Source organism: Lemur catta, chromosome 1 (genome assembly GCF_020740605.2).
Source record: "Lemur catta isolate mLemCat1 chromosome 1, mLemCat1.pri, whole genome shotgun sequence".
NCBI classification, from domain to species: domain Eukaryota; kingdom Metazoa; phylum Chordata; class Mammalia; order Primates; family Lemuridae; genus Lemur; species Lemur catta.
The window spans coordinates 143,776,706-143,918,912 of NC_059128.1; the positions used below are offsets into that span (position 1 = coordinate 143,776,706).

Below are 142,207 nucleotides of genomic sequence, written 5' to 3' on the forward strand. Positions count from 1 at the left end.
AGACAAGATTGGGCATGTTCAGGGTGGTATGGCTGTAGACTAACTCTAGGAAGTACTTCTATCATTCTTTGGTTTCTCTTATTCTGAGAGTCACCCTAAAATCAGACAAGGGCATAGAATTCCCTGCTTTAAAAAGCCAGGCCATATACCCTGTGCCAGGCCAAGTGCTGATCCCACCTTGGTGGATCAGTTCCTCTCCGCAGGATCTGGGTGTTGGGTTAGGAGGGGGAGAAAAGCAACCAGGCATTTTCCCTCTTATAAATCAACAGACACTTAAATCAAGTGTTTGCTATTATCACCTTTACTCCTTAATAATAGCAGGTTGGAAAGAATTACCTCATTTAACATGGAGAAAACTAAAGCTCGTAGAAATTAAGTGATCTATCCAATATCAGTTTATATTAATAAGTGGTGGAGCTGAAACTAGTATTCAGTGCCCCTTCTGCAGAGGCAGAAACTTGATTCCCAGCCCACACTCCTTCAAGCACCTACTTCCTACCTCCTGCTGCCTGGTAAACACTCATCTTGTGCCCTTTAATCTCAGTTGGCTGTCAGTTATCTCCTGAAGGTGCCAATGGCTGAAAATAGCTTATGGTATCATACTTCCCAGGGAGATTTAAATATTCCCCAGGAATTTACAAAACAGTAGCTCACTTAGGGAAATTTTGGGTTGGTGACAGGTGTGCTGTGGAGTTGCTTTAGTGGCCAAAGGGTCTTCCTGGCACACCTATGGCCACCATATAAGCATGTTATTTTCCTAGATCTGAAGAGAAGACTTAAGGAGAAGAGCTGAGTGGGTGCCTCGTGAGCAATTTCATGCTGTGTGGGCCTCGGTAGGTCCTAGGGGGCAAGACCCCAGAGCCCCCAGGTAGGTGGTGCACAGGTCAAACGGAACGCGGAAGCACAGCATGGCTTTTCAGACAGATTTTCTGTATTCCCTCACCCACTTGGATGAGGCCAAAGGAAAAAAAAAAAACAACCTGTTTTTTTATTAATGATGCTTTCTGCAGGGTTAGATTAAGCACTGATTAAAGCCAGATGCTTCCAAAGTATAAATGTAAGTACCCTCTCAGTCACTTCTCCGGTTACAGGGTTTCCTACACGATTCTTTAAAATCACTTTGGCTCTCTTCCCGTCCGCCTTCCTCCACGCTCTCCACCCAGCTTCCAAGCCGCCCCTCCCAGAAGGGCTGCAGTCAGCTGCCAGGAGCAGGAGCTCGGACTCTGGTGACAGACCGGCTTTGTGGAGAGCTTCTCGAGGTGTTACCGGGGCTGCTGTCTGGAGCCGCCTTACCAAGCAGGCAGGCAAGTCCTCTGGGCTGGGGTCAGCCCTCTTCTGCTCTTTCAAGCCTGGGTCCTGCCACTGTGGAACTTGTTTTGTTTTGTTTTTTCATCAGAGTGGAGTATAGGCCTCTTATGACCATTGCCTGCTCAAATTAGAGGCAGAGACCAGGTAGGAGATACGGGGTTCAGGCGATGGGGTACCTCGGGTGGGTCTCCCTACTTTCAAATAGGCTGAGAGGTCAGGGAACACAGGGACAGGAGATGGCTGGCTGGCTTGATAGGTGCAACCCTGGACTTTGTGTCAGCACTTGAACTTTTCTAGAAAAGATGTCCTCAAATCTTGTCTCCATCTGAGGCTATGGTACAAATCCTTCCAATATTTTCTGAATTCCTTGTGGCCAGTTAACTTAATGAGAAATTGATGAACACAATTTCGTTATAGAAGAGCTAGAAAACTAATCTTGGGGTTGGCTTTGGATTGAGAACAATTGCTTTCTGATCATGTTCATTTGCTTTCTGGTTTTCTTATGAGATCTATGAAGGGGGAAGGAGATGTTATTTCTTGTAATCCACATTAATGGACATGGCTTATGCGTCACCAAAGTCAAGAACTTGTTCAGGTCATTGCCCAAAATGGACAAGGAGAAATTCCAAAGGCACAGTCACCATTAGGCTGTCTGGCTTCGGTGGTGGGCAGAGGTGGTGTTGCGGGGCCAGTGGAATGCCTGTGGGACCGACACGTGAGTGGGGAGGTGGCCGTGAGGCTGAGGTCCTCACGTCACACACAGTGAGGCTGCCACAGACGCAGACTAGCCCAGGTGGAAGCTGTGTGGCTTTCTCCTCCTGACTCCCTTCTCCCATCTCCCTGGGGATGTCTTAGCTTTAAGTATGGAGAAGTGGGCAAGCGGGTGGAAGTGCGTGGTGGCTGGGAGAATGAGGCCTGGAATGTGAATGCTTCATTCGGCCTGAGATTCTCTGGCACTTATGAGATCATAGGCAAGTTTCTCAATTTCTCTAAGCCCTAATGTCTTCTTTTGTAAAATGAGATAATATAATAATGCCGACCTTGTAGACTTTTTTTGAAATTATTAGAGATGATCTATTGAAAGCATTTGACGCCATGTTGAGTCCATAGCTTGTAGCTCTTACTACCCTCAGTGTGACTCTTTGGCATGCCCGTGTGTGGGGGCCCATCCATGCTGAAATGTTCTGGGTGAGCAGTTGCAAACGTTTTGGGACTTCCCTTCCTGGTTAGGGTCAAGCATGAGGGTCAGAGACAAAACTAGAGAGAAATACTAGTCAAGGAAGGTATAAGGTTAAAACCTCTTCCCCTTAAGAGAAGGCGACAAACACTTCACACCTTGATTCCAGATGAACATTTCTTTCAGAAATTCCCAAGGATAACATTTATCCTATAAGACTGTTTTGAGGATTAAATGAGAAAATGTATGTTAACACACCCACATTTTTACCTGGAACAGGATTTCAGTTTTCAATGTTAATTTTAAGATGTGGCTCTTCAGTTTTTTTCGTCATTTATAACAAATTTTAATGTGTGCAGTTTCAGGGATTGTCAGTTTTAGTTTGTGTTATTTATTTTTATCAAGTCTCTTTTCTTCGAGAACCCAGGCAAAATATCCCCCAGGGTCAGAATAGCAGGGTCAAAGTGTTCAGTGTCTTCATTAGATGGTAGCTATCACTGTGAGAATGTTTGTGATATAGGGGTAAGTGAAAAGGTCACCGTGTAAAATTGCTTACGTGTGACAATGACAGCCATGTAAAATATATGCACAGAAAGGCTGCCGACAAGAAATGCATGTATTATGTGGCTAGGGCTGTGGGTGATCATTTCCTTTGCTCGTTTTCTAAATTTTATTTAATGGATGACTCTATCGGCCAGGGCCCCAGCAGGAAACAGATGGCATATTCAAATAGGGTATTTTGAGGATATTTTATTAAGGAGACTTTTTACAAAGGCATGGGCAGAGTTCACTAACAGAAACAGGTGATGGTGCACTTGTCGGGTCTATGAGAGCGGGGTCTATGAGGCACTGCAGAACTGGGGAGAGAGCCATGTGGATAGTCACCTCACAGCAGCCGTGGCCTGTGGCCACCATCAGGAGAGAGCTGGGGAAGATACTCCTGACCTCGCTGTCCCACCATGGGCTGGTGCCTCCCACCGGCCAGACCCAACCAGAAGCCAGAGTGCAAGGGATCCCACTGAGGGGCCCCATGTGGGTCAGCTTCATGGGCACTGAGCAGGGTGAGGAGGGATGGAGGGTGAGCTGGAGGGCACAATGAGGCTGTGTGACTTTTATGATTATGGGCACATTCATAAATAAGAGCTGAAAGCCCTTGTGCCACCCTCAGTGCTTTCCCACTGCACTGTCCAGGACACTGTCCTCTCTCCTCCCAGCTAAACCACTTGGATTCCTCATAGCCATGCCCTCCTCTGGGCCCCCACAGCACCTGATGCAGCTGTACACATCTGTGGTTTCATCCCCTCCTGGTTTCCTTCCCTGATTCCAGACAGACTGTAAGACCCTTGTGGGCTGGGAGCATGTTTCATATCCCTTTGAAGTAAGGGCTGGAGCGCCCTCATCTTACCTGTGAGTGAATCCCCCAGGAACGTAGCGTGTCTTCTCAGGGAAGTGAGGTCCTGGTCCTCTTTCCCAGGTGAGCGTTTGTTTTCTGTCTATGTGGCAGGAATGGGCCTGGGAGCCTGCTGGGCCGGTGGTCCTCAGAGGAGCAGGAGCAGAGCCTTCTCGGACAGGCAGCCCGGACCTCCCTGCCTCTCACCTCATGCAGGTCTTCCTCGTGGCTCTCCCAGGCTCTGAGACTGCCCCACATCACGTTATACTTCACATGTCACTGCCCTCCTGGCATAGGACTGCAGACTGAGATTATACGTGTTTCCTTTATGACTCAAGGGGATTTAGAGCCTGTCATTGTGCCTGGTATTTTGTCTATTTTGAATCAGAAAATGTTTTGAGGCCCTGAAGCATTTTTACAATCTTTTTGCAAACCTATACAAGAAACATAAACACATAATTCAAATAGCTCAGCAGGGGAAAATGTTGGGAAGGATATAATATGAAAAATATCCTCCTCTCTATACCTGATCCTGATTTTAACCATTTCAGTTTTTAATTCTTCTGGCCTTTGCCTCTCTAACTTTATACATTTTTTAATTTTTAAAAAGTTTTATTTTATTTTTAATTGACAAATAATAATTGTATGTATTTATGGGGTCTCTCTAACTTTAAATTCACTTACACTGCTATTTCTTGAGTTATCAAGTTTGAGTAGAAGTTGATGAAGAATTTAACTTACTGGCATCCCTCTGTCCTCACCATTGTTCTTCCAGATTTTATCATCTATACTTTAAATTTGGCTTTATACTTGATTACTTGCATAATTCTAAGGGATAAACTCATTCTTGTATTGCTTGATCCATCGCACTTTCAGAGAAGGTCTTGACTCCTCAAGTGTTTAAGGTGAGGACATTGGTGTCCCTGAGCTTCCCTCCATTGTTCCCCCCAACTCCAGCTTGCAATAACATTCTGTGACACTTATAGCATTTGTATTCTATTCTATAAATATAACTAATTCCATTTTATCTATAGAATGGTTGTTAAAATTAAAACTAATTGATAACCTTTATAATAAAATGATTTTGTAGCTACTATTCTCCAAAACCAAGTACTGCACTTACTGCGTTTGGACCCATAGTGTACAGGGAGGGACTCTGAAGTCACAGACCTGCTGCTGCATGAAGGGGAATGTTCTAAGTGTCCAGGTCAAATGGACTCTTTTTTTTCTATTCTTATATTCTGTCAGCTGCTCAAATCATTTAGTTGGCTTCATATGTAAACCATGACTTCTGAAGAACGTTTTGTTTGAATGGAATTTTTAATTACCTTTGTTTTTACCAGTTTCTTAATGAAAAACCAGTTTCTTAATCATGTTCTTTGTTAAACAGAATTTTGTTTATACTTTAAGGATTTTTCTCAAGGTTCTCTGACTTCTAATTGTAGTTAGACCAATTGCTTTTTAAACCTATTGAACTGTAATCACCCTGGAACTTTTTACTGCACTCTTTGGTTGAGTACACTATGTTTTGGATGCCATGCATCCTCATTTTTTTGAATTCTCTTTTCATTGTTTGGGAGCATATACTTAAATAATTTTTTTTGTAAAGAGTCATTTAGTGCCTGAAAATTTTGCCTTCCTACTTGATTGCTAGCAGGACTTGGGAAATAATTGCACTTAGCCAATTTAATTCTTTGACCAATTTTGTAGCAATGCAATCTATTTCTCATACAGAAAATCTTCAGAATTAAGTATTTTCTGAATAAATTTCACAATAGAGATTTGAGTCATTCCAGAATTTATCAATTATTGTATGTGCCATCTTGATTTTCTATTAACTTATCAAGTTTATTAATTTTGTGTTCAAAGCCTCTAGTTCCACAGTCCAATTTTCCTGAGTTTACTATTATTAAACGATATTTGATTCTTCCATTGTTTTTTTCAGTTAATAAGCAAATTTTACTGCACGTGGTTTTAGTTTGTCGGATTTATTCGAGTTAACAATTTTTATTAAGTTCTCTCTTTCTAGGCCAATTTTTGCAATTTTAACATGTGGCTCTTCAGTTTTTTTCATCATTTATAACAAACTTTAACGTGTAAAGCTTCAGGGGTTGTCAGTTTTAGTCTGTGTGATTTATTTTTATCAAGTGTCCTCCTCAAGAACCCAGTCAAAATACCTCCCAGGGTCAAAATGGCAGGGTCAAAGTGTCCAGTTTCTTCTTTAATAGTCATATTATAATGGCAGCAGCCCTCCATTGGGTTCCTTGTTGTAACGGAGCATAGGGTCCGGTTTTTGCCATCCAGGTCTTTCTCAGCTCATCCATTTTACAGGATTAACTAGCATCCATATGCTGTTGACTGCAAAAGACTTAATCCCCATCCTTAAATGTCTTTCTTGAGTTCTAGAGCCAGATGCAGTAGAGTCTCATTATATGCCCACTTAATTTATACAAATTGAATTATATTGATATATGTTGATGAGAGGGAGAGAGAGAGGGAGGGGGGAATTTAAACACTATGGGTAATTCCATCACCCAGGCCCATCAATAATGAGCTTGACCCTGAACGAATGTGGAATAGAATGCAGTGACTGCAGTCCCACATGTGGTTTCAGCTGACATATGGCTCTCACAGTATTAGCATCACATTGCCCTAAACATTGTATATTTAAGGACACATGCATTGCCTTTATTATGGCCCTTAAACACGATCCAGCTATCTTGTTTGGGGCTTTACTGAAAAAAGACTGCCTGGTTCTGGCACTGGAAAAAGGCTGGCTGCACTGAACTCGTTGAGAAATGCATTGGAATACCTCTTTAGTATGGTCTCTTCCTAAGGGATTCTCAACAGCAATTGTGACTGCATTTTTCTTCTTTCACACTATTTTCAGAGTCTGACGTGTGTAAACTATGATTTCCTTGTATTCAGTCTCCCTGTAGTCTCTCCACATGCAGGTCTCCCAAGCAGCGTCAACTCCATGTGTTGTGAATGGGTTTATTCCCGCTCAGCGTCCTCCCCTCGTGATCTCTAGCTCAGTGAGTGGCACCACAGTTCTCCCAGCTGCCCAAGCCAGGAACCTGGGTAAGGACCATCTCTCAAATCCCTCCCTCCCCATTAATCACATATCAAGGCTATTTCTTAAGTCATGCTCAAATCCGTCCATTCCCTTAGGTCAACCTCTGCAGTATGATCAGCGGCAACAGACTCCAAGCTCATGTCTCTGATTTTCCTCCCCACCTCCTTCACCCTCCTGTCTCAGGTCCTATCAATTCCCAACAGGTGGAATTTGTTGTTGTTGTTTTTTTTTTTTAAACCTGATAGTGTCATTCCCCTGTAATTATAATAATGATAGTAGTAATAAAAACCCAAACCTCTGGTAACTCCCCATTACCCTGTGGGAAGTCCATGGTTTTTACCAAGGATTACACACCCATGCATGTTCTTTGTCTGCTGACTAGAGCCTCATCTGGCCATTCCACTCTATGAAATCACCATTCCTGGCAAACAGAACCAGTTGCTGGACACCATGTTCTTTCTCACCTGAGAGTTCCTGCACACATTATTTGCTCTCCCTGCAACACCCTTATGTCCCAATTTTTTTCCCTAAATCTCCTTCAGATCTCAACATAGATATTAAAGCTTTTTAAAAGACCATCCTTGATTCCCCAAAACCGGTTAGACACCTACCCTATGCACAGACATAGCACCTTCTACTTCTCCATATAGTAGCATTTGTCCTATTATAATTTCTTGTCTTTATCTGTCTTCTTCACTACACCAGGACAGCATAACTGTAGGACTAGGGACTGTGGGGTTTTTCATCGTCAGTGCCTAGCACCCATGCCTAGAATAGACACTGGGCGCATAGTTGAGTGAACAAACCAGTTATATTCCACTGCATTCCTCACCGCAACTCCCTAGAGTAATGTGAGAGTCAATCCTAGATTACCATTCAGTAAATAAAAAGGGAAGAGGATGCCTGGCATGAAGAATAGAGGCATTCAACCTCAACTGCTTTTTCTGAGTCTAGTTTTAACCCTGGGACTATTGACAAAGTCCTTGCAGAAGCCGTTGTCCTATGATGGAGTGACCCTATTACCTTTGGTAAATCTTTTCTGCTTTCTTAGGGCTGGGGTCCTGGAAGTAAGACAGCTGTCATGGGACCATAGATGTTAGTATCAATGTTCATGCCTATGTTTATGGCTCTTTTGCTTCCATTCCATCACATTTTAAGAACTTTGAGAAAAAACCCGTGCACTTATAACTTTGCTTTTGCAACCCATAGCTATGGCCCATTCGATTGCCTGTTCCTGCCCCTCCTGCTTGCACCGTGGTGGCCACATGTCTGCAGGCCCCACTCCGCAGTTCAGCCAGTTCAGCCTTATCATCTTGCTTGATGCTTGGGTCTCAGTTTTAGAGACTGGGCTTCCTATGCTCACTTGTTTCTGAACTCAACTTCCCATCTCTCCCTAGACCCTCCAGGAGCGATACCCTGCTTTGGTCTTATCTGTACCCAAAGTCCCTGCTGCCCCCACAGTGGTGGTCACATTTTCTGACTTGCCCCACCACCAGTCAGCTCCCAAGCCCCTCTCCTCAGCCTCAACTCTTGCAGATCCCTATCGCACCATCCTGTGAGGGTGGAACCCCAGGCAGGCTGTTTTCTTCCTACCCCCTGAGAGCTCTCTGAGAATCTGTGGCTTGTCTCTGTCCCGAGGGTGAAGATGGATGACAGATGCTACCCAGTGATCTTCCCGGATGCCCGAAATTTCCGCCCCTTCACTTCTGACTCTCTGGCTGCAATTGAGAAGCGGATAGCCATCCAAAAGGACAAAAAGAAGTCTGAAGAGCAGACAGGGGCAGAACCCCAGCTTCGGCCTCAGCTTGACCTAAAGGCCTCTAGGAAGTTGCCCAAGCTCTACGGTGACATTCCCTGTGAGCTGATAGCAAAGCCCCTGGAAGACTTGGACCCATTCTACAGAAATCATAAGGTGCTTCCATGGGGAGGCTGGGGTGTTCTAACCATACAGTTACAACTGGTGTTACAGGCCATCCAAACATCAGCCTTGGGGTCTGCTGAGGGCAGGCTGTACCTGTCCTTTGCCCTCACCTCCGATCATTGCCTTCATAGTCTGAGAACCGCTCTCAGTCCTCATTTTCTCTCTGCAATGTGTGTATTGGGGAAGAAGATGAGGATGAGGAACCACGGAAATGTTAAAAAGAGAACAGAAAAAACACAAATGGAGTCTGGAGTGAGGACTGTACCAGCAGTCCCAGAGGTTAGGTGATGGCCATTTCAAGTGATCAGCTTTATGACTCTGGGCCAGTTACTTCATAAACACTCACTTTCTTAATCTGCAAAATGGGAATAATGCCTGATGTTCCCACCCTACAGCATAGACATGCTAAGAAAGCACTTTATAACTGTAGAGCATTATGCTGACATAAAAGATTAATATTACTGTCCAGAAATGCTCATTTCAGCAATAAGATTGAAAAACTCTTTGACAGTAGGCTTTCTAGGCTATTAAATAAAACTAATGAAGGTCAAACCCATACTTGATGCATATTAGGAGCTCAATAAATGAAGCCTAAGAAAATGGTAACCCAGTGGGCACACACAGATTATATGTAAATCCAATGTGCATATGTGAATGCCTTGCTGTTTCATCTACCTGGGTGTAGTTTTTGCAGGGAAATTCTAGTAAAATTTCCTTAGTGAGGCTTCTGACTGACAAATTGTGAACTTTGGGCTCCTCTGAGGGCTGCTATAAAGCCTGGGGTTGTAAGCACACTTGGTCTGCAGACTGTCTCTTTTCTAGAAAGGCTCAGAAGACCTTGCCATCATCTCACTGTGTGATCCAGCCAATGATGGAAAGCCCACCTTGCCAGATGGAGGCTGGGCAGGAAGGAAGCTGGGAGCTTAAGGGAATTCCTAAAAAATATGGGCTAGCACTTTTGCTGGCACGTATAAATAACTGAACACTCAAAGAAAGGTTGCTTGGTTTGCATGTCCTTAAATCTGGACAGACTTACGGTTACCAGGACAAATGGGGACCATGTGTAGAGAGGAAAGTAAGGTGCAAATGGAAAGGACAGGCAAGGGGAAGAGAGATGAAGGAGCAAAACACTCCAATATTTCTCCTCTTTGTTCCCCAGAATTCCAGGGGCTCCTTGGAGGCACATTGTTAGAGGGAAGTTAACTGCTAGAGGTCTCCTTCTGCCTTAATGCTGGACAGGAGGAGACCCATGAGTCTGGTAGCATCTTGGCATGCTCTGTTCCAGCCTGGGTGGATATTCCAGGACCATGTCTTCTCATCCTTGGTCTTCCCTTTAAACCAGAAGACATGACATTTGTTTAGAGTTCTGCACACCCTTGATCTCACTTGGCCAGTGCTCTTGACAGTCATGTGAGGTATGTGTGGTCATTCTTAGTCCTCCACATTACAGATGAGAAAACCAAAGCCTAGATGGTGAAGTGGCTTATACCAAGTCAAACAGCCAGTGAGTGGTGGAGCTGGGATGCAATCTCAAGGGCTCTTTCTATAGTCACAGGCTACGTCCTCTTTAGAAGCTCATGTTTTGAACAGCAACAGGAAAAAGGGGTGAAGATGTGTCAGCAAGCAGGCAAGAGGAGCTGGTACCTATCATTTTAATCATTAAAGCCCTGGCAAGTGTAGTTAAATACACCATTAGTTAACATATTTAAAGCAGTAAGAAGAAGCATCAATAAAATATCAAAATCAAAGGGCACAGAAGGAAAGCCATATCATACCACCTATCAATCTGGGGTGACTCACCTCAAAGAGAGGTTTGCTTGGGCCCTAAAATTGTCTGTCTATTCAAAGGAAGGGCACAGAATCCCCAAAGCAGGTCTTGGTCTCCTGGGCTTATAGCTTTTAAAGAACCTATGGCTTGTTTCATTGCTATGGAGACAAAAATATCCTAGTGCACAATTTTCCCTTCCACCAGACCAGTAAGTTCTAGCAACTCACCAAAGGAAGGTTGAGGGTTGGCAGTGGCTGAAGTACCGGTACCTAAGCCAAGGCAGCACTTGCCCTGATGTCTTTGGGCCTGGGTGCCAAGGTCTGTCTCCCCCATCTGAGAACATGCTGGATTAGTTTTACAAATCTGATAGGAGCCATGAGATGAGAGACAGGAGTGACCCTCACTCTGTGAAGGCATTTATAATTGATGGCCTTGGGGACGGATAAGAGGACAGCCAGATTACAGTTAAATGGAAAGAGGGAGGTCTTGGGTGTTAATATTAGAAGGCTGTGAGTGATAGGTTGTTGTCCAGGGGCCGCTTCATTCTCAGAGCCCAGGGAGCCATGCTAGGAGGAAATGGGCACAGATTCAGTGTTCTTCAGTGGGGCTTACTTGGGCACTTTGGGTGGGACAAGTCACCATTTGGCAGGTCTGTCCTGTGTTTAGCATCCCTGGACCTTCCCACTCAAGGCCAGTAGAGCCCCCAGTCATTGTGACAGACAACCCAAAACACCCACACACATTTCCACATGCCTTCTCTAGAAGCAGTACCTTCCTCTACTGCCAGTGAAGAACAATAGGCAGATTTGCCTGTGTCCATGGGGGGAATGGGAGGGCAAGTCCAGGAAACTTGGTGACTTTTTTCTTGAAGATCATGAAGGTTGGAAGTGATTGGTTATTTCATGTGGAACTGTTTAGACCTGAGGCATAACAATATGGACTCTCTAGGTCACTTACTCTTCTAAGATCCATTACAAAGTTTTCATTAATAATTTAAATAATTTAAAATGGTCTGCTGAATATGAATGTCCAAACTCAATTTCTTTCTCTTCAGATTCTCTTCTAGTCCTTGTCTCTGCAGATACATACATACCAGGGAGTACGATATTAGGGGTTTTGTCTTCCCCGGTTATTACTCCATACTCCCATTTTTGGTATTTTCCGGGCTCCTGTTTTCTACCTCTGTTTCCTCCAGAGTATCCCACCAGGTGAATAGTCCACAGCCCAACACTTACCTTGAGACCCAGGCCATGTGGGGGGACCTGTTGGCCTCCAGAGTCACAGTGCATCTGATCAGCAAGTACCTCGGGCTTCAGAATGGCAGCTCTGCAACCAGAAGCAGCGGTTCTCATAAGCCAAGCCAGGCCTCAAACCATGGTCCCACTGAATTTTCTCTAAATGAACTCATGATAAATATTTCTTTGTCACTGCATTTAATTCCCGTTGTGTTTGATTTTTTGCAGACATTTATGGTGTTGAACAAAAAGAGAACAATCTACCGCTTCAGTGCCAAGCGTGCCTTGTTCATTTTGGGGCCTTTCAATTCAATCAGAAGTTTAGCCATTAGAATCTCAGTCCATTCATATCCTTTTCTTGCACCTTTTACTAAGTCCAGGTCATATGAAAAGTACACAAGACCCAGGGTGTTCATATGGTTATTGAGTGGAGGTAAATGGCTCATTCTTTCCACACAGATTGGCTGAGTGCCCATGGCTGCATGGCAGGGACCTTGCTGGGTGCTGGGGGTGAACAAGGTGTGGGGGTCCTGGCCTGGGGTTCCTGGGGCTCAGAAGGAGATAGACCAAAAGGCAGGCAATTTCTTTAGCGAGATCAGTAGTATGTAAGTGGCCATGTGGACAGGCACTGCTGTGCTTTGGAGGCATCAAGGGTGGCTTCTCGGAGGAAGGAATATCTAGTTGACAGAAGGAATATCTAGTTGACACCCAAACAAGGGTTACAAACTGGAAACCCATGCACCACATTGAACTGATAAATGTATTGTGTTGGACCTACAGTGTTTAACGCTTTTCAGAAACACTTTCTAACATGGATACTCCAGATTTCCAGCTTCTCTTGAAAAATGGAATACCTGGAAAGGCTAGGCCTATATTCCTACCTGGCAAAAATTAGTATAGTGAGAAACTGATGTTTTTTCTAGAAGGAGCGTGTAAGCTCTGTTTAACCACAACTACACCGTTCCTGTGGCCCAACATCAGCCCATTGCACCCATTTATGTGACTTGCCAGGCTCTTAAGACTTAGAGTTTGCAAGCTCAGTCTTAAAGGGTAACGGCAAATAGGAATTTTCAAGCATTCCTGGTATGCCCAGGAGGTGGGGGAGATACTGGGCAGTTTTAGACTTGGGGAGGAGAAAAAGACATGGCTCAGTAGACACCAAATATTGAGAAGAATGGTGATGAATAACTATTTAGGTAGGGCTCCCTAGAAGCAGAGCCTGAGATGGAGATTCTTATTTAAGTGATTTAATGGATGAGCGCTCTCTGGAGAAGGAGAGAGGGAAGCAGGTTGTACAAGTGGCAGAACCAAGCAACGATGTGGTCTCAGCTGGGTCCGCTTCAGCCTGATCCCACGGGGAACTCTGGAGCATGTGTCGCCCCACAGAACTGTCGGACTTTGAAGCAAGGGTCTGGGTCAGTCAAACGTGTGGAAGGGGGTGTGCCGCTCTCCAGGTGAGGAGGCTGCCATTCGGCAGGGGACGGTTCTCCAGAGAAGGGGACAGTTCTCAGCCAACACTCACAGTCAGAGGATAGATGCACCTACAGAAAAGGGGACCAGGAGCGGCGCCCACAGTCTTTGCCATGATGACCAATGACACGTGCCACCTGCAGTGTATCTGCCTTAACGGATGACGGCCACATTGTTCAGCATGTTCATCATCTGCACGGTTATCATTAACTGCGTGTTCATGGCCGCAAGGCTTGGTAACTACAGTAACACGGATCCTCCCGAGTAAGTGTTCTCCTTCACTCTCCCGTGCTAAGTTTCTCAACAAGCACGCCTAAAAGAGTTATAATGATAATAGAGTTTACAGAAAGAAAAAATCACCAATGATTCCAATTCCCCAATACAAATGATGGCAGAGTCAGTTTTATTTTTGTACATACTTTAACAATTGTGTTTAAAGGACTTTTAAAATACATTTGTAATAAACACATACAATTTTATGCTTAGATTTTAATTGGTTCTCTTTGTGTTTACATAGGTTTTATAGGAATTCTTTTGATGGCTATATAATATTTTACCAGAATAAACCGTAATTTACTTAACCACTCTGGTATTTTAGTAACATAAATGGCATTGTCACAAGCATCTTTTTGCAGAAAGGTATTTTTTAATTATTATTTTGGCAGGATAGATTCTTAAAAATGGGTTCTCTAGATCAAAAGATACATTTCAATGCTTTAAAAATATATGTAGATAAAATATTTTGCAAAAAGCTTCTATCATTTTACTCTGCTATCAGCAGTATATTTTAATAACCAATCATATTACATTTTTGCCAACATTAATTTTTTCTTCTCTAATTTATGGAATTAAAATATTTACATTTCTTTAATTTCCAGATAGATTAGACTTTTTTTTGATGTTTTTGCATGTGAATTGTGTATTCCCATCTTTGCCCGTGTATCAGTTTCATTTATTTCCTGGTCAGTTTGAGGGAGTTCTTTGTATAATTAAAATATTAACTTTTTGTCATTTTTTAATTGGCTTTCCAGACAAACAAATTTGTTTTTTAACTTAGAAAGCTTTGTATTTTGATAAATATTTTCCTCTATATTGTCCTAGTTTTTCTAGTTTAACATATTTACTGCTTTTATCTTTCAGGAATATGTTGAATAACAAATTGAACAAATAGATTATTTATTTCTATCGTATATTTAATTATGTGACAGAAACCACTGCAATCAACATAGACCATTTCCATTACCACAAAAAGTTTCCTCTGCCTCTTTGTAGTCAATCCCCTTACCGCAACTCCCAACCCCAGGCAAACACTGGTCTGCTTTCTGTCATTCTAGACTAGTTTTGCCTTTTCTAGAATGTTATATACATGGAATCGTATGGTATGTAGGATATTATACTTTTGTGTTTGGTTTCTTTCACTTAGCATAATGGTTTGAGATGCATCCATGTTGTGTAGATCACTATTTTTTTTTCTTTTTGTTGCTGATTTTTATTCCATTTTATGGATATACCACAATTTATTTTCTCATTTATCTGTTGCTGAACACTTGGGTCTTTTCCGGTTTGGGGCTATTATGAATAAAATTGCTATGAACGTTTCTGTGTAAAAGTCTTTTTGTAGGTATATGTTTGCATTTCTTTAGTATAAATACCTAGAGGTGCAGTTGATGGATCTTATCAAAAGTATACGTGTAACTTTGTAAGAAACTGCCAAACTTTCCCAAAGTGACTGAATCATTATATGAAAGTTAATTTATGAAAGTTCAAATTTTTTTATTCAATTTATTTTGATTTTAATTTTCTCTTCTATTTCTAGCTTCTTAAGGTGGAAGCTTAAATAGTTGGTTTTAGATCTTTCTTCTTTTCTTATACAATTGTATAAAGGCATAAATTTCTGTCCAAGCACTGCTTTAGCTACATCCCACAGATTTCAGTGCATTGTTTTGTGTTTTTATTACCTTTCAGTTCAAAATAGTTCCTTCTATTCCTCATGATTTCTTCTTTGTCCCATGTATTCTTTCTTTCTTTTTTTTTTCTTTTTTTTCCCATGTGTTCTTTAGCGTGTGCTTTTTAAATTTCCAGATATTTCATGTTTTCTAGTTGTCTAATTGTTACTGGTTTTCAATTTAATTTAGTTATGGTCAGAGAATATACTCTGTAAGATTTCAATTTTTTGAAATCAAGACAAACTTGTTTTAGAGTCTGTCTTGGTAAATCTTTCATGTGTGTTTGAAAAAACTGTGGATTCTGCAGTTATTTGGTATGATATTCCATAGTCGTTAGGTTAAGGTGGTTGATAGTATCATTTAGATCTTTTATAGTTTTATTTATTTTTTACCTAGTACTTTTAGGAATGACTGAGAGGCTTGAAATATCCATCTGTGATTGTGGATTTGTCTATTTTTTCTTTTTGTCAAATTTTGCTTTGTGTATTTTGAAGCACTATTATTAGGCACATATAGATTTATGATTATTATATCTTCCTGATATATTCATTCTTTTATCATTATGAAATGTTTTCTTTGTCTCTAGTTATACTCATTTTAAGGTTTATTTTGCCTGATATTAATATAGTTACTCCAGCTTTCTTTTGTTGTTTGTTTGCATGGTATACCTTTTTCCATTCTTTTACTCTCAACGCTTTTATGTCTTTGTATTTATAGTGTATCTCTTACAAACAGCAGATAGTTGGTTTTTGCATTTTATGCAATCTATCAATTCAATCTCTGCCTTTTGATAGAATGTTTAGTTCATTTACTTTTAATACAGTTATACAGTTAGATTTGAGCCTGCCATTTTTCTACTGTTTTTTTATTTATCTCATCTGGGTTTTTGCTCCTTTGCTACTTTATTGCTCCTCCATTCCTGCCTCCTTTTGTGTTAATCAGGTATGTTTTAATATTTTTCATTAATCTTCTACTGGCTTTTTAGCTTTACTTTTTTGCGTCACTTTTTAGTGGTTGCTGCAGGAATTAAAATATGCGTTCTTAATTTATCACAATGTACTGAGAGTTAATATTCAATTGCTTCAGGTAAAATACAGAATTCTTGTCATGGTTTAGTTTTCTATTTGTTTGTTATTTTGTCATATATTCATATCAACAAACATAATAAACCCAAAAATACAGTTTTGGTTTCAGTAGAAATATATCTCTTAAAGACATCCCTTCCTATAGATCAGTTATCTTCTGGTGTCATTTTCCTTCAACCTGAACAACTTCCTTTAATATTTCTTATGGTTCAATTCTTTTGGCAACATGTCCTCAGTTTATATTGATCTGAAAATGTCTTTATTTTATATTCATTTTTGAGCAATAGTTTTACTGTATATAGAATTGTTGCTTCACAATTTTTTTTGGCACTTTAACCATGTCATTCCCATGTTTTCTGGTCCCTGTTATTTAGCTATCTCTCACTTGCTTCCAGGATTTCCTCCCTAACTTTCTAGCTGCTCTGAACTGCATCCTCTTCCATCTTAAATCTTCAAGGCTGCAGCCACTTGCCAATGTTGGGGTGGGAGAGGGGAAGTTGGAAAACACTCTCTGACCAAAAATGTTAAACATTTTCAAAACTCTTATGGATTGCATTACCTTCCTTTAAAAGGAGCTTCTGCTCCAGTTTCTGCTTCATTTTGTTCACTTTTCAGGACCTTTCAATAACTGTCCATTTTAATATTTTGTTCAGTTTAATACTCATTTTCCATGGAAGGATTTGATCAACTACTTCACACCTCCATCACCAGAAGCAGGTGTCAATTGTCTCCTAATTTTGCTTTTGGTGTTTTTTTTTTTTTTTCCGTATAGTAAAATTTAACAGACTTTTCTCTTATGCCTATGGATTTTGATTTATAATTAGAAAGACTATCTCCAGCCTTAAGTTATAAAAGAATCCTCCCATATTTTCTTAGGGTGCTTTTATAGCTTCTTTTTAAAAAAATCTTAAATCTTTGATTAATTTGGAAGTATATCCAAATATAAAATGTGATAAGTAGATCTACCTTTAAATTTCCATCCCAGATGTCTATTGTCTATCCATTTATCCTAACACTATTTATTAAATAGTCCACCTTTTCTTCTCTGATTTGAGATGTTACTTTATTTGGATCTATTTCTGGATTTTCTCTTCTGTTCCGTTGGTCTGTGTTTTCTTTTACCAGAACCATGCTTTTAAACTATCAGGACTGTCTAATGTCGTAATGTGTAGGAGTGCTAGAGACCCTCTCATTGCTCCCCTTTTAAGAATTTTTACAGCTCCTGTTGGTTTATTTTTCTACATGAATTTTATAGTCAGCTTGATTAGTTTTCTTGAAATGGTGATAAAATTTATAAATTAACCTGGAGGAACCTGACATCTTTATGAGGTTGGAACTCATTGAGGACATGATGTCTTTCATTTGTTAAAATCTTCTTTTGTGTCCTTCAGAATTGTTTTAAAGTTTTCTTCATATAGATCTTCCACATTTCTTGTTGAATTTATGTTTGTGGATTTTATTCTTTTTTGTTGCCATTATAAATGTAGTGTTTTCTTTTATTATATCTTGTAACTAGTTGCTGTTGTTATATAAAACTATTGATAAATATAATCAATGTTATATATAAACATTTTATGTATATAATATTTTGTGCTATCTTTGATAAAATTTGCCATCAACATTTGTTTTCTCTGTTGGTGACTTGCCTGGCTTCCCATCTTTTCCATGTTTTGAAATGTTTTCTACAGCTTGGTAATGAGCCATTCTGAGAGAGAGAGGGAGAGAGAATAGTATCCAGTAAAATCATTTATATCTGAACATCTTTTTCTGGGGATGGGGTGGGGTATAAGGAATTAGATAGTGGATTAGGAAAAAATTTATTAATAATGTGTTCATTTTTTCCTTGGTCATTGATCGTCTTTACTTTTAAGATTCCTCTGAATATTTTGCTATATCTTTTTTCTCATTTATCATTTTATTCATATGTTTTCTCTTTTTGTGATTAGATTTGCTAGGAACTTCCCTTTTTATGTTTTTCTAAAAACTCTCTTAAATTCTACTTTAAAATATAATTTTTTGGTTCTATCTTCTTTTATTTCCTTCATCATACATTCATTAGGACTTAACGTCTTCTAAAATTAGAATTTTAATGTTTACTTCATTCATTTTCCTTCTTTTTGTAAATAATGAAAATATTTATTGGGTCAATGCTTATGGGTACAACTTTGCCTATGCTTTATAGGTTTTAATATGTGGCATTTCAATTATTAATATTTTCCAAATGTCTTTTGTATTCTGTTTTTCCTTTCTCCTTGACTTGGTACCTTGCAGATTCCTTTTTAAGGATGTTGATAGCAGTGTTCCTAGTGTCATACTTGGCAAATTCCAAGTATTGTACTATCTCTCCTGCATTAGTTACTCTTGCAGCTATATATTTCCTTTAAGATATTCTAGGTATTCAGAGACCCACTCAGGTTCAGGCAGACACAAAAGCTTCTTGTGAATGAAATGGCTCATCTATTATTTATAAAATGAGTGGACAACGACTCATTTACTCTGTCTCAGGTTTGAGGGACTTGGGCACACAGGTAAGAAAGTACTCATGCTAGAGATGTGATGGCAGGGGCAGCTGTTTGTGCTTCTCGTGGGGAGTGGGACCAAGGACTCCCAGACCTTGGAGGAACTGATCAAGGAAAGCAGCATCAGCAGGAAAGGGGCTCTGTGAGTGGGTGTGGGTGCTCCAGGGAGAGATGGATTGATGACCCTTACCCCTGCAAGCTGGGTGTTGCTCATTCTCATTATGCTGCTTTAGGAAATGTTTTTATTTTCAGATCATTCCACAGATTTTCAGTGGGACTTTGGGAAGGCAGTCTCCAGTGACTTCTACACTACCTTTTTCCTGGAAGTATTCTCTGAATCATGAGTGTTCTCCTTTACTTTGTGCTAATGGTTTCTAGGAGATGGGTTAGAGGCCAGACTTTGGAAATTGCCCTTTCTTTGACTACGAGGTCTGATCTGGTCCATTTGTCTCTGGAAAATTCTCCCTGCTGAGTGGGATCTTTGTAGGGTTGGTCCCTCTCTGTTGCTGCATGGAATCTAGAATCTGGTTAAGGCCAGCCAACTTAGGGATTGTTTCTTGGGGAGGGCACGGATAGCACTGGGAATGGAAACCATCCTGGCAGCATCACTGCCCTATGGAAACTTGGCTCTTGTGTGCAGAGCTAATTGAGAGTGCAGGGGCTGCTGCTCACTGCTTACTGCAGCTTCCCTGGAAGCCTTTGTGATCAGCAGGACAGGACCTATGGAGGAGGAAGATCAGGATGGGCTATTGTTTCCACAACAGTGGTTTGCCCTGCCCAGCACTTGTGGTGAGGTAAAACTGAGTCTTATCTCTCCATTATGGGAAGCAGTGGCCCAATTGGAAGCTGATTTGCTCTAAGGCTATTTCACTACTAAAAGACCCATAAGGCAGAGATACAAAAGAACCCTTTTCTAGGCTATAGGGAAACAGAGAGGCAGGGGTAAGGGAGCAGAGGCGGTGGGAGGAGCTGCTTCTCTCCCCTGGTGGCCTTTGGACAGGCAGTGAATGTGTGAAAATGGGGGTGGGAGGAGACTGTTGAAAATGTCCTCAGATAAGGAGGCAGCAGCTTTCTGTTTGTGGGCTTGGCTTTACTTTATATCAGATGTCATCTTGGTCTGCTTGTCCCACCACTGGGCCAGGCTTCAGCTGGAGAAGAGAAAATGAGGAGGCTGGAGGTGGGAAGCTAGATGGTCAAGCAGGAATGGCAGCCAGGGGCTGCTGTCTCATTTGCTTGAGCTCTAAAGACTTGCAAAATCCCTCAAATCTGCAATTACAGCTTTTTATCAGAGTACTTATAATTTTATAATTTATTCCTGGGTTTAAAAGGTGATATTTCAGAAAAGACATTATTTAATCTGATGTGTTCACTTATCACCTAAAAGGTGAGCAGCCCAGAAAAAGCCTGAAGTGAAGAGAAGCTCTTGCTTGTGGCAGCCTCATAACTGTTTCTGCCCCTGGACTTGGCTTCTTTGCGGTTTTAAAGTTTTCGAGATCTTGGTTCTTTAGCTTTGAGGACTAATAGTGGCTGGATATTCTACCAGGAAAGAGGTCCACTTCTTTTACTCTGAAGCAACAGCTTGTATGACTGAATTGGTTATTTCAGTCCCATATGTGTATGGTATGTGCATGTGTGTACAAACCCAGTATTTTTGACAGCTTGGGATTGTAGCAAAAGATATAAGCTATTTTTTTTTTGGAGGTAGAAAAGGAAAAAGGGAAATAAAATTAGAGAATTGTTAGTCTTAGCCTATTTTGAGTTGCTATAACAGAATACCATAGGCTGGGCAATTGATAAAGAACAGAAATGTATTATAACAGTTCTGGAGGCTGAGAAGTTACAGGTTAAGGGAACTTCATCTGGCAAGGACCTTCTTGTGTCATCCCATGGCAGAAGATGGAAGGGCAAAACAGCACATGCAAGAGAGCAAGAACAGAGAGACTTGAACTTGCATTTTATCAGGAACCCATTCCTGAGATAAGGGCATTAATCCACTCATGAGGGAAGAGCCTTCAAGGCTTAATCACCTTTTAAGGGTCCCATCTCTTAAAACCATCACAATGGCAATTAAATTTCAACATAAGTTTTGGAGGGGACATTCAAATCATAGCAAGAATAGAACACAATGTAAGATTCAGGGAAGAAAAAGGAAAAACATAGTTTTTTTTTTCTTAAATGTGGTAAAATGCATATAACAAAAAATGTATAATATTAAGTTCAGTGGAGTTAGGTATGTTCACATTGTTGCACAACATTACCATCATCCATCTCTTGAACTCTTTTCATCTTGTACAAGTGAAACTCTCTATCCATGAAATACTAACTCTCCATCTCCCCGTTCCTTCAGCCTGTGCCTCATATAAGTGGAACCATACAGTATTTGTCTTTTGGTGACTGACTTATTTCACTTAGCATAATGACTTTGAGGTTCATTCATGTTGTAGCATGTGATAAAATTTCCTTCCTTTTTAAGGCTGATTAACATTTCTTCACATGTATACACCAAATATTGCTCATCTATTCATCTGTTGAAGGACATTTGGGTTGCTTCCACCTCTTGGCTATTGTGAATAGTGCTATGAACATGGGTGCACAAATATCTCTTCAGGACTCTGCTTTCCATTCTTTTGTATATATACCTAAAAGTGGGTTTGTTGGATTATATTGCAGGTGTATTTTAAATATTTTGAGGAATCTCCATACTGTTTTCCATAGGCATTGTACCATTTTACAATAGCATACCAGCATTTCAATTTCTCCACATCCTCACCAATACATGTTATTATTATTTTTTAATAGTAGCCATCATAATGGGCATGAGGTCATCTCACTGTGGTTTTGATTTACTTTCTCTAATGATTAGTGATGTTGAGCATCTTTTCATATGCTTGTTGGTCATTTGAATATCATCTTTGGAGAAATATCTGTTTAAGTCATTTGGCCACTTTTAAATTGGGTTATTTAATTTTTTGTCATTGACTTGTAGGAGTTCTTTATATATTCTGGCTATTAACCCCTTGTCAGATACATGATTTGCAAATATTTTCTTCTATAGGTTTTACTTTTTCAGTTCTTACATTCAGGTCTTAATCCATATTGAGTTAATTTTTGCATATAGTGTAAGGTAAGGTTCTAACTTCATTTTTTTGCATGTGGATATCCAGCTTTCTCAACACCATTTGTCAAAAAGATTGTCCTTTTCTCATTGAAGAGTGTTGGCACTCTTGTTGAAAATCATTTGATCACATATATGAAAGTTTATTTCCAGGCTCTCTATTCTATTCCATTGGTCTGTCTTTATGTTAGTACCACACAGCTGTGATTACTGTATCTTTGCAATAAGTTTTGACATTAGGAAGTATGAGACCTCCAACTTTGTTCTTTGTTTTCAAGATTATTTGGGCTATTCTGGGTCCCTTGGAATTCCATATGAATTTTAGGATGAATTCTTATATTTCTGTAAATACACCATTGGGAGTTTGATAGGGATTGCACTGAATCTGTAGATCACTTTGGGTAGTGTAATATCTTAACAATATTAAATCTTCCAACCCATGAACACAGGATATGGAAAGATCCAGTTTTTTCATTGTTATTTACTTTTTATTGTTTCTCACCATCATCTCCTCTGTACATCAGAGTGACAGTTCTAGAATGGTGGTGACAAAGTACAACCTCCAGGCCTAGGGCCTCATATTGGCTGAAACTACTCTCAAGAACACGGCTGTAAAGCTAGCCTTAAAAAGCAGCTTTGTGACTTTATCTATGGGCCTGTTTCTTGGAAATTCTAAATATTAGATCTTTCTTGAAGAACTTGTCTTTCTGAACTCTGGTTTGCTGAAGATCGCAATGTTAGATGTCACATTGAAGTGGAATAAAATATCAAGGTCAGATATGACAAAAGGGCTCTTTGCTTTTCACTTAACTTATAATGTTCCTTCTTTTCTGAATGATTTGCTTTGTAGGCTTGTCTTCACTGGGATTTATATTTTTGAAGCTTTGGTAAAAATATTGGCAAGAGGTTTTATTCTGGATGAATTTTCTTTCCTTCGAGATCCATGGAACTGGCTGGACTCCATTGTCATTGGAACAGCGTAAGAATGTTAAAGGTTTTTTGTTGAAGGGACTTGGGAGGGGAAAGGAGCCCCTTTGCTGCCATCAGGGCTCTGTGTGTCCATGTGAGTGGCTGAGTGTGGCCTAATGATGCCTAGACCTCTGAGTGCTGTGTTGGTAGGCTCTGAACAGCACCATGCAGCTAATTGGCCAGAGGCCTCCACGCACAAACCCATTTCTAAATCAATAGTCATGCTCTCATTTCTTCAGTCATTTACTCACAACACTGGGCAGTTATGGGCCAGGCTCTGTGCAAGATACAGGGGTTGTGACAATGAAAGAAAAAGACATGACTCTTAACCTCACGAAGCTCACAGTTGAGATGGGAAGAGGACAATTAATGACAATTACAATATAGTATGTTAGAGTACCAGAATAGGGGCTATGTATATATTGGGCTGTCAGTGCATGTAGGAGGAATGAAACAGTTTAAAAAAAATCTCTGGCTACTGCAAAATCACAAAGAACTTTTATGGTTTTGGCTTTTATGTTTAAGTCCATGGTCTATTTTGAGCTAATTATCATGTATGGTGTGAGGTAAGGGTTGAAGTTCTTCTGAAGGAAAGGACGCTGATTTGGCATCTGAATCATGGGATGGAGTCAGTAAAATAAAAAGTCAGAAAAACAATGGCCCTGTGCCAGTGCAACAATCATAAGTAATTAGCATTACTTAATTTGTGCAAGGCATTGTGTTAAGAACTTTGCATATATTTTCCTATTTAATATTCACAAAATCCCTTGGAGGTAGGTATTATTAGTTTCAGAGTTTTACATATGAAGTTCAGTAGTTGCGTGCTCTTGGTATTTAAAGGTGGTGTAGCGCAGTGGTTGAGCATGTGGATTCTGAAGGCAGACTACCTGGGTTCATGTCCACGGTTGGCTGTGTAGTGGCTGGGAGACCGTAGCAAAGTGCATTGGGGCCTGGAACTTAACAGCTAGTCAACAAATGTTTGGGGGGATTTCTATTATCCATGGATATAGCCACACCTGCATGGATTATTTCAAGGAATCCTCATCTGTGTCCACATACAAAGATTAGCTGAGAACAGCCTCTTGTGTAGTTCATGGTCCATGGCAATGGACAGTGATATTGCCAGATCCTGAGATGAAGGTAGGGCTGGGAAGGTGAGGCTGCGGACTTCACCTGGGTGGACGCAGGCCCCAGGCTGAGCTTATCTGTGACCTTTGTGGAGATGTGTGGTGCAGCCGTAGGACTGACCAAGCTCAGGCTTGCCCTGTGCTTTGTCTTGTAGGATTGTATCATATTTGCCACAGTTCAGCTTCAGGATGTCATCACTGCGTACCTTCCGAGTGTTCAGAGCTTTGAAAGCCATTTCAGTAGTTTCAGGTAAGTCACTCTAACTTTCAACACTGGCTCTTAGCTGGAGAGAATGTTCTTTTATATTTAAATTTTTCAAAATGTAATCCTGTAAGACAAAAACAAACAAACCAACCCTGCTTTACACTTTATTTGATTGTTCAAGCAATAATTATTGAGTACCTAAGATACCCACACACTGTGCTCGCTGCTTGGAATCTGTAAGTGAGCAAACAGACAAAGACCCCTGTCTTCATGGAGTTGACCTTCGGGGGTGGGGTGAGGAGGAAGACATGAAGCAGTAACTATGACAAAGAAGTCTAAAATAAATTGTGTAACAGGTGAGAAAGTGCTGTATGCCATAGAAAATAAAAAGGGAAAGCACACCCCTGAGGATATGAAGTCACAGGAGTTAGAGGAAGCAGGTAGCAATTTAAGTAGAGTGATCAGGATAGGTGTCATTGAGGGGGGAGAGGAGAGAAGAGATTTGAAGGAGTGTAATTTCCCAAGCAATATATGGGAAAGAGTGTTCTGAGCATGGGAAACAGCCAGCAGAGACCGGGGACAGTAGGGATGGGGATGGAACTGGAGCATGGGCAGTGGGGGCAGGGCGGTAGAGGTGGGATCATAGAAGTGAAGGGGAAACTTGGAGCCACGGGGTGGGCGGGGGGACTTGGCTACTTGGGCTTCACTCTGAAGAAATGGGAGCTGTTGTGTGGAGAACAGAATGTAGAGGAGCAACGGGAGAAGGAGGAAGACAGGTAGGAGGTGTGGTGTTTCCATGAAGAAATGAGCAGTCCCAGTCTCCTGCTGTGGTAGCATAGCTGCCTGATGGTCCCAGCTGCCACCCATCTGGGTCCACCGCTGCACTCTTGCTCATGCCAAGATCCTGCTTGCCATGCATGGCGGGGGCACTAGTGCTGACCCATTCCTGAAGGATATGGGGCTCTTCTGATGGGGACCTTTGGCCCCCAGCAGCCTGACTGAGACTCTTGCAACTGCACTGCAGTCTGAGGCTCTTCCTGCCCGATCTTGCTTCCCTCCTTGCCTTTGCCTTTCTTAGATGCCAGACCTGTGTCACATTGTGCGGCCTCTCTCTGCCCACTCCTTCTCCCTCGCCTCATCTTTCACAGGCATTCCCCCACCCCCGACAAATCTCTTGTGCATCTGATCCCAGAATGTCTGCTTCTCAGAATGCAGAGTGACACAAGACACCATGATCACGCAAGGCATGGTAGCACTCTTAGACCAGTGTGGCGGTTGTGGAGTCAGTGGATAGTGGTCAGGTTCTGTGTAAATTTGAAGGTAGAAACAATAGAATTTCCTGATAGGTCACCTGTATATGTGGTGTGGGCAAAGAAAAAAAAAAGAGTCGAGGATGACTCCAAGGTTTTTGGCTTCAATGAATGGCAAGAGAGAGTTGTCACAGATGGTGATAGGGAAGTCTGTGAGAGGAGCAGGCCTTGTGGGTCGGGTTAGAGCTGGCTTTGGACATGCTGCGTTTGAGCTGTCTGTGGGATAGCCAAGGGACAGGGTCAGGCAGGCAATCAGATACAGGAGTCTGGAATTCCAGGCAGCAGTCTGAGCTGGATATCCCATTTGGGAATCATGGGCCTGTAAATGGTACTTAAAGCTGTGCAATCTGCCAAGATCACCGAGGGAATTTGTACTGGCAGAGAACAGGAGAGGACCTGAGCCACAGGGCACTGCAACATTAAAAGGGGAGAGAGAAGAGGAGAAACCAGAAAAGGAGATGAACAGGAGCCAATGGTGAAGCAGGAAGGAAACCAAGGAAGGTCTCCTGGAAGCTTGGTAAGGAAGGTACCTTAGCCCTGGGAATTAGGAGGAAGCCAAGGGTGAGCTGTGAATATGGACTCTTGATTATTAAAAAAATGAGGTTATTATGGCATACCCTTCTCCTCTAATTCCCCTCTCTTCTCTCGTCTCTACTAGAGCAAACAAACAAAAACTTCATGAAAAAAATCTTCCCTCTCTGGAGTCCTTTTCCCCTCCCTTCTTCCCTTCTCTCCTACTGTCTTCCACTAGTGGCTTTGGCACACTATGGAAAGCCACAGGGACTACTTGTTTGTGCAAATATGTAGACTTAAACTATGAGGGCTGTCCAGAAAGTATCCAGCTCTGCAGCCTTCATATATCATATAGCCCCAATACCTGCACTTCAGGCAATCTGGATCCTTTCAAACAGAGGCTATGGATTTTTTGAAACCCAGAAAATCAACTATGTCGTGGTAAAGAAACTGGCAGTCAGAGGGCACTTTATGTAGACTCTGTCCCTCCTTCTTTTCCTTATTTGCAAGTAGGACCTCGGTTTCCCAGGTAGATTTAGGAGTGTTTTGCACAAGCGGAGCCCCTCATATTTTCGCATGGATAAAATATACATCCAGGCAGTCATTTCGCAGCTTTGGTGTCTCCTTCATCTCTGCAGGTGAATGTGGTCTCCATTGTGGCCCATTAAACACTTTGAGATCCCTGGATGCTTTTTGGGAGTAAGGATGTGAGGTGCATGAGACTATGAAAAAATTATTCAGGAAACACAACCATCTTTCATCTAAATTTCTTGCTTTGGAGCAGCCTCTTGTTAGAGATTAAAAGCTGGCTTGGGTGGTGAGGCTGAGGCAGCCTCTGGTTTGGCTTTGGTTAGAGATAACAGTGAATGTCCCAGCTCGGCCTCCAGGCTCCTCGCCTTCTGGCTTCACGCCGTGTGGGAAGCCCATCCCACCAAGGGCTCGGCCTCACGCTGATGCTACTGCCACGTGTTCTCAGCTCTTCCACCTTCAAGCTTACCGTTCAAGGTCTATTCCGATCAGTTGAAATTTTGTTACTTAGTGTCATTCCACGCATTGCAATTCACATCTGCATTACAATTCACATCTGGGAGGTCATCTCTCCAGCTACCTTGAGAGCAAAGACCATGACTCAGTGGACTGCTGGAGCTGACTTGTTCTTTTTCCAAGTTCATGTCCAGTGATATCATGTTAGCAGCTTGAAATCTCCCATGACCGTGAGGGAGGGGGTCAGGATCTATGCCACAGAATTTAGAAAACGAGGAAACCTGTAAAAGGTCCAAATCAAGGCCTTCCCCAACCCACTGCACCCTCCTTGAAGATCCAGTTTTAATCACTTACTAGCATACTACAAGATTATGTCCTTATTTTGTAACATTGGCAGCCTAACAGTGTGCCATGGGCATAGTAGGTGCTTAATAAATATTTCTTGAATGAGTGAATGGAAAGAAAAACACCCTATTTTAACTGGTAATCTGAGTTTTTTCCCCAGGACGTCCTCATGACTTGGATCTAGACAAAGCTCCTTCTTCTCTTCCTGCACCCCTCAATTTAGCTCATCTCACGGCACCCCATGTACCTCGATAGGAGACAGTAACTACCAAATGTTGAATACGGGTCTATCTCAATCTCTAATGTGGCCCCAGCTATGGAGGAGCCTTCACAACTGTCCCTAAGTTATGCCTGTGTCTGTGTGGCATGTTACTGCTCAACGTCCCCTCACTTGCTCCTCAGAGAGGCCTTAAGGCAGGCGTAGGGCAGGGGAAGATGTCGAGTCCCAGAGGAATTCACCACTTCGATGACACACAGCTTCTGAAGCACAGAGTTGGAACAAGAACTGCTAGGCTAGGCCGGTTTCTAATTCTAGCCTGCAATTTGGCGAGACCAAGACCTTGGTTGCTGCCTCCTTGCCCCTGGCCCATTCGTAGCTGAGGGGGATGGGCTTCTCCCCACACCTGTCCCTCTCCTCAGGTCTGAAGGTCATTGTGGGGGCCTTGCTGCGCTCTGTGCAGAAACTCGTCAACGTGATGATCCTGACCCTCTTCTGCCTCAGCATCTTCGCCCTGGTAGGTCAGCAGCTCTTCATGGGAGGTCTGAATCAGAAATGTGTCAGGAAGGACTGTGAGAATATCAGTGACCTTGAAGCTCACGGTAAATACCCCGGCGTTCGCTCCGTGGTGTGTGCATGGTTCACCTTGACTTAGCCCAACTCTTCCTGCCTGCATGCCTGCATTGCAGAGTCTGGGGAGCAAGGGAGGACTTCACCCATCCGGGGTGCTTCTGTGGGCAGATGCATTTCTTAGAGGATTGCCTCATTGTTCAGGTTTCCATGGAGAAGGCAAAGCCTGAAGCCACATCCGCAAGAGCAGTGTCTGTCCCATCCCTTGCCATTTAGATCTTGGCCCACTTTTTTGTAATGTTTTGCAGAAGTGTTCAGAATGCCTGGATTTGGCCAAAGGAAACCAGCAACTTCCCGGTCCCCCTCCTCAAATATTTTCTCCAAAGACAACACTTCTTTCCCTGCCCACCCTCTCCACACTGAGGTCAACCTTACTCCTGTTTCATGTGTCCCAAGTCACACATGACTACATTCTCTCCACGTCTGTCATGGGCTGAGTCTGTGTCCAGCTACCCAGGGATGGTCTCCGGTTCAGTATTATGTACCAAGAAGGCAGGGTGGTGGTGGCAATGTCACCGCTTCCTCCTCCATTTCTCCTTCCTTTTTCCTTTCCCTCCTTTCCCTTGCTCCTTTCTGAGGGCTTACACCCCCATTCCTCCCCAGACACCCACTTTGATTATTTTAGAGGATTCAGAACCAATTTATTTTCAAGCATACTTTGGCATATTTGCTGTCCTCTTTCCTTTCAGTGTTTTCTTTAAAATCTGAATTTATGACTTTTTCTTCTCTTAGATTATTGTTTTGAAAAGAAGCAAAATTCCACTGAATTCAGAATGTGTGGCAACTGGATGGTTAACAAGTAAGAGGCTTATACTCTCTATCTTTCCCCCAAGCAGAGCACCTCTAGGCCTTCTGGAATGATGTTGCAGTCTTCATCTGATCCCTGGTGGAAGCAATGATAATAGTTCCCACATAGTACTGGTTATGTCCTATGTCTACGCAAGTTTGGACTTGCAATATTAAGTTAAAAATTATTTTCAAGTGTTTAGAGCAGCTTTTCTCCCTGGTAGTGCTGAATTGGTAGCTTATAAGAAACCTACTGAAAACTTAGTGATGTTTTAACTTTGTGGGGTGGATATTCAAGACTTTCAAAGGTGAGAAGGGATGTTGTGACTGAAAGCCCCACGAGGCCCTTGTTTCGTAGTCGGTGGCATCAGCCTGGCGCAAGATATCTGAGCATGCCGCCTCTCTCTGCTGACCCACTGACCACCACCGTCTGAACTAGAAACACAGCTGTACACACTCACATACACTCGCCCCTTTGGCCCTGTGGGGAAACACATCTTTCTTCTAGGATATCGCTGTTCTCTGTGCTGAAAGATTCAATTCAGTAAAGATCTATTGAGTGTATTTCAAGTAAAGATAATATGTGAGGCACTCTGATGAAATAGATCACATTCAGTCCTCAATAACAAGTAGATATCAAGAGCCTACAGTGTGCCCAACTCTGAGTTAGATCCAAGAAATGAAGTTATGAACAAGGCAGCTCCACACTTTTGAAATGGATGTCTTCCAAGGAAGAGAGGCAGAGAGGAAATACAATTATGTGTAGCATAACAACATATAAGCCGATGATGGACCACACATATGACAGTGGTCCCACAAGATTATAATAATTTTTATATATTATAATTTTTGCTGTTCCTTTTCTAAGTTTAAATACATGGACACTTACCACTGTGTTGCAGTTGCCTACAGTATTCAGTACAGTAACATGCTGTGCAGGTTTGTAGCCTAGGAGCAATAGGCTCCACCAGATAGCCTAGGTGTGTAGTAGGCTGCACCATCTAGGTTTGTATGAGTGCACTCCATGGTGCTTGCACAACCATGATATCACCTAATGTTGCATTTCTCAAAATATGTACCCATTGTTAAGTGACATATGACTGCTAGAAAGTGTGATGAGTGTTACAAGGGATACGTGCAGGTTCTGAGAGACGTGACAGGGCATGTGACTTTGGACAATTAGGGAAGACTTCTCTCCACTTGCAAGACACAATAGGCTTTAATCTAATATGAGGTTTCCTGAGCCCTCTAGGATGATCATCAACAGGACACATTGTACCCACAGTGTCTTCATCTTAAAGGGGGACCAACAGCTGCTGCATGTGGTGCTTCCTTGACCCTCACCCACACCAGCAGATATGATTATGATAGACAAAATCTAAGGTGGGGTGTGTCATCTAGACACAGAGAAGCAGCAGCCTTGGTTTCCAATTGGTCTTTGCAGTGTTCTTTGCATTCCAAGTTTACGTGCCAAGCATAACTCGCTCAGTCTAGGTACAACATGAGAACTCAGGAATTTTACAGTAAACCAACTCCTAGTATACAACATTCCACATTGATCATAACATGGTAGTTTCCTAGGAAATGGCACTCTGAGATCTGAGGTCACCTTCTGAGGCAGTCCAGGGCTCAGGCCTAGTCTCTACCCTTTGCTCCATTGCTTCCTGCCCTGAGGATGGATTGACTGGTGACTACAACTCAGATCTGAAGTATGAGCAGGAGGTTCTAGTAGGTGAAGAGATGGAGCAAATGATTACAGACTGTACAAACAGAAGGGTGAAGGCCTTGGGGCATGAGAGCATGTTGGGGATGGCAAGAAGCCCAGTGGATTTATTGGGCAGAGAGGAGGCAGGAGGGGAGACAAGAGCCCACCGTGCAGGACCTAGCAGCCCATCAGTGCCAGCAACTTTGATCTTGATCATAGAGAACACAGGAGTAATGGAAGGTTTTAATACAGGGGAATGACTTGGGCATATTAGAGTTTTTCAAAAGCCATCTATGGCTGCTGTGTAGAGAATGGATGAACAGAGTAGATGAAGAAGCCACTTATGAGACTGTGTGAGTACAGGTGAGAATCATGAAGCTATTCAGTAGCGATGGAGAGAAATGGATGGATGAATTCCAAAGACATTTAGGAGACAGAAAGAACAGGATCTGTAGGCTGAAGAGGGGTGTTGGTGTTACTTGTGTGTACAAATGCGTGTGTGAGAGAGTGGTGGGAAGTGTAAAGGAGAGAAAACTGTTACAGGTGTTTCTCATTTCTGGTGTGAGTGACTGGTGATGGGAGCCTTGGAAGAGAGGCTTAGTCAGCTGTATCAGCTGATGAGAGGGTGCATCCAGAGAGGAGGAGATTGGGCAAAACAGGCTTATATTTTGAGTGGTAGTCAGGAAACGAGGGAGACCAAGTGTGGTCGGTCCATTCTCAGCAGGCTCCTGGAAGTTGGAGGGCAGTCGGACTTCACAGAATTTCCTTGAGAGCTGGGGGGAGGCAGGCACAATGGATGCCCTCCTCCTCAGTCACCCCAGAGCAAAGCCTCCACTCACAGAATCCTGCTGTGCCCACCAGACGGATCCTGATCACTGTCGGGGCCTCTGATTAGTACGGCTGAACAGCCCAGGCTCACCGGGCTGAAGAAAGCCTTTGCTGTAAAGGATACCAAAAGAAAGCAACAGACAAAGTGGTCAGGGACAAAACAACAAGAACTCAGAGAACCAAAAAAGGCTTTAAAAACTTTAAATAGTGTCTCTGGTGAAATTAAAAGAGATATGGCATACATAAAGCTAAAAATACCTTGTTATGAAAAAAGAACAGTCAGAAAACAAGAAAGGTTTATTAGAAATTAAACATGATTACAAAAAATCAATAATAGAACTAAAAGATAAATTGAGAAAATAGCCCAGAAAGTAGAAACAAAAGACAAAGACAGATAATATGAGAGTAAATATCAGTCTAGTAGTTCCAATTTTTGGCTAAGTAGAAATTCCAGAAAGAGAGCTCCAGAAAAAACAAAAGAGAGGAAATCAGGGAAGAAATGATGTGGAAAATTTCCCTGCAACTAAGCATGCAAGTCCCTCAGTGCCCCATATAGTGCCCGACACAGTGAATGGAAAAGGACCACGCCAAATGCATTATCACGATATTTCAGAACTTTGACGGGGGTAGGAGGCGAATCTTAAAACTTAAGAAGAAAAGAAAGTCAGCCACAAAGGAACAAAAATAAAAAATTGCACCAGACTTCTCAATAGCAAGACAGGATAATAGCTGAGCAGTGCCTTCATAGTTCTAAGGAAAAATGATTTTTGATCCTGAATTTTTTTTCTGGTCAAACTATCAATTGATTCTAAAGGTAGAATAAAAATAGATATATACAAAGATCACTCAGCCTTCTTAAGAAGCCATTGGAGAGATGCTACAGAAAAATGAGGAGTTAAACCAGAAACGGGTAAAGTGCAAAAGCCAAGAAAAAGATGTACCCAACCCAGGAGAGCCATTGACGCAGGTCACAATGTTTTTTATGAAGAGTGATATAAGTAGTGATGAAGTGGTTTGGGTTGTGGGAGAGCTGACCCTCAGCTACCACAGGCGGAAGTTAATCAACAAGGACTAAGACTGATGAATCAAATATCAATGTCAGCACTGCATTCAGACATATGGATATAAATGAGTTAAAAGTTGTTGCGTTTAGGTTGCATAAAGAATGATACAATTATTTCATTACAAGCATTTTGATGCATGTAATTTTTAAGCCATATGTATTACTTTGATTAAAATACCATATTTATTAAAAATTAGCATAATTGTTAATATAGTAATTAAATTAACATATACTACGTACATACCCTCAGTATATCCTGTAGATATACTCAATGATGTGTGCTTTGGTAATATGGGTAAAGACCTATGTTCAAAGATACCATTGCCCAAATGTTTGTAAGGACTTTTAATAACTAAAACCTAAATATTCATCATTAGCAGAGCAGTTAAATAAATCAAAGGACTGGAGGCATGAAAAGAAATGGTATATCTCCCTAGTGCTGATATGGAATGATCTCCAAGCTATATTGTTCCATAAAAAAAGCAAGATGCAGGACAGTGTTCAAGGCATGCTCCCATTTGTGTATTATAAAAGATATGTATAGATATATGTGCTTCTACAGTCATAGAAAACTTCTAGAAAGTTACAAAAGTGACTGTTACCTCTAGGAAATAGGACCAAAGGACTAGGGAGAGGAGGAGACTTAATATTCATTGTATGCATTGTTTTGCTGTCAATTGTTCACTGTGTAATTGCTCTTAATTTTTCAGCGAAGAACTTGCTAATATGAATTCATTAATCAATCCATTGGAAAATGAGTCCATGAGTGTCCACATTAAGGTGTGGGCTGGGAGCCTTGGCAGACAGGGATGGCCAGTCTAGAGAGACTTCCTTCCTAGGGCATTCTGGTGTGAGCCCATGGCCCTCTGAAGAACCAGGCTCATGGGGAGAAGGGAAGCTGGGCTGTGGGGTATGTAATTCTTTCTCTGTTCCCTTGTTTCTAATATCTAGTGCCTGTTCTGAACAATTTCAATGCAAGCACACCAAAATTAATCCTGACTATAGTTACACGAATTTTGACAACTTTGGCTGGTCTTTTCTTGCCATGTTCCGGCTTATGACCCAAGATTCCTGGGAGAAGCTTTACCAACAGGTTATCTATTTAGAGTCTCTCTCCTTTTTCTTCCTCCGTGCCTCCCCTTCCCTTCTGTCTATCCCTTACCTACTTATCAATCATTTATTTATAAGCTACCATCTATCCTCCACTTTGTCCTCTCTGTCTCATCTTTAACGGTGGTACTGTTAAATTCTATTAGAAATTTCAAGAAAATTATAAATGTGATATTTGGAAGAAGAGTGCAAAAACATTCCTCTTCCTAGAAATATCACCATTGTCCAGATTCCCTACTGTCTAAAGTTTCACCACTAGCACTACCTCTCTTGCCTTAAATTTAAAAAATGCAAATACCCTTGAGAAAGTCATAGGTAGTAAAGTCCCTGAAACTTCCATGTGACAGTATGGATGGCATCTCCCCACTGAGAGACAGGGCATCAGGAGTCCCTGTGTAATCTTTGCTTGAGGCTGCTGTCACCACTCTGGGGAAGAAAGCTTCAGATGCAAACGTGTGCTCTGTCCCTTGCAGACCCTGCGCACCTGTGGGCTCTATTCAGTCTTCTTTTTTGTGGTGGTCATCTTCCTGGGCTCCTTCTACCTGATTAACTTAACCCTGGCCGTTGTCACCATGGCTTATGAGGAGCAGAACAGAAATGTAGCTGCAGAGACGGAGGCCAAGGAAAAGATGTTTCAGGAAGCCCAGCAGCTGCTAAAGGAGGAGAAGGAGGTAGGGACATGGGGTCAGGCAGTGGGTTCTGCTTGGGGGAGGGACCTCAGAGGCAACGTGGCCTGGAGCTCAAGGTTGCCGTCTGGGGCCTGGTCAAAGTGCTTTTTCTGCTGGTGCTTTTCTGAGAATTTAAGCCCCTTGAAGACTGGCTGTGCTGCTGTCTCTCACAGTCATCCAGGCCCAGGGCTCTTGAGAACAGGGCATGCTTGGTCTTGATGCTCTTTGACCTTCTGAAGCCTAGGCCTTCCAGACATGTCCCAAATTACTGACTAGAGGATATAACTTATGTATATGTAAATCCAGGCTCAGATCCAGGCTTTCTTCTGGAAATATGAAGAATTTTGTGTTTGAGGGGGGGCCCTAGAGCAACAGCCATGATCATCTCTCCCTGCCTGGAATCTCTGTCATGTTTGTTCAGTCATTCTAATAGTTTCCCTGGAATCTTCACTTTCTTCCCACTCAATTCTAAGATTTTCAGGGCAGGAACTGTGTTTTATACTCCTTTGCATCCTCTACAGGGATTTGTCAGAGGGAAATTTATTACAAATGCTTAATATCTGCATCATCAATAAATGCATAAACATTTATTGAGTGCCTAGCACATACTGGACAGTGTGCTAACGGGTAGTGATACAGAGCCATGTTAATAAAAGAGACAATACTGCCTTTGACGGCTATAATTTCTGTGCAAAAACAGGACATGTTCCCTCAGATATGTAATGACAGAGTTAGTATATTCCAGTTAGATGATGGGCAATCTAAATGTACAATGCTATCAAAAGAAAGGAGAGTTCAACTACTCTAAGATTGAGGTCATTTGCAATGCTTTATGAGGAGGTAAAATCTGTTTGCTAATTGCTTTTGTTCACTTTCTAAGGCTCTGGTTGCCATGGGAATTGACAGAAGTTCACTTACTTCCCTTGAAGCATCATCCTTTTCTCCCAAAAAGAGAAAGCTCTTTGGTTATAAGAAAAGGAAGTCCCTCTTTTTCAGAGAGTCTAGGAAAGATCAGGCTCCAGGATCAGATTCTGATGAAGATTCCTCCAAAAAGGTAAGTTTTGTCCAAGGGACTAATGATATCACAGTGCTGTCCAGGTGAACAGGTCCAGTTGTCAGTCTAATTGAAAGGATTCATTCATTCACTTATTTATCCATTCATCCATTTGCACATACATGCATCCTATGTCTATTCAATTACCCATTTTTATAAGCATCTATTTCAAGTGTATACAATGTTTACTATCTGCTTGGCACTAGGCTAGGTACTGGGGATACATGGTTCCTACACCACAGAGTTTACAACTAATGATGAAGACACATTCATAGGGAGGCAGTTACAATGGAATGCGATGACTGACATGATGATCGCTGTGGGAGAAGAGAGGAGGAGCAGCGTGTCAGTGTGGGTTCCCTCTGAAACAAACTCAATGACATTGGAGTGCAATTAGATTACTGGGGAAGTGAGCCCAGGAAGCACTGAGAGAGGAGGGAGAACTGATATGTAGAAGGGAAGGAGCCAGTGAAGGTGTACCATCAAGCCAGTTACCACTGAAGGTAGTTGGGGTTCGATCCCTCTGGAGTGAGGGCATTGGAGTATGTGTGTGTGTGTGTGTGTGTGTGTGTGTGTGTGTGTGTGTATATATCTTTAACCAGTGATGGGCCAGAGTAAAAACACCAACTTTGGTCAATCATTGGTTAAAGATTGCTGGGGACTAGAGAGAACAATTTCCTTGTATTTCTAAGTTGCATGCATTAGGGAAGATTTAGATGGGAAAACCAACAGCATCTGCTTCAGACAACCAACCCAGACTTGGTAGGGGTTGGGGGAAAAGCAGTGGATCAGAAAAGGGTTCTCAGAAGAAGCAGTGTATAAGCAGAAAGGATGAATTCACCAGGCAAAAGGAAGAATGGAACATTACTGGTAGAGGGAACAGCAAGCACACAGGCCTGGAAGCAAAGGTGAGCAGGAGAATATGACCTGGAAGAAAACTTACGTGCGTGCGTGCGTGCGTGTGTGTGTGTGTGTGTGTGTGTGTGTGTGTGTGTGTGAGATGAGGTTAGGGGAGGGTGGGTGGCAAGCAGCTGTGGTGGTAAGATGGGGTGATCACAAGAGACCTTGAAAACCAAGCTAAGGAGCTCACCTTTTGCACTGATGGCAAGAAGTAAGCAGCATTGAAAGGTTTAAACAAGAGGTGGATATGATCAGATTTACATTTTTGAAATTCTGGATGCATTGAAGATAGGGGATTGGATGAGGGCAAGACTGGAGGCAAACAGTTAAGAAGTTGTTACAGTAACTCAAGTGAGAGAGGTGGCAGAGGCTTAAACCAGGGTTAGGGCAGTGAGGATGAAGAGAGACCAACAGATTGCAGTGGGCAACAGAAGATAAAATTTGGCAATTGAATTGATGTAGAGGGTGGCGATGATTCCTGGTTTCTGACATAGGTAGCTGACTTGATGGAGTGTAATTTACTAAGACAAGAAAGGAACATGTCTTGAGGTGAGAAAGATGGCATGTTCAGTTTTGAATGTGCCAATTTTGAGGTGCCTATGGGACATCCAAGTCGGGATGTTGAATAGGCAGTGTGATATGCAGAAATGAAGCTACAGGGTGGTGTCAGTAGAAAAAGTTATTCTTATCATTAAGGTGGGAGTGTTCAGACATGTTTTAATTGTAAAGAGAAGAAAATGTTGAAGATACAGGCCAGGGAAGGATGGCAAGAGCCATTTTCTTGAGAGAGAAAGAAGATGAAATGGGTAGAAGGTGGTATACATGCCTGATAATGGGGTGGGGAAAGGGAGTCCAGGGACCTTTGCAGAATTAGATAGAAGGATCCCATCCTCTGTTATGGTCAGTTCTCTGCTGTCGTGATGGGGACAGGTCTCAGGGTTTAGAGACCACAGCATAGTGAAGATACTGCAGATAATTGCTTTTGATATTTTTTTCTTTTGATATTTTAAAAATTTTTCCTCAGTTCACGAAACAGTAGACAAAGACCCAGAACACCTAATACAAAATGTGTTTTCTCTTTAACTAGAACAGGGAATAGCTATAGGAAAACTACACAGATTAGGTTGTACAAAGGGGTAGTTCCGTTTAAGGCTCTGGTTGGTCAGAAACTTTGGGGAAAAAGCCATTATGGGCACTTTGGCTGTCTGGATAGCTGCAGGTTATGTCCCTTAACCTCCAGTGGCTTTAGAATTGTAGGTAAAGTGAGAATCAACAAGCTCTTGGGCACAGCCTGAGAGGGTGCTTGGGGTTTAGGATATATATTTTGTGATATTTAGTTTGACTGTTTTTTGTTTTTGTTTTTTAGTTACTCTTTTTAAGTCTGTCTAGGCAGTTGTTCAAGGGGCTTCACTATCTGGCCAATTTCAATCCACCTTTCTAAATTTATCCCTGACTTTTGCTCTTTGCAAACATTGTTTCCAAATTAGACTTTTTATTGCTTTCGTTCCCTGAACCATCCTCACTAGTTTTCGTAAAATTTTGTTTGCTCTTTGTTGACAATGAATAAAGCACAGAGAGTAAAATTTCTGTAGGTAGGACTTGAGAAATGTGCAGGCAAAAGAAATATGATGTCTCTTACGTATTAAACATGAAATAAAAAACTGAACATTTGGCATGCTGTAAAGATGAGGTGAATAGCCCTATATAAAATGTTGAGTACCTTCATTGCATGTGGCATTGAAAAAAAAGTAGTCTGTGAAGTTTTGAACAGAGGCAGCCCCTGTTTTTAGAACATCCACCATGCCTTCTCTTACAGCCACACCTCCTACAGCAAACCAAACGACTGTCCCAGAATCTGTCAGTGGACCACTTTGATGAGCATGGAGACCCCTTCCAAAGGCAGAGAGCACTGAGTGCTGTCAGCATCCTCACCATCACCATGCAGGGTAAGTTCTGCCCCCAGTCCAAAGAAAAGCCTAATTTCAACGTTGTCCTTCCATTCTCCCTTTTCCTGGCCGCCCCCAGAAACCTTCTGCAGTGGAGGCTTTTTTGGAACCAACCCACTGTACCATCCTGCAAAGAGCAATTTTCTATGCCTCTAGAGCATGTCAGCAAAGCAGCTTGAAAGAAGTGGGCCTTCCCTGTGGACCCGCTCTGAGCTGGCACTTGGGTAGTGGTAGGAACTGGATAGACTTGGGCTTCAGGGACGTTGGAACAAAAGCATAGACAGGACCTCATAACCAGGCCAGGCAGTCACAGGAGGTCTGAGTGACAATGGTCAGCCAAAGAATAGAAGACTTGTAAGTCTCCAGGCAGCTGTTATCAAGGTTAGAGTAAGGAACCTGGATGGGCAAGAGAGGACCTCTGTAGACAGGCTGGACTCATCTGATGGGCCAGATTAATAGCAAGTAACAGGGCCCCAACTAAGGGATTGGTGTTCAGGGGCAGGATCAAGTCCCTGCAAGTGTGAAGTCAAATGGGTCCCTTAGCACTTGTGAGCCTATTGCACCACCTCACTTGGCCTGCATGAGTCCCTGAAATGGTGCCAGGGAAATCAGGTGTGCAGCTGCTTTATGGCCTGAACTTCAGCCAGCTTTTTATTGCCTTTTATTGTTTTGATGCTACAGATGCCCCTGCCTGACTCTCTCTCCTTCCCCTAAGTACTGGTTGCCCCTTGTGCCTCTGTTACAGTTGTCCCCTGTATCTAGCTCATGGGTTCACAGCCAGCCAGTGTTGACTTCCACATCTATATCTCTAATGTGCAGTCCAGCTCGTGGACTGTAAAGATCTGATGTACTTGATTATACCACATGCTAGTTGTATGTTGGACGCTGTCTCTTCTGCACTGTGATTGGTGGAAAACCTTTCTGGCTACACAAGTCAGTGCCCTTCTCAACTGATCACGTTTTGCAAGAGACCCTGGGGAAGAGGGAGGAAAGAATGTCCTCAGGCAAAGAGCGGCCAGATTGGTTCAGAGCTAAGTCCTCAACTGCTCTTTCATTCTCCTGCAGAACAAGAAAAAGCACAGGAACCTTGTCTCCCATGTGGGAAAGACCTGGCATCCAAATACCTTGTGTGGGACTGTAGCCCCCAGTGGCTATGCATTAAGAAGGCCCTGAGAACTGTGATGACTGACCCCTTTACTGAGCTGGCCATCACCATCTGCATCATAATCAACACTATCTTTTTGGCCATGGAGCATCATGATATGAACCGCGATTTTGAGTCTATGTTGAACACAGGGAATTTGGTAACAGGCTTTTAAAACGTATAAAACATATTTTTTGGTTTGTTTTTATTTTAATTATTATGGGTACATAATAGTTGTATATATTTATGGGGTACGTATGATGTGTTGATACAGGCATACAGTGTGTAATGATCACATCAGGGTAACTGGGATATTCATCACCTCAAGCATTCATCATTTCTTTATGTTAGGAACACTCTAATTCCACTCTGGTAGTTATTTTAACACATACAATAACCTATTGTTGGCTAGTCACCCTGTTGTGCTATTGAATATTAGATCTTGTTCATTCTCTCTAACTATCTTTTTGCACCCATTAACCATCCCCACCTTACTCCCCGCTCCCTGCTACCCTTCCCAGCCTCTAGTAACCGTCATGCTACTCTCTATCTCTATGACATCAATTGTTTTAATTTTTAGCTCCCATATATGAGTGAGAACAGATGAAATTTGTCTTTCTGTGCTTGGCTTATTTCACTTAACATAATATTCTCTAGTTTCACCTATGCTGTTACAAATGACAGGATTTCATCCTTTTTATGGCTAAATAATATTCTATTGTGTATATACACCACATTTTCTTTATCAATTCATCCATTGATGGACACTTAGGTTGATTCCAAATCTGGGTATTGTGAATAGTGCTGAGATAAACATGTGAGTTCAGATACCTTTTTGGTATACTGATTTCCTTCCTTTTCAGTGTGTACCTACCAGTGGAACTGCTGGGTCATATAGTAGTTCCTATTTTTAGTTTTTTGAGGAAGTTGCATACTGTTTCCGTAGTGGTTGTATTAATTTTCATTCCCACCAATAGTGTACAAGGGTTCCCATTTCTCCACATCCTTGCCAGCATTTGTTATTGCCTGTCCTTTGGATAAAAGCCATTTTAACTGCGGTGAGATGATATCTTATTGTGGTTTTGTTTGCATTTTACAGATGACTAATGATGTTGGGAATTTTTTCATGTATCTTTTGGTCATTTGTGTCTTCTTTTGAGAAATGTCTTTTTAGATCTTTTGCCTATTTTTTAACCAGATTATTTGACTTTTTCCTATTGAGTTGTCTGAGCTCCTCAAGTATTCTAGTTATTAATCTCTTGTCAGATGCATAGTTGGCAAATATTTCCTCCCATTCTGTGAGTTGTCTCTTCACTTTGTTGATTATTTCCCTTGCTGTGCAGAAGCTCTTAGCTTGATGTGATCACATTTGTCTATTTTTGTTTTGTTTGCCTGTGCTTTTGAGATATTACTCAAGAAACCTTTGCCCAGAACAATGTCTTGGAGTGTTTTCCCAATGTTTTCTTTTGGTAGTTTCATAGTTTCAGGTCTTAGATTTAAGTTTTCAATCCATTTTTGGTTTTTGTTTTTAAGCTATAGCCAATAGAATGGGATTTAATCCATTTTGATTTGAATTTTTGTATATGGCAAGGGATAGGGAACTAGTTTCATTCTTCTGCATATGGATATCCAGTTTTCCCAGTACTGTTTATTGAAGAGACTATCTTTCCCCAATGTAAGTTGTTGGTACCTTTGTTGAAAATGAGTTCACTAAAGATGTGTGTATTTATTTCTGGGTTCTCTATTCTGGTCCATTGATCTACGTGTCTGTTTTTATAAAGTATCATGTTGTTTTGGTTACTATAGCTCTGCACCATAATTTGAAGTCAGGTATTGTAATTTCTCTAGTTTTGTTCTTTTTGCTCAGGATGGCTTTGGCTACTCTGGGTCTTTTGTGGCTCCATATAAATTTTAGAATTTTTTTTCTATTTCTGTGAAGAATGTCATTGGTATTTTGAAAGGGATTACATTGAATCTATAGATTGCTTTGGGTAGTATGAACATTTTAACAATATTTATTCTTCCAATTAATGAGCATGGAATATCTATCATTTTTTTGTGTCCTCTTAAATTTCTTTCACCAATGTTTTATAGTTTTCATTGTAGAGATCTTTCACGTCTTTAGCTAAGTTTACTCCTAGTTTTTTTTATTTATAGCTTTTGTAAATGAGATTAATTTCTTTGTTTCTTTCAAAGGGATGGGGAACCTGTGGCCTTGGGGCCACATGTGGTCTTCTGGATCCTTGAGTGCAGCCTTTTGAATGAATCCAAATTTTACAAAACAAATCCGTTTAATAAAGAGATTTGTTCTGTGAAGTTTGGATTCAGTAGAGGGGCCACACTTGGGGATCTGGAGGGCCACATGTGGCCTTTAGGCCACAGGCTTCCCAATCCATGGCACTGATTTTAATATGCTGATTTTGTATCCTGCAACTTTTATGAATCTCTTTATCTGTTCTAATAGTTTTTGGGTGGAGTCTTTAGGTTTCTCTAAATATAAGATCATATCATCTGCAAACTGGGATAATTTGACATCTTCCTTTCCAATTTGGATGCCCTTTATATTTTTCTCTTGTCTGATTGCTCTAACTTCCAGTACTGTGTTGAATAATAGTGGCAAAAGTGGGCAGCCTTGTCTTGTTGCAGATCTTAGAGGAAAGGCTTTCAATTTATTCCCCATTCAGTATGATACTAGCTAGGGGTCTGTCATATATGGCTTTTGTCATGTTGAGATATGTTCTTTCTATACCCAGTTTTCTAAGAGTTTTTGTCATGAAGGGATGTTGAATTTTATCAAATGCTTTTTCAGCATCAATTGAAACGATCTTTTGTTGTTGTTGTTCATTCTGTTGATATGATGTATCACATTGATTTGTGTATGTCAAACCACCCTTGCATCCCCAGGGTGAATCCCACTTGATCATGATGAATAATCTTTTTAATGTGCTGTTGAATTTAGTTTCCTAGCCTTTTTTGAGAATTTTTGCATCTATATTAATCAGAGATATTGATCTATAGTTTTCTTTTCTTGTGTCTCTGTCTTGTTTTGGCATCAGGGTGATACTGTCTTCATAGAGTGAGTTTGAGGGTATTCCCCTCTTGATTTTTTTGTAACTGTTTGAGTAGGATTGTTATTAGTTCTTCTTTAAATGTTTGGTAGAATTCAACAGTGAAGGCATTGGGTCCTGGGCTTTTCTTTAATGGGACACTTTTTATTACTGCTTCTATCTCATTGCTTGTTATTGCCTGTTCAGGTTTTAGATTCTTCATGGCTCAATTTTGGTAGGTTGAATGTGTCTAGGAATTTTCCCCTTTCTTCTATGTTTTCCGATTCTTTGGCATATGTTAATAGTTGCTTATAGTAGACTCTAATGATCCTTTGAATTTATGTGGTATCACTTGTAATATCTCTTTTTAGTCTCTGATTTTATTTATTTGAGTCTTCACTCTTTTTTCCTTAATTAGTCTGGCGAAAGGTATGTCAATTCTGTTTTTCTTTCAAAAAACCAACTTTCTGTTTGTTGATCTTTTGTATTTTTTGTTTCAATTTTGTTTATATCTACTGTGTTCTTTATTATTTCTTTTCTTCTACTAATTTTGGGTTTGGTTTGCTCTTGTTTTTCTAGTTCTTTAAAATGCCTCATTAGGTTATTTATTTGAAGTTGTTCTGCTTTTTTGATATACACACTGATTGCTATAACTTTCCTCTTAGTATTGGTTTTGCTGTATCCCGTAAGTTTTGGTGTGCTGTGTTTCCATTTCTTTCAAGACATTTTTAAATTTCCTTCTTTTTTACTTCATTGACCCATTGATCATTCAGGAGCATATTATTTAATTTCCATGGGTGTATATAGTTTCCAAAGTTCCTCTGTTATTGATTTCTAGTTTTATTCCATTGTAGTCAGAGAAAATATTTGATATTATTTCAATTTTTTTTTAATTTTTTAAGACTTGTTTTGTGGCCTAACAGAGGATCTATCCTTGAGAATGATTCATGTGCTGAGCAGTGTGTGTATTCTGTAGTTGTTAGGTGAAATGTTCTGTAAATATCTATTAGGTCCATTTGGTCTATAGTGCAGATTAAGTCCAATGTTTCTTTGCTGATTTTCTGTCTGGTGATCTGTCCAATGCTGAAATGGGGGAGTTGAGATATCCAGCTAGTATTTCACTGGGGCCTGTCTCTCTCTTTAGCTTTGATAACATTTGCTTTATATATTTTTGTGCTCCACTATTGGGTGCATGTATGTTTACAATTGTTATATTCTCTTTCTGAATTGACCCATTTACCATTATATAATAACCTTCTTTGTCTCAATATCTATTTTATGTGATATGAGTATAGCTACTTCTCTCCTTTTTTGGTTTCCACTGACATGGAATATCTTTTTCCATCACTTTATTTTCGGTCTGTGTGTGTCTCTATAGGTGAAGTGAATTTCTTGCTGGCAGCATATAGTTAGTTCTTGTTTTGTTTTGTTTTGTTTTTTTTTATAATCCATTCAGCCACTTTGTCTTTTGATTGGAGAGTTCAGTCCATTTATGTTCAATGTTATTATTGATAAGTAAGGATTTGCTACTGCATGTTATTTGATTTCTGGTTATCTTGTGGCTTTCTCTTCCTTCCTTATGTAAAAGTGATTTTCTCTCTGGTAGTGTGTTTTAATTTCTTGCTTTTTATTTTTTCTGTATCTGTTGTAGGTTTTTTCATTTGAGGTTACCATGAGGCTTGCAAAAAATCTTATAACCAATTATTTTAAACTGATGACAATTTAACTTTGATTACAAAAACCAAACAACCAGGCAAAGATAAAGAAAAAAAAAACCCACTTGAACTCCATACCCCCTCCACTTTTTGACTTTTTGTTTTTTTCTACTTATATCTTTTTATGCTATCTATTTCTTAAAAAGTTGTAGTTATTATTTTGGATAGGTTAGCCTTTTAGTCTTCCTGATCAAGATATGACTGGTTTACACACTGCAATTACAGTGATAGAGTATTTTATATTTGTCTGTGTACTTACTGTTACCAGTTACATTTATACCTTCAGTTGATTTCTTATTGTTCGTTAATGTCCTTTTCTTTCAGATTGAAGAACTCCTTTTAGCATTTCTTATAGCACAGGTTTGGTGTCGATGAAATCCCTCAGTTTTTGAATATTTGGAGAGTCTTTATTCCTCCTTCATGTTTGAAGGATATTTTTTCAGGATATAATATTCTTGGATTAATTTTTTTTCAGGAATTTGAATATATCATGCCATTCTCTCCTGTCCTGTAAGGTTTCCACTGAGAAGTCTGCTGCCAGATGTATTGGAGATCCTTTATATATTATTTGTTTCTTTTCTTTTGTGGCTCTTAGGATCCGTTCTTTTTCTGTGACCTTTGGAAGTTTGATTATTAAATGCCTTGAGGTAGTCTTATTTGGGCTAAATCTGCTATGACCGTCTTGTACCTGAATATTGATATCTTTCTCTAGCTTTGGAAAGTTGCCTGTTATTATTTCTTTGAATAAACTTTCTACATCAATTTCTCTCTATACCTCCTCTTTAAGGCCAATAACTCTTAGATTTGCCCTTTTGAAGTTATTTTTTATATCTAGTAATCAGGCTTCCTTTTTGGTTTTATGACTATGCATTTTCATATAGCATATCTTCAAGCTCACTAATTCTTTCTTCTGCTTGATCAATTCTATTAATAGACTCTGATACAGTTTTCAGTTTGTCAATTGTATATTTCAGCTCCAGAATTGTTCTTGATTTTTTTAATTATTTCAATCTGTTCATTAAATTTCTCTGATAGGCTCCTGAATTCCTCCTGTGTGTTGTCTTAAAGTTCACTGAGCTTCCTCAAAACAGCTATTTTAAATTCTCTGTCTGAAAGGTCACACATCTCCATCGCTCTGGGGTTAGTCACTGATGCCTTATTTAGTTCATTTGATGAGGCCATATTTTCTTGGATGTTCTTGATGCTTATGTATGTTTGTCAATGTCTGGGCATTGGAGAGTTAGGTATTTATTCTAATCTTTGTGCAGGGAGTTAGCTACACTTCCAGCAAAAAAATCAGGTCCCTTGGACAGGGGTCATCGCAAAGGATAAGGAAATAATAGAAAATAATAGAATAGAGAAATAAAAGAATACACAGAGACAAAAGTACAGCTTTATAAAGAATAGATTTATAATAGTTGGGGTGTTGGGAGACCCCACAGCATTCCCCTAGAGCTGTGAGGCCATGAGTGAAGTTTCACATAAGTATTTATGGGTGCAGCGATCAGTTGGCAGGGGTATCAGATTTACATAATAACAGGTAGTTCGCTTTAGGTTAAAAGTCTCCCAAAAGGCTTCTAGAGATCCCTTAATTGACTCTATCTACGTGAGCAAACAGTTACAAAATCTTTCTAAGACAAACTTCAAAGTTCTGAGATAAAGCTATCACTTAGCAGAAAAGTTAAGCAGAGATCTAGTGGCTCCATATTTCTTTACCTAGTTATTGTAGATTGAGACAAAACATTGCCCAACACTTTCTATCACCCTGCTATCTACCAAGAAACCTATTTTGCCTTATAATCAACAGAATGGGAAATACAACTCATTTTCCATACTGATGTCTATGAGCTTGGGAACACTGGGCTGGGCACCATGGAGGGGCTGGAAAGAGGCGCAAAGGCAGGGTGAGGTTCATGCTGCAGCAGGAAATGTTTCTGTTGCCTGGACTTCAGGGTACAGTGTATCAACCGTGAGAATGCTTTTCATTTCTTTTTAACCTCTGTAATTCCCTTGGACCATTCTTAAAAGTGTGTCTCCAGGAGAGGTAGCTTCCTTTTCTCACTCTTCTTTGTCCTGCTGTAGGTTTTCACTGGCATTTTCATAGCAGAAATGTGCCTAAAAATCATTGCACTCGACCCCTACCACTACTTTCGCCGAGGCTGGAACATTTTTGACAGCATTGTTGCTGTTCTGAGTTTTGCAGATGTGATGAACTGTCTCTCTGGAAAACAAAAATGGCCATTCTTGCGCTCCTTCAGAGTGGTAAGGCACCTTCTCATTTTACTGCATCACTTAGCTTCCCAAATTTGAAGAGTCTTGAGTGAATTCAATGGCTATCTTGGACTAAACTTTTATTTACCTTAGTTAACCCCAGAACCAAAACTGCATCCCTCCTCCTCTCACCCAGGTTTTTAATAGCCTCAGGAGTCCCAAGTGTGTCTTCTCTCAGCTGAACACTTAACACCCACTCACCCACCCACCCACAGATGACCCTTTAGGCAAGCAGATGCCAAATTCTGTCTCCCAGTATCAGGACTCTGTGCCTTGTTTTGTGCAAGACCCCTCCAAAGCTCTCTTGCCCCGTGGAGCTCTGAAGCAGGCACCTTCACACTGGACTCACTGAGGGGAGTGAGGAATACAGAGCCCAGGGGACAATGGGTGCTGCCAGCAATGCTCTCCCACAATAAGGTCCCTTCTCACTGCTGCCAGGGTCACATTCCTGGTCTATAGTTTTGCCCTCTATCTGCTAATTTGGAGGCATTCTGGCAACCTTTGCAGAGTACCTAAAATGAACTGACATGAGGGAAGGCAGAAGGATGGAAGAAATCACCATCTTCAAGGAGTTTGCAGGACAAGGTGGTATAAGACTGGGCCAGAAGTGACCATAGCACACAGGAGAGTGTGACGGAGCCCAGAAGAGGTATAGATAGAAAACTACAGAAAAATCACATCTAAAAAGGGAATTGGGAAACTTCTAAGATGGGCTTTTGATTTCTTTCAAAGATATTTGCATTTTGGGGTGGGTATGGATAGGATTTCTAAGCCTGTAGAGACACTTTGTTCAGTAACACTGCTCAAATAACTATTGGCACTCAGGTGAGCAAAATTACATTGGCTTTACCATTGCTTACGCTTATCACAGCCATGCTCTGAAGCAAGGAACTTTGTGGCATTGTCTGGATATGAAAATAGAACCACAATTTCTTCCTAGGATTTCTCTAGTTCCTTTTCGAGTAGACAATGACAGTTTTTCTCTTTGGGCATAAGTCTTATTGGCCTGCAATATTTCCATCCCCAAATAGTTGATTCTTAACAGGATTACACTTTGCAGTAAAATCATCAGTTTACATTGAAAATCACGGTAAGAAACAACCTTAAAGCCAGTTCCTGTGTTTTCTCTAAGGTTGTTATTTCCCACAGTCTGTGGAGTTCCATAAATGAAATTACTCTTAGCTGTCTTGAATAGCTGTTTACCTTTTCTCTCCTGGGTACAAAATGTCACATTTCTCTCATCATTGTTAAAAGGTTTAGATTCAAGCTTGTGGCCCGAATTATATAATGCAGGAGTGAGCAAATTTCTTCTGTAAAGGGCCAAATAGTGAATATTTTCAGCCTTATGGGCCTGTTACAACCATTACACTTTGCCATTGTAGCACAAAAGTAGCCACAGACATTGGAAAACCAATGGCTATGTTCTATTAAACCATGGCTATGTTCTATTAAAACTTTATCTATGGACACTGAAATTTGAACTTTCTATGATTTTTCTCATGTCATGAAATATCCTTCTTTTGATTATTTTTCAACCACTTAAAAATGTAAAAACATTCTTATCTTGACCAGGCTATACAAAAACAGGCAATGGGCTAGATTTGGCTTTCAGGCCAGAGTTTGCTAACTTCTGGTATATTATATACAATTGCAAAACATTCATTTTATATAATAATCATGTAGGCTCAATCACTATGCTAGTCCCAAAGTCTTTATCATTAAAAAATATTATAATAAAATATTTCCTCTTTTAAATCAAAAAGTAGATACAGATGAGTATTAGATTGGTACAGGGAGTTGCGGCCTATGCTTAGGATGGATTTGGCCTAGAAAGGAGTTCTGGGAGTCATAAGTGCTGTTTGCTATATAGATGAGCAGATGGAGTTTGTCCTTAACTGGCTTTTCTTCTATTTTTGTTTGTTGTCTGTTTTTACAGCTGAGGGTCTTCAAGTTAGCCAAATCCTGGCCAACTTTAAACACACTAATAAAGATAATCGGCCACTCCATTGGAGCCCTTGGAAACCTGACTGTGGTCCTAGCCATTGTGGTCTTTATTTTCTCAGTAGTTGGCATGCAGCTTTTTGGCTCTAAATTCAAGTCCATAAAGAGTAAAAAATTCTGTGACACTCCTGTCCCCTGTTTACGGCGCTGGCACATGGAGGATTTTTACCACTCCTTCCTGGTGGTATTCCGCATCCTTTGTGGGGAATGGATTGAAAACATGTGGGAATGTATGCAGGAAGCTGAAATACCATTGTGTGTTATTGTCTTTGTGTTGATCATGGTGATAGGAAAACTTGTGGTAAGTTTCTTAGATTTTTTTTTTCCCAAAAAAAAAAAACAAAAAAAAAACATGTCTTTCAAATTCATTAGCTTCTTTTGCAACACTTCACTAGTGAAAATTATTATTGCAAATATAATGCCAAATAAATAATTTAAATATCCATTTGAATTTAGTTTGAGGAAACTATGATAATCATGAAACAAAACCTCCTTGGCACATTCGACCATTTTTCCCATATACACTTTTTAAAAACAAGACATCTTTCCCAGGTTTCTCCAGAGGACATCTCTTTACATATAAAGAGAAGAACCAGCCTAAAATAAAGCCAACACTGAGGAAACTAAAGTAGGAAGATGAAACAAACCTGTCTTCGTGTCACAATTGGTCCCCTGTTCTATTTCCAAACTTCTCGTTATGCTACATTTTCTTATTGTGTAAGCTGGCTTGAGTCTGTTGCTTGCAACTGAAAGCATAGATAGGTATTTATGGAGAGGCTAATTAAGTGAATGCCAGTGAAGATATGAAGAGACAGAAGACACACAAGGATGCTTGAGCACAAGATCTTCAGAATCAAGTTGGGGCTATTGTGAAAATATAATTAACTATCTACACATGATAGCTTTATCCTAAGTACCTAATAAATGGTGTACTTAGTAAATGATATAAAAGTTCAGAATAGCAGGGCATCACCACTGGGAGTGAGGAGAGAGCATTGAGAAAGGATTTGTGGAAGATATTGTAGTTAAGAAAACCACTTTAGAGGCAAGGAGGGCTTAGGCAAATAGACGAAAGCTTGCACGAAGACCCGGAGATGGGAATTCTCATAGTGGAGCTGAGAACTGTGACTAGACCCATTCACACCCACAAGGCACTTCTCCCCAAAGGCTGTTTATTTTTGAGCTGATAAGAGCCACAAACAGAGGAATTTGAAAAGGTAAAGATGATGGATTGGAGGGTAAATGTAAGCAAAAATCCCCGGAAGGAAGCTGTTGGGATGATCTGAATTTAAAGCTCTATGTGCTTCAACAGAAGAGTTGTAGATTTGGTCCAAACCCCTCTGGCTCAGCCCCAATACCTCATTAAGGTTATGGCAACAGAACCTAAAGACATTGCACAGAGTACACCATCTCTCAAATTGTGCAAACAGGAGAGGACTGTACAATAGCCTCGGATATTAGGTTCATATACCTATGGGCAATTCTGGTAAAAATACAAGCTCATGATCCAGCTGATTCCCAAGGAATGCACACTCTTAATTTTGCCCCATGATTACCCTGCTCTGCTTTACCCTGGCCAGGGTCTACACATACATGTTTTTTATACGTATGTAAACTGGATTTGGCTATTCACACCCTTTAACTTCAAATTTTTTTGTTCTATCTTACTGTCTCTATTCCTTCCTCAATCTTCTTTTCTTTCACTTATTTTAAAGATTAACTTTCTTGGGAGACAGCAGAACATAGAACTCTCATTTGATTCTGCTTTTAATCTTGGGGAAAAGTTGTTCTGGAAACACACTGTATCCTTTCCTTTGCTAAATTTTCCATTCTCCTTTGTTACCCAATCCATTCCCAGGTGCTCAACCTCTTCATTGCCTTACTGCTCAATTCCTTTAGCAATGAGGAGAGAGATGGAAACTTAGAAGGAGAAGCCAGGAAAACTAAAGTCCAGTTGGCCCTGCTTCGGTTCCGCCAGGCTTTTTGTTTTGTAATACACACTCTTGAGCATTTCTGTCAAAAGTGGTGCAGGAGGAAAAACTTACCAAAGCAAGAAGTGACAGGAGGTCCTGCTGCAGACAGCAAAGACATCATTCCCCTGGTCACAGAGATGAAAAGGGGACCAGAAACCCAGGAGGCATTTGGCATACTAACCTCTACACCAAAGACCTTGGGCATTGGGTATGATCGGACTTGGCTGGCCCCACTTGCAGAGGAAGAAGATGATGTTGAGTCTCCTGATGAAGAATATGCACAGCCCATCACACAACCTGAGGCTGAAAGACAGGTATGAAGGTTCACACATGGACTTAGAGATCATACAAAGCTAAAGTTACCACAGGGCAGAGGTTGCCTGCCCCGTTCTGAGCACTATGCTGGGATAATACGGATATAAGATGTGGTGGCTGCTCTTTGGTACCCATATGCACATCCCAGGGCAGGTTATAATTATGGTCCTGCATATGTGGGATGGATGAGAGGTGTCAGAAGAGTTCAGAGGGGAGCAAGATCAGAATGGGCTGAGGGGACAGGAGAAGAAAGTACCTTTGGTTGAAATGTAAAAGAATTTAGAGTTTGGATTGGCTGAAAAGTGACAAAGAGGGTATGGAAGGTGAAGTGAATAGCATGGTAAAAGAGACAGTGGTAGGAACAAACTCAGTCTCTGCAGGGACCAGTCTCATGGGTAAGGGGCGGTGAGAGTTGAGGGCTGTTGGGGGACTGTGAGGGCAATGGATGTTGTCTTAGCCTGTTTGAGCTGCTATAATAAACTACCACAGATTGGGTAGCTTCTAAACAATGGAAATTCATTTTTCACACTTCTGGAGGCTAGGAAGTTCAAGATCAAGGTCCTGAAGATTTGATGTCTTGTGAGGGCCCACTTCCTGGTTCATAGATGGCGTCTTCTCACTGTGTCTTCACATAGTGGAAGGGGCAAACAAGCTCCCTTGGGTCCCCTTTATAAGGACACTAATCTCACTCATGAGGGCTCTACTTTATGACCTAATCACCTCCCAAGGGCCCCACCTCTTAATATTATCACCTTGGGGGTTAGGATTTCAACATATAAATTTGGGGGGCACACAAACATTCAGACCATAACAGATGCATTAAATAAATAACCTTCATTCTGGATGCAACAGCGGCTGTGTGTATATTTCTGAATTTTCCACATAGGTGAAACATACTGCATTCCCACCAGGAACGAATTGCTCCACATCCTTGCCAATGTCTGGTGTTGTCAACCTCTTTAATTTTAATCATTCTGGTGGGTTTGTCTATTGCCCATTTTTATTGAGGGATTTGTCTTCTTACTATTCAGTTGTAAGAGATTATTACATATTTTGAATACAAGTCCCTTGTCTGATATGTATATTGCCATATTTTCTTTTAGTCTTTGAGACAGAATTTCACTCTGTCACCTGGGCTAGAGTGCAGTTGTCACAGCTCACTGCAACCAACCTCAAACTCCTGGGCTCAAGTGATCCTCCTGCCTCCTGCAGGCATATGTCACCATGCCCGCCTGATTTTTCTATTTTTTGTAGAGATGGGAGTCTCACTCTTGTTCAGTCTGGTCTCAAACTCCTGGCCTCAAGCAATCCTCCCACCATGGCCTCCTAAAGTGCTAGGATTATAGTCATGAGCCACCACACCTGGCTTATTTTCTTAACGGTATCTTTCAATGAGAATAAATTTTTCATTTTGATGATGTAAAAACAATTTATCAAAATTCCTCTTATGGTTCACATGTTTTGTTTCCATTCTAAGAGATTTTTGTATACCCTAAAGTTGCAGAAATTTTCTCATTTTTTTTTTTTTTTTAGATTTTATAGGTTTAACTCTCAGGTTCAAGTCCATGATCCATTTCAATTTAATTTTTTATTTAAGTGGATTTAGGGGGTACAAGTAGACTATTGTTACATGGATAAATTGCATAGTGGGGAAGTCTAGGCTTTTAATTTACCCTTCACCTGAATAGTGTACATTGTACCCAATAGGTAATTTCCCATCCAGCATCCCTCTTTCACCTCTCCTTTCTGAGTCTCCAGTATCTATTAGGACACTCTGTATGACCATGTATAACCATTGCTTAGCTCCCACCTATAAGTGACAACATGAGGTATAGTCACAACAGAGACTGTATGACCTGCAAAGCCTAAAATATTTACTAGCAGGCCCTTTAAGGGAAAAGTTTGTTGACCCTTGGCTTAGATTATTAATCTAAGCCCTTTTTTCTTTTCTATTGTGAACACTTGAAGCTATACATTTCTCTTTAAGCACTGCTTTGGCTTCATTCCACTAATTTTTCTATGCTGTCTTCCTTTTCATTTGGTTAAAAATATTTTCTAATTTCTCTCATGATTTCTACTTGTTTTTTAGTAACTTAATTTCTCAAATGGAAGTTATTTCTACTTTTGCCCATCAGTTATTTATAAGGGTGTTTTTTAATGTTTTTTGTTTTAAATTCTATGTTGTCTGGTATTACTATAGTTACTCTAGCTTTCTTATGGTTGCTGTTTGCATAATATATCTTTTTCCAATCTTTTACTTTCAATTTATTGTATCTTTGAATCAAAATGTGTCTCCTATAGACAGTATATGATTGGATCTTGTTTTTTTATTGAGTCTAACAATCTCTGCCTTCTGATTGGATTGTTTAACCCATTTATATTTAATGCTATTATTGATATAGTTGATATCCTTCTGATATTTGACTTTTTGTTTTTTGTGTCTCATGTTTTTTCCTTTATTCTTTCTTTACTACTTTATTGCATTAAGTTGAATAATTCTAGTATAACATTTTAATACCTTCAATAACTTTTTTGCAATTTTTAAAAATTGTGACCTAACATATACATCTAACTCATCAGATTCTATTTCAAATTTATATTAATTCTAGTGGGATATAGAAACATTACTCATATATAGCTCTATTCATTCTCTCCTCTTTTTGTATATATATTTTTGGGGGGTGTCTCCTATGTGAGATATTTGTTGCTGGGGCCACCTTTCTGTTTCAGCTCTGGAAGTCTTCCCAAGAGACTTCCTAAGGTTTAGATGACAAATAGATACATAGATAATTTAAAATATTAGCCCACATACTCCAGAAGGAATGTACAGAAATGGTCATAGTAGCATTATTTTCAATAGCTAAACATTAGGAAAAAATTTCAATCTCCAACAATATAAGAATGGATAAAATGGTAGTCACATTGGTGAATACTATACAGCAAAAAAAATGAACTGTTCTACAAACACCAGCATGAATAAATCTCAAAAAAGTGTTGAGAGAAAAAGCAAGTTTCTGAGTGATACATAGAGTAAACCATTTATACAAAGTCTGTACATATGCAAAACAATACTGTATCTTGTTTAGAGAAAGACAGCATAATAGTAGCTAGAGGGTACTAAGGGGAATGGGGCTAGGGGTAGCACAGGAATTGACAGGGGACATGAGGGCTAGTGCATTGGGATCCCTCTCCGCACATTCGGGTGCTGGATCCGGTGACTCTGGGATCTACCTAGAAGGGCAGCCTGGGCTGGGGACTCAGTGGGGGCGGGGAGTCACTGCCACTGCTAAGGCTCCTCCCAGCGTGTTGCACACACCTGGGTTTCCACTGCATGCCTGCTGGGAAGGCGCTAGGAAGCTGGCACCTGTCTGACTAAGGCTCTGCCTCCACCGTCCTTCTCTGTCCTCCTCTGTTCACTGTCCGGCATGGCATGCTGCGTGGGGTCCAAGCAGCTGCTGCTGCTACTGTTGCCACTGGGTGAGCGCCCATCTCCTCCCCCAACCCTGGCCTCTTTGTCCCTGTTCCTCTGGGACAGGGTGGGAGCACAAGAGAGTGACTCTGGGGAAAGCCAGATGCATGCAGGGGTGCTGGGGAGAGGCCTGTGCTCGGGGTGTGGGGACACGTGGCAACCTAACCCGCTGTGCGGCAAGCATCCCGCCTTTGGGTCCAGCAGAGCCACCCCCGACCCAAGTCCAGCCTTGGTACCTCTGCGCCAGGAACTTTCCCCTATTGTTTCCCTTCTCCCAATTGTGTACCCAGCCTTCCACCCTCAGTCCTGGGGCCTCAGGACTGTTTGCTCAAATCATCAGTGTCTCGCATCTGCTGTTCCACCTCCGACTGCCCCTTCCCCGCTTGGGTTATGAGGAGGTTGGGTCACTTTATGGCATGTGGTGTGGGGAACGGAATCTGGTAAAGGTTTAAAGCAGGAGATCTTGGAGCTGCGATGCGCTGATTTGAGGGTGGAGACAGGGTAAGGGTGCTCCTGGCAAGGAAGACAGGTAAGCACTTAGAGGCAGGTCCAAGACCTCAGGCGACATTAGGTGCTGTTAGAGACCTCTCTGAATCCACACCCTGGCAGCCAGGCCTAAACAGGCTCTCCAGTGGCCAGAGCTCTTGCTCAGAATCCCTTTGGCTTGGCTGGTGGCGGTGGAGGGGCCGGGGGAAGCCAGAGTTCAGATGGGGCAAGATGAGTTAGACCCTAGGGAGCATCAGGAAAGACTGAGGCGAGAAGACACTCGATGCAGGGGGCAGGAGGGGGGCGCACGAGGTTGAACAGGAGGGAGAAGCAGAATCCTATAGACCCACCCAAAGGGTCTCCGTTAGGGGAGGTGGAGGAGAGGAGCGACGGCAAGGCCAGGCTTCCCAGCGTGTCAAGAGGAGAGGACAAGGAGTTGCCGCTGTCCTCCATGCCACGTCTGAGAAGTCTCCAGGCCCCCAGAAAGCCTGTTTCCCCCATCAGGTAGGGCCCGTGAGGGTGGAAGAAGTCCCGTGGACCCCTCTGGGTGTGTGTGGCCATTCTGGCGATAGAAGTGGTTCCGGGAAGGCCGGCTTTGGCCTCAATGCGCCCCCTCCATCCCTGCCGTGTTGCAGAGAGCCCCAGAGACCAGGCCTGCTCATCCTCGCGACGGAGAGCCGGTCAGCGCCAGTCAGCCACGTGTTTGGGCCACACTCCGCGTCCCTCGAGTTTTGAGCGCCCCCCACGTTCCGAGAGTGTGGCGGGGGCGTGGTGGGGGTGAAGTGTGCCCGCAGTGGGCACAGAGCACTGCAGCCTGCCCGCCTCCACGTGGGTCTGCGAGGCGGGCGGGAGGGAACCGATGCGCCGACGCGGCCCAGGCGTGCACGGCGGCCGCGCGGTGCCAGAGGCTGCGCACCGAGTATGTGGCGCAGCGCCTGGGGCTGCGGCGCCGGGGACCTGCCCTCGCGCCCGCTGCTGCCACGCCGGCTCCCGCTCAGGCGCTGCTTTCCTGTCTGTGCTCGGGCCCGCGTGCGCCTTCCGGGACCGGCCCAGCGCACCCCTCCCGCCTCCAGCCCCTAGACGCCTGTGAGCGCAGCCGGGTCTCGGAATATTTTTGTTATACATATTATATCTATATATGTTAAAAGCCCAACAATACATTTGTGTCATTATTGCTTTATATAATTAGATATCTACTAAAGAAGCTAAGAAAAGAAAGGAAAGCAAGTATATATTTAAAAGTTTATTTTACTAATCTTGGTTACCAGTTTTGGCACTCGTCATTTGTTCCTGTGAACTTGAGTTACCTTCAGGTGTCATTTCCTTATTCCAATTCAACATTGCTCCCACCCACTTCCTTTGTGTTATCATCAAATATATTTTATTTCTATATGTTACATGCCCAAGAATACAATTTAAACATATTATTTTACACAATTGTTTTTGAAATCAGCTAAGAGAAAAAGGGAAAAGAAATATACAATTTTACCATCTTTTACAGTTACATTATTACCTTTACCTATGTTCTTTGTGTGTGTGTGTGCGCGCGCGCGTGCGTGTGTGTTTATTACTATTTAAGGTCAATTGCTTTCAGCCTGAAGTATCTTCTTTAGTATTTCTTATAAGGTGGGTGAGCTAGCAAAGAATTTACTGTTTTTGTTTATTTCACCTTCATTTTCAAAAGATAGTTTTGCTTAATATAAAAATCTTGGTTCACAGTTATTTTTTCTTTTAGCAGTTTGAATATATCATCCCGCTGTGTTTTGGCCTCCATTATTTCTGATGAGAAGTCAGTGTTAATTTGTTGGTGTCGTCTTGTATATATGATGGGCCAATTTTCTCTTACTGCTTTCAAGATTTTTGTCTTTGTCTTTGCCTTTTCACACTTTCACTATGATGTGTCTAGGTGTGTACCTCTTTGAGTTTTTCCTTTTTGGAATTCATTGCGCTTCTTAGATATGTAATGCTGTGGTTTAAATGTATCCCCCAAAGTTCATGTGTTAGAAACTTAATCCCCAGTGCAATAATGTTGAGAGGTGGGGCCTTTCAGAGATCATGAGGTCATAAGGGCTCTGCTCTTCTGAATGGATTAATGCCATTAGTGCAGGAGTGGGTTCCTGATAAAAGGATGAGTTTGGCCTCCTCCTTTCTTTCCTGTCTTACCATGTGATGCCTTCTGCTGTGTTATAATACAGCAATAAGGCCTTCACAATATGCTAGCCCCTCAACCTTGGACTTCCCAGCTTTCAGAACTGTCGGAGATAAATCTCTGTTCTTTATAAATTTATAGCACCATCAAAATTGACTAAGACATGTGGATTAATGTTTTTAATCAAATTTGGGGAGTTTTCAGCTATTATTTATTTAAATACTTTTTCTGCTTGTTTCCTGTCTCCTCCATTTCTCTTTAGTGTGCTCAATGGAGTCCCACATTCCTCTGAGGCTCTTTTCATTTTTCTTTCTTCTTTTTTCTCTGTACTCTTTGGATGGCATAATCTCCACTGGTTCATCTTTAAGTTCACTGGTTCTTTCCTCTACCACTTCAAATGTACTGTTGGTTTCTCCAGTAAAGTTTTCATTTCAGTTATAATGATTTGCAACTCCAGAGTTTCTATTTGGATCTTTTTCATATATAACTCCTACCTCTTTTTTTATATTCTGTATTTGATTAAACATTGTCATCATAGCATGGTGTGTTTTAATTCTTTAAACATATTTATAATGGCTGCTTTACATTCTTTGTCTGTTAACTCTGATATCTTGGCTCTTTCACATGCAGTTTCTTATTACCTGATTTTTTCCTAGGTATGAATCACATTTTCCTATTTTTTGCATGTTTCATAATTTTTGTTAATGTTAGACATTTTAAGTAATATATTGTAGACACTCTAGAACTGAGTCATCTTTATCCTTTCTGGGGCATGTTTATTAAATAGTGACTTGGCGAGACTATTTTAGTGACATCTACTCTCTCTCCAACCCACCCCCTCCACACACATACAATGTGAAATCTTTGGTGTCACTACTCAGAGTACAGCCTTGGATGTGCACACAGTCAGTCTAGGATGATTGTTGTTTTAGCAGAGCTCTATTTGACTGTCTCTTTCTATGATCTCTCTTAAGCCATCTGCCTCATTTGGTATTACACTCAGATTTTAAGCTCAACTAATTGCTGGATAATTGCTCTATTTTCTTTGACAACCTATCAGGCATAAATTGCTCAACAGTCTGATTCAATTAAATTCAGGAAGGGGTAGCTTTTAATGCCAGACCTTGAGATTTGTTTTGACCCCAGGGGGATTCTTTTTAGCTGTCTCTTTTTATGATTCTCTGCAGTGAACTTGCTGGCCTATGCCTTTAATGAAGAAGAGCTACCAGCCTCTTCTTATTTGCTTACTATCACACTGTCCATTGTTTTCAAGAACACCCTTAGGCTTGAACTTCCCCCACACTGTGTTTTAAATAAAGTCAGTTCTTTCCGGCACAGCTCTAGAGCTCTTTTTTCTTAGGAATTGCTTCCCAGCCTGGGCAAAATATCTTAGCCACTATTGCAGGTACTCAACAGGGGCAATAGCCTCTCATCTTCTCAGCTTCTCTGTTCTTGTAGCCTCCTGTAGTCCTACAAGTAAGCTTGAGTGAGGATGCTCAGGGCTCCACTATTCTCAGGCTGCCGCTTGTGGGATGGAGTATCTGTCCTATGAGTTGGGGCTGGATGGGGAAAAGGAGTAAACTTTTTGGCCACACTTACCAAGAATTTAGACTCTTCAACTCAGAGGTGGAGGAGATGAGAAACACTGGTGGCCTGCAGGTCCTGATAAGATACTGTATCCCTTGGTTGGGAGCTGAGCCCCATCTTTTTGGCCTCCTCTGCCTAGAGTGGAACTTCTAAAAAACTGGGCTGGGCGTGAGGAGGGAGAGAGTAGGTCATGGCTTAGATGCCATAGACTTCTGCTGTTCTTACTGAATTTTAGTATATTTTCTTAAACAAATGTTTCATCATTTGATGTATACCCTCAGGACAATTTTTAGAGACTTTAAATGATATTTTAATAGTTTTCACCACTTATTCTTATTTCCCCGGGGAGAATATCTATAGAGATTTTCATGTTGTCATCCAGGAAGTGAAACTCTATATATTAATTATCTTTTTTATTAAATTCTAAACATTAATTTTGAAGACTTTTTCAGTTTATGATATTGCTTTCATCTTTTGCTCCAGTAAATTCACCTCCTAGTTATTCCTTTTTGGAAGGCTACTGATTTTATGTTTGTTTCCTCATATATTTTGGATGTTAGTTTAAAAGCTCATCTTTAGTGGGAGGATCTGTCACTCTCTTTGCAGTCTGAGTTCTGTGATTGTCTCTAATAAACCCTTCTGGGGCATACATTTCATTTCTCATATTGCAACTTGGAATTCTTGTCTAATAGTAATACTGGGAATATTGCAGATTTGGACACTGAACCAGTGGGTACCTTTGCCCTGGTCCTGTTTTTGAGGCTGTACCTCCTCCTACCTCCCTAGGTATGCAGCTTTGTATAATTGTAATTATAAGCATTTGCCTTTTTTCATTTTCTCTATTAAATGCAAAAACTTTACCCCAGCCCACGGTTTCAAACCTTAAACGTAGCTCTGGTTCCCTTCCTCACATAGGGCACTTTTAGGTACCATTACCTGCTACTTGCTTTAAAGTGTTACTACTTTATATTTCTGTTCTGTGTCTAGTCCATAGATATGTTTACCTCTTTTTCTGTGTGTGTTTCTGTGTATATTTGTGTGTGTATTTTTTGTAAGTTTATTACATGTATTCAAAGTGGAAAAATGTTCTTAAATCATGAACTTACAATGTCAGGGTCTCAGGAATGCTCACATAGATGTTAGGATGAAGCCCTCACCTAAAATGTGACTTCATGCATCCATCTTAGATATCCCTGCCAGGTTATCAGACCAAATTTATTTGTTAGTTTTATGTAGTGATATATTTTCATATTTTTATTTATGCCTTTTGGTTTCCTATTTTACTAAGCAAACCCTCCATGGGTTTACTTAGTATTTCAAATGATAAAAAAATCATGTTTCAAAAATTTTTAACATTTTTACTCATTTATTTCTATATCAAAATATCAGATGATTATAGATTTTATTTTTACTATATTATGGCATTACCTATCAGTACCATTTATTAAGAAATTTATTATTTAGCCATTGAGTTGAAAGGACACACCTTAAAATATATTAAATTCCCATATAAGTTTCATCTTTGAATTATTTGCTGAGTTTTGTACCAGAACCATACTGTTTTGATTATATAACTTTGCAGTAAGTTTCAATATCTTTTTCCTCAAGTAGTTTTCCCAGAATTATTTTATGCTGAGTTTTTCCTAGTGCAGATTTTATAAAGAAAAGAAAAAGTAATACTGTTGCAGACTATGCGCATGACAAACAGAAAACCAAATAAAATTCAAACTTGTTTCATCTCAAGTGAGATATCCAGGAGGAATATTAATTTTATTCTGGGCTTCTCTGTGTCAGGCCTATGAACTCCATCAGGAGACCAAGAAGCCCACCAGCCCAGGAGTTCAAAGTGTGGAAATTGACGTGTTCTCTGTAGACGATACTTGTCTGGCTATACAGAATCCCCGAAAGGTAATTTTCCTAGGCTGTTGTCAGAAGAAACATGTGGCTCATCTGCACACCTTCTCCAGGATAGCCATTATGGAAAAATATCAGCATCGACGCTGACAAAATTGCCAGAATTAAATCTTAAGCAAAGGTCTAGGCCAGGTTTCTCAACTTTACTACAATGATAGGACAGTAAATTGTTGTAGTGGGCTTTTCTGTGAATTGTAAGATGTATAGCAGCATCCTTAGCCTCTACTCACTAGATGCCAGTAGCATTCCCCCAGTTATGATAATCAAAAATGTCTTTAGACATTTCCAGTATGTCTCCTAGAGGGCAACAACCAATGAGAGCCACTGGTGTAGGCTTATTATTCCAGGTGTTGAGATAGCTAAAAAATTATAGTATCTGTAAAGTAGCCTTTCCCTAATTAGGGTTAGACAGCCTATCAGGGTTATGATTTTTAGGAAGAAATGAGTTAAGGAACTGTGTTGTCATATGCCTTGCTGTTCCTCAGCCAAGGAGAATATGAAGTCAGGCTGGTCATAGCACTTAGAAAGGGACCCAACAGGTGGGGCGCTTTCTTGATACCTCTCATACCTAGAAGCCTTTGCCTAGTTGGTTTCTTCCCTAACAAATCAGACAATAAGGAATTAGGTACTACCACGGTGAGAGAGAGTCTTAATAAACAACACCCCCTTTCTTTGTTCTGATATACAGAAGTCTGATGCTACCAGTATGCTATCAGAATGCAGCACCATTGATCTGCAGGGTACATTTGGACGGTTACCTCAAATGGTTCCCAAAAAGGAACCAGAGAGATGTTTCCCCAAAGGTAAGTGGTAGTGTTCCTGCATCCAGTTCACAGAGTCTTTGCATGGGATTTCAGTTCTTCTTTGAAGCTCTGGGATTATGGTAAATGCCTCTTTCCACTTCTACTGGGGACAAAAGCAAGAGAGAGCACCCGTAGATTCTTGGGGCCATTGTCAGATTGAGGCAGAGAGGATTTCAGGAAATTGTTGCTTTAAGTGGGCTCTACTCATGGAGCCCAACAAGCAGGGTGAACATTCTAGAAAACTTTCCTAGAAAGCCCACTAAGCCAACATGTCTGCCACATGTATTTGAGGTCATAGACCAAGAGAGGAGAGTTTGGCTGTTGTAATCAGGATCTCCAGCTCAGGAACCAGACTGCCTGGGCTCAAATTCTGGCCTCTCCACTTACAAGATGTGAGACTTGTTCAATTTAGTTAACCTCCCTGCACCTCATTTATAAAATGAGGATAATAATAGCATCTATGGCAAAGAGTTTTGTGGGTATTAAATGAGTTAATAGAAATCACTTAGAAGAGTATTTGGCACATAATAAGCAATACATGTACCCTTTCCTAATTCCTTGAGTGAATGCGGTAGCTTCTTCCTATGGGCCTTCATTATTTCTTATATTCATGATGGGAAATTTATTTGTACCTGTCTCCCCATGAGGTCCTTAAAAACAAAGGCAGTGACTTCATCAGCACTGTATCTCTGGTGGGGGAATAGAAGCTGACCTAGGTAATGGGTTCAACAAATATTCATAAATAAATAAGTGACTTAGCAAATTAATGAATGAATCTAAAAATTAAAAATTTCGTTTTAAAGTTTAGGACTAACCTAGGCCAAGAAAGAACAATTCAGCTGGTCTAGGCTGGGTATCTCAGCTGATCTTGGTTGGCTTTATTCATATTTGTGGCGTTGCATGAGAGTCAGCTGATACAGCCTGGGCTCAACTGGGCAGCTTGGCTCTGCTCTGTGTGACTGTTGTCCTCCGCCCAGGACCAATGGGCTAGCATGAATATGCCTTTTTTATAGATATGGTGCAAGACAGCAAGTGAAACATGCAAGGATTTTAGAGCCCTGGGCTCAGAACTGGCACACTGTGACTTCCACTCTACTCTACTGGCCAAAGCAAGTCACACGGCTGAGCCCAGATTTAAGGGATTAGAAAGACACTCTACTTCTCCCATTAAAGAGATGTCATAGCAAGGGGCGTGAACACAGGGAGGGGCAAAGAGTTGGAGCTATTAGGGCAATTGACTACAGACACTAATGATGTTGCCACCACTGATTCCTTTCAGGCCTGGGTTGCTGCTTTCCATGTTGTAGCATGGACAAGAGAAAGACCCGCTGCATCACTTGGTGGAAACTGCGGAAAACCTGCTACCAAATTGTGAATCACAGTTGGTTTGAGAGCTTTATTATCTTTGTGATTCTGCTGAGCAGTGGGGCACTGGTAAATCCTCATGGTCTCGTAAGGATGTTGGGCATCAGGGCAGCTGGGGGAGCCGCGTTCTGATTTGGCCCCCGCCCCCCAGGGGGATGTGAATGTGCAAGGCCAGGCAGAAGTGGGATCTTCCCTGATGCTTCCCTCAGGGGGTGGGAGTTTGCGTGACTTCTAGAGTCGTACTCAACTGGGAAACCCCCAAGCCAAAGATGCATGGTCTGTGTGGAAGAGTAACCCAACCCAGAGCCTTACAGTGGCCTCTAGAGTCTGGCCCTTGAGCCCAGGCCCATTCATCTACCCCTCATTCTAGCAGGATTTCTAGATGTCTTCATTATATCCTACATATTTCCTCCTCTGGGTAGCAATGCTCCTACACTCTGCTTTTTCCTGAAGATCATAGTGCTACATTTTAAAACAAAATATTAGGGGATACAGATACAGGGGCCAGATTAGGATATGATAAGTTGCTTTGGTATTTTCCATCACTCATGATCCCTTGAGAGAAAAGACAGTGAGATACTTCTGTATGTGTATGGTCCTTCCAGATCAAGGTGTGGTGTGAGTCCCAGTGAAGTTTGGAAATAACTCTGAACCCATCAGTTTCCACAGCCATAGAGCCATCAGTTCCTTTCTGCCCTCTCTCCACACCTTCTGGTCCTCTTTGCCCCATTTCCTCTCCCCCTCTTGGAGAATAGTATCTTCCCTTTTATTACCTACATATTTTCCCCCTCCCTTTTCCTCTCCCTTCTATCTTGTGTCTTCCCTTATAATGGTCATAAGTAGTATGGAACTAAACTCTCTTACTATTTGCTATGTCAAATGAATGGAGTCCTATGTTCCCCCTTATTATTTAGAGTGACAGAACATTTCATAAAATGTCACTAGGAAATGGAAAGGTCAAAGAGATGCTTTGCTCCTGCTCCCCATGCCTTCTGGTTAGTGCTTTACACCTGTGTGATCTCTCGGTGAAAGTGCCAGACCCACCGGGGACTGTGATCAACATACAGCCCCATTTATCTACTTACTGCAATGTAAATTGTTCTTCAAACAAAAAGCAAATTTCTCTAAAAGCATTCCAGGGAGCTCCCTTGATTAACTTTTATTGCTGGTCTTGGGTCTAGGGTGACCTATAGTCTTCTAGTGATTACATTATCACTGGCTGTCTGCTCTTACTCAAGTGGTAGGGTTTCTTTCATTTATTCCACAAATGGTACTTGTGCTAGTCAGTGGGAAAGCAGTGACAGTGTCAAAAGGCCATAGACAAATGCCCCACGGTGCCATAAAGAGAAAATTTATAGTCAGAGATGTGGCAGAGGACACACAATCCTATTTCTCATCTGCCTTCAGAAAGGCAAGCGTAGGCTGGGCAGAGTAAGACTGACCACACAATACAGGAGAGGGACCCAGCCCCCATACCTGTTTGTAGAGAAATGAGAACAAGAGACATCTAGTCTTTGCCACTCCATGTGGTCTATGGACCAGCAGCATCAGCATCACCAGGAAGCTTGTTAGAAATGCAGTCTTACATGGTAACAAGTTCCCTAGGTGATTTGGGCCTCATTAGAGTTTGAGAAGCTCTGGTCTAGGCAACTCTGCAATAATGAGAGATTCCTGGATGATAAAATGGCCTAGCTATTATATAATGCAGAATCTTCTGAAGCTCAGTTGCTGGTATCAAGCTGGTCATCCACTGAGCTAACGCAGACCTGCTGAGCCAGCTTACTGTTAAGCTTCCAAAGTGAGGGAGGAAATTAACTTCTAATACCACTCCAATCTGTCTTTCCTTAAGAGGCAAACAAACTTTCAAGTCCCTGGCCTCCAGGAGCTTGGGGTCCAGTAGGAAAGACAGATGGAGCAATTATAGACCAGCAATTATAGACCAAGATAGATGAGGCAATTAAATGATACACTCAGGGAAACAGTGGGTCACATGGGGGCCTATAACTGGGCACCTAACCCAGTCTTCAGTTAGATTTCCTACAGCAAACATCAGTGAAGCTGAGATCTTAAGGCTGAAGAGGAGCCAACAGGGCAGAGAAGGAGATGGAGGGCCTTCTCCAGCCAAAAACCCACTTGACAGTTGGAAGTGGTATCGTTTTACTTTTTTGCATTTTTCCCCCCAGGGATGTGGGGCTGTGGGCTTACCTTAGTCCCTGACAGCAGGGCTGATATCTTTCTGGCCTTCAGTGTTGGCCTAAATGTTATGGGCAGGTTTAGTACCAGGCCTTCTCCCTTCCTTTCATCCTCAGAAACCCTGTACAGGCCAAAAGGACAGATTATACCCTAGTCATATAGACACTGCAGAATCACATACACTTTGGGTGAGGTCAATGTTTGGATATAGCATGAAAAAGAGTCTCTCTGAAAGCCAGGATGTCTCTTTTTCATAATCACACTTAATGAATCTTTAATATTCAAAGTAATTTACACGCGGTGCTCTAGCCCAGGGCTTCCCAGATTTTGTGTGTCATGGTGTGCATGCAAAATGTTAGTATCTGTAGGGAATGCCGGGGTAAAGGGAGGAGGCTGTCTGCGGTGGGAGATGATGGGCCTCAGGGCTGGCAGAATCTGGAGTGCAGACTAAGGCATTTGGGCTCAATGTTGTGAGTAATGGAGAGGCTCTGAATAGAGCCACTGCCATAGCTGGGGGGATGAAGGAGAGACTGAGGAACTATTGTGGTGACAGAAGTATAGAAATAGGATTTTCCTTCTTCCATTTTCACTTACTCAAGGAATTGGTTTCATTGGAAAAGTTCCGTCTTCATACCTTTTGAACAAAACCAGATCACCAAGAGAGATACTAGTTTTTATTCACACAAAGAAGAAAGGTAAAAAATAAAGTGAGCAGTGAGTTTTTTGTAAATATTCAACCTGGCCTATAGCTATATTTTACCATTTCAGGTATTTGAAGATGTTAACCTTAATAATCAACCCAAAATCCGAGAACTACTAGATTATACTGACAATATTTTCACATATATTTTTATCCTGGAGATGGGTCTGAAATGGGTGGCCTTTGGATTTAGAAAGTATTTCACCAGTGCCTGGTGCTGGCTCGACTTCATCATTGTGATCGTAAGTTTATCATTGCTGTCTCCATGCAGACCAGGGTGAGGGATGGGGAGGAGGGTTATACAAAAGCTGCTTTTCCTGTGTGTCTCAGATGAATGCCTGTCCAAAATATTTTTGCTGTTATCATTGTTCCTTCACAGTACTGGTAAGTAGTCGCCGTTTTTCCATCAGCAGCCCACCCTTCCTGGGTCCTACCTCTCATACACTGCACTTTACGCGCTCACCACCCAACCTTTCCCACGATGGCACACCTCCACTTCTCTCCACAAGCACTTGTATCTCATGTGTACCCAGAAGAACTTTCAACATCCTCAATATTTCCTTCTCCTTCCAGCTTTCCATTTCTTTTCAAGACTTCTCAAAGCAGGTCAGCAGCCAACAGACCAGGCTGGTCCCCACCTTGATTGCCAAGCAACATAAGGGGATTGTTCACATACATTCTCTCATTTAATGTGCACAACAATGTTCTGAGCTAAGCAGCATTATACAATACCTACCGCACTGAAGAGGAAGAAACCTGAAGCTCAGAGAATTAGCAACTTGTTTCAGGTCATAGAGCAGAGAAGTGGTGAAACTGGGATTTACACCCCTGTCTGTATGATGCTAAAGGCAATAACAGTAATAATGGCCCACAGTTATTGAGTGTTTTCTCTGTACCAGGTACTCCGCCCTATGTTCCATGTGCATTCTCTCTTTTAGTTATCACAGTCACTCTTTGTGGTAGGAACTATTATTTTTCCCATATTTAGAGGAGGAAAGTAAGTCATAGGGAAGCTAAGAAACATGTTCAGATATGCCCAGCTAGAAGTGATGTAGATGAGATTCAAACCTAGTAAATCTCACTCCAAAGCCCTTGATTTTAACACTTACATCCCTTCTATCATGATATAACTAGTTAGATTTTGTCCCCACTATTTAAGAATGTAGATAAGACAAATACATGTGTATAAGCCATGTGGTCAGCAAACCCCACCAGAGAACCATGGTGGTGTTGGTGGACACAAATAAGCCATGTGGTTCAGACATTTTAGAAAGGCATCAGTGCCATAGGAGCTCCAACAGAACTCAAAGGTGGACATAAGCTCATTCACATTCTTGTCAGTCCTATCCATTTCCAGAGTGCAAATATGATAACTCTGCACCCAGTATAAACCATGTGAACAGATAGTTGTTATCTCCATTACGGGGACCTGTGATTTACTAGATACAAGCCCTACACTTAGGAGACTGGGTCCTAAAGCTAACATGTCTGCTCTCTTTTTGTGTAAACTCAAACAAAGCATTTTCCTTCTTTTGACATCAATTTTCTCATGGATAAAAATGAGGGCATGGCCAAATTGCTGAATGCAATATAGAAAAAATAAATCTAGCAATAAACATTAAAAATGTCAAAATAGTAGCTTAAAACCATACTGTCAAAAAAGGGCACCAGGCCCAAATGGTTTTATAGACAAGTTTTACCAAACTTCCAAGGAGCAGTTAACCCCAACCTTATTAAAATTGTTACAAGGAATGGAAAAACAGTGAAAGCTTGAAAATTGTATTTAATGAGACAAGTATAATCTTGACAAAAAAATGAATAGAATAAGAAAATAAAAAAAAATCTTATAGTTATGTACCTTTATAAATTACAGAGAAAACACTCAGTTGGTGTTCATTATTAGCATTATTAGCCTTGGCATCATACAGACTAAGGTGTGAATATCAAATTCACCACTTATGAGCACTTTGAGCTGAAACAAATTGCTGATCCTTTGAGCTTTGGATTTCCTTGTCCATAATATTATTGGTGTTATATAACACCACTTAGCTTGCAACATTGCTGTATAAATTAAATGAGAGAATGCATATGAACAATCCTAAAATGTTGGTCAATCAAGATTATGTAAAATTATTTTTATAATTTTGGATTAGAAAAACACAAACAGAAACCACAAAAAAGATAAATAAATTCAACTACATCAATTGTACATTCCATTTACACATATGTAAAACTTTCATTTTTCTATTCAACAATACTCTAATTACAGTTAAAGACATACTAGAGCCTGGGAAACCGTATGTGCCATGTACACAACAGATCATTATTATCCACAATATAGAGAAATTTCCTACAGATCCACAGACAAAAAAAGACAACCCAAAGCAAGAATGGGAGAAGGATACAAACAGCAATTCACAAAAGGAATAAGTGTATGAAGAAATACACACTAGCTATATCACCAGTTAGCACAGGGGTGCATATTAAAATGGGAGACCTCTTTTCACTCATCAGGTTGGCAAAAATTTTAAAGTTGGAAGATATCAAATATTGAGAAGGATATAGGAAAATGTAATTTCTAATCACTGCTAACAATTTAATTGGTATAGCCATTAAAAGGAGCATTTTACACTATTAATTAAAATTACAAATGAGCCCAACTCACAATCCACAAATACCACTTTCTGTTATATTAACAAATCCAAAGAATACTCTTGTTTGTGTATTCAGGTAAAATGCTCATGTCTGTCCAGTATACTGTTGTTCGTGATAACAAAGACATGGAAATAACCTAGATATTAACCAAGGGGGAATGGATCCATAAAACATGAATATTTACATGCTGTAATATTCCACAACACTTAAAAGGAGCAAACCATAAGAATCTATATCAGCATGATGGATTTCAAAATTTGACTGGCTAAAAAACAAAAACAAAAACAGTGCAGAATGATAAATGCAATTTAGATAGGAAAAAAAAGATAAAATTAGCAGAAGACTTCCCACTTGAAGAGTGCTGTGGAATGGAAAAGAATGTCAGTGTTTTATATGAGTGTTTCATTGATGCCTCCACATCTGCTGGAACAGAGACTGGAGTGAGGCTCCAGGTGAAAAGGAATATTATGTCCCTCTAGGGAACAACTCTTCGCATCCTTATAACAATGATTTGGTAAAGTCAGAAGGACTACTAAACTTCACCATCCTTTTCCATCTGACTAGGGCCAAAAGGAGTATTTGTGAGAAAACTGCTTAAATAAGTCTCTCCAAAGTAATGTCATTATAAACAAAAAGGCTGTTTTAAAAAAACATTATAAATATAAACATTTTAGATTGATTAAAAATTTTTGAATCTTGTTGACAGAATTATTATACTAACTTAATTTCTCTTCACTACTACCATGTAATAGTAGGGGAATGTTTTTAGATGATAGTGAACTCTGACATCAGCTTGGTCAGGAGTATCATGATTCACTTCCTGTTCAGCTGAACCTGACCTCTTTCAAGTTAAGCCTCTGAAGACTCTCCATAACTAATAAGAATGGCTAAAGATCTGCGAAAAGAGGTCTGTAGCTTAAGTGCAGCATATTGTCAGGTTTTAATTTCGTGTACTTAACAGAGCTTTCCAATCCTCAGTCCTGTTCCATTGGGGAGAAGTATTGTGGGAAAAAAATTGCATTTCATTCCCCAAAAAGGAGCTATTCAAATGAGAGGAAATATTAGTAGACAAATAATTAATTTTTCTTTGTAAATTTTTATTCTGATATCATTTCAAACTTGCAAAAATGTGCAAGAAATATTATAAAGAAACCCTCATACTCTTTCCCCAGATTCGCCAACTATTACCATATCACCTGTCTGCTTTTGTCATTTTCTCTCTCACACTCTGTCTCCATTTTTTAATCTAAACTGCTTGAGATTAAGTTGCAAGCATTATGCCCATTACCCCTAAACATTTCAGTGTGTATTTCCTAACAAGGACATTGTCTCACATAATTACAATACAGTGATTGGAGTTAGGAAATTTAACATTGATTCAATCCACATCCATTTTCCAATTTTGTCAATTGTCACAAGGTACTTTATGGCTAATTCTCTCCACCCATCCACCCCTTGCCCCCACACCAATCCAGGATCCAATTCAACATCCCATACTATGTGTCATTGTCATGTCTCTTTGGTTTCCTTTAATTTATAACAATGTCTCAGGTTTTGTTTGTCTTTCATGAAACAGATAATGGTAATGCATTGTTCCCACCTTAATGGACTGTAGATTTGCTAGGCACGGAGAAAAATGGACCCTCCTTCTGCTCTCCCACTTCCGACAGGGTCTGACTTGTTACTATGAGCACAATGCATTCTGCCTCTCAGAAAGAGGGCTCTCAACCCCTCACTGGCTTTCCTGGACACCAAGTCAGGTGCACTACCTGTGGCTTCTCTTCCCACCAGGTCTCTGTGACCAGTCTCATTGAGTTAAACTTGAAGTACTTCCGGACTCTACGAGCGCTAAGGCCTCTTCGAGCACTGTCCCAGTTTGAAGGAATGAAGGTACATTCTCCAGGGGAATGGGTGGAAGTTCAGCTCACAGGGAAAGGCGGAGAGGCTGGCTGCTCTTCTTGGGCTGGGGTTTTCTTAAATTGCCAAGCTTTTCCCGGGGCTGCTTCTCACCCAGCCCAGTGCTTAGAATTTGAGAGGTAGAAAAAGTCTAAGATATACTTTCTATCCTAAAAGAGCTTCTGTGACAGCCTAGAAGAGCTCTGGCTTCCCTTCGGGATTCCAGGGCAGGTGCTACATATGTCTCTAACACCATCATGACAGGGCACTTCTCTAGTTATCCCCGGTGGCAACAGAAAGGACCCATTAGGTGTGCAGCTGAGAGCAGGACTTGCCATGGGGTGGGGATAGGGGGTGTGGAGAATAAAGACGGACCTGCAAGAAATCTAGCCCTGCACATCAGGCCCATCCACTGAAGATGAAGAGCATGGTGAGTCCTACTCATCGGTTATGTTTTCCTTCCACTTTGTTTCCTTAAGGTGGTGGTCAATGCTCTTATAGGCGCCATACCTGCCATTCTGAATGTTTTACTTGTCTGCCTCATTTTCTGGCTCATATTTTGTATCCTGGGAGTAAACTTCTTTTCTGGAAAATTTGGAAGATGCATTAACGGAACAGATACAAACTCACTTATTGATTATAAGATCGTTGCCGACCGAGCTCAATGTGAGAATGGCAGTTTCTCCTGGTACAACGGGGAAGTCAACTTTGACAATGTGGGGAACGCTTACCTGGCGCTGTTTCAGGTGGTGAGTGCTGTTGCTGTGTTTTTCACTCTGAGGAGAGAAAACTTGAAAGAATCATGTTTTCTCAGCCAATAAAAATGCAGTGACTCCATTGAAATAATGGAGTCAAATCCTAATTCTTCACATGGGAGCCAACGCCTTCTAGAATTGGCCCCTACCGAGCACCTCTAACTTTGTAGACTACTGAGCTGTACCTCCCACTGATACTCCTATAAGGACCTGTGTTTCTGACTTTGTCCTATCTGGTGTCTTGCTGGCTCTTCAGGGCTCCAGCCGGAGAGGAATGGAGCCGTAGATGTAGGTCATGACGTTTTGAACAACTGCCGGCTTAAACCACAGTTGTCAAGTCTTGGATAGGCAGTGCAAACAGATGTGGCATCAGGAAAGAGACTTAATCAGGCTTTTTTTCCAGTAGTTGGGCCACAGCTTCTCTAATAAATTTTAAGGTGGAAATCTCTTTTGTTTATAAACTCTTTATCTTGCACAAATGGAGAAGGAAGAAAATGCAAGATATGTGTCCTAGAGTTCCCTTCTACTGTTCATTTATTTGAATATTCTGTCCTGGAAGGGTGGGACATCATCTTATATTCGTCAGCCTACTGGGCCTTGCCTGCTTTTGCATGGCATGTGTCTATGGATGGCAAGTCTACAGTTGTGTTCATGTTTCTCTACATTTTTTTGCAGGCAACATTTAAAGGCTGGATGGATATTATGTATGCAGCTGTTGATTCCAGAGGGGTGAGTTTGTGTTCCACCATGTTCTAAAGTGTTAGGGTCAAACTAGGAATATCATGATAACATGGACAGTCCAGAACTTCCTGCATCATAGTTCCAGGGGTCAGGGTTCTCTGCCTTGTCTTCCTTGGGACAAAACACTATGAAATGCCACTGCCTGATAAAAGGGTTCTTATTCCTCCTGTGGTGAGAATCTAACACCCCAGTATTCTCTGAAGTCCAGTCTTCTTTCTCCATGGTGGCCAAGGGCAAACCACTCGTGAAGGAGATAGAGTCAGAAGCAACAGAAGCACAGGATGCCTGGATTTTCCTCTTACCTCTTCTCCAAATGGGTGGACAGGCAGAAGCCAAATTTCAAAGGGTACTTGTTTTAGACTGTGGGAAAATGTTAAGACTGGACTAAATATGAGCAGGAGAGACCCTCCCATGGCTGAAGACTAGAGGGGTTTCTAGTGATTGTCAACTGTTGAATTCTAGTTAAAGAAAAAAAACAGTTATAAATTCCCAAAGTTTGAAGAGTACTCAGGAATCTACTCTAGTTTTTATTTTCCAGCAGGGAAAATTGAGGGATAGAAAAGAAGAGAGTTGCCCAAAACCATAGAGTGAGCAGATGGTTGAGTCAAGAATGGAGTCAATGGAAAAAAATTGTTTATTTTTTCTTGTCATAGCACATGCTTGTTGTTCTGTTTGGGAGTCTGCAGAGTTGATGCCTGACACATGGTGTGTTCAATACATGTGAGCTGGTACAGGCTGAGTATCCCTTATCCAAAATGCTTGGGATCAGAAGTGCTTTGGATTTCAGATTTTGGAATATTTGCATAATGCTTTCCAGTTGAGCATTTCTAATTCCAAAATCCAAAATCCAAACTCTTCCAGTGAACATTTACTTTGAGCATGACCTGTGAGCATCATATGTGTGCTCAAAAAGTTTTAGATTTTGGAACATTTCAGATTTTGAATTTTTGGATTAGGGATGCTCAACCTGTAGTAGCAGTAGAGGTGGTATGAGTAGGGTTACAACAGCACTGAAGAATGAGAATTAGTCTTTATGGCCATTCTAGTTCTCATTATGAATTCATAGACCATCATCATGAGTTAATATATAGATGACACATAGCAACAAATCTGAATTTGCTTAATCCTAGGTGTGTTAATAAAATCAAGTTTCTGGAAAGGCAGAGCTAATAGTAGATACCTGTTTATCACAACTACAATTTATATTGTAATATTTTTATGTACAATGTAATTTTATAGTTATATATTATATATACAATATAATTATTTACTATAATTTATAACAAACGAAATATTTTAAAAATGTTAATGTACTCATTTCTTTTATCTTTTTGAGTACATGACTTTTACTCTAGTTTGCCTTGGACATCCATCTACCTTGAGGTAGAGATTGGGAGTGGGGAGGAAAGCTTTGCAGATGTGGTAGATGAGGTGTGTGGCTTACGTATGCTACCGTAGTGAGTGATAGGCAGGAGAAGGTGTGTGGAGGGGTCCCTGTTTGATGCTCATCCTGGTATGTGCCATCTGTTGGCTTCTTGCATGATGACACTTGTTTGTGCAGCCACACAGCACCCTGATGGCCTCAAATATTGACGCTGTAACTGGTGAAACTGTGGGCCATTCTCCCCTCAACTCCTCTTGCCCTCAAGTACTGACTTATACCATATCCTCCACTTGGTCCCTGGCCTGGAAGTCCACTCCTATCCCTTGCTACAAGGCCCACCATGGGAGGTCCATGGCTGTCAATTCCATGTCCAAGCCACATGGGGACTAACAGAGGTTCGAGAGACTTCTCTCTGTCCAGTCACGTTACTCCAGCCCCTTATATCACCCTGCCTGCCCAATATATCCCAGGCCTTGCCAGCAGCGGTTTCCTCCCAGAAGCACACAGAAGTGAAGCAAGAACATCCTCTTTGCCTTCCATGTTCCCCTCAATTTACTCGACCCCAGCCCACCTCCCCAGACCCAAAGAGGGAGAATCAGAACACACATCTTGTAGCTCTGATTTTCTGCCTCTCTGTTTCTTTTTCCCACAATACTCTGGGGATGAATGGGGTGAGCCTTTGGGTTTTCCTCTTTCTGTATTAACCTCCCTCCCATAAAACTCTTCCCCTTCAAGCCCTTGATATACCAAAGAGAGATACTAAAGAATGTAAATATTTTATATTTCAAGGCAATCAGCTAACTTGCAAGACTATTAACCCACTGGGTAATCTTATTTTAAATATCTGGTGCTGAATATTAATTATTTCTTTTCATTACATTGTTTCCGTACTAATACCTACCTTTTGTCCAATTTTTTTTTTTTTTTTTTTTTTTTTTTTTTTTGTGAGATGGAGTCTCGCTCTGCTGCCCGAGCTAGAGTGCCATGGTGTCAGCCTAGCTCACAGCAACCTCAGACTCCTGGGCTTAAGCAATCCTTCTGCCTCAGCCTCCCGAGTAGCTGGGACTACAGGCATGTGCCACCATGCCCGGCTAATTTTTTTCTATATATATTTTTAGCTGTCCAAATCATTTCTTTCTATTTTTTTTAGTAGAGACAGGGTCTTGCTCTTGCTCAGGCTGGTCTCGAACTCCTGACCTTGAGCGATCCTCCCGCCTCGGCCTCGCAGAGTGCTAGGATTACAGGCATGAGCTACTGTGCCCGGCCTGTCCAATTTTTTAATTTTTGGATTAGGGATGCTTAACCTGTAGTAGCAGTAGAGGTGGTACAAGTAGTGTTATATATCGCAGCGCTGAGGAATGAGAATTAGTCTTTATAACCATTATTAGTTCAAAGGACAGGCATTAGTACAGAGTGGATGCCTCAAGACAACTGGGACTAAGGTCAGATACTCTTCATGGCAAAAGGGGGAAATCACGTTTTCAGATAATTACCTCCATTATATTAGTCCATGTAGTGGGTGTTAAATAACAAATTTCATAAATACATTCAACATATGACAGAGCTATCAATGCCCATATCTATATTTCTGATATAATTGGGGGGAAAAAGATGAAATCTCACCACCTGGCCCAAAGTGCATGAAGCCAATGACAATGTGAAGAACTTGGGCAAAAGGTGTCTCAGATGCTGTTGAACTAGGAGATCTTGGTTGTAGTTAATTTGTGTCTATTTTGGAGCTTGATTATCCATTCATTCATTCATAGATTTATTCTATGTATATTGAGAATCTACATACCAGAAGGAATGCTAAGCATTAGGAATTCAAGAGTGAAAGAACGTAACCACAAATTAAATAGAACAGTGGGCTCTGTAAGGAAGATGTAGTAGTTCAACAACAGTTAGTAGTTTAGTTACTTCTGCCCAAGGTGAATGTGCCCCTTCTCTGATGGCCTCACCTTCAGTCTGGCTCCCTCCAATTACATACCCATGTAGACATCCTATATGGATGACTTTTTCACAAAAAAAATGTGATCATGTCACCCCTCTCTCATGCAACTCTTCAGTGATTCCCCATTGCTTACAAGATAAAGGCCAATTCCTTACCACCCCAGCTCCCCACCACATGGTACCACTCAAGTTGAGTTGGGGAAACTAAAAGAGCCCTCCGCACCCCCCGCCCAGGAGCCATAGCTGTTTGGAGAAGGCTATGTAGTCAATGCTGCTGCTAAGAAACACTTTGATCTTCTAGATAAGGCAGTTAGGATGCTTATATTTTTCTCCAGTAATTGTTTTTTTTTTTCCTCTCTTTAAAAAATCCATAACAGAAAGGACAACAGCCAGGGTTTGAGCAGAATTCATACATGTACCTTTACTTCGTGGTTTTTATCATCTTTGGCTCGTTCTTCACTCTGAATCTCTTTATTGGTGTTATTATTGACAACTTCAACCAACAGCAGAAAAAGATAAGTATGCATGCTGTCTTGATTTCGTAATTTCACCTCTGTTCTCCAAAGGGCTTTAATGGATCATAATTCTGGTCTAGATTGTTGTGCAAAGTAGCCTTTATGATCTGCATGAGAACAAAGAGGGCACCTACCACTTCTGCCTGGAGAAGATCTTCAAAGATGAAGCTGAAAGGGGATTGAAAACATCTGGATTTTATGAAGTCATTATTTTCACTCTCTGTCTTACCCTCTTAATCAATGGATATTGCTATAGTTGAGATTAAGCCTGATAATTAAACCCTAATGAAACAACCACCACCAGATTAGTATTTATGACATAATACTCATATTTTAATAACCTTTCAAGTGTACTTTGTTATACACTATGAAAAGAATGGACTCTTCTTTTTCAACAAACTTGTGTCCTGGCTCCCAATGCCCAAGCCTCAGCAGATCTATGTGGAAAGAAGATGATTGGGGAAGAGGCTGGGCTAGGGAGATTATAATGCATTGTAATAAACAGATATTTATTTTGGTGACTCTAAAATCCATAGGAGCTTTGTAGTAAATGTGGAAAATTAAGGAAGATAAAAAGAAAATTTAAATCACCCAAAGGCAACCACCAAATGATAACCACTTTAGACAATGCCTCTTATCATTTTGGTGCAATCCCTTCCAGGTACTTTCCAACAAGATATACATTCCTTTTACATGGTTGATATTACCTTATGTTTTTAATTTTGTAGTTTATGAGCTCAGTAATTATGAGCCTGTGTCATAGAATCATCTTTGCTATAAGAATTTTTAGGGCTGAATTATATCCCATGTTATGGATAGACTGCAGTTTATACTGATCATTCTCCTCTCTTTGTACATTTAAATTGTTTCTAAATTTCTTGCTCTTCTCAGATAGACATGGACATTCTTGAAATTCTGTGTATCTTTGATTATTTCCTCAGGATAAGTTTCCAGAATTAGAATATGTAAAGCATTAAAGACATACTGTCAAATGACCTTGCAGAAATGCTGCGCCAGGTACCTTCTTTCTGCAGGACATGAGAATGGTTACTCTATTCTCATCATTCTGTTTGTTATAATTTTTATTATCTTTTCTAGATTGATGGGGGACAGAGTTACCTCATTGTCTTATATTTATATTTATTTGATCATTAGTGAGGCTATATACTTTTTTATAAGTTAATAGCCATAAATATTTTTCCCTTAAGAATTATCTGTTTATATCCTTTATTTTTAAGACTGAGATTGTCATCTTTTTATCATGCCTTTTTAAGTAGTAAGTCCAATTTGTGGCTTGCTACTTACAGTTTTGACTTACAGACATTAGTATTTTTATGGAGTCAAACTCCCAAGCTAGTTCTTTTTGGCTTCTTTTCATGCACTTAATGAACTGAGGCCTTTTTTTAATCCCCAAATCAGATAACTAAATACTCACCTTTTGCTTTCCTGCTTGTTTTATGGCTTTTTAATTTTTCTTTTGGACTCTTGTAATTCATCCAAAATGTACCTTGATACCAACTGGCGTTTTTAGCATCTGCTGGGAAAGTCGCTCACTGTTGTTACACAACTATACGGCTTCTCCTACTCAGGAGTATTCGATGGAGAGTCCCCTTTGTAATATGCATCCTGATTGCAATCAACACTTGCAATTTGGGTGTCAGCCCTTGTGATTTTTAGATTTAAACTTACGTTAGAAATCATTGTTTTGATCAGTCCATGCATCCTTTTGTTTTGCTTTTGTTTTACTCGAGAACTTCAAATGTGCACAAGAGTATGCTAGAACAAAACCAAAATACCCACCATCCAGCACAACATTTATTGACTTAAGAACATCCTTGTTCTAAGCCATCAATGCTCTTACTCAGCTCTGCCACTGGATTTTTTAATGGAGGAAATCACAGACATCACATCATTTCATTCATAAATATTTCAGAACATATCTCTTTTTAAACATAAGCAAAATTACATTATCACATCTAAAAAAATTAATGTGAATTCTTCAACTTCATCAAATATATGGTCTATGTTCAAATTGTTCCAAGCCTTTAATTTTAAAAATAATGCTTCTTAATTCTTTCTTTCATTTATTTACTTCTGTTAAAGCTGTATTTTTTTGTTTTGTTTTCAAATCAGATTAAAATATATAAGTTTTCCCATTTGACAGCTTTCTTATGCTTAGACATGCTCAGATGTTCCAGGCTTAGGTTGTATTCTTCCCACCCTATATCTGAAATCAGCCATTTCTCTAAAAAGTGCTGGGTTCTTTGTGGGAAGTGATGATGTTCCAAGACCACAATGTGGAATGCTCATTGTCACTGTTTCTAGGCCTTTCCAGTGGACAAAGCTACTTCAAATCCAAGAATACAAAAATATGTGGAAATATGCATACTGATAATTCAAAGTTGGTACTACAGAATTTTTCATTTAACTTCTTCTGTGATACATCTGTATCTCTTCTTTTCCACACTGAAAAACATGGTCCTTAAGGGCACAGGAGATGATAGAATTATAAATTTCCATCATTACTCATTTTCTGTATTCTACAACACACATACAGACACTACAGTCACAGAATAATATTATTAATGTTGTCATGACAAATATGATGACTAAAAGACTTATTTTTGCTCAGCATCCCAAAACAACTTGATTAACTTCTAGGTTAACTTCTAGACCTACACATTTTTGGTCTACACTGGTGGAGTAAATCCAAAGCACAAACCCTCATCAATGCAGACCTGGTGTCACAAATTATCAGGGAAGACTGGATTTTTACTCATAGTCCAGACTGAGACAGTTTCTTGGTTATCTTCCATTGCCGACAGATAGATTCTGGGTTTTTTCTTCGTCCTTTTATTGGCAGCTCTCGGATAGTCCTAGACTCTTGCAGACCTCTGTGCTTCCCCTCCCTTAAGCCCACTGCCTTTTTTCCCCCACAACTTCCCTACAATTATTAAAACCCAGGATTCTAGTTTACAGAGATTAGCAAATGATCTTAGGCCAGTCATAGCTTTGGGGCTAATTTACTAAATCTTTTTTATCTCTTCATTTTCAAACTCTGGAAATTTTCCTTAGTTTTGTGCAAATTCAACTACACCTTTAAAAAGAATTCTGTTCTATTTCATCCAGCATTTTTTAGATATTTTGCCCCCAAATTCCCAGAAATGAAATCCTACTTCATTTTTCTACCCTTTCTTGCTCAGTAGTTAAAATATGTAAAACTTTATTTTGTTTCCCCAAGACTGGCTCTGGACAGATTTTATGCAATTTCACTAATAATGTTATATGTGTTCATTATTTAGGAGAATTTCAATTGCTACTTTATGAGACTTTGCTCTAAATTTTTGTTACTAGTTTCTATTTTTGTCCATTGTGGCTTGATTTATGCAACCTGAAATATATTCAATTTTTGTAAAGATTCTGCCAATGTTTGCAAAGAATTTATAATCTTTATGTTCCAAAAAGTAAAAATATAAGTGATAAAAGTAACCTTATTTTTCCATTATTTCTCAGCTTAAACCTTGTTTCTTTTCAGCCCTTCCTTAGAGTACAGCTACTTTTGATTCCCATTGCAATTTTAGGAATTGTTAATAGAAATGTAATGTAACTTTAAAATTGTTTCTAAAAATTCAGAACTCGAGTCCAAAAAAAACCTGTTAAAGATAATTAGCTGTCATCTTCTCCTTATACTTAGGTGGCCAAGACATTTTTATGACAGAAGAACAGAAGAAATACTATAATGCAATGAAAAAATTGGGATCCAAAAAACCTCAGAAACCCATTCCAAGGCCTCTGGTGAGAGCAATTGAATGATTCTAAATATATAGATCACTTGAGTGATTGTGAGGAATTCATATTTCTGCATTGCCATCCTCCTTTATTTTTTAAATTTATAGACATTATCTAAGAGCTCAATAAAAACCCAGATACACTCACATCCTTAGGAAAATTAGATATTCAAATTTAATAGCAAGAGCCCGGGCAACAACTTAAATTTATTTTTTAGTGAACATGCAGTAGGTACTTAGTAAATACTCATTGCAACAACACAAATTTAGCAATTTGTTTGAACTTAATTTTGACCAGTTTAAAATGTATCTTTGGTATGAAGTTAAGGTCACCCATACTCATTTCCACTTTACAGTATTTATGATAAACTTTGTATATCAAGACTCGGCAAATTTCTCTTTTCTTTCTTTCTTTCTTTTTTTTTTGAGACAGAGTCTCGCTTTGTTGCCTGGGCTAGAGTGAGTGCCATGGCGTCAGCCTAGCTCACAGCAACCTCAAACTCCTGGGCATCAGCGATCCTACTGCCTCAGCCTCCCGAGTAGCTGGGACTACAGGCATGCGCCACCATGCCCGGCTAGTTTTTTCTATGTATATTTTAGTTGGCCAGATAATTTCTTTCTATTTTTAGTAGAGACGGGGTCTCGCTCTTGCTCAGGCTGGTCTCGAACTCCTGACCTCGAGCGATCCGCCTGCCTCGGCCTCCCAGAGTGCTAGGATTACAGGCGTGAGCCACCACGCCCGGCCTAAGAGTCCGCAAATTTTTCTTAAAGAGCCAGATAGTACATATTGTAGGCTTTGCTGGCCTTATGGTCTGTGCTGCTGCTACTCAACTCTGCTGTTGTGGCACAAAAGCAGCCACAGAACAGACAAACAGATGAACATGGCTGTGTTCCAGCACAACGTTATTTAGGGACATGGAAATTTGGATTTCATATAATTTTCATGTCACACAATTTTATTCTTCTTTTGATTTTTTCCCCAAACATTTAAAAATGTAAAACCCATTCATGGGCTGTACAAAAACAGGTGGTTGGCAGGGTTTGGCCTGCGGGCCATAGTTTGCTGCCCCAGCTCCCTGTGAATCCTGTCGTGTCAGGTACCACAGGCGAGACAGAGGCAGTACTCAGTGCTGATCTGTGTTTGCAGTCTGATTAAGGCGCTGAGATGTTACATACATATTTGAGAACATTAAATTATAAAGTAGTACAGCAGGCACCGTTGGTGGCTCTGACCAGTGAGTTTGAAAGCTTTCAAGGCAGGGAGGGTTGGCAGGGGCTTAAAAATCAGAGAAAGCAGTATGGATGAAGAGCTTGCAATCTCAAGCATGTAGAGGATTTGGAGATTTTCATTCGAACACAAGACCCCAAATGATCAAAGATATGTCTAATTTACTGCTATTCCCAGCACTCAGAATACAGATTGGCATAAACTGTGTTCTCGGTAATTATTTGTTGAATGAAAAAAATACATTTTAGAGCACAAACAGATGTCATTCCACTAAGATTAAATATTTTTGTTGCACTGAAAATGTCTGTGAATGTTAGAGCCAAGTATTTAGAATTTGTCCTTTACATAGTGAGGAATTTTTGATCATAGGGTTAATGACAAAATTGTATTTGGAGAGGTTTAATTTGTCAACAGTATATGAAACTTCAATTTACCTCAGTTGAATCTAGCTTTTAAATACCAATCTGACTTTCTAGCACAAATTTTACTTTGAAGTCCTTATTTGAACTTGAGGCAACATAAAAAGAAAAAGAGAATTTTTGTTTATGTGTACATGCTACACAACCACCGGTTCAATACCAGTTGGTCCTCGGTTTGGAATTACGTAAAAGACTCACAAGACACAGTATGTTCCCACATATTCACCAGTGTCTGTCAAGCAATTCAGCACACAGCCAAACAGAAGTTGCAACAACACAGACGCAGATTCCTGGCCCTTCTTCTGTACAGGGCTTGCTGGGCTGCAAGAGATGAACTGAAAATGGGTGTGGACTACTTTACCACAGGAAAGCTGCCACCTGCACTCCGTAACTATCTTTTGCAGGATGTTTATCACATGGCTCATCTGGGCGTAGGTGCCAAGTCACAGCCCTCCCTGTATAGCTGCAGTTCACCAATGAAACCTTCAATGAATGATTCTGATAACCAAGTACAATCTCGTCAGTTAACGCTGCACATTTATCTTAACTTCTGTATTCCTGAAAGCAGTGTTGCATGAGATAAATCCAACATATCCCCAGAAGTCCTTGAGTCTGAACTAAGAATTCAAATCAACAGTTAGCTCTTGACCCATGACTTTATCTCCCCAGAGATCTTTTTTTTAATCCCTAAAATCTAAATATTATCTTTTGACCTTTGGAACAAATGAATAGCAATTGCATAGAGAGGGAAATTCAGCTGTTTTATGCTGAGCGTTGATGCATTTCATTTCCAGCAATAAACCAAGGGATTTAGAATCATTTCTGATTTCTCCTGAAGCATCCCCACAGGGTGGCTTCATTACTTGCTTAAAAATTCATACTACGGTATAGGAGTCTGTACATTCTAAAGTGACACTGAATGCTTTTTGATCATCTAACACTTTAGGTAATTTATAAACTTAATTTCCTTTATTTGTCTAAATGTGAGAGATAACTATAAAATCAGTGCTCACGCTTCCTTGCATTTCTTTTTGCCCCTTATTCTACTTCCCTGGACTGTGCCCTTAAGAGTATCTTTTCTCCAACTCCTTTCCGACCCCCCAGATGCATTCTCATATAGGAAAAGCACTTGGCTTTTAAGTGTCTTCTCCAGGCTCCTCAATACAAGCCTTAGGGCTCCTGGCACATGGTTTGAAAGTGACCAATTAAAATGTGTGTCCCCCCAGTGCTGTCCCTACCCTCCTTCTTCTCATTGTTCCTGCTCTCCATGAATGATATGATTCACTCTCATGGGTTTAATAAATGTCAGTATTAATGCCATCAAACTCCATATCTGCACTGCAGCTTCTGCCCCAAGCTCCAAACCTGTACTTCTACCTGCTCCTGGCCCAGGGATGCCCCACTGGCACCTCCAACTCAACGTGCTCAGGACAGATCTCCTCATCTTCCATCAATACTCCTCATCCTCTGTTCTCTGGCTGGTTAAATGGTTTCATCAACCAGAAACCATAACCTCGGCCTTGACTTTCCCCAGCACACTACCTTCAAACACTCTTTACTGTTCTTGCTTCTACCTCCACGTTAGCTCTTAAAACTATATGCTTCTGTCTTTATCTACTATCACCACCAGAAGCCAACATTATCTTTTGCCTGGATTACCATAACAGATCTCTGAGGGGTCTAAAGATGTTCTTAGGGGTCTATGAATTCTTTAAATAGAATAGTGTATGCTATTCTGATTAGATGATAAAATATAAAATAATCCAACATATGCACATATAATAAAAATAACCGACATATAGTTCAAGAATGCCATAAAATTTCGCTGCCCGAGTTTGTGTTTAGGAACAGTTTTCCACTAAGTAAAGAACAAAGTAGTGCTTCAAAGCACTTACAGTAAAGAAAATCCCAGAATAGTTGAGTCATTTCACTGCACATGGTAGCTTAGGTGTGCAAACTTGAGTTAGAACCTGTACCAGAGCGATCAGCATATACACACTATAGATGGACAGTATGGCCATGCATATAGAAACAAATATGCAAGTTCACCATCAGTAATAATATGAAATTATCAGTTTTTCTGTTTCCATTTTTAGTAATCATTGGATCAGAATCCCATTTGTGTAGCATTGTCTAAAAGTAAATAAGAATTTAAAAACTGGCATTCAAGAATTGTTTGAATATAGAGTTTTGGTTAAGTATAAGTTCTGACTATGCTGAACTGGCAAATGGAGCCTTGGAGATGTTAATTCTATTTTGCCCAACATACTTATGTGAGAAGGTATTCTCTGCATTAATATTACTGAAGTAAAAATACAGAAACAGATGAAACATAGAGACCAAGGTTCATCTTTTTATTATTAAATCCAGCATGCACTGTTTTATTTCAGCAAAGCAACATCATCAATCACATCAAAGTTATGTTGCTACTAAGACTTTTTTTATTAATATTTTTTGTTTTAAAATGGAATTAAATCTGTAAGCCTAAGCACTTAAAACCAGTTATCTAATTAAATTTAAATGAAAATACATAAGGCAATACTGGATATCTATAAGAATTTCTTCCCCTTTGTAAGGGGTCTGTGCATTTTTCACAGAACGGCTTTAATTCTAACAAAGAACAAACTCTCTTTTATTAATGTGCCTTTTTAATGTAGGTGATTTCATTCTTGCAACTCAAAGTGATCTATGATTTCTCTTTTCTTTTCCTTAGAACAAATGTCAAGGTCTCGTGTTTGACCTAGTAACAAGCCAGGTCTTTGACATCGTCATCATAAGTCTCATTATCCTAAACATGATTAGCATGATGGCTGAATCAGATAACCAACCTGCAAACACAAAACTCGTCCTTGAGCGTCTCAACCTGGCCTTTGTGGTCATCTTTACAATAGAGTGTCTCATCAAAATCTTTGCTTTGAGGCAATACTACTTCACCAATGGCTGGAATTTATTTGATTGTGTGATCGTGGTTCTTTCTATCGTTAGTAAGTAAAATCAGCAGCCAGAGGGGCTTTAAACTGAGAGCCAGAAGTAAACACGAAAGACTTATCGTTTTAAGTATGTCCAAACTATCCACAACACAGCAAATTAGGCTCAGTGTGGTTTCTGAAAAAATAGGTGTACTAATGCCATTCTCTACTGGGAAGATGCTAGGAAATGGGGTAATTTCCATTCCCCTGCCTGTCTACACAATTGAAATTGAGAGTTAAATAATTAGGTGGATAATTTATTCAATGAAGATAGACAAAATTAAGATGACTGGGAAGTTTTTGTGGTGGTACCTGATTTATTCAGGTAATTGAGCCAAAGTTCTAGCTTTCCTTTGCAACTATAAGCCCTAATGAGCCTTTTATAGTTTTAAGGATTTGGTATTTAGTGCCCATGTTTTTCCTTTGTTCATTTGTGAGCAATTTGTGATGCCAGATTACAATTATTATGCCCCTGTGGCACTGTCGTTCCTTCCCTCACCTCCTACACAGGGCCCATGGCCCACTCTAGATTGGGCTTCCAGGAGTGTGCGATACAGAGAAGCACTGTGTTTCCTTTATCCCACATCCCACGTTAACTGAAACCACAGTGTGAACTATGCTTGTATCAACTGCTCTCATGCATTTACCAACTAGCCTCACTCTATAATGACTATATTTTTCTTAACCATAGGCAGGATTAACTATAAGGTTTATAGAAGGAGAATAGGGAAGGAAGAGGGTTATTGCCATATACTTTTTTATGAAGCACAGACATGCACACATCAGCATTGAAATTAAATTCACCATGGCTGAACCATAGAGTTTACTCCGGGTTTTTGAAGTCTGGTTTGAACTAAACCATTAACTTGACTTTTTATAATTGCGTAAAACTGTCCAGAAGCCCTTCTCGTAGTTCAAAAAGCAATGAAGACAAGGAAAACTGATATTACAAGTGGAAGCTTTGGTGCAGTCTCAGAAAGGATACATCAAAGAGATATGCTGGATCAAAATATTTTGGTTCCTACTGCTGCCGCTGCACTGCAGACGTTTCAGAGAGCAAAAAAAATGCTACAGTGCATAGTGTGTTCTGGTTTCTAAGCCATGAAGTTAATGTCGATAAAGTTTAGCACTAGATTCTTCTGTGTGTTTGTGGTTAAATAGACCTTTGACTTTTCTCAGTCAATTCTAATCACAAGTCCTGGCAAAACTGACAGAAGTAACAACAGTTAGAACTAATGGTGGCAGGATGGGTCTGAGGCAGCCCCGGGGAGCTCAAAGAGCCCTTGCTCTGACAGGTGAAGAGCAGTTCCTTCCCTCCACAGCCCCTCCCAGGCAGTGCCAGGCACTGTGCAGTTTTGGGGTTTGTGTGAATATCTCTGACTTCTGTCCTTTGAACGGCCGCTAGACAATTGCAGTTAAACGTGCTGTACAGCATTTTGCTCCAATGGATGAGAAAATCCACACGTTAAGCCAAATCCTGTTCACCAACATAGGCAGAATTTTGTGTGTCTTTGCCGGTAGGTCTGCCATCCAACGCCCAGCCTCAATACTTTCCCAAGCTGTTTCTGAAGCTCTTAGAGAAATACAAAATGAGTGTGACTTGAAGTCTGTCTCTGTCTAGGAGTTAACAATTTAGTTGAGGTATTAAAACCTACTAGCCTTAAAGTGTCAGAAGAAGATAGAGGAAGTAATCAAACACCAAATCACATGATTCACAGAAGAACTGAGCTCAGAGAAAGGACAGATTACTGTGGGCTTGATTAGCCAAAGAAATATTTGTGGAGGCAGTAGGCCTTAAATCATGGACCTCCTCCAGTTGTTGCTACACTAGAATTTAATAAATTTCAGATCTTACTGTATTTGACTTCCCAATTAATGTATGAGTTAAAGTGCTTTGGCACAATTGGGCAGTCATTGAAATATATCATCAACTAGTTCTGTTTAGTCACTAGGTACTAGCAGAAGCATTTTGACTACCTGTGACCCCTCATGACCTTAGAGGACCCTCAGAACAAGAAAAAGGCCATGTTTACACAAAGCAAGCATGTTCTAGCCAAAATGTGAGTTATTTAAATCTATGTATCACTTGCCTGTACGGCAGGCAATGAGAGAACAGGGTGACATTTTAGGCCAATATTCAGCTGTTTGCACAAACCTCTGCTTGAGATGCCATTTCTGGGGTGTTCACAGCAATATCTCCTAATTTTGTCCCTTTGGCTTTTTGAGTTTGGACTTCAGGAGTGAGCATAATGGTAAATATGCAAGATCCATGGGCAGCTTTAGCCTAAAGAGGAGCATTCCAGTGCTGCCATCTGCCTCTAGCCCTACGTACATTGTGGCTCTTTCAGCAGATAAGTCTTCACCTGTAGCAGGGCTGTATTCAAATTCCTCCAAACAAATAAGAACCTCCTCTTTGGAGTAGAACTTTGGAGTCAGAGGTTGTATAATTTCCACCAGCAGCTCAGGCTCAAGCTAACTTCAACAACAGAAACTTCTCCTTGCGCTCTAATCTAAAAGACTCAAGCTGTAGTTTATCTCTTTTACATTCTATATATTCAGTAAGTACAGAAACCTATTGTAATTTTTACTCCATAAGTGGCTTTAAGAACTCAACATAGATAATATACTTTAGGTACATGAGATAATTCACAAAATAGCCTCTTGTAAACTGCATTCCTTTCTTTGTCATCAATATTTTAGACATCCTCTCCCATATAAAGTCCCATCTAAAATTATCCTTTGGAAATAATTTTCCAAGTTAAGGTACAGATAGATATTTTCCCTGATATTGGTAAAGAAAATTCTTAGTTGTGTGCATAAATCACAAAGTATGTGTAAAAAGTTGGCCCCAGTAAGATTCTTAGGCAGGAGACAGGCTGGGTCTGAAACCAGTGTGCCTGCTGGAAATTTATTGACCCTTCTCCTTCTCCTGAGGTACAATGATTTCTGCCTTGGAACACCAGGAGCACATTCCTTTCCCTCCGACGCTCTTCAGAGTTGTCCGCTTGGCTCGGATTGGCCGAATCCTGAGGCTTGTGCGTGCAGCCCGAGGAATTAGGACTCTCCTTTTTGCTCTGATGATGTCTCTCCCCTCTCTATTCAACATTGGTCTTCTACTCTTTCTGGTGATGTTTATTTACGCCATTTTTGGTATGAACTGTTTTTCCGAAGTGAAGCCAGGGTCTGGAATTGATGACATATTCAACTTCCAAACATTCGCCGGCAGCATGCTCTGTCTCTTCCAGATAACCACGTCAGCAGGTTGGGATGCCCTCCTCAAGCCCATGCTGCGTTCAGAAAACTCCTGTAATTCCTCCCCAGACAACTGTCGCCACCTCCCTGTCATAGCCACAACCTACTTTGTCAGTTACATCATTATCTCCTTTCTCATTGTTGTCAACATGTATATTGCTGTGATTTTAGAGAACTTCAATACAGCCACTGAAGAAAGTGAGGACCCTCTGGGTGAAGATGACTTTGAAATATTCTACGAAGTCTGGGAAAAGTTTGACCCAGAAGCAACACAGTTTATCAGATATTCTGCCCTTTCTGACTTCGCCGATTCCCTACCTGAGCCTTTGCGTGTGGCAAAGCCAAATAAATTTCAATTCCTAGTAATGGACTTGCCCATGGTGAGTGGGGATCGCCTCCACTGCATGGATATTCTTTTCGCCTTCACCACTAGGGTGCTTGGTGACTCCAGTGGTCTGGATAGCATGAAAGCAATGATGGAGGAGAAGTTCATGGAAGCCAATCCTTTCAAGAAGTTATATGAACCCATAGTCACCACCACCAAGAGAAAGGAAGAGGAGAGAGGTGCTGCTATTATTCAAAAGGCCTTTCGAAAGTATAGGAAAATGACCAAGGGTGACTTGGAAAACAGGCCTCATTCACCACTCGAGACTCTTTGCAATGGAGATTTGTCCAGCTCTGGGGTGGCCAAGGGCAAGGCCCACTATGACTGAGCCTCTCACCTCCACCCCTACCTCACAGCCACACACAGTGTTGCCTCTAGCCTCTGAGCCCCAGGGGTCTCCAGCTCAGTGTAAGAACAAAGAGTGGACTCACTAAACTAGTCATTCCATTTGTTTTCTAGCTAAATGAAGTGATATATTTTTATTTCATTTTAAATGAGTCTTACAGAGATAGAAGATAAGGCTGCCTATTATTAACCCCAGTATACTTTAATAAGAAAGAAGAGACTAGAATGTGCTGCAAAGGACTTGCTAATGTTAGGATTGAAACACAGTTCATATAATGTCAAAACAAAAGAGTAAGAAACAAAAAGCACATTAAAATTTTAAGGTGTGTTTTTCTATATGTTTCTAAGTACATTGCCCAAATACCTTTGTTTTATGTTTTTCCCAATACAAGTGTGTGGTTTATCACATAGCTCTTTTGCATGTTAAGTAAAAAAACTTAAAACCTGCCAATAAATGAATATCTTATTGCAAATGTTTTTTTTTACCAACATTAAATATTTGGGGTTTATTTCAAACCTAAAGGCACAATCTTGACTTGTCATTTACCACTCTATCTTTCTCAAGCTACAATCTCTGTTTTGAAAACTAAACAAATAAATAAGACTTTCAATTTGTGTTTCTTTAAGACAGTACACTAATACTTCATTCTTGTTCAGTGGTTGTATAAGTAGTGGTTTAAATGTGGTGCTTTGCCTAGAATTAAAGATTGGAGCCAGCTGTGTGTCTGATAAGTATTTAACCATTGGCTCTTCAGGGCAAAAGAAAGCCATGCTTTGTAGCATTCACTCATCTCTGTGGTGTGAATGCTGCCATCGTGGCTGATTTCAAGCCACCAACATGATGTTACCAGATACGGAGTTAGGAAGAGATGCTTGTAACAAGTTCTCAAGAGCTGGTCCGAGCTGGCTCCAGCACATCACTCATGAGAGAGTCCTGCTTGACTGGTTAAAATATTTGCAGTGGGTCCCTTGGATGGAGAGAACACCCTCTTAGCAACACCTGGGCCACAGGGTCGGGGAGCTAAAAACCTACTTCTTAGCCAGTGGTCTTAGCCATTTGATGAGCCCTGCACTCAGTTCTGGCTGAAAGCTTACATGAAATGCAGCCCAGAGAAAAACCCAAGGTCTATCAGAAGGACTTGGCCTCAGGAGTAGCCCAGGACTTCCCTGCTTCTCTAAAAACTGGAGACACCAAGAGGCCAAGCAAGGAATTAGGCTTTCAGCCCCCAAAGAGGCTGGACTAGGGGCAAAGACCCTACAGTGTGACAATCTAGGTGTAGAGGAAAACCCCACAGAAATAGCCATGGAATCCTGTATCTCAGACAGGCAGGAAGAGCTGACGTGTCTGTCAGCAGCCTGGAGTCTGCAGTCTGGGCCTCCCACCTACCCCACTGTCCAGCAGAGGGAAGGGCAGCTGGATCCGGGCTGGGCTGCGGGGTGATTATTTTCAATGTATACAAGATCTAACATGACGATGTATTCATATCCAGAGCCTGAGTTTTGTGAGTTTTGCAGGCAGCCTTGTGATCTGGAGCATTGGGAAAAATAGTAATAATATCATTATCTAGTATTTATATTGTGGCTGCTGCGCATCAGGCACTGGCTAAGCATTTGTCATGAATAATCTCATTTGTATCTCCTAAAAACTCAATGAGGAAGGTATACCCCATTTAAAAATGAGAAAACTGAGGATCAGAGAAGCTGAGTGACCTGCACACAGGCACGTGCCTGGTAGAGCCTGAGCCTTTGTGCCATGCTAGGGAAGGGGGAGTGGGCAGTCCCACTTTGAGTTGGGCCACGGGGCTCTTGTGCAATACTGCGAGGACCTCGTGGAAAGAAAGTTCTTCTTCAAGCACCGGGAATGACCTATAGCTCCCTTAAAAGATGCCCTTGATTATGAGCTCTGGGTGTTTCATAGATTCCTACCAAGTTTTCTGAAAATGATGGCTGGTCATCATTCCAGTAGGGGTACTTCTTGGCTAGAGATAACGGAGGGTCTGGAAGGACATGGTCTTGCCCATTCCAGACTACTATTTAGGGACGAGAACTGTTCTGCATAGAAGATTCGTCCCCCGCACCCCACACACCTGTCCACCCTGACATGGTTCCATTTGCCCAGGGCTGGATCTCTGGAGCCATCTCCTAGAGAGAGAACAGGATCTGCTTCACTTTAGCAGGAGGTTGAACCATGCTTCCTTCGCTAGGTGGCAGCATAAGTCCAGCTCATTCTTTTCTGAGCGCGCTGCACAGCAGGGGTGTGTGAGCCTGGCACTTACAGAGCCAGAGGGCTGAGGGGAGGAGGGCCAAGGCAGGAAGTGGAGAATTTTCCAAACCCTGGATGACGGCTAGGAAAGCTCATAGAGATATTCCCAGAGATATTGCTCACTGTGCAAGGATCCAGGACACCTGCAAGAGGCAGAGATATTGGTCTGAGCTCTGTTTTCCTGGGACATACTGATCTCCCATGGTAAACAGCCCTCCAGGCACATGAAACCAATCCCCTCATCCTCTGAGTCTTCTTTTCTCCAGGTAAATCAGCCCCTGCACAAGTCAATCAACAGACATATTCCTGAGGACCAATGCAATATATTTGTGTAAACTGCTTCTAATCAATGGTCCTTAACCTCAAGAGCATATATGTTCATCAGGAGAATGAGATAAGTGCTCATGTGATGCTAATATAATACAACATAACAAGTGCCATGAACCAGGGACGTGCCTCTGCTCTGAGGATGTGAATGGAGACAAGCTCACAGGAAAGCTTCATGAGAGAGGGACATCGGAGATGCACTTGACAGGTGTGTAGGATTTTGACAGGTGCAAATGGTTTGGGAGGGTGTTTGAAGTAGAGGAGGCAGCACGGGCAGCACCATGGAAGCTAGAAAGTGTGAGGAAGTCTGAGTTACCCAATTGACTGGACATAGAGTATAGACAGTAGAGCAGTAGCAACTGAAGCTTAGAAATAGATTATCTGTGGAGAGCCTCAAATGCCGGAGTGAGGAGTTATAGCATATTTAGATAATAGGGAGGCATTGAAGGTGTTTGAGCAGGGAAGGAAAATCAACTGCACAGGGTGTGCAAAGTGGAATGGAGAACGAGACCATTCCTGGCGGTGAAGAGGCACTGAGCCAGGAAGGAGGTGGGAGCAATGTGGTGTGATCCTAAGATGCTTGTGCCAACTGACTGGCCGTGGGGCAGGAGTCTGGGGGAATCTTAGGATTTTTGACCAGGGTGACAGAATAGATGACAGTACAAGTTACCAAGTTAATAAGTATATGAGGAGCAAGAGTTCTTTTGTTGTTGTTTTTCTTTTTGTTTGTTTTCATAGCTAAGGAGAAAGAAAACCTAAAAATTAATTCAATTTTAAATATTTTAAAGGTTTAAGATGCCAGGTCCAAATTATGATGCCCAGCCAGGACTAGAACTTGAGGACAGGTGTGGAGAGGAGTCCTTGGCATAAGGGTGTGCCTGAAACTCCAGGAGCAGATGATGCCGTGGGAGAGAGAGCATACCCAGATCTAGAAGGATGCAGAGGACTTTCCCTGGGGGTTGTGGGGCCATGCTTTCAGAGAATAAAGATGAAGAGGAGTGAGACAGCTCAGAGAATGATGTGTGGAAGTAGGTGAGGGTAAATACCATGACACATAGTACAGGCACAGAGCAGGCTTCGCTGGAAAATTCAGCCAACAAAATGTGATGCAAAGTCCCAACTTTTCATCCCTTCCACCAAGAAGCACGTAGGATCCAGGAAAGGATCCCATCCCCCGACTCCTCTACCTTTTTATAGGGCAAGGATGAGAGCCTGCCTTATAAATAATCAGGCTCAGGAGCCAGCTGTTCCAGGGAGCAGTCTTGGAATGTCAGCCACTAGTACCCAATGCCCTTGGGGAAGTTGAAATTCTGTGCAGCTCCTCCTGCTCAAGGAGGGGGAGCCCAGCTAGCTTGTTGCCTGGCAACCCAGACAGAACCTCCAGGGTCATTGAATGGGCAATCCTGTCCCTTGACACACAAGGAGTAGTGGAAGTGGCACTGAGAAAACAAGAGCTCACATTTATTGAGCACTTATTCTGGGTCAAGTAGCCACTTTACCAGTGTTACTCTTTTACAATAGCTCTAGTAGGTACAAAAGATTTTTAACCTTCATTATACACATGAGGAAACTGAGGCATGTAGAAAAAATAACAGACGTGTTCAAGGCTACGTAGCCAATAAGTGGCCCTGTCAGGATTCAAATCCAGGCACCAACCACTGTACTGCACTGCTCCACAGACAAAAAAGATGCCATTATTGATGTCAAAGAGAGGGAACGGGGTTTTCCTGGTAGTGTCTGTAAGCCTTTCAACATCCATTTCTGGGGCAACCTTAGGATTTTTATCCTCTGGAGATAATGTATATTTTAAAAGTTCTTTTGACAGTGTGGAAACCTGCTTTGAGGAGATGCTGTGCTCCCTCTCCAAGTTTTATAGACTCAGTTCTGTGGATGTATTTGGTTCCTGAATATTTTGTCAGTTTCCATCCTTTTATGTTTCTCTCCCTCCTTCTTCAGAAAAATTCTGGTTAATCTATCTCCTCTAAAACCAGGTGTCCAGGAGACAGTGGACTCTCTCCTACTTTTGAACAATATACATCTATTAATGTAGACTATAAGTGTGCTAGTCAGACAATAATGGCACCAAGAGGTATCTTAGGGTTACTAATGTAGCCTCCTCTAATCTCCTTCAATCCCCTAACTCAAGATACTCTGAAGGAACATACAGCCTCAGTAAAAATAGTGTATCTGCTGTGACAATGCAGCTTCAAGTTCCCTCACCCTCTTTCCATACTTAAGCTCTTCCCATATTTTAAAATCACTTCTGGAGCCAAATCACACTGATGGCTCATATTCTATTGATTCATGAGCTCTAGTCAGACTCCTCGATAGATTTCCTCATAAATTAATGCTTTAAAGTGCAATACTTGAGAAAAAATTTTCTTTGGATCTAAATGGAGGTCTCAATAAGGTTCTGAATCACCCATTTTAGCACTAAAGTTCGAAAGGAGAGGTTTCTACTACTCCATGAGAACGCAGCAGAGCCTCAAGGGATGGCTCACTAACCTAGTGAGACTTATGGAACAAGGGAAATGGCCTGCCTGGAGCTGAGAGTGACGGCTCCGGGATTGGGTGAGAATATAGAAAGGTATGGCAGACTTGAACAAAACTCTCAGCCGACTTAATCTAATTGATATTTGTAGAATTCAACAAGAGGAAAATACACATTATTTTCAAGTACCTGTAGAACTTTTACCAAGATTGGGCCATAAAATGTCTCAATAAGTTTAAAAATATTTAAATCTTAAAAATACATTATTATATCACAATGGAATTGAGTTAGAAAACAACTTTAGTTCAAAGTACTTTCTAATTTCCCTTTTGACTTCATCTTTGAACTATGAGTTATTTAAGAGTATGTTATTTATAGTTTCCAGTTTCTACATACCTTTCTGTTGTTGATTTCTAACTCAATTAAAAACACAACATATGAAAATGTGTGGGATACAGCTAAAGCAATATTTAGAGAGAAATGTACAGCACTAAATGCTATGTTTAAAAAACGAAAGTTCCCAAATCAATGGCTCCAGCTGCCATCACAACAAACTAGAAAAAAGAAGAGTAAACTAAACCCAAAGAAAATGGAAGAACTTAAATAATAAAGATATGAGAGAAATTAATTAAATGGAAAGCAGAAAAATAATAGAGAAAAATCAATGAAACCAGAAGCTGGCTCTTTTGGAAGATCAATAAAAGTGATAAAGTTCTAGCTAGACTGACCAGGAAAAAAAAGAGGAGACATAAATGACCGATGTTAGGAATAAGAGCAGTGATATTGCCACAGATTCTATAGATAATAACAGGAAAATAAGGGGTTATCACAAACAATTTTATTCTGATAAACTCAACAATTTAGATGAAGTGGATAAATTCCTTAAAAGATACAAACTAATCTCACTCAAGAAGAAATAACTGTAATAATGCTAGCTTTATTTTAAAAATTGAATTTGTAGTTAAAACTTTTTCCGTGAAGAAAATTCCAGGTCAGATAGCTTCAGATGGTGTGAAAGCTATCAGATCTCAAAGGAAAAAATAATTCCATTTCTGCACAAACTTTCCTTAAAAGTTGAAGAAGTGGAAATATTTTCAATTCATTCTGAGGCCAGCATTACCCTGATATAAAAACCAGACAAAGACATATCAAGAAAAGAAAACTACAAACCAATATCCTTCATGAACATAGATTAAAAGATCTTTTACAAAATTTAGCAAATCAAATTCGGAAATATAATTTTAAAAAATATATTATCATAAAGTGGGATTTATCCCAGAAATACATGGTTGATCTAGTTGAAAAGCAATCAGAGTAATGCATCATATTGATGAACTAAAAAAGAAAAAACATATGATCATCTCAAAAGATGCAAAAATGTCATCTATCAAAATCTAACATCCATTCCTTGACTTTAAAAAAAATGCTCTTAGATTTCAGCAAATTGGGCATAAAAGGAAACTTCCTCAACCCGAAGAAGGACATAAAGTAAATGAGAGCTAATTACATGCTGATGTACTTTCCCCTTAAGATCAGAAACAAGGCAAAGAAGTCTGTTTATATCACTTTTACTCAATATAGAACAGAAGATTCTAGCCAGGGAAATAAAGCAAGAAAAAGTAAAAGGCATCCAAACAGATTGGGAAAGAAATGTGATTGTATATGCTGGCAAATGACATAATTGACTATGTAGAAAATCCTATGGAATGTATAAAAAAAGTGAGGTTAGGAAGGCATCAGGGTACAAGATCATTATTTAAAAATCATTTGTATTTCTATATACTAGCAAAGAACAATTGAAAGTTAAATTTAGAGTAATGAAAAATGAAATACTTAGAAATAAATTTGACAACTCAGGTACAAGACTTGTGTACTGAAAATTACAAAACATTGCTGAGAGAAATTTAAACAGCTATAAATAATTAAAAAAGATAACACCATGGTCATGGATCAGAAGATTCAATGTTGTTAAGATGTCAATTTTCCCCTAAAGCCATCCCAATTGAAGTCCCTGCAGGATTTTTGTAGAAATTAGCATGCTGATTCTAAAATTTATACAGAAATACAAAGGACCTAGAATTAGCAAAAACAACTTTGAAAAAGAAGAAAAAAGTTGGAGAGGCTAACACTACCTGATTTCGAGAAATATTATATAGCTATAGTAATCAAGACAGTAAACAGACAAATAGCTCAATGGAGCAGAAGAGAATCCTGAAAAGAAACAGACCTACATGTATATGTTCAATTGATCTTTTTTTTAAATTCTTAGTAACTTTCTTTTCTTTTATTATTTCAAAATATTATAGGGGTACAAATGTTTTTGGTTACATGGGTTGCTTTTGTAATGCTTGAGCCAGGGTTATAAGTGTGCCCATGACCCAGATAGTGTTCATTGTACCCATTAAGTAGGTTTTTGCCCAATCCCTCCTCCTGCCACCCCCCCCCCGTTTGATTTCCACTGAGTTTTACTTCCCTCTGCACAAGTGTACTCATCAGTTAGTTCCAATTTAATATTGAGTACATAGGGTGTTTGTTTTTCCATTATTTTGATATTTCACTTAGGATAATGGTCTCCAATTCCATCCAAATTGCTGCAAAAGGCATTAATTCATCCTTCTTCATAGCTGAGTAGTATTCCACAGTATACATAAACCACATTTTGTTAATCCATTCATGAATTGATGGGCACTTGGGTTGATTCCACATCTTTCCAATTGTGAATTGTGCTGTAATAAACATTCATGTGCAAGTGTCTTTCTAATAAAATGACTTATTTTCCTTTGGGTAAATACCTAGTAGTGGGATTCCTGGATCAAATGTTAGGTCTAATTTTAGTTCTTTGAGGAATCTCCATAATGTTTTGCATAGAAGTTATACTAATCTTCAGTCCCACCAAAAGTATATAATCAATCCTTTCTCTCAGCATCCATGCCAGCATCTATTGTTTGTGAATTTTTTAATAAAAGCCATTCTAACTGGAGTAAGGTGATATCTCATTATGGTTTTGATTTGCTTTTCCCTGATGAGTAGTGAAGTTGAGCATTTTTTCGTAAGTTTATTGGCTATTTGTCTATCTTTTTTTGAAAAGCCACTGTTCATGTTTTTTGCCCACTTTTTAATGGAGATCTTTAATTTTTTTTCTGCTGCTTTGCTTGAATTCTTTGTAGATTCTGGTCATTAGCCCTTTACTGGATGTATTGGATGTGAATATTTTCTCCCATTCTGTAGGTTGTCTATTTGCTCTATTGATTATTTCCTTAACTGTGCAGAACTTTTTAATTTAAACAAGTCCTATTTATTTATTTTTGTTGTTGCCATGATTGCCATTGGGGTCTTCTTCATAAATTCTCTGCCTAGGCCCATATCTAGAAGAGTTTTTCCAACATTTTCTTCTAGAATTCTTATGGTTTCAGGCCTTATATTTAAGTCTTTTATCCATCTTGAATTAATTTTTGTGAGTGGTGAGAGATATGGATCCTGTTTTATTTTTCTGCCTGTGGCTACCCAATTTTCCCAGCACCACTTATTGAATAGGGCTTCTTTTCTCCAGTGTATATGGTTATCTGCTTTGTCAAAGATCAGTTGGCAATATGTGGATGGTTTTATATCTGGGTTCTCTGTTCTGTTCCATATTTTTGTGCCCAAACCATGCTGTTTTGGTTACTATAGCCTTGTAGTACAGTTTGAAGTCTGGTAATGTCATGCCTCCAGATTTGTTCTTTCTGCTTAGGATTACTTTGGATATTTCAGGCTCTTTTCTGGTTCCAAATAAAGCATATAATTATTTTTTCTAGATCTGTGAAATATGCCATTGGTATTTTGACAGAGATTGCATTGAATCTGTATATCACTTTGGGTAGTATGAACATTTTAACAATGTTGATTCTACTGATCCATGAGCATGATATGTTTTTCCATTTGTTTGTGTTATCTATGATTCCTTTCCTTGGTGTTTCATAGTTCTCTTTGTAGAGGTCTTTAACCTCCTTGGTTAAGTAATTCCTAGGTTATATTTTCTTTGTAGCTATCATGAATGGTATTGAGTCTTTGATCTGACTCTCAGCTTGACTGTTTTTGGCATACAGGAATGATTCACGTACATTTATTTTGTAACCTGAGACTTTGCTGAATTTATTTATCAATTACAGGAGTCTCTTGGTGGATTCTTTGGGATTTTCTAGATATAAGATCATATCACCAGCAAAAAGCGATAGTTTGATCTCCTCTCTCCTGATTTGGATACCCTTTATTTCTTTCTCTTGACTGATTGCTCTGACTAGGACAGCCAACACTATGTTGAATAAAAGTGGTGACAGTGGGTACCCTTGTCTTGTTTCAGCTCTTATTGGGAATGCTTTCAACTTTTCCCCACTCAGTTTGACATTGGCTGTGGGTCTGTCATACATGGCTTTTATAATTTTGAGACATGTTCTTTCTATGCCTAGTTTGTTGAGGGTTTGTTGAGGGTTTTTAATCATGAAACAGTGCCAAATTTTGTCAAATGCTTTCTCTGCATCTATTGAGATGATCATATGGTCTTTGTTTTTGCTTCTGTCTATGTGGTAAATCACATTTTTTAATTTACATAACTGAACCATCCTTACATCCTTGGGATGAAGCCCACTTGTCATGGTGGATTTTTTTTTATATGCTGTTGAATTTGGTTTTCTAGTATTTTATTGAAGATTTTTGCATCTATATTCATAGGTCTGTATTTTTCTTTTTATGTTGTGTCTTTTCCTGGCTTTGGTATCAAGGTGATACTGACTTTGTAGAATGAGTTGGGGAGAATTCCCTCCTTCTCAATATTATGGAATAATTTCTGCAGTATCAGTACCAGTTATTCTTTGTAGTTCTTATAAAATTCAGCTGTGAATCCATGTGGTCTGGGGCTTCTTTTATTGGAAAATTTTTTATTACTGCTTCAATCTCGTTGCTTCATTATTGGTCAATTCAAGAGTTCTATTTCTTCATGATTTAGTCTTGGGAGGTTGTGTGTTTCCAGGAATTTGTCTATTTCCTCTATGTTTTCAAGTTTATGTGTGTACAGATTTTCATAGTATCCACAAATGATATTTTGTATTTCTGTGGTATCAGATGAAATATCACCTTTTTCATTTCTGATTGAACTTTTTGGGTCCTTTCTCTTCTATTCCTGATTAATCTAGCAAGAGGTATATCAATTTCATTTATCTTTTTAAAGAACCAACTTTTTGTTTCATTGATCCTTTGTATTTTTTTGTTTGTTTATTTTGCATTTCATATAGTTCTGCTCTGACCTTAGTTATTTCATTTCTTCTGCTGGCTTTGGGTTTGGTTTGCTCTTCCTTTTTTAGTTCTTTGAGATGTGTCATTAGATTGTTAATTTGTCATCTTTCTTAATGTAGGCAGTTAAGGCTATGAATTTTTCCCTTAGGAATGCTTTTGCTGAATCACATAGATTTTTGTATCTTGTGTACGCTTTGTCGATCAGTTCCAGGAATCTTTTCATTTCCATCTGAGTTTCATGATTGACCCAATAATCATTCAGCAGCAGGTTGTTTAAGTTCCATGACTTTGTGTAGAGTTGAATGTTTCTCTTGGAGGTGATTTCTAGTTTTACTCCACTATGGTCTGAGAAGATACATGGAATAATTTCTATTTTTTTTAATTTAGTGAGCCATATTTTGTGGCCTAAGATGTGATCAGTCATGGAGATTTTTCCATGTGCTGATGAGAACAAGGTATATTGAATAGTTTGGGGATAAAATGATCTGTAAATGTCTGTTACTCCCATTTGTTCTAGAGTCTCGTTTAAATTCAGTGTTTATTTATCTTCTTCTTGGATGATCTGTCCAGTTCTCTCAGTGGGGTTTTGAAGTCCCCAGCAATTACAATACTGCTGTTTATCTCTTTGCTTAGATCTATTCAGGTGTGCTTTATGAATCTGTGTGCACCTGTGTTAGGTGCATAGATATTTAGAATTGTTATGCCTTCTTGTTGAATTGCTCCCTTTATCTTTATATAATGACCATCTTTGTCTTTCTTTACTATTGACATTATTAATTTAAAGTCAATTTTATCTTATATAAGAATGGCTGCATCTGTTTTCTTTTGGTTTCCATTTACATGGAATATTTTTTCCATCCCTTCACCTTGAGTCTGTATGAGTCCTTGTGGGTTAGAAGTGTTTCTTAGAGACAGCAGGTACTTGGCTTGTATTTTTCGTCCATTCAGCCAACCTATGTCTCTTGAGTAGGGCAATCAGACAGTTCACCTTGGTTGACAGAGTTGATATGTGGGATGCTGTTTTGTTCATCCTCTAGGGTAATACCTTATTGCCTTGTTTTACCACTTGTGCTATTGTTTTATATGAACTCTGAGCTTTAGCTTTTGGGTGGTTTTACACTTGTGGGTGTCTATTGTGCTGATCCATGTATAATGCAGTTCTGGGTATTTCCTGCAAAGCAGATCTGGTCTTGACAAATTCCCTCAGTGTTTTCTTGTCTGGAAAAGTCTTTATGTCTCCTTCATATATGAGATTTAGTTTTGCAGGGTACAAAATTCTAGGCTGGCAATTGTTCTGTTTAAGAAGACTGAAGATGGGGCCCCAATCCCTTCTTGCTTGTAAGGTCTTAATTGAGAAATCTCCAATTAGCCTGATGGGTTTTCTTTTGTAAGTTACTTGATGTTTTCACCTCATAACTTGCAGGAGTTCCACTTTCGTGTTGACATTGGCCAGTCTGATGACTATGTGTCTTGATGATTGCCTCTTTGCAATGAATCCCCCAGGTGTTCATTGAGCTTCATGTACCTGCATGTCTAAATCTCTAGCAAGACCAGGGAAGTTTTCCTAAATTATTCCTTCAAATAAGTTTTCTAGCCCATGTACATTTTCTTCTTCACCCTCAGGGATGCCTATGATTCTTATATTTGGCTGTTTCACATAATTCCATATTTCTTATAGGCTGTATTCATTCCTATTAATTATCTGTTCTTTATTTTTGACTGAATTAATTCAAAAGAGTTGTCTTTAAGCTCTGAGATTCTTTCTTCTGCCTAGTCTAGTCTATTCTTAAAACATTCCACTGTGCTATGTATTTCCTTAAATGAATTTTTCATTTCCAGAAATTCAACTTTTTAAAATATGTTGATATATATAGTGAATTTTTTATTGATTTCCTGAACTGTTTTTCTGGTTTCTTTGAGTTTATTTTCCATTTTCTCTTGGATTTCATTGTGCTTCCTTACAGTCCATACTTGGAATCCTTTATCTGTCATTTCAATGTTTTTATTTTAGTTGGTTTCCATTGTTAGAGAGCTGGTGTTCCCTTTTGGGGGTGTCCTTTTGCTTTGATTTTTCACTGATTTCTTCTCATCTGGACTAGCTGTCACTTCTTATTTTTGGATTTTCTTTTGTTTAGATGTGGCTTCCCCCCCCCACACACACACACACTCATAAGTGTGTGTCTATAGTATACGTTAGGTAAGAACTTATGGCTTTGCTTGTGGTGCTTTGATGGCAATCTAGGTTCTTGATGGATGCCTTGGTTAAAGATATCCTTAGTATGGTGGTTTTCTCAGTTGCTAGTTCTTTGTAAGCTGTAGCAGTAATGACTTATGTGTGTGGGCAGCTTCTCTGTCTCTCTTTGATGAAGGAGGATGGAGGTCTTTGAAAACCTTTCTCTTTCCTCAGCCTCATGGACTTCTTAACAGTACGAATTGTATTGGCATGCCCAGTTTAATCTCTGAGACAGTAGGTATTGCTTGTGGGTATGAATCAACCACATGCTATATGACTGAGTCAGTAAATGCCATAAAGGGCTGTGCAAATTGACCTCTCTGTCAGTAGGTGGTGCTTGCCAGAAGGAACAAGCTGCAGTGTAATTTTGGGGATGTATGATCAGCTCTAGCCCTTCAGAGAAGTACTCAAATGCCCCAGGTGGTGGATTGGGCCCTGGAACTTCCAGGTGAGTCTAGATTCTCCACCACAGCTGCAATGGGTGGGGGAGTTAGGGTGGGTGGGTCTGGGTTGGTGGGCCTGCCCCCAGGCTCCACAAAAGCTGGTAAGGTAGCTGTTTTGGCAGGGATCAAAGGTCCATTCCCAGGCTTCTGGGGAGAGCTGCTAGGGGAGGGGCTGAATTGGCCTCACCCAGCCAGAAAGTCTGCTTGTGGGGACATGGCTATCTTAGATTCACAATCTGGCTATCAGGAGTGGGTTTTGCTCTTCTCACTCCTCCCCTGCTGTGTGGTCTCCCTCCAGTGTCTGCTAGTATGCAGGCATTCAAAGTAGCTGAGCTCCCCTATGATGGCACTGCAGGCTGGGAGCTTCACTGTAGGGGATCTTGCCCTGGCTGAGAACATGGCCTTCCTGTGGGGGGAGGGATGCTCTGCAAGTACACTGTCGCTGGGACACACACTGCACCCTTTTTTCAATTCTGCACATGTGGGCTCCCTCATCTCCTGAGATCAGTTCACAAATCTCCCTTCCATGCCCCCAAGCAACACAATTGAATCCTGGGGGTATGGGATCTGGCCTGTGGTCTTGTTCCCAGGTCCCTAAAGATCTATCCCTGACCATGCCAGGGAGAGACATGCTGGTCTCAAGTTGCCTATGGGGTATTCAAGTAGGATCAATGTTCCTCTGCTTCAGGGTGTGCCCTGCTTTGATGAAGCAGCCAGGCAAGCAGCACCAGGGAGGGCCAGTAAGCAGAGAGCTCACAGTCCGAGCATTCCTTAGTCTGCAGCAGGTCTTGAGGTTTGAGCTCCACTCTCTGTGAAAGCCCCAGTGTGGTAGATGCACCAACAGAGGGGAAGGGGAGGAAAATAGTCTGAATGAGGAAAGCTAGCACTCTGGTCATTTCTGTCCCTCTCTCCAGAAGGCAGCTCACCTGGAATGTCCAGGCTTGGGTCACACAGATCCCCCAGGACCCACTGGCCCCCTGTGGCTCCCTCAGTCTGGGCCGGAGTTGGGAAATGTTTGTGTGGGAACAAGCAAGAAAAAACTGGGAGTGAAGCCCCCTAGGGAGGACAAAGGTGCATGGTGGGTGTAGAAGCAATATGGTGCTTGCCTTCTCAGCTTGAGTCTGTGATGGTGGGAAGGACCCCAAGGGGGCTGGCAGGCTGATACTTTGTCCTCAAGAAACTCCCAGTTCACTGGCAGCAGCAACTTTTCGGTTCATGAGGGTAGAAAGGCTCTCCAGCAGCTCAAGGGCCTGCTGACTTCCGGAGACATGAGGGAGGCAGAAACAAACTGCTCCACCTACCCTTTTTGCTGGACTCCAAGCCTCTCGAGGGGGGGGGGGGACCTCTGCTGATATCTTGCTCCTTCTTATTCTGCTCTTAAACCTTCTTCCCATGGAATCTCTTGTAGGTTTTGGCACTTTTCCCTCAGAATTACACCCACTCTGTGTTTATGTGTTTGTTTTTCTTTTTCCTCTAAAATTTTTCCTTTTTTCTGAGATGATCTGGCAGCCGGTGTCTCTGGTCAGCCATCTTGCCTCCTCTCTCCTCCAATTGATCTTTAACAAAAATGTCAAGGCCATTCAATGAGGAAAAGATACTTTTTCCAAAACATGATTCTGGAATAATTGAATAGTCATATGCAAAGAAAAAGAACATTGACCCCTACCTCACACCATATACAAAAATTAATTCAAAATGGATCATAGACATAAAGGTGAGCTAAACTATAAAATTTCTGTTAGAAAACACAGGAGAAAATATTAATGATTTGGAATTGGCAAAAATTTCTTAAAAACCACACATACAGCATTATTTTTTTTTCTTTTAATAGATTTAGGAGATATGAGTTGAAGTTCATTACATGTATATATTGTACAATGGTGAAGTCTGGGCTTTTGGTGAACTCATCCCTCAAGTAGTATCCATAGGTACTTTTTCCTTATCACTCCTCTCCCCTGCCTCTTCTCCCCAATGGGTCCCCATTATACCACTCTGAAAGCACCAATCTTTGAAAAATAAAAGCAATAAACTGGGCTTTTATCCAGTAAAAATTTTTTTAAAATTGGCCCTACAAAGTTTTGGTAAGGATTTCGAACAACTGTAACTGTCATACATTGCTGGTGGGAGTGTAAAATGGTGCAGCCACTTTGGAAAATAGTTTCCTTATTTCTTATAAAGTTAAATGTACACCTAACAACCACACAACCAAGCCATTCCACTCCTGGGTGTTTACTCAATAGAAATGAAAACATATGCCCACACAAAGACTTGTACCCAAATGTTGATAGCAGCTTTATTTTTAATAGCCCAAAACTGCAAACAACCCAAATGTGCATCAACAGGTGAATGGATAAATAAATTGTGCATTATCCATCCAGTAGTATACTACTCAGCAAACACAAAGGAATAAATTATTAATACATGCAATGACATGAATCATTCTCAAAAGAATTATGCTAAATGAAAGAAACTAGACAAAAACAAGTATATACTGTATGATTCCAATTATATAAAATTCTAGAAAATGTAAACTAAAGTGATAAAAAGTAAATCCGTAGTAACCTGGGGATGAGGGCAGAGTTGATAAGAAGGGAGGACAGAGGGGCAAGAGGAAACCTATCTTTACTGTGGTGATGGTTTCACAAGTGAATATTATATGTCAAAATTTAACAAGTTGTACCCCTTAAATACGTGCAGTTTATGGCATGTCAACTTCAACAACCTTGTAAAAAACATCCAGCCCTTGAAGTTTAGGGGTCTAAATGGAAGTCTCAATAAGCCTCTGGGTCCCTCATTTTATCACTAAAGCTGAAGGGAGAGGCTACAGCTGTTCTAGGGATAGCTGCTAAGCCTTGGCACCTGCCCACATAAGAATTATGATAACTCTCTCATTAGGGAATGCCAAAGCTCAGAAACCTTCAAGACATCATATGATCCAGCCCCTCATTATACAGATGAAAAAACTGATGCCCAGAGGTTGGCAGTGATTTAAATAAGGTTCGTGGTTGATGGTAGGGCAGATTTAGGGACAAACTAGTGAGTGAGAATGGTTAGGGGAAGGGGTACAGCCTATGAGCAGGGTCTGAGTTATCTGTTTCTTCTCCCCGACTCCTGCAGTCACTCAATGGCACAGAGCATGACTGCTTGAAGGCTGTTGGATGGGTGCTCTAAGCCCCTGTCCCCTCCCGCCCAGAGCTGGTGAGGACCCCGTTGGCCACTGAACACCTGGCCTGCACCCTCTCCCTGGACCTCATCCTTCTTCTCCCTCCCAGGAGAGGGCTCCATCCTGCAGCCAGGAGGATGGACTTTCTACCCCCAGACGCTGCCCCAGGAGGCAGGAAACGCCAGGCACTTTCTCTCTCCCTGCAGACCATGTGTGAGCTCATTCTGGTAAAAGTTTAATGCCTGAAAGTCAATTACACTTAAGAATGCTCTGATGAGCCCAACAACAGCTCTTTCTCAGAGCCACTGGGGCATGCAGCTACTTTCCTGCTCCCTCCCCTCAATGCTGAGAAAGCTTCCCTGCCCTTCCTCACAGTGCAGTGGGCCTGACCCTGCCTTAACACCGACTTGCTGTGTGGCCCAGCCCCTCTCTGGGCCTAAATCTGACATTCATAAAATGGACGGGCTGACTCGGGTGTGTGCTCGGCTTGTTTGTCCTCACAGGCTCTCATCTCTGGGTGGGCAGAGCAAGAACAGGGCACACACGCCCGGTTGGAGGTTTGTGAGGGAATTGTCAAAAGCAGAAATGCCAGAAACCAGAGGTGTTAGAAAGAGAGAGAAATTCTAGATGGGTTTCTGCTCATTTAGAGAGCAAACACATTATAATCAACATGCAAAGAATTATGCAAAAGTACAGTCCAGGTTATAGTGACCTGGCCACCTTTCCTGTATGGCATCCAACTCCTCCCACCATCACAGACCTTTCATTAGCTGGCCCAGATGTGCCACAGCTGGCCTCAGGCATGGGCTCAATGGTTCAGGCAGCTCCCAGGGGGAGAAAGAATGAGGGCACCTGGGTTGTCTTTTGCAGGCCATGATGGACATTTTCTGCTAATCCACCCACTCATTACTTCCCATTCAGGCCCTGCCAGCCCCCTAGGCTGTTCTTTGCATAATCCTGGTGGTTCCCGCCTCTGCATCCTCCTCACACCAATCCCCTCCACTGGAATGTCCTCCCCTTCTTGTTCCCTTCCCAACGCAGCCCTGGACTCAATCTCAGGGAAAGCAGCTCTGCCTAGCTTCCTTCCAAGCTGTCTGAGAAGACTCCTGTCAGCCCTCAAACCCTGCATAACCTGCCACAGTGCAGGAAACAGCTTGGACCAAGGTGTGGAGGAGGTTCTGTCTGGGACCATAGGCTTAGTCTGCTGCACCCTAATCTGTCCCCTGCCCCATCCCACACTGGGAACCTACAAAGCATGCTAAACCACAGGCAGCATGCTGGTGGCCCTGAGAGATCATTCCAAATCCAAAATGGCAGCTCTTTTGAGCCAGCGGAGCCCTTCCCCATGGGACATAGAGCCTGTTTCTGCCCAGGAGGAGGCTGCTTCAGAAATGTGGACCAGTGTGTGAACCATAGGTTCTCCCCTTTCCAGACTGAACTCTCATTCAACTCTCAATGGGCCATCATTGTGCCATCTGCTTTGGTTCAAATTATTTTCTTTGCTGTCTATTCTGGCCAAAGTGATATTCAAAAGGGAATATGTGGCAAGGCTTAGGCACTGGCCAGACAGCATGGACGTCACTGGGTGCCAGAGAGGGTCCTTGAGATTGGCCAAAGGGGAGCTAGTGAGGGGCTAGAGTAGGGGTACAGCCAGGTATAACCCTTTAATTGTTGGATCCCTGGATGTACTGGGGGTGGGGTATCAGGGGAGGAGCCAGAGCAGCTTGGGCAGCCAGAGAACATTTAGGGGTGCTGCTTAGAATCCATTGACCCACATCCCACCTCAGATCCATTCTCTGCCCTTCTCTTCCTTGATCTTTGTTGAGGGAGATGGATCCTTTCAGGATGAGCCAACTGGACTCCCTTGCTGTCTGACTTCCAGCTGGTTTCTGTCAGTGAGAGGCACCAGCAAGAGGTTGAAGGGAAGGAAGAGGAATCAGGGTATTTCTTTGCTGTTTCCTCCCTGCTCCAAGCTGTGTTTCTAGCAGTGGCTCTACTCCTCTAATGCCACAACTCCTGCCATACACTCCTTGTCCCTTGTTCCAGCTCTCCATGGGCCCCAGTGATACCATCTTGCCTTTGCCCCTTCGGGTCTAAGGATGGAGATGGCTCCTGCTATTGCTAGTCACTGATGCCTCAACGTCTTAACTCCCGGGGTAGCCCACCTCCAGACTGGCCCTCCTGGTGCTTGCCCCCTGGTATTTATCCGTTTGAGTAGTCCCTCCCATGTCACCCCTGGTTTGTTTGGTATCCCCCATAGCACAGAGCAGCAGTGATAATATGCCAACTTTTGAGATTAATTACAAAAGACTGCAACTTCTGTCTTGGGTACCCTCTGGCTTGCTTTCTCTTGGATCGTTCACTCTGGGGGAAGCAGGTTGTGAGTAGCCCTATGGCAAAAACCTGAAGTCTTTAACTAACAGCCAGCAAGGAGCTGCAGCTCCCCAGCAACCCTCTGAATGAGCATGGAAATTGTCCTGCAGCCTCGGGAAAGTCTCAAGGTGACTGTAGCCCCTGCAGACAGCTTGACTGCCACCTCGTGAAAGACCTTGAGCCAGAACTAACCATCAAAGCCACATTGAGCTTCTCATCCCTCAGAAATGGTGGGAGATAGTAAATGTTTGTTGTTTAAGCTGCAAAGTATTGGGGTAATTTGTTACACAGCAGTAGATCACTAATCCAACTCCGTCCATACCTCTGTAAATAGTCACTCCACTAAAGTTTCCTGAATCATCCGAGGTGGCTTCTGCTTTCTGACTAATACAGGGGCTCAATACAGTAGCCTCTTAACCACTGGTATAGAAAAAGTTTGGTATCTTAGCAAGACTATGGTTATACTGGTATGTTATCACTTGAAGATCTGGGAAGTCTTGCGGGGAACCCTCATGCTTAGTGAGGGCCCTGGACAGGGCAAAACCCAGGGATTGAGGAGGGTATAGGACAAGGCGTGGAAAAAAGGGAAAAGGAAGAAGGGAAGTAAAGGGGAGGCAGACAAGGAGCTAGATGATAGAATAAAAGATTCAGGCCTGAGTTAGTCCACAAGAAATCAGGAGAGGCATTTTCCAGGACTCTGCCTACTCTGCAATGGGACCCCACCCAACTCATCCAATGGGATCAAGGTGAGAGCCAGAGAGAGTCCAGTACAGGTAAAAGCTCCTAGACTGACAGTTCTGTGCAGTTAATTCAGTGGACAAGTTTTCCCTAAGGCACCAAGTGCTGACTCTGTCCAGCTGTCAGCCTCACAGCATTGTTCCATCTCTGGGAGCCAGCATGCCAGCAGTCCCTGGGGTCCCACAGGGCAGCCCCTGCCTTGAGAGGATGGGCAGCGTCCCCCCTCATGGGTGGGGCACTTTTCTCCCTGCAGTTGGGGCCAGCAGCCAGGCCTCGCTGAGCAGGGGGCCCGTTTGTGTGGCTGAGCGGCCTCAGGGTGCCCTTAGTGAGTCATTTCCTGTTATTCTCATCGTAGAAGTCCTGCCATTCTTTAGAGCAAAATTTGACATTTTTACAGGACTAACTTCTGGGGCCTTTTGGTCAGGAGAAAAAGCAGGGATCCTTTCTTTTATATTTACAAAGCCATTAATTGGCTTCTTTATAAAATTAGACTCCATTATAAGCTCAACTGGAGTGGGAGCGTTGCCTTATTTAGTCCAAAACATCAGTTTTAAAGGATCCTTTTTAACAACCAAGTGTTCAGTGGCAAGAAGACTGGTGAAGTAGGTTCCGCTTCCTTCTGCTGCTGAAAATGCAGGTGGCATGAACTCAGTGGTGTGCTCACTGCCTACTGATGTACCTCAGGGGTGCCCACCCTCCCTGAACAGTGAGAAGGGAAGATGGGGGGCATGGTCCAAAGCCATCCCCAGGGCCCTGCAGCTCCTGCTTCGTTCCCCAGGTACCCATCCCGCTCCAGAGAAGAGCCAGAGGAGGAACCCCCAAGCCTGATCCCCACTCCAGACCTAGCACAGGCATCTGTAGTACCAGCGGTGGGGCTCGCCACACTCGCTACCCTGACCCCATGGTCTGCCAGCCACTGACCTTTCAAAGGGAGCTTATGTCCACTCTGCCCACTTCATGGAGCTGCAAGAATCAATCATCTCTCATCATCCACATCACAGTCTGAGAACCTGGAACAGTTGTCTGAATTACTTTTATTTCTCTCATTTCAGAGCACACAGAGCATTGAGTAGTACAAGGTTTCTCAAACTTTAACATACAGATGCATCACCAGGGAGCCTGCTAAAATGCAAACTCTTATTCAGTCACCGTGGAGTGGGGCCTGAGAGTCTGTATTCCTAACAAGGCCATGCTATTGCTGCTGGCCCAAGACCCCATTTTATAGAGCAGGAGTCTGATACACACCCCTCATGCTGCAGGGGGGAAAACTGAGCCCAGAGTGGGAGAATGACTTTCTCAAGATATTTCAATCAGGCTGGAGAAAGTGTCTCAGGTGGGCTCACCTGCCTCCTGTCACCTGGCTTCTCTTGTGACACAGGACCACAGCTCTTTAGTGAAGTGTTTTCAACCTTGAATGTGCACGTGAATTACCCCAGGATCTTGTTAAAATGCAGATTCTGATTCAGCAGATCTGTGGTGAGCCTGAGAGTCTCTATTTGTAACAGCCCCTGGGTGATGCCAGTGCTGCTGGTCCACGGACCCCATTTGAATAGTGAGGTCCTGGACAGTGGCGGTGCTATGGTTCGAATGTTTGTCCCCTCCAAAATGCATGCTGAGATCTAATTGTCATCATAATAGTATTAAAAGGCAGGACTTTTGAGAGGTGATTAGGCCATGGGGGCTCTGCCCTCAAGGGTGAGGTTAATGCCCTTATAAAAAGGTAAATTTGGCTCCAATTTTCCTCTCTCTATATATATTTGCCCTTCCACCATGTGGAAGTTCCTCTCCAGATTCCAGCATCTTAAACTTCTCAGCCCCCAGAACTGTGGGGAAATAAATTTCTGTTTCTCATAAATTGCTCAGCCTGTGGTATTCTGTTATAGCCTCACAAAACAGACTAAGACAGGCAGTGACAACATTGACTTGGTGACATCAGGAAGAGTCATCCTAGCTTATGCCCAGCTGTCACATGCATTAGCTCCCCTGAGGCTCTCAGCTGCCATGGGGCAGAGCCAAGCCAAAGGTATTTATTCTCCCCATACTTAGGTGTTTCTTACCTGAGGCCAGCCCAGAGAGGGGCTGTGCTTTTGAGGCTGCTGTTGGAGAGAGCAAGTTCAGAGCAGGGACAGACCCACCTTAGGTTTCCGACAGTGGCAGTCGGTTACAGCTTAGTCTCCATGAAAATGTTCCCCAGGGTTGTCTTTGGCTACATAGACCAAAGCCAGGCCAAAGCAAAGTAAAGCTGTGGCAAAGATGGTGGAGTTCTCATGTAATAACCACTCTTTCCTTCTTCTTATTAAAAGAAATCTGATTTTATTGGAGACATCAAAGTGCCCAGTTTTAAAAAATACAATTTCCATTCTCCCTTGTAAGTTAGGAGTAGACTTTTACTAAGTTCTGGCCAATGAATTCTAAGTGGACATTGCTGGATGAGGCTTCCAGAAAACAAAAGTCCTTAAAAGAAAAGGCTAAATCAGTTTGAATATGGCTTTTTATCCTTCACCACCTCCTCCTTTTTGTATCCTGGAATTCAGATGAGTGGGTGGGTCTCCAACAGCCATCTTGTGATCATAAGGTACTCTAAAGAATAGAAGCCATAGCCAATTGATGGCAGAGTTGAAAGATGGAAAGAATGTGAGACCAGACAGGATTTTGGATCTCCTGCATTAGCCCTAAATCACCTAATTGCGCATATCACATTATGTTGGAGAAAAAGAGACCCACATATTCTTTAAGCCATTCTTTTGTGAGTCTCTGTTTCAAGCCATTGTAGAGAATTTCTAACTGATACAATGATTCTGTCATCAACCCTAAAGAGTGATGCAACATATCTTTATGTATTCCATTCCCAGAATGAAATAATGGAATTGAAATTGGATTTAAAATGAGCAAGAATGGACAAATTTGGATTGGGTGAGCTGGAGAGAGTGCCACTGCATCTATGAGTGGGTGCAGACAGTCTGCTCCCAGGTCTATATCATCCTCATTGCAAGGATGCGGTTGCTCTCTGTGGATGGAAAACATGGCTGACAGAGAGAGAGGCTGTTTCAGTCTCGTCCACTCTACCAAGCAGCAGGGTGACCTTGAACCCACTCCTCAGTCTCTCTGAGGCTCATGGAGACAGTAATGACAATACTTACTTCCTGAGGTAGATGGGATCCTTAAATGACATACAGTTCAATTAACATTGACCACTATTACTTTTATTAAATATTTATTGTAGGTATATTTGCTAAATTTTGAAGAGCTGGATGTGGATACAAAGATGACAAAAGAGCATCCTGTTCCCTTGAGGACCTCCCAATCTCATTCCTTGATGACGGTTGTTTCATGCCTTTGATTGTCAGGAATCATTCAGATGCTACCAAAGAAACAATTCCGAAGGTGAGGCTGCATCCTGGTACCCAGCCCCTGCAAGCCTCTGGAGTCTGTATCCAAGGGCCCCTGGGGGCTCTGAGGGTAAGTTCTAAATGGGTTTCTCCAGGGCACTCAACAATGCAGATGTTTTCAAGGAACTGGCCACCTCAGCACCTTGCCTGGCATTTCTCTTGAAAAAGTATGTCCCTAACTCGGTTTCCTTGGCATTAAAATGAGAAAGATAGAGCCAGTCGTCTCCCAGGGCTGCAGGAGAGCTCAGCGAGGGCTGGCAGGTGAAGCAGCTGGGCATGTTGCCTGTCACCAGGTCCATGTCTGTCCTCCCTCCATGGAGCCCACCTGTTGTCCCAGCCTCACCTACAACCCCTTCTCTACACCTCTCTGCTGAGGGCCCACCTGCCAGCCCCACCCACTGCAGTGGGCTGTTCTGGAGAACTGGCATATCCTTCCTGGTGCTGGGCCTGGAGTTGTGGGAAGATGGGGAGCCCCATGAATAATTATGGCAAACCGCCATCTGTCTAAATCAACGAGTCAGTGCTCTGCAAAGCCTTGAGGGCAGCAGCTGCCTTTGAGGCCAGACTGCCTGAGGCCTGCCTGTGCTCAGCCCAGAATTGCTTTCTAGAGAAAGAACTAGACAAGTGAGACTTTCTTCCCTTCTCTTTTCTGAGAGCTGACTGGTTCTGTCCCCAACTCCCGGTGGCTGCCTGTCCTGCCACCAGCCCCAGTCAGGAATGTGGGGAGGGGAGAATGTGGGTTTGGGGGCCACAATCAGACAGAGAAGGGGTGCTGCGAGCAGCCTCCTTCCCCTCTCACTTCAGAGCTCTGGCCAGCAGGACACAGACACACTTGCTTTTTGCCTGACCGGGTGGCTCCAGAAGAGCTTGTGAGTTCAGAGGAAGGCCCAGAACGTGTCGTCAGAGGAAGCTGGGAAACCTTGCCCCTCGCTCTCCCTGTGCTCCACATTGATCCGTTGGTGAGCTCTGTCAACCCATGCCTGTTACATCAAGCCCCTCTCCTCACCCCCAGGTCTACCACCCTTGTCCACACTTCACTCTGGGAATTAAATGAGATAATCCATGTGAGGCTCTCTGCACATAAGATGCACCAGTAAGTGTCAGCTGGCGTTGCCCTTAGAATTAGTCCTTGCTCTCACCATCCTGTGTGGCCTCACCTTCCTCCATAGGACAGAACAGCTTATTGCAGGTCATTGTTGATTAAGGAAACTGGCGCCACACCCAGGTCTGCCACCCTCTCTGCCTGGGCTGCAGCATGTCCAGGTCAGGATGCCTGGTTGCCAGGTCTCTCAGAAATGCACTAGTGCCTTTCCTAATGATTCATGGACTCTTGGCGAAGCATAGCAAGAGACTACACACTGGTAGTCTCTGAATCTTTTCCCTCCACTCTGGGCTGACAGCATTCTCTTGTGGACACCCATTACCCAAGCTTGGCGGTGAGGGCTAGATGCAGCGGTTCACACTCTCAGGTGGGAGGATGCTGAGGCAGTGAAATGTGAAGCTGCTTCCCCCATATGCAGGCCAAAGCTGGGTCAGGGGCTTTTCCCATGTCCTGTGAGAATGTGCCCCACAGTGCTAATAGCAATTACCTTGGAGTGGTATTGAGGAGTGTGTGTGTTCATGTGTGTGTGTTTCCCTAAGGCTTCTAGATGCTCTAGATGTATTGTGAGTTTTCTAATGACATGCATGGTTGTTTTAAGATTAGCAAAACCAAGTAAATGACAAGATTTAGTTGGAGCAGAGTACCCAGACCCACACCAAATGAGAATGAGAAGAATCCATTCCTGCCCTGGCACTGATTTGCTGTGTGACCTTGGGCAAGTTCCTTGCCCTCTCTGGGCCTCTGATTCCTCATTTGCAAAACAAGGAGGCCAATGAGATAAGCACCACGTCCTCTCCCAGCACTGACATTCTGTGATCTACTGACCCTTGCAGAGACATTCTGGATTGCTTTTGGCCCCATTACTTTACACACAGTTAAAAAATACACCCACTGGCTCATTCCTGCCTTCCAGGGCTGAGTGATGCTGCATATTGAGCCCTAGTCCCAGAGACCTAAATGCTGCAAGGAATCTAGTAGGGGTAGATCATTAAACTCTGCAGGACAGTGGTCTCAAACTTTAGTAGGCACCATATCACCTGCTTTCAGCCTGTTCTTCCCAAGCCCGTCACTAAGGAGGGACAGCATTGCTCTGTTACAGGCCTACTGGGCACAGATTGTGTGGGCCCCTCCTAGAACAAGAGGGCATGAAGTGGGACAGGGTAGACTGTCTGGGTCTATGGATGAGGTGAACATGGCCTGGAACTAGAAAGGGGACTTTCTTGAGTAGTGGAGACGTCAATACTTGTGCACCCTATTAAATTTGACTGGGGAGAAATTTTGAGCTAGGAGTCGTGGGAGTGTTCAAGAAAGATGGCAGAACCAGAGCAGAAAGTCCTCTTGGTGTAAAAGGGAAGCTGAACTCCAAGCCCCAGCTGCACTAGCCCTGGAAAAAGGTATCTTGCCAAGCAGGGAACCAAGCAGTAACCTTCTGACTTTACAAGACCATGCAGACTTGGACAATGAGCATGGCCGCTATGACTGGTGTGGGTGCAAGGCCAGAGCACCTTCCCCAAGTGTTGCAGACTTTGTAAGGAAGGCCCGGAGAGCTTCGCTTGCCCCTGGGAGGAGGTGGAGAGACGAAGAGCCTCAGAGATGACTGGAGTGAGTTCTCATCCCCTAGAAGAATGGGTGATCAGAGAGACATAGAATTTTAGAAAAATAAAATAATGTAGCATTACTTGCACCAGAGCATTGTGGTGAAGTAAAATCCCTACTTGCTACAACAGATCTTCTGATGATCTGAAGCAGGTGGTAACATTGACATCCAGCATTTCCTTGCACAAGACCCTTCACCGGGAGTCTGGCCCCCTCTCTCACATCCTCTGTCACCCTCAGCCCGGTATTCAGGCCCCACTCTCCTACAGGAGTGCTACTGCTGTGGATGGAACTGTGTCCTGCCAAAATTCAGACGGAAGCCCTAACCCCCAAAGTGATGGCGATGGGGCCTTCAGCAGTAATTAAGGCTAAACGTGGTCTTGAGGCTAAGGCCCGAATCTAGGGGTGGAGAACCTTTTCATGTTGGAATTCATCTAATTCCATCTAATTTCATAATTCATCTATAATCAAATAAGGCCACAATCAAGAAACTTCAATTAAATATACTTAAAAATGTACAATTATTTTATAAAAATCTAACTACTATGTACTTAATAATTTCAAAAAATTAAAACTATTTGTTAATTTTAAAGTTAACTAACCTTTTAATGACTTTGTTGTGTCTGCTTTTTGTTGGAAAACATTTGAATATTTGGTTGCAGCGTGGAGGTCTGCAGTTTCAGTTGATCCCCTGGATGGGTATGATGTCTTCGTGACCTTAAGGGCGCCTTGATTGGAGTTAGGCAGGAGAAAGTAGATTCGCAGCAATAAGTGGTTGAAAAGCAAGAAAGCATTTTTCAGGCATGTTGCCAAAGGCATGTGTGTTCTATTGCATTTTTCCTTATTTCAACTGGATCTTTCTTAGCCTCAGATAATGACTTTAAAATGTCATCTACTGAGAGCTCAATCAATTCCATCTGTAGTTCTTTAGGTGGCTTGGTGATATAAACTAGGTGAGGCTGAGATGCTAATTTGTGTGATGTCACAATTCTCAAGTCAATGTATTTTTCATTGTGTTCTCCAATTAATAGGTCTATAACAGCTGCGTATTCTGCAAATGGTTCACATATATCATCCTGCTCATCAACGACCTTTGCTAACTGGGGAAAATGTTCATCCAAAATTTCCTTTTGACGAAGTGTTTTGAAAAAAGATAGCTTTTTTGAAATGCTTTCGTTTTTTTTTTTTTTTTTGCCACGTATCATATATAGACTTAGTTTTACTTTGCAAAGAAATATTCAAGTCATTTTGATTTGACATGATATCACCCAGAAATGCTGCATTCCTATAGAAATCTTCTTTTAATAATTCACATTGCTGATTCTGTATTTCATAAAATTTAACTATCTGTTCTTACAGAGATAAATTTTGGCTAACAACTGTCCCTGTGATAGTCAATGCACTTTAGAATGATAAGGCAAATCCACACTGAATAATTCGCTGTTCAACTTTAGTATGTTATGAAACTGAGGATGCCATGTTGCATTTGCAGGAATATAGTTAACAATACTTATAACTTGTTGCAAAGTGAAACTTAAAATAGTAGCTTTAGCACAGAGATTTTGCTGATGCAAGATACAATGAAAAGAAATGAGAGCATCTGGATCTGTTAATATTTTTTTTGTCTGTGCAATAAACCCTTCGTGTTTTCCTGTCATGGAAGGTCCACTGTCTATACATTCACTCACTAAATTTACCAAATTCAGTCCAACTTCATGACATTTGTCTTAAAAGTTGTTGAGGACATCTGTTCCCCGTGTTCTGTTCACAAGAGGGCCCAGAGTAACTCTTCGTAGCAAAGAAAATCTTCTGGCTGTGCAGAAGCCTTTTAATTTAATCAGGTCCCATTCGTTTATTTTTGTTGTTGCTGTGATTGCCTTAGGGGTCTTCTTCATAAATTCTTTGCCTAGACCAATGTCTGTAAAAAGCTTCTGCACAGCCAAAGAAACAGTCACGAAAATAAACAGACAGCCTACAGAATGGGAAAAAATTTTCACATACTACACATCAGATAAAGGACTGATAACAAGAATCTATTTAGAACTCAGGAAAATCAGCAAGAAAAAAATCAAACAACCCTATCAAAAAGTGGGCAAAGGACATGAATAGAAATTTTTCAAAAGAAGATATAAGAATGGCTAACAAACATACAAAAAAATGCTCAACATCCCTAATTATCAGGGAAATGCAAATCAAAACCACAATGAGATATCACTTAACTCCGGTGAGAATGGCCTTTATCAAAAAGTCCCAAAACAACACATGTTGGTGTGGATGCGGAGAGACAGGAATACTCATACACTGCTGGTGGGACTGCAAACTAGTGCAACCCCTGTGGAAAGCATTATGGAGATACCTTAAACAGATTCAAGTAGACCTACCATTCGATCCAGCAATCCCATTATTGGGCATCTACCCAAAGGAACAAAAATCATTCTACAACAAAGACACCTGTACCCGAATGTTTATAGCAGCACAATTCACAATTGCAAAGATGTGGAAACAACCCAAATGCCCATCAATCCATGAATGGATTAGTAAACTGTGGTATATGTATACCATGGAGTATTACTCAGCTATAAGAAATAACGGTGATACAACATCTCTTTGGTTCTCCTGGAGAGAGTTGGAACCCATTATATTAAGTGAAGTATCCCAAGAATGGAAAAACAAGCATCACATGTACTCACCAGAAAATTGGTTTCCCTGATCGTCACCTAAATGCACATCAGGGAAGGATACCAATTGGATATCAGACTGAGACGGGGGAGGGGGGGCGGGGAGGTGATGGGTGTATGCCTACATGATGAGTGCATTGCGTACCGTCTGGGGAATGGTCATGCTTGAAGGTGCTGACTCGGGGAGGTGGGGGATGGGGGGAAGGGATGGAGGTATGACTACATGGTGAGTTCCAGGCGCACTGTCTGGAGAATGGACACGCTTGAGGCTCTGACTCAGGGGGATGGGTGGGACATAGACAAGGTATATAACCTGAGCTTTTGTACCCCCATGATGAGCTGAAATTAAAAAAAAAAAGAAAAGAAAATCTTCTGTTATGACCCAAAGGAAGTATAAAAACTGCACCGAGTCAGTAGTATCAGTAGATTCATCCAAAGCTATTGAATAATATATATTTTCCTTTTGAAGTATTGCATGAGGTTATTCTGTTAAGTTGAAGGCTAATTCATGCTGCCAACAGTTATGGTTCTCCTTGAAAGGGGAGTTGTTTGTACTTTGAAACATTATCAGGCTCTAAGCATCCTACAACTTCAGCAATGAATTCTTTCACAATTTCTACATCACTGAGTGGCTTCCCCTTTTCCCCCAAGTATATAACCTACTTTATAAGTTGCTTCAGTGCTACTTCAAAGAATTGTCTTTGCTTTTGCTTTTCATCTTTTAATGTCTGCAATACAACTTCTGCTCCTCTCCCTCTAATTTAAAATATTTGTGGCCCTTAGGAGTGTTATAATGCTGATGAGTATTGAATTTCTTTAATGTCGATATGGCAGTATCACAAAGCAAGCAAATCATCTTATTTTAGCAGAAACAAGATAATACTGCAATTCCCAATTCTGATTAAAAAATCAGTTTTCTTCCTTCAGCATTCTCTTGGTCTTCTTTGACATGATGGGCTATTAAACAGACAGAATTAAAAAATACTGTCGAGCTGTGCAACTATTCACAAATTCCACTTCAAACAGAAACACAGTGCACCACTGTCAATAGCTGATAACAGACTGGCATACTCGACCCCCATAAACTCTCGCCAACCAGTCTCAGGTGGTAGGGGCACCAGTCAGGCGGGGGAAGTTAGAACTGAATCATGAGTGTAGCAGCTGTCAATTTAGCACTTATGGCTCACTAAGGTTCCAATTGTGCCAGTCAATCCCGGAGGATTATTTCATTGAAACTTATTTTATTCTTTGATATTTTAAATACATTCATTTTAAAAATAAAATTAAAATATAAAAGATAAAAAAGTATTAATAAAAATAAAACGGTTTGTTCTGTAAAATTTGGATTCAGTCCAAAGGCCGCATTTAAGGGCCTAGAAGGTCACATGTGGCCTTAAGGCCACAGGTTCCCCACCCGGCCCTAATCTGATAGGATTAGTGGCCTTAGAAGAAGAGGAAGTGTGAAAGATCTCTCTGCCACACAGTCTGCGGTGTTTTGTTATGGCAGCCTGGGGTCAGCGATACAGCTCCCAAACTAATGCTTCACCCTCTGCCTTGGAACCACCCAGAGTACCTGTGGAAAATGTAGATTCTTGGAACCAACTTCAAACCTACCAAAAAAAAAAAAAAAAAAAGAGAGAGAGAGAGAGAGAAAAGAAGGAAGGGAGGGAGGGAGGAAGATAGGAATGGGGCCCCAGGATATGAATTTTAGGATCACCCCAGGCCATGTCTGAAGGTTAGAAGGCACTGCTGGATGGGACACTCCTGCTGCCTGTCCCATTGCTGGGTCTCCCTATCCCCTGCTCCACACTCTCCATCCCAAGGAGTCCGGATACAGCCTGGCCCCTTCCAGGAAAGTTCCACCCCGCAACACCCCCTCCAGTAAAATCCTTGGATGCGTGCCAGGAAGTGTACCTAGGGAGAGCTGAGATGGCTCTCCGTGTTCAGTCATCGTTGATGGTGAGAGGGGTCAGGGGCCAGGTGCACACTTCTCTGCCACCACAATTGTGTCCCAATAGACACGTTTCCCACCTAGCTGCCAGCCCACCAGCTTCAGCCCCCCTTCAGCACTGCTGTCTTTATTGGCCACAGCACAGACAGGTTGTTCTGGACTTACATGTACCAAGTGCATGAGATTTCCAGCCAAACTGTGAGCTCTTTGCAGGAGAGGCCGTCCGAGAGCCCTCCCCTGGAATGCCAGCTTCATGAACAACTTCTGATACAGAGAAACATGATCCCAGCTGGTTCACTGCCCGGGCCTTGTGACCAGCAGCTGCCTTCCTCTGTCACCCATGGTTGATTCATGGGTCAGGAGGGCACCATCTCTGGCACGAGAGAGTGGGCACTTCATTGGCCCCCTCAGGAAACTCTCCCCTAAGAGAACAGACTCCTAAACAGTTCCCAACCCAGTTTTTAATCTTATTCTACTTGTCAAAGTAATACCTTTCACTGTAGAAAACCTGGAAAGCATAGGAAATTAACTGCATTATTAAAAGTACATTTTTAAAACTCTCATTGCTAATTTCGACTTCATTCATTCATTCACGCAATTGTTCATTCAGCAAATATTTGAGCTAACAGTTCTCACCCCAAATAAGCATTAGAGAGGGAGAAAATAAAGTTCACAGAGTAATTCTCACTCTGCATGGAATTGCTAACATCATTTTTGATTTAAGATATGTAGTTCATATCAATTAAATATATATTATATTGAAATGCTCCCTTCGACTCATATTTCATCTTGGATTGAAATACCCATTAACATCCATTCCGTATTTCCTCTGTCCATTTAGATTAAGTCGTATTCCGAGCTCCTGATTCTCCTGGGCATGGCATAGCTCTTAGAGCACATTCTGCTTCTTTCAGCCCATCTCTGAGTTTTTCCTCCAGCTGAAGGCTAAGAGGTTTGAGATCCCAAATGTTTTTTCTTGTTATAAAAACCTCTCCATCCAGCTTGCACTGAAACCACATCAGGCAGGCATTTTTCTTTGGACAGCTCTCTGTGCCTTCAGATTTCACTGCCATTGCTGATTTAGGCATCTTTTCTTCTACCTATTTTTTTCTCTTACTTTGAAATTATGAAAACAGCTATCAGTTATGACTCTAAAACAGTTGTCATTTAAATGAATGTGAATCCATTTCAAAAATAATGTGAGCAACAGTCCTCTCTCTCACCGGCACCACCCCCATCCAATCTTATTGTAACTACGAGCTAGGGGTACAAAACAAAATCACATCTCTTTTAGTATTCAAATTAATTTAACTCTGAGCTCATTCCTGTTCACTGTGAGGGTGTCTGTCTTTCCTACTGCTACCGCTCATGCAAAGTTCAAGAATGCCAGTGGTTCACTGAACTTGGCCCATCCATGCCCTGGTAATTTGGAACCCCAGGGGAAAAGTCAAGGGATCAATCCATTTCCTCCCAGATGACTCTGTGATGCTTAGACAGAGTACCCCTCTTTCATCCCAGCAGCTTTTCTGTCTCAGGAGTGTGCGGTGGGAGGTGGGTCAATGAATCTGTTGCCTACAGAAACCCAGGGTTCCCAAACGTATCACATACGTTCTCCCAGAACAACGGCCATTCAAGGTCCTGAAGGGTCTCACATGAGTCCCTCTTTGCAGCTATGCCTCCTCCTCCTTAAATCAGTTCTCTCACAGCATCCCTGCGACCCTTCTAAATCCCTAATCCAGCCACGCTGCTGCCTTTCCTGCACAGAATGACCCTCCTTCACTATGGGGTACACCCCCAGCTCCACAGCCTTCTGCAGTGTGGGACTCCTGCCCATCCCCCAGCTGCATCTTCTTCCTCCCTTTCCACTCCACCCCAAACTTTGTGACTTCACAGAGCATGTTCTTTCATCTCATGTTTCGTAGAAGCCCCTTCCTCTGCCTGGAATGCCTCCCCCTCCAACTCTACGTCTTTCCCAGAGTTGACGGAGCCCTCCTCTGTTTCTCTCTCTGAGTTCGACTGTTGCTGGGCCATGCTGCGTCGTAATTATCAGCTTGATTGAAGGCTTCTTCCCCACCCTCCTTAAGGGTGGTGACTGTGCCTTGGTCATCTTGGTGTCTCTAGGCCCTGGCACAGAGGAATGCCCGATATGTGATACAGAAAGCCCATAGTCCCAAGCTCTTAAATCCACCTTTGGTAGGGGTGGGGGAGATTGGAGGGGCTAGGGCACTCAAAACTCAGTCTTTCTTCCAAAGGCTCTGAGTCCAGGAGGAGCTGCCTGAATTGCAGGGCAGTTTTGACTTGGATATCTGACCACAGGCAGCACATGCCCACAGTCGTCCCCATGGGAACCGTGTCAAGCAAAGCTCCAACTCGGAGTGAGCAGCCTGCCTTGGGCCTGAACTCCCTCCTGCCTGTGTGGCCCTGGAGCCCAGCAGGACACCTGCAGCCCCCGCCTCAGGGGCCCACAAGGGGCTGCAGCTGCAGGGACTGGGTGGGCAGGTTGCCATGGAAACCAAGCTGCTCATCTTTCCCTGGTGTCTGGCGTTCTGACAAGGAGGCCAGAATTCACCAGTGCGTCCTCATCTCTGGGCTCCTCCTCAGCCTCTCAGCCTGAGTCCAGGGCACATCATGAGCATAGAGATGGGTCAGGGCTTGGAGGAGCCAGGAAAGCAGAGGAACCAAGAAACTGGCCATGATTCTCTCCCTTCCACCTCAGCTGACCATTGCTACATTCCCCAGGGTTGGTTACTCCCTGAAAGGAGTTGACTTACCCAAGTAGCAGTAACCAAAGAAGATAAGAGTCACTTCTGGGAAATTTTGGTGTCAGGAGCCTTGGACCAGGAGACCTATAGCTCTCATCCTCATTCCAATACTTCACAGCTGGGTGTCACTGGTGAAGCCTCTCAGCCTCTCTAACACCCATTCATTCCCCCAAATATAAAATAAGGGCCATTTCCTCCACCAGATAGTCATCAGGTAGCATTATTTAAATATACAGTGTAAGCTATAAAGCCCTTGTCTGTATAAAGACCTTGTTACTATCCAGGTTAAAAATATAATCTGTATTCAAAAGAATTAGATCAATGCATGTATGTCAAATGTTGATGGATTATTAAAAAGAGTAATTCCTTTATTCTTTTGATAAGTATTAGCTCAGCACCTGTCTACCTAGCCAGGCCTGCCGCTAGCGGCTGGAGATCTTTTAAAAAAGCCATAAGCTCTTCTCTGGAGGAACTTCTAGCCTCACAGAAGTGTTCTCTGTCTACCTACTATGTGCCTGGCACGCAAGAATAGACATAGCAACCCTTTTCTTAAAGAGCACAAATAAAACTTTTTAGGGAGATGAACACAAGACATGTACATACGAAACAGAGAAGGACGATTGTAACTTACTGGGGAAGAAGACTTTAATGATGTCTTTAGTAGATGTAGGAAGGCTCCTGGGATGTAGCATGGAAAGAAGAGGTTGAGTCAAAGAGGGGAGAACACCACTTGCATCATAAAATTCTTTGGTTTGCTGAAACAGAAAAAAATCTTTTCAAAATATGTTTCTTTCTGAAAAAATAATTCTTATTCTTTAAAATGTATGTGTTAGCTGGGCATGGTGGTGCATGCTGTAATCCCAGCTACTTGGGAGGTTGAGGTAGGAGGATCGCTTGAGCCCAGGAGTTTGAGGTTGCTGTGAGCGAGGCTGATGCCACGGCACTCTAGCCAGGGCAACAGAGTGAAACTCTGTCTCAAAAAAAAAAAAAAGAAAAAAAATGTATGTGTTAATTCATTTAGCTGCTTATTTTCTCTCTCCCCGCCCCCCCACCACTAGAATATAAGTTCCATGAGTACGGAACTTCATCTTTTCATTTTGGTGTTCTCAGCACTCAGCATAGACACATAGCAGATTTTTAGTAAGCACTACATAAATAATTAAATAGTAAAGAAGATAGGCATTCAACAAGTGGCTTAAAGAAGTGCTTTCTATCCACAGTGATATTATATAAACACTTCATTCCCTTTATTTTTTCTCCAAAACCCCTATTGCAGTTGGTAGTAAAATTGCAATTCTGCCACAGTGCCCTAAGTGTGGCCCAAAAAGTTCAGTCGTGGAGAATGTGTGTTGCATTGTCATGAGCCTGGTGAAGTGACCAGGGTGAGCCAGCTGCCACGGATGAGAGCCAATTGCCGATTGCTGTCTGTCTGAATTTGCGTTATTCTGGGAAATGTCATCACAAGACACTAATGTGACCACTTTCAGAATTATTAAATATTTGTTCAGTTTTTGTCTCTTCACTAGACTGTGAGCTCCTGGCACATAAGTAGTACTTAACAAATATATATTGAATGAGTGAATAAATGAATTCATATGAGAGTGTAACATGAGTATTCACCTTGGTTTGGAGGGTCAGGGAATGTGTTCTCAAGGCAGTGATGTTCAGTCTGAGGAGTGAAGGAAGACTAAAAATTAGTAAGTGAATGGGAGGGAACCAATGAAATATGAGAAAACAAGAGAAAACAACATCTGCAAAAGCTCCTATTTGGAAGAACGTGTTGTGTTCAAGCACCCAACAGCAGCCCAGCATCACTGGGGCATGGAAGTAGCGATGGGCAGGGGCATCTTCAAAGTAAAGCTCAGAGATCGTGGGAAGCTCACATACTACTTCTGGGATGTGGGACTTCCTTGTAACAGCAATGGGAAGACACTCGGGGCTTCTCAGTAGAGACATCTTCTGACCTGATGTCTGTTTTCATAAAGAACATTCCAGTTGTGTGGGGAGCACGCTGGAGAGTGGTGGACTGCCAGTGGGGTGACCTGTGAGGAGGTCACTGAGGTCACCTAGGAGAGAAGATGGTGACCACATTGTCATGGTTACTACCCGGGTTAGAAATATAATCTGTATTCAAATGAATTAGATCATGGAGATGGAGAGAAGCCAATGGAAACAGAGTGTTTCTTGGAGTTCAAGTTAAAGGACTTGGTGGAGAATTAAAGTGGGGTTGAAAGAAAGAGGGCACTCTGGGATAATCTCTAGATTTCTGGCTTGAGTGTCCAGGTAGACAGTGACATTATTGGCTGGGGACCTCTGGAGGAGGACCATTTTGGGGTGGGGCATGGGAACAGAAATGACCAGCTTAGTTTTAGACATGCTTAATCTGAAATGCATGTGATGTACCCGTACATGGACATCTGGGACTCTGCCATGTAAGTGGCTATGTGAGTCCAGCGCAGGGGAGAGATTTGTACTAGAGATAAATGTTTAGGTACCATCTCGAGTGGGAGGTAACTAAAGCTGTGGGAATGAATGAAGCCGCCAGAAAGAGGGCTAGGACAGAACTGTAAGCAATTCCACTCAGTAGTCAGTTAGAGGATGGGTAGACAGCAAAGGAGGCCAAGGAGGATCCTCTGGTAATAAAAGCCAAAGGAAAGGAAGGTTTCTGCAAGGAGAATGCGACCAATTGTGCTCAACGCCAATGGCAGCGATCGACTGAGAGATTTATGACTCCACAGGGAGAAAAATGGAAATTTCTCAATCCTGGGGGTCTCAGAGCTGGGTTGACCATGAAAGCTTCTTCCTTACTTGGATATACCCACTCCTCTCCCTCTTTTGCTTGCTCCCTCTGGACAGGAATTCCAGATTCAGCCTATTTCTCCCTTCAACTGGAGTTTGCTGAGAGGCATGAGCGGCTGGTGACACACTGAAAATCCCCTGAAATAATCTTCACCATCACATATACAGCCAATATCATCACTCTGCTACAGATCCCCCATCTTAACAATAGGAAGCTGCACCCTTCGGAAATGGGTTTCCTTCTGCCTCCAACGGGTTCACTAGAGTGGATCGAATACCCCCCCAGGCCAGATATCATCAGAATGTTAAATGCCTATCTCTTTTTCTCTTTTTTCCCTTAACCTGATCTTTTCTGGGTAGCTTAAAGAGATTCATTCTTTAAGATTCGGCATCCCAACCAACAGTGAGTCATTGGGGAAGGAGGTCTGACTAGAGCTGTCTATGGCATTGTACAAACCAGGGAGCCTTGGAACCTAGGGACAGAACCCTAAGTATCAGTATTCATCACTAAAAGCAATTAGGACACTTGTGATGGTGTTCAATGAATCCAGAGCCCACCTCCAGTCACTCCATGCCACCACACTGCCACCTGCTATCAGGTTTGCCTTAACACCTTTTAAAATACATAATATTTTATTTTGAAATATTTTAAGACCCTCAAAAGGTATAAAATACTACAGTTTCCATGTATTCTTAGCCCAGCTTTCCCCAATGGTAGTATCTTCCATAATCATAGTACATTAACACCACCAGGAAACTGATATATGTACAATACTATTAACTCAGGTATAAGCCTTGTTTGGGATGCACCAGATTTTACATCTCCCTTACTTCCTCCTCCTCCTGCTCCTCCTTCTCTTCCTTCTTCTCTTTCTTCTCCTTCCTCCTCCTCCTCTTTAATATATTCACAAAGTTGAACAACCATCACCACTATCCAATTTTTATCACCCCAAAAAGAAACCATATATCCATTAGCAATCACTTCTTTTCCTCCCTTCCCCTGGCAGCCACTAACCTATCTTCTGTTTCTATGGATTTGCCTGTTCTGGAAATTTCATATAAATGTAATCATACAATATGTGGCCTTTTGTGTTTAGCTTCTTTTGCTTAATGTAATATTTTTAAAGTTTGTCCATGTTGTAGCACGTATCAGTACTCTATTTATTTTTATGGCTGAATAATATTCCAGCAACATATTTTTGAATGAGAACCTGGTGCAGAGCTGGGAGATTTTCCTCCTCTGAGACATACAAAGTCCCAGGGAATGACTATTTTCACTCTGTCAGTGGCACCCACGACTCTAAACGGCATTCCTAAGTGGCCCGAGAATGAGGAGGGGGTTGTGGGGGTTGAGATGGAGTTCCAGGAGGTGACTTTCCCCAAACGCTCTCACCCTCTGGGTCCTTGCCTTCCACTCCGCCTCAGATGGTAGAGGCATTTGGCACAGACCGTGCACGCCAAAGAGCAAAAGTGTTTCCAACTAAATGGAACCACCATAAAAACAGCCACATCAAAAAATTGGCAGCTTCTCCCAAAACATCAATCTGCAAGTATATTGAGATGAACCCTGAATGTGGTAATTAGTTACAGGAGGGGAAAGATCGCACCATATCAATAGTGTGGTGAGACTTCTGAACTTCTGCAAGGAAAGAGATGGCTAAGGACTTTTATGACATTTCTAAGTTTGAACACAACTATAGAGCCAGAAGGCAGCTAAGAGGACCCCTTGCCCAACTTGTGCATTTCACAGAAAAATGAGGCCCAGAGAAATTAAGACACAAAACTTACCGGTGGCAGCACTGACCCTCCCTGACATAACTCCAGGGCTATTTCCCCTAACAATGCCACCTCTGAGAACTCTGAATCCCTGGTTCTAGAATTGGAGGAGAAGAGAGAGCAGGTAGAAAAGGTGGTTTCTAAAAGCAGAGAACAGTCCTTGTGCAGATTCATTCAAGGGATGACGACAGGGCTTAATGTATGCCAAGGGATGCTCAGGGAACACCCTTTGGGTGAAAGGATTCTCTTTTCCCAGAGAACACCCCCAGCAGTCTCTCCCTCTTACTCATCAGAGAGCCGAGATCCTGAGAGAAGGAGCCCTAGACTTGCTCTTCAAATATTGTCTTCAGGCTGGGAGCACTGGCTCATGCCTGGAATCCTAGCACTCTGGGAGGCCGAGATGGAAGGATCGCTTGAGGTCAGGAGTTCGAGACCAGCCTGAGCAAGAACAAGACCTTGTCTCTACTAAAAATAGAAAAATATTAGCCGGGCATGGTGACACATGCCTGTAGTCCCAGCTACTTGGGAGGCTGAGGCAAAAGGATTGGTTGAACCCAGGAGTTTGAGGTTGCTGTGAGCTTGGCGATGCCAGGGCACTCTGGCCCAGACAATAGAGGGAGACTCTGTCTCTAAATAAATAAATATTTTCTTAAATGACTGAATTTGTTATAGAAAAAAATTAATATAGATAGAAGTAAAACAAAAAAGATAAAAAAGAAAATTAGAATTACCTATGATTCTATCACGTACATACAAACACTCAAACTTTGAGTGTCTTTTCTCCTAGAAAATATTCTCTGCATATAGCTAGAATTTTTTTTCACAAAGTTAGGCTCAATACAGTGTCATAATGCACTTTTCACGGACCAGCCCAGTGTTAATGCCTTTGCATGAGTATCACATGTTGAAAACTTTTTGTGACAGCAAGTTTCGAGTATATACCAAAGTAGAAAGAATAACACAATAAATCCTTAGCTAGTCCAATTCTTCAATTATCTGCTCAGAGCTGATCTTGCTTCATTTTCGCCACACTCCCCCTTAGATTATTTTGCAGCAAATCCCAGACATCATATCATTCCACGAGTAAGTATTTCAGAATGACCATCTTTTGAGGCAGTTCAGATGCCATTACTGGGTTAGACCATCAGCAGAATCACTTTAAAGAGGTTGCAGGAGTGGGGGAAGTGCTTTCCTTCTCCTCTTCCCCTGCCCCTCTAGGGAGCTGTTCTGGGGCCCACACCCTCTGACCTCCACCCTTTTTGCTGGACAGGGGTATTGGCTCTCCTTGGCCTTTCCCTTACAAGTTGCAGTCCCTACAGAGGCCAAGGCTTCATAAGGGTGGTACCCTGACCCAAAGAAGCTACTTTGTGTTTGATTTGGTTGGATTTGAATAAACAGAGTTGTAATGCAATAAAGCATCTAGCCAATTTCCTGCACCATCAACTGGCATTGAGGAACAACTCTCATTCCAGCCCAAAGTGAATCAAGCAGCCCCAGAGCAGTTGGCGTGGGCTGGGATCCCCCGCATCAACTTTTCTTTATTTTTTTTCTCGTAATTTTATTTCAAACTGTTGTTTTATAAGACCTAGTCTACTATTGAGTATCCATGAAGAATATGAAAAATGCTCTAAATATGTTTTAAATGAAAGTTTCAAGATGCAAAAAATAAAATTTTTAGGTTTCAATTGATGAAGGGACACAAAAATATTTCAGAAAACACGAGTGTTTATTCTGGAATGGGGAACCTAGAGACAAGGAAGGCACCATACGAATGGATGCAGCTCTGCTCTGTGGGGTCAGTGATAGGAAACAGCCCATCCCACTATCGAGGCTGCCTAGTCCAGGCTGGGAGTCTATCGTGGATGTTGGAGGCATTGTTATCTAAGTGCAGCTTCTTTGCTTCCTCAGGTTTCAGCATTTCCCATGAGATCATTTAAAATCACATTTGCTACTTTACCATCTAATCACACATAAGCCTCTCCCTGCAATCCCCCCCACCCCCGCCCTGCTCCATCCTAGGAGTGCACTTTCTGGAGCACCAGCAACCAGGGTGGAACTCGTGACGGGAAATGAGAATGGCACCCAAGAAAGGATGATTCCTTGTAGTTTCGTGAGTGACAGCAAGGTTCCCATCAGACAAGCTGAACCACCTTCCTTGCGGAGGACGAGCAAGTGTAAGTCTTTGCAAAGCTGGGCATCGCAGACTTGCTTGCCCTGCCAGAGCCACCCGCTAGCCTCTTGGCTGGAGAACAGATGTCAGATGGAGTTTCTTCTTGCCATGCTTGAATGTTAAGCTGAATATATGTTCCAGGAGCTCATGGGTTCCAGTGGAGGCAATCTGGGATAGAAGAGAGGATCTCTTACCTAGAAGACAAGCAAGACTGAGCAGCAAAGGTTTGGCTGTGGGACTCAGGGGCCAGTCTATGGCTAATGGTGTAAAGCTATATGTTTGGGGTATTATGGGGAAAGTTACAGACGTTATTCATGAACCAAAAACGAAGCACTTTTTGTAGGATGTTTGAATATATGGCCTTCTCAAAACACCCATAGTTCGTAGAAAAAGACTTACTATCAATCTATCTGTATAGAAAACTCCCACTGCTTTCCTTCCTCTGAAGAATAAGGGGAAAGATTATAGCTAAATCGAAAAGCTATTAATTTCTACGTGTCACATCAATGTCAAGTTTATGCTCTTCAAAGAAGCAAATTGATATAAAAAGATGCTTTATTAGCAGGTGTGATTTCAGAAATTTTACCAAAACTGTGATGACAGAGGCCAAATATCCTGGGAGTATTAATGAAGTTGTTAAAACTAAAGAAAAATGGACACAGAAAGCAGAGAATCCATGGTCTCTGGGAGGTGGTGATACACAGTTTCAGATATAAGCTGTGCCTCAAACTTGCCGCAACAAGTTCTCTTGTTAGAGGCAGGGTGAGGCTCAGAGCGGTGGTTTCCAGTCGTGGTCACACATCAGAACAAACTGGAGAACTTTTTAAAAACACAGACTCCTGGGCCCCACTTCTAGGCCTACTGAATCTGAATGGGGTGACAGCATGAATCTGTATTTTTTCAACACCCTCCAAAAAATTCTGATGGACAAGAAGGTTGAGAAACCCCTGTTTTAAGATATTATGATTTAAAAAAAAAAAAGACGACCCCAGGTGGCCAAGGGTGCTATCCCACTTGCAGTGGAACATTGATACATGCTCAGAGAGGTGACAACAGATAGGACCAAACCAACCTATACTTTATTTTTAATCCTAAAACTACAATACAGAAGAATGGCTCATTCAGAGATTTCTTTGGTTCTGACTTTGTTTGGCTTTTTTTTCCCCATAGCTCTTGTGCACTGAGGATAAATTTGATTCGTGATAGTAATTTTGCTCTTTGAGATTACCTGATTGGATTGGAGCCAGAAAAAAAAGTCTGCTATGGTTTTAAAATGTAGTTTGAGTCAGCTTTAGTGAACTTGCAAAATGAAGCAGGGAGAAGCAACCACACGTACATATTTTGAGTAACAGAAGCCAAAGGTTGGGCTTTATAGCCACATGGTGTGGGAGGAAGGTTGAAATGACACAGAGAAATGAATTGCTTTTAGACTGATGGAAAAATTTGTTTTGAAATGGCGTAAAGTTGGTTTGAAATGTTAGGAAGGTTTTAGAGTGGTCTTAAAAAGTAATTTCCTAGTTCCCTGTCCACTCAGTCAAAAAATGATGGTAATAATAATAATAATAATAATAAACAAGCACATAAATGGAAACATCAGCATTTATTTTTGCTCCAGGCATAGGAAGGAGCACATAACTACAAAGATGGTTTTGAGATAATAATCATCAGAAGGAAATGAAAAAGAAACCTGAGAATGGTCTGTAATGGTAAACGGCGGTAAAGGGTTTTTCACAAATAACCAAGGAAATGCTATTGCAGGAGGAGAAAACAAGAAATCACTGACTCTGGGCATGTGCAGCCATGGATTCCCTCGTGTTAGAGCCCAGTCAAGTCAAGAAGGCTTCAGTATCAGCCCCAAGCTTCCCCTTAGCTCCCCCTGTCCCAGAGCAAGACCGGCCCCAGGATCCCCAGATACAAACAATGCCCTGAGCTTGGTGTCCACAGCGCATTCCTTCTGACTGCTGTGCCCTCCCATTGCTGTGCCCTCCCCTCTCTCATTCAGTTTGCATCCACTGGGCTCACCCTTTCTGCATAATAACTGTCTGCCCAAATCTTACCTGCCTTTCCGACTCCTGGATAGACTTCATTCTCCCACAAGGCATAGTGACTTCCCTCCCTTTCTCTGCTTCTCTTTTTCTTTATTTATGTTTATTTATATGGTGCATGTCTCATATTAGAGTGCTGCTCATATTTGTCTCTCTCCCCACCAGAATGTGAGTCTGTGAGGGGCAGGGGTTCACCGTTCTTGAGGTTTATATCCCATCAAAACTTTGCACTCATTGGTGGATTTATTGTTTACTGAATAAAAATCATGGCTTAGTGTCCTGGATCATGGGGGAATATGACAGCACCTTCACTCCCTCCCCCCACACAAGCAGATGAGTTCTCTCCCTTGCCCTCCAGCATCAATTCTGAGAGGCTTAGAACCATTTGTCCTTAGGGAGGATGTCACTCTGGTCCATCTTGCTCATTAGATCCATGGTCACTCTTCTTACCTTGCTATTCATTTGTTGTGCTTTTCTCTGGTTCTCCAAAGATAACTAGAGCTATGTTTTATGAACTAGCTCACGAGAGCTGGAAGGGGTCAGAGTGACCAAGGCCAGGTATAGAGTACAGTGGCTAAGAGCACAGGCCTTGTGGACTGAGCCAGATCTTGGTTACGGTTCTCGTTTTGCCACTTATCAACACCTTAGGCAAATCACTCCCCTTCTTTTTGTTTCCTCAATTGTGAAATGGCCATAATAACACCTGTGTCACAAGGCTATTGTAAAGATGAGACAGGGAGATGTACATGAAGGACTCAGCCCAGTCTGTTAGCTCCTCCTTCTGTCATTGTTCAGTCTGATGCCCTCGTTTTATAGAGAAAGAAACTGAGACTTGGAATTTCAGTTTTAGTGACTTATTCAAGGTCACATAGCTGGTTACTGGTGTAAAGAGCAGGATCCCGAGTCCACTGCCCTCAATGTGAGGTGACAAGAAGGGAGCCCTGTGGAAGAAACTTTGTTCATACTCTGCAGGGGGGAGCCAAGGTATTCAAAGCTCGGCATGAATGCATCAGCAGGTGTGAGCTTGAGTTTGCATTAGACAGTCCTTTGGGAGAGAAGGTGGAATGAGTCATGGTATTATTATTATTATTTTGGGGTGCTCACAGAGCTGACCAGCAGCACAAATCAGAGGATGCTTTAGGGAAAAGGGAGTTGAGAGGGGCCATGAAAAGTGGATGGACTTTAGATAGATGGAAAAGAGAAGCAAGGTTACTGTGCCCAGAGTGTAGCGGCACAGGCAAAGAACCAGAAACACCTAGAAAGTGCTTCCTCTGCTGATAGAAGTCAGAATAGTTGCTCCCGCTAGGTTGAGAGGGGTAGCCACTGGGAAGGGGCACAGAGGAGTCTTCTGAAGTGCAGGACACGTTCTACATCCTGGTCTTGGTGGTAGTTACACAGGTGTTTGCATATTTTTTTAATAAAAATCATCAAGCTGTAAACTTAAGTGAACTTTGTGCACTTTGTGTATGTATATTATTCCTCAATTTTAAAAAATCACCAGTAATACCACTTCCCAAGGAAAATCAGTGTTAATATTTTTATTCATTACCTACTGGACAGAAGAGATGAGAATAATGCCTTAGATCCCAGATAAGCTATGACTTTGGCTAAGTCAGCCTGAAGGCTTTAGTGCTTTATCTGTAGAAATGGGTTAATAATAGGGTCTACTATGTATGACTGTGTGAGGGTTAAATGACACAGTGTACATAAAATTCTTTGCACTATGCCCAGCAAATAGAAACCAAGAAGACATATTTATTAGTAAGATAATCATCCTTTTTTGTTCAATTTTTAAACAAATAAAACTGTGATGAAATGTTTTGTAAAAAGTGCTAGCTGGCTCAGTGGAGGATCATAGGTCAAGCATGGATCAACCGCGTTTGGGCTACTGGCGGCCCCAGAGCTTATTGACAGGCACCATGGATCGGGGTGCTCAGAAAGCGTTGACTGGATTCTTGGCTCACTGCCCTGCTATAAGCCAAGTGAGAGGTAGAAGGCTGAGACGTCCTTGGTGGCCCACTGGTTCCATGGCTAACAGAGGGCTCATCCAGACACTGCCCTGTATCTCCTGCTGGCATCAATTCCAGTCCTAGCTTTGTGGGAAATCACTGTGAGAGCAGAGAAAGGGAATCCTGGGGAAACTGACAGCATTGGTGCTGGAGTATAAAGAGCCCTAAAAGTCTGGAATGTTGTCCCAGCTCTACCTCTTATTAGCTGGAGTCCTAGGCAAGATCCATTATCCACCTGGGTCTCAAATTCTGCACCTGTTGGTTGGAGACAGTTACACATTAGGGAGAATGTATGGTTTGATGAGAAATCAGACAGACTGGCAGCACCTCTGAGTCAACTACTTAATAATTATGTTACTTTGGAGAATAATAATATTAATAGTCAGATTAATATAATGCTTCCTATGTTCTTGACATTGTATATATTTTTTTCACTCATTTAATTCTCATGAGTACTTACTTCATAGTACTATTATTATGACTGTTCTACAGATGAGAAACTGAAGCACAAAAAAGTTGAATATCTTCCCATAGTCCCACAACTAGTAATTGGTAGAGTGGGGATTTAAACCCAGATAGTCTGGCTCCAGAATCCAAGAACTTAACCATTACACTATGCTGCCTCTCTAAACATTGGTTTCTTAACCAATGGAAAATATTTTGTTGTTTTCAAGAGATACGATAAGTGTAAAAAAATTAAAAAAAACATTTAGAGTACTCAAACATTAGATGCAATCAAATGCATTTTGAAAAATCTGAAACCCTAAGCATATGCCACAAAGTTTTAAAACTGTGACTATTTCACCAAGATCCCATTCTTACCTAACAACAATATTTCATGCAGACATTCAATGAACCCACATGGAGCATCCGCTACATGCTGTTCACCATGCCAGGCACTGGGGGCACAGGGGCTGTGGACAGAATACATTTCATTTCTACCTTTATAGAATTTAAAGTCTGGTGGGGCAGATACTAAGCAAACACAGAGATAAATATAATTATAAACTGTAATAAGTGCCAGGAAAGAAAAGAACTGGATTCTTTGGGAGATCATCTTGGGGGCACCTAATTTAGACAGGCAAGATCAAGAAAGGCCTCCCTGAGCAAGTGACATTTAAGATTCGGCCTAAAAGGAGATGCACTATTTTTGTCAGAATTTGCCATTTGGAAGCAGAATTTGAGGGCCAAGTCAGAATGTAATTTGTGAACAAAAGACGGATTCCTTCAATGTCAGGAGCTGTGCAGCAACACTGGATTTTCTGAGTACCCTTTGCTTCCCTGGAATAAACCAATGGGCTGCATTATAATGATTGACATTTACATAATGTTCACAGTGCTCTTGCCTTAGAACCTTGTCCAAAACCAATTTCTACCTGTCAATTTTATTAGAATTTGCATATTTTTTCTTTAAAAACTTAGCAAAAAAAAAGGGGGATTATTGTTCATGAGAAATATATTTGGTTTTAAAATAATTAATGTTTAAGAAGATTAAGAACCACAGAATTGCCTCACAGACAGGGGTCCCATACAGGTGCCCCCGCTTTTAGTAGGTGTTCAACCAAGGCCAGATACAGAGAAAAAGTGCCCCAGTGGGGACCCTCAGTCTAGGCATGCATTTGTGTATTCTTCAGGGTCCCAGAGCCCAGACTACATGGTGCCCCTCCCAGCTAGAGTATGTGGCACTCATATTGTGACACATGCAGTCATAAAAACACCCTACCAACAGCTTCCTCCAGGAAGCCTTCACCAGCTTCTCTCATCTATGTTGGCCCATTCCTTCTTCAATACCTTGGGGCACTTATCTTTATTACTTAAAACTCCATGGTCAGAACCACATAATATAGCCCTTATTTATTTTTCTAATGATTTCCTGGTTTGTTAGGGCTTCTTTTCTCCTTGGGCAGACTCAAAGACCTCCAAAATAAGGAACATGCCTTCTTGTCAAGATGGAAGAGTCTCACTATATACCTAAATTAATCCACTCACTGTACAGATGTAAAGCTAAGACGCAGAGAGAGAAGATGTCCAAAGACTGAACATGGTTTCTTGCAGACTTGTGGCTGGGACCCCAGTATCCTAACTACTAGCCCATTGATTGTCCCACTACACCACACCATCTTCCACAACACCTAATAGTGCTAAATGCATGGTAGACTTTCTGCAGCTACTGATAATGAAAGCATTTTTTAATAATATTTGACAGAATGAGAAAGAGCTGTCTCTTTCTCTTGTGTTTCTCACAACCCATGACTAAGAGCAACTCAGCTGATATTTCCAGGTTACTTCCAGGTTATGACCATTTCAAGAGAGAGGCCCCTGAACCTTAAAGACACATGACAATGTCCACATTTTACTGTAGCCAAGAGCACTTAGATCTTTTGCTTCTCATTCTCTAGGGAGTCAAGAACCAAAATAAATATGAAGGCAGTCTCCTTATTCCTTCAAGAGATGCACTCAGAAGGCAACTGAATAGACCAATCACATTTGGGAGAAATACCACTGTCAGATGCATGATCAAACCCTGTCCTGATGCCTGCTATTGCAAAGTCAATCTGTCTTCATGGGACTTGCCTAGCCCATAATTTAACAAAGACTCGATTTCCTCACAAAATCGTAATCAGAATGAATCAGAGCTATAATATTACTTTCAGAGTCATAAGGCACCAATGTTTGCAGAAGTCACCTCAGAACACTTCTTCATCTTCCTGTGTAGTAACTGCTTCTCAGAGACAAAAAAATAAACCCCCAAACAAAAAACAAAACCAAAAAAACATACCATATCCAACATCAGAAGGCAAGTCAGCAGAAGGTACAGGGCTAACTTCACTTCCAAATCATAGTTCTTTCCACTGCATCCCAGTGAACCTCTCTTAGTAAATGTCACTGAATTCTCCTTCAGTCATTGCTCCTATTTCAGTTTTCTTGCCTTCACATTTCAGCTTCAGGCTACTCTTTCTTCACAAGAAAAGCCCAGTCATGCTTGGCATCTTTGGGGGTTGGGAACAAACTCTTTCATATTAAGGTCAAACCAGGCACACTGACAGCAGAAATTCTAGACTAATCAATCATAATGCACGTTCATGATGCTTCCCTAAAATAGTCTGTCTCTGAGAAAGCCACCACCACTCATTCATTTATTCCTTCCCTCCACAAATATTTATCAAACACTTAAATGTGTCACATTGTCGTACGTGCCAAGCATGCAGCAGAGGAAGAAATGGACATGGTTCTTGGCATCAGGAAGCTTACTTTCTACCACAGGAACTGACATTGAACAGATAATTATTGAAATAAATGGCCAACATGGAAACACAAGCTGCTATGCAGATGAATAAAGAAAACTTATCTAGTCCAGAGGGTTAAGAAATACTGTTCTGAGGAAGTGACATTTAAACTAAAGTGAAAGAGAATAGAAGTCAGCCAGGGGAAAAGGATGGAAAAAGCACTACGGAGAAAGAGAAAAAAGCATGCGTGAAAGAACCAAAGCAGAAAGGAATTTGGTAAATTTTAATAACTGAAAGAAGAACAGGGTAACCTCTAGGGGAAAACAATGGAAAGAGAGATGTAGAAGGAGGTAATGGGAAGGGATTTGATCATGCCAGGACTTGTGTGCCATGTGAGTGAATTTAGACATTGTCTGAAGGAATCAGGAAGCCTTTGTAAGGTATAATCCAAAGAGCGATATGATCAGATTTGCACTTCTGAAAGATCATGTTGGTTGTTATAAATATAGGCAAAAACAATATGGGCAGAGATCAGTTTATAAGTAAGCACAGAGGCCAGATAAGAGATGGTTGTGACTTAGTAGTTGGAATCCATGTGGAGAATGGGGTAAAGGGAAATTCTGTGTTTATGATGTGATCAACTGGGTGCTTGATGGTGCCAATTAACCAAATAGGGAATAGAGAAAAAGAAGTCAATTTAGAGGTGGGAAATATCCTAAAAGAACATGTGGGTAGTCGGTCTGGCACAGAAGAGAGGTTTGAGTGGGAATTAAAACCATGAGAGAAGTTTAGATTTTGGTGCTATGGTGCCGGGAGTTAGCTACTCTCCCAGCAAAAAAGGCCCCAAGGCAGGATCGTCTCAAGGGATGTGGAAATAATAGGAAATAAAGAAATAATATAGATGGAGAAATGATTGAGATGGAGACAAAGTGCAGTTTAAGTGATGGGGGAGTTATGGGTCCTCCAGCATTCCCATGACCTGTGAGGCCCCGACTGAAATCCCACATCAGTATTTATTGTTACAGCAAATAGTTGTCTTTTGTTAAATAATTATGTGTACAGCTCATTTCTTGAGGTTTCCAGGGGAACATTACCTAATTCTGTCTACAAGAATAGACAGTTACAAAATTTTTCTAAGATAAGCATGGTAAGCCCTAAGTTAGAAACAGACCTAGCTGAGCATACAAATTAAAGACAAAATGTATAAAATTAAAACACTGAGTCTGTATGCTACTCTAATCTACTTCTTCTAAGCACAGAGACATGTAGTCAGGAGTGAAGTAGAAATAGCCTTGAAGTCTAGGATAGTTCCAGCTGCACGTTATCTACTGGGCAGGCATTTTAATCAGTTTCTCCGCCAAGGATCAAACCAAGCTTCTGCCTTGCAAAGAAGCTCAAGGCAATGGCCAGCAGCAAAGAAGAAATGTTGCTTTGCAAACTTCCTCTGACAGTGCCTTCCTTGCTGGAAACAACTTCCATTCTGTGAACTAACATGTCCACAGATTCCTTCAAGGCAAAGCCCTGCAAAACTACTGACACTTTTCACATTTCTTAGCCTATTTCCCAACACTAGGGGATGGAAAAGAGGTTGATGACAGACTCCTAAGGTGCTCCAAAGTTTAATGGCCCAGTAGAAAAGAAGCCTTCAGCAAAGCCTCAGATGGAACAGAAAAAGAGAGAGGATTTCAAGAAAAATAGGGTGGTCAACTGTGTCAAATCCTGCTGAGAAATCACGTAAATAGAGGTTTAAAAGTCTGCCTGGAATTGGCAGTCTGGAGGTCATTTGCAACTTAGCAAAGCTCTGGCAAAAGGGGCTGGGAGAGACATATTAGAGCATGTTGAGAAGAAGCAACGTGTATTGATCCATTTTTCATTTATGTCCTTTGTGATATTATGTCACATAGTTAATCCCGTGACCCCAGCATCCCTAGAAAACCTTCACCAGTTATTAAATTGACTGCTTAAATTCTACTGTCCACCAAGACTTTACAAATACCAAATAACTGTCTACATTGATGATCTCAATATTCTTGTGGAATCAAGCCTGTGCTTTATCCTTACAAAATCTTTGGCTTACTTAAATATATAAGGTAGTATTAAACTACAGTTTTAAAGATTATAAGAACTCACACTACTTGCCAGGCCCACTGCTCCAAGAATTCTGAAGGTCTGTTCATGATATATTCTGACAGGGTCCTGTTGAATAGGACAGGAATTTGGGGCAGGGGATGATTACGAGTAGGAGAAAGGACATAGATTTTATATGTTTTAAATAAAAAATCTTATCCACAGCATGAATCCCCTTCAACTTCTTTCGTCTATTGTAATTTAAATTACCTGATTATTTTGGGGCAGTTGAACCATATTCAAAAACATTCACACACTGAAGATATGGTATGGAGAAATAAAGTGGAACATTGCAACTTCTTTATATTGAATTTAATTGCAAATGATCTCACATGTTTGTTTAGTTTGCATGCTGAGAGATAGTGCTGTGGAATTGAAACAGGCTAAGTGACTATTGGCTCTTAAATCCCATGTGTAATGGAAATATTGTCTACATTGTGCATTTGTGCAGCACTTAGGTTAAAAAGTACTTTCACATACGTTATTTGATTCTCCCAACAATAGTGTCAGATGAGTAGGGTAGAGGTAATCATTCTCAGTTTACAAATCATACAAATGAGGGTCACAATTCAAAAGGCCCAGTCAGTGTCAGAACTCATGCCTCCTATCTCCAAGCCCAGTGAATGTTTCAACAAAACCACACAACCTGTCTGAGATTTTTTTGAATAATTATAACTCAAATTCTCTGGAGCTGATTCGATCCACCATCCTGAGATTTTTGGTCCACAACACATTCAGATCATGTGATGAGGAATTTCCTTTCTTCCTAAGAAACAAAAATCTCTTCTTTCCTTCTGATACCATTTGCAATAGGTTGGGGAAGATTCTAGGGAGTCAAAGACTCTTGAGAAAGGGACATTCCTCCTCCTGAACTTCATTTGAATCTCCATTCTGGTGAGCAGAGCTGTTTGGATTAAGTGCCTTATTAGACACTTTCTCCCCCAAGCTCTCATCTTTATTTGTTTCTTGAATTACTCCCTTATTCCCTTCTAGCTCCCACAGAAATGCAACTATTCTCAGCATTTCAGCCTGGTACACTCATTCAGCAGTACAAACAGATCAATCACTTACCAAACCTTACAGAAAACCAGTCACACTCTGCTGTCATCCACTTCCACCTCTCTCATTCAGAACCGCGGACAGCTCAAGCCTGTGCAAGACACTCCCTCACTATTTCAGAACCATGGATAGCGCACACACTTTTCTTCGCCCTGTAAATAGTTTGGTCTTCAACAACACAGAGGTTAGCTAACTATTATCACTGAAATCATTCAGAGGTTAAGTCATGTTCAGCAAGGATCCCCCTAGATACATTCCTTTAGTACCAAAGGCAACTCAGAATTATTCAACTTTGAAGATGGCTCAGTGCTATCTTTCCAGTGCCACACATAGCTGAGGTTCAGTGTCTGATGACTGGGCAGGATCATGGATAGTGTGATCTCACTTTCACCATCACAAACAGCTTATTACACTATCTCAGTGTCATAGCTACTTCAAAGTCCATTTCTTTCCAGGATAACTTACTTGCGTGTTCAGTGTCCTATTGCTCTAATCAGATGTCTAAAGATTAAAATTTTCAGGGCAATGGACTGCTTAATTAGACACATGCCAGTATTACTGACTATATGAAATGCTGACATCTTGGGGACAATCTTCTCTAAGTCTTAACCAGTTTCGACCCATCTCCTAAACCAGGAACATTTAATCCCACGCTTCTGTTGCCATGGAGAGATGGTATTATCTTCAGTGCTAAAGCTAGCTTAGTTATTTGTTCCATGAACTAGAGAACCTAATCATGCTCTCAGCACAATGCACCATGCAGTTTCTTTCAGATGTACCAACGTTCAGCTACTATTTTTCAGCACTAGCTCAGTCACACTCTCAATCCAGCACCAGGAAAGGTCCAACCACATCCTCAGTACTAGTAACATCCTTATAACATGCTTGCTGTTCCACCAGGAAGCTAAGTCATACCAGCAGAACCTGAAACAGCTCATTATCATGACCATCCTACTTTGGTATCTCTTATAATTAGCTTAGTCATGTTTGCTTTTACAACAATATCCCAACCACCCTTTTCCAGCAACTCAAGAAGTCAAGTTACATCCTTTCCACTCCAAAGTACTTATTCACACTCCCTTGAGTGCCCATGACTAAAGTCATTCCCACAACTAAAATAAGGCTAAGCAATTCTTAAAATTTCTGCCTGCTGTTTCTATAACACTGACATATCCTTATTCTTTTTCCTTTTTGGCTACTGCATCTTTGTAATGTTCAGTGCCTCTCTGCCCTCACAACCCTCCTGGTTTCAGCCTTCATTGTTCTCCTCCCACCTTGGAGAACAACCTTTATCCAAATCAGAGTGGGTTTTAGTAAGTTATTATAGAGCAGAAGACACTTGTTTTTTCAGTGTCACCCTGGATTAGCAGTTCAGGTATATATGCTTTCTCTTCACTGTTTTCCCCAAACTCAATACTGGTGTCAGATGAAAAGCTCTGTTCCATAAATATCTGATGCATACCCATATCCATATTCCTTGAATATTTATTTATTTATTCAACAAATATTTGTTGATCACCTACAATGTGCCAAGCACTGTTCTCAGTGTTAGGTGTGCAACAGTTAACCAAAGAGACAAATCCATACTTTCAGGGGCAAACATTTTAGTTGAAGGAGATAAATAAAAATGCTAACTATTAGGTGGTGAAAAGTGTTATGAAGAAAAAATCAAGAGAAGTAAAGGGATAGAGAGTGGGCAGAGGCTCTTGTTTGGCAAAAGATGGTTGTGAGAGTCTTCCCTAGCAAGGTGATACTGGAATCAGCCGTGTCTTTATAAATGGGAAGAGAATACTGGGCAGAGAGAACAGCAAGTTCAAAACCCCTGAGGCAAGAGTGTGCTTGGTATGTTCAGGAAACAGTAAGACAGTCTGTGGGATTGGGTTCCAGTAAACAAGGGAAAGATTGATATGAAATGAGTTCAGATATGAGGTTAATGGGAACATACTACAGGGTACGTTTTTTTAAAAGATCACTCCAATTGCTGCAAAAGTATAGGCTTCAAGGGGTTGAAAGGATGCTAGCAGTGAGGCAAGTTAAGAAGACATAATAGCAGTCCAGTCCAGTCAAGAGATGACGATATATTGGACCATGGAAGTAGCAGTAGAAGTGGATGATAGTGATTTGGACTATGATGGTAGTGGTGGTTGTGATGAGAAGCAGACAGTTACACTTCAGAAGCAGGGTTTTCTGAAGGGCTGAATTTGAAATTTGAGAGAGAGAAATAATGGATAATTACAAAGTTTCAAGGCTTGGAACTCGAGCTACTAGAAGTATGAAATTTGAATGTATTGTAATGCGAGGAAGACTAAGGAAAGAGCATATTTGAGGTAAAGAAATTTATAATTTTACTTTATTCATCTGCCAGACACATAGGTGAGTGGTGATGAGTGGATGATTGAATACAAGAATTTGGAATGCAGGTAAAAGGCCTGGGCTGGAGACATATATTTAGATTTATATTTCAAATGTGGCTCCAGACTACTTATGTTGTCACCATAACGTCAGTCTTTTTCTCCTCTGGGAAGTAAGGGTCTGGGAAGCTGGCCAGATAAATTGGCTGAGGCCCAGAACAGCATTTAAGCCCCTGAAGGTTATCTACCTATAGCTTGTTTAATGCTGCATCCCCAGAGTCTAAAATAGTATCTGGCATAAGGGAGGAAGATTTGAGGTAGAAGGAGGTATAAAGGAGGCCCCTTAAGTTTCCATCTTAGAAAAAATGTCTATGCAATTTATTGAGATAGAAAACACAGAAAGAGAAGCTTGGTTTGGGTGGAGGAAGTTGATGAGATCATTGAAGACAAGGGTTTTGAAGTGTCTATGGAGCATTCAAGGGGATATGTCCAAAGGCTTTGGATTACTGTGGCTGGAGCTCAGAAGAAAGATCCAGATGTGGGAGTCACCTACAAGAAAATGTATATACATAGATGAGAGCAACCGTAAGAAGTATGAGAAAGTACAATCCTACATGCGATAGGGTCTGACAATTTTATCCACTAATTAAGCTCTGGAAAAACTATAATTACCTATTTGTCCACATCATATCTGCCATACAGAGCCAAATGCTACATTCTTAAGAACTCCAATGAATTATGAGACAAACAGGCTGTTCTCTGAAGCCCCTTGAAACCTGTTCAAATCTAACATATTCAAATTAGTTCCTGTCTCTCTCGAGTCCCAGACCCCTCCGATGATCCACTAGTCAGTAGGATGCTAGAACTGCTCCAGCCAACCATGCCCACCCCAGAGATGGGAGGGCACTGAGACAAACTTGTTTAGTCCAATTAATGTCTTTAAAACCTATAGTAAAAACAGACCCTCCCTGGTTCTTAGTTTTCTTATATTTAAGAGAATACCTTTTACCTATGTTACAGGATTTCCGTGGAAACTAAAAGCGATAATTGTACAAAGGCACTTTGTAAACTCACTGAACATAAGTGAGGCACTGTTGATGTTACTGTGAATTAAAGATCTGAGTAATTCTCATAAGGCTTGGGCATTTATGATATCTACTCAGACTTGATCTAGTACACACTCAGGAGATAGCAGAGTTCATGCTTGCTGTATTATCAGAGAAATCTTCTTCCTGCTAAGACCCACAGAAACTGATAGAAAGAACCCTCTGTCCTGCCCTGCCCATTGTAATCTCAGAGAGACACTCGGTGGCATGCTTATTTTCATCCACTTCCACTGAGCAGCCTTGAGTCTGCTTGCTTTCCCAGACCATAGGTCTTAACCAAAGATGAGCCAAAGCTATTTCCATCACCAGCAAAATGACAAACATGAAACATCTGTTATCTGTTCAATCACCTTTAATTCCCTTCTTGGAAACTGCTCACTCATCAGGTCTCAGAAATTCAAGTCAAGATGCTTCTGTGGCCCATGAAGAGGAGGCTCAGTTGGTCCTTTTATAGCCCAGACATCCCAGATATAGGGTAAATATCTTTGGAGCTTGATCCTCAGAAACAACAAAATTACACCATTTATTCTCATTCCCTGAGTGTAAGCTTCTTAAAGTTCCTGGCCAGCAGTTTCCCTGATTCTGACAACAGAAGGGAGGAAGTCTCAAGGACAGCCCCACCAAAACCTCTGAGAAGGTAGAGTTTCTTAGAATGGTAACTCAACAGGAACACCTTCCACTTGATGCCAGGTCTCTTCTCCCCTAACACACCCAACAGTAGCTTCTGACATGCCTTTAAAATCCAGGAAGATTTTCATCCAGGCTTTAGAGCTATGGAAGTAGGTCACAGCTACACCAGATTCTATGACCCTGACGTGCATTCCATCTCACATCCACAGTTGCAGAGACTTTCAGTGCCTCTCAAAGGGAGAACACCTTCAGCAGCTTCCACTATGAGCCTGTAAAATATACAGAGCCCCAAGCCTCACCTCAGACCTATTCAATGGAAATCTTTGCAGGTGGAGTCCAGGAATTTT

At 41.5% G+C, this 142,207-nt stretch overlaps 1 protein-coding gene across 1 annotated transcript; it reads left to right on the plus strand.

Annotated features, from left to right (window-relative positions):
* The first annotated feature begins 8,596 nt into the window (after window positions 1-8,596).
* Window positions 8,597-87,767, plus strand: SCN11A (sodium voltage-gated channel alpha subunit 11). Its single transcript, XM_045555646.1, has 26 exons — window positions 8,597-8,863; window positions 12,104-12,222; window positions 13,517-13,609; window positions 22,861-22,989; window positions 24,262-24,356; window positions 28,103-28,282; window positions 29,043-29,109; window positions 33,644-33,785; window positions 34,276-34,473; window positions 35,351-35,524; window positions 38,241-38,370; window positions 39,436-39,674; window positions 46,359-46,538; window positions 48,484-48,849; window positions 50,407-50,835; window positions 60,322-60,435; window positions 61,130-61,244; window positions 62,524-62,678; window positions 65,571-65,744; window positions 69,949-70,047; window positions 70,533-70,802; window positions 71,484-71,537; window positions 75,261-75,402; window positions 79,093-79,193; window positions 83,547-83,817; window positions 86,737-87,767. The coding sequence occupies exons 1-26, from the start codon at window positions 8,597-8,599 to the stop codon at window positions 87,765-87,767; spliced, it is 5,334 nt and encodes a 1,777-aa protein (XP_045411602.1).
* The last annotated feature ends 54,440 nt before the right edge of the window (window positions 87,768-142,207 follow it).

Bases quoted from the DNA above. Each gene is read 5' to 3' on its own strand.
- SCN11A (XM_045555646.1), top strand. From the start codon at position 8,597: ATGGATGACAGATGCTACCCAGTGATCTTCCCGGATGCCCGAAATTTC. The intron at 60,436-61,129 runs GTAATTTTCCTA...TCTGATATACAG, and splicing joins CTATACAGAATCCCCGAAAG to AAGTCTGATGCTACCAGTAT. The intron at 70,803-71,483 runs GTGAGTGCTGTT...ATTTTTTTGCAG, and splicing joins ACCTGGCGCTGTTTCAGGTG to GCAACATTTAAAGGCTGGAT.